Source organism: Xenopus tropicalis, chromosome 3 (assembly GCF_000004195.4).
Source record: "Xenopus tropicalis strain Nigerian chromosome 3, UCB_Xtro_10.0, whole genome shotgun sequence".
Taxonomy (NCBI): Eukaryota; Metazoa; Chordata; class Amphibia; order Anura; family Pipidae; genus Xenopus; species Xenopus tropicalis.
The window spans coordinates 57,139,628-57,261,523 of record NC_030679.2 but is presented as its reverse complement, the minus strand read 5'-3'; the positions used below and the strand labels follow the sequence as shown (position 1 = coordinate 57,261,523).

The window sequence follows — 121,896 nt, the reverse complement described above, 5'->3', positions numbered from 1 at the left end:
CAAGTGACTTAGCCTTTCCTTCCCCTTTAGCAGCCCTGATCGCTGGGTATTTGTGGATGAAAAACAGCACACAGAGTCACCCCAGTGAAATGTTATTGATGTTAACAATGTTAAATTTATTCCCCATTTTAATTTACACAGACCTCCAGTCAGGGGCGGGACAAGTCGACCGGGCGCCCTAGGCAACCCGGTCGGCCAGCTCCCCCCTGCACCTTTTCCCCCCCACCTCATGTAATGACAAGTGGCAGGTGCAATGACAAAGGAGCACGGGCTAGGGGTAGGTAGGAGAGGTTCCTGCGCCCTAGGCAGCTGCCTCTTCTGCCTACCCCCAAGTTCCAGCCCTGCCTCCAGCTGTTGTTCAACTGTATTTTCTCAGCAGAATGTGCTCTTTTTCACCCTTTCCTAAAACCACATATTACTGAATAGAGCTGTGGCAAACTCTATTTTTCACCTTCTCGTAATTGCATCCTTGCAGCGACTTCTGTTTTTTAATCTTTCCTCTAACTGCAGGAACACAGTTACTTAGCAAACAGTCATTGTGGAGGTCAAATTCTTTTAGGTTGATGCCACACTGATTGTATGGCGTATATTTTCAGCAAGCTGAAAATTGCTTGCCGAAAATAACACATACTCTCCTACCTGCGCCTGCAGCCGAATGGAATACGCTCGGGTGCAGGCACATGTAGCGGACATCCGCTGAAGATACGAAGTCTCGCGTTTTTGGCGGATATCGGCTACATGTGCCTGCACCCGAGCGTACTTCATTCATTCGGGCGCAGGCACAAGGTAGGGTAAGTGTTCAGTAGCGGGCGTATTCTCGGCAAGCGTTTTCCGGCTTGCCAAGAATACGCCCGTGTGGCATCAGCCTTAAGCCACAGATGCACTATAGCTGCCGATATCGGTCCCTTGGACAGATTCGGCAGCTAATCGGCCCGTGTATGGGCAGAACAGAGCGGCCTGGCCTGAAATTGGCCAGATCTCGATCGGCCAGGTTAGAAAATCCGGTCGGATCGGGGACCGCATCGGCTCGTTGATGCGGTCCCCGAACCGACTGCCCCATAACCACAAATGTAATCCGATCGTTGGGCCCCAGGGCCAATCAATCGGATTATTTTTTTTTTAAGTTACTTGCTACCCGATATCGCCCACCCGTAGGTGGGGATATCGGGTGAAGATCCACTCGCTTGGATCTCTTCAACATTTGGATCTCTTCAACATTTGTGCTTTTTTAATTTGTAAGTTTTTGCGTGGTAGAAAAATCCACAAAAATTACCCAAATTTGAATTCACTCACTCACAGGTTGAAAGGGTTCTATGCTTCCTCCTCTCCAGGAGATTTTACTGCTTTGTTCTGTATTAATGCAGGAGCTTTCTGTCCCAACTCAACCTTATTTTCTGCGGTAGCTACTATTGTGCTAAAACATGAAAGATCCTACCTCAGACTGTTGCTATAAAGTAGGGAGCATGAAACTGTTAGTAATAGAATTCCACGCTGTAGTGCTAAGGTTTGCTTTCCCTGCAACCATGGGCCCTAGCCAAACTATAAATCAGCCCCCTTCACTTATTCCTCCACCAAACTTAACACTTGCCATTACCCATACACACAGGTTGGGTTCTGCCCAATCCAGACTTGTCTGTTAGACTGGTAGATGTGACTTTAGAGGGCATGTTCCAGTGTCAGTCACCTACTGTAAAACCTAAATTTTGCATAGCCTGATTTTAAGTTTTCCCTTAACTTTTTTTTTTGCGGTCCCACCAATATACAGTATAATGCTTAATACATTTTCCTGATTTTACGTTTTCCCGGATTTTTACATTGTGCATGGTAATGTTAAAAGGTTGCTCGTCCCCATGTTCCCACTAAATAGTTCTTGCAGAATTGCTTCCAGAGACAGTTCCAACTATAGACAAACTATTTAAGTAGGGGTGTCTGGATACTATATAGTCTATACCCTCTGCCCTTCCACGCCTTCCAGTAAGGTATCAAACATGAAAGTAAGGACAGGAAAAAACTCAATGGAGGAGTAGCAAAAGTGTCAAACTGGAGAAGGTACAAGATGTGGCACAAGTAGATGATCAGACGGGCCAGACTTGGTAGCAAATATGTAAAGTCAGAAAAATGGGCCAGGTAACCAGAGCAATCAGAGAGGAAATCAGAACAATCCAAGTGTCAGGAAGCAGAGAGTCATTCAGAATAATTACTTAGTGCCATAGCCAGAGGCTGCTGCGGATTCATGTGAAGGCATGATACTTAACTGGTATAGGACTGCTAAACATCTGGGCTGGTAGAGTAAGCGCAGTATATAAAATACAGCATTTCTAGTAATGTTCTTTTTAGGCTTTAATTCTCCTATAATAGTACGATATAAACATGTAACCACAAATCAGCAATTACCGAGTTTATATACAATTGCATATATTGACTGTCTCTATTGATTTCAGTTGCATAGTGAAATGAAAAGGAACATAAATCTTGTGGGGAATTAAGCCTACTGTGTGGATTGTGCTGACCCACTGAGAATCACATCAATACAACCACCACTAATGATCTGCCCGGTAACATCTCCCAGCCAATCAGAGACTCTAAATGTTATCCCTGACTTGATGGCTGCATCCCCACGGATTGGTACTGCAGGAATCCTATCGGCGAGTGTCTATGTGATGCTATATGCAGCTGGCACAGCCTGGCTTTCCCTCTGACTCACACACTGTCGCTAAAGTGAACATTTTGCCTTTTTATGGAATATGATTGTGGTATGTAACTTTATTATTACTTATCCCACACATACAGCCATTTCTCATTCAGCCTGTTCCCAGTCAGAGGCATATCACACCTACACATCCATTCTCACCGGATGCATGACCTCAGTATTATACGGAAAAGCCTTAACCCTTCCATCACTACAGTGTGCAAACCCCCGATCTAACTATTCACTGATATGTTACAGAAACGGAACCTATCCAAATCCAAATCATTTGGCCGCTCTCTACATAAAAGAAATATAATTTAGAAATGACTGATTTATTATTTTTCAGATTTAATACTTAAATAGAATGCCAGACTTTTGTTTGTATGCAGTTTTCATTATGTATTGTATCTAGTGTTTTGTTCTGCTGCTCAAACAAATGTCTTACACTTCTGTGTCATGTACAGGTATGGAATCTGTTATCCGGAAAGCTCGAAATTATGGAAAGGCTATCTGCCAAAGGCTCAATTTTTATCAAATAATTCATATTTCCTGTTTCTGTGTTCAGGGATGGGATCAGTTATCCGGAAACCTGTTATACAGAAAGCTCCAAATTATGGGGAGGCCGTTTCCCACAGACTTAATTTTAATCAAATAATTTACATTTTAAAATTGATTTCCTTTTTCTCTGGAATAATAAGTCATTAATAATAAAACAGTACCTTTTACTCGATCCCAACTAAGATATAATTATTCCTTATTGGTAGCAATCCTATCAGGTGTATTTATTATTTAAATGATTTTTAGTAGACTTAAGGAATGGGGATCCAAATTACAGAAATATCTCTTATCTGGAAACCCCAGGTCTTCAGCTTTCTAGATCCATTATTCAGGTCCCATAACTGTAATAATAAAACAGTACTTGATCCTAACTAAGCTAGAATTAACCCTTACTGGTGACAAAACAATCCTATTGTGTTTGTTTAATGTTTAAATGATTTTTAGCAGTATTGAGGTATATGGCAATCCGAATTATGGAAAACCCCAGGTTTTGAGTATTCTATACAGGTAAAAACTGTGACAGTGGAAAAAAACAGTACTGATTTTCAGTTGTTTGAAATAAAAATGTACATTGTAGGCTTTGTTATTCATTAGAGAGCACTGGGCAAGAGCTTTGCTTTACTAAGAAAGATCCTGTCTATATGGAGTCAAGGATGTGTCCCGGCACAAACACTGCAGTATTGCTAGATCACAATGCCATAAATATCCACACAACACACACAAATCAGAGATATAAGGTAGGGGGCTGGCAGAACTATATCCTTTATTATAAAGAAGTACTACAGAGGAACAAATCCGGATGGATACTGAAGCCTGCAATGGTACATGCCAAAATGTACAGTACTATACATAAAAGTGCATTATCACAACAGATTAACAATACATCTTTTTAAGGTTTTATTTTTAAATTTGTGTTTTTTTCCTCTGAAAATCCAACTGAATGTAATGGAAATGTAAAACTCGGAAATGAAAGGTCTGAAGTTCCTCTAAAAGATTAAAGGCACTTTCACATGTACATACTACAGATGTACACTGACACAAATAGTTAACAGTCAACAGAAAAGATCTCTACAGTACTGCAGTTCATCAAGCTGACAGTAAAGGGACAATACTGACAATACGCTGTGCGTGAGATTCCTTATTCCTGGGCATTATGGCAGCAAGCAGCACAGGATTTGCTCAGCACCGGCCTCTCTACATCAAGTGTGGGGTGCTAACATCTGCTCCCCATCTTACATATCCACCTACAGTACTCCAGATACCTAGAACCATAAAACTACACACAAAACTTGAAGCCCATTCAGCAGATACACTGTTTTCTAATATATTCTTGTACTACACTAAATCTAATATAAGTATAATGCAATCCATAACAATGATTCAACTACACTAATTCCCAACTGCTTCTGAAGATGTGGACATGTTCGATCATAGAAAAGAACAGTACCAGGTTAGTCTTGCACTTGGATAACGAACAGCAGGCCATTCCAGTTTGTTCCTTACTTTGTTTTTACTGGGCTCAGCTTAAATGAAAGGCTCGAGATTGCAGGGAAGAGGTATAGAACTAACATGTAAACCAGAGAAAAGTCAGAGCCGCTTGATCTGGCCAATTTATGCTGGGACTTCCATTTATGCGACAGCTGAGGAGCCATGGGTTGACTATCATAGGAGGAGACACACGGCCATTGCTTGCAGCAAGCAGCTGCTTAATCTTAGTGGTCTCTCCATGCCATGCAACAGTAGGGCTGGTGAATTGCAGGTCTTACAAACAACCATTAAAAGTTTTTTTTTTTTATTACTTGTCCCCTATTTAGAATACAGGAAAATATCCCCTGTAAAAATATTTATGTAAATGTGTTTTTACTCTAAGCTACACGGAACAGTTATAAGGATTCATATATTAGACAGAATCCCAGATGGTGGCAGAACCTGCTTATATGGGCTATCACATCCTCATCATAATAAATAAAAGAAAACATTAAAATCCTCTTACATATGCTGTAACTTGCAACACACAAGCCATAGAAACTGGAAATTACTGGAACAATTATCAAGTGATTCTGTGATATATGCAAAACATATACTGTATGTATATATATATATATATATATATATATATATATACAGTATATGTTTTACATCTCAATAACGTATACAAAAAAGAAAGTCTTGTAAGACACAGTAACAGAAAGACATACATATGGTACCAATGTATGTTTCTCAGCCATCAAAACAATGCAAGGCCATTGAACTTTAAGGCATGTGCTATACGAAATTCTAAAATGAAAACTAATATTTGTATCCTGCAATGCTTGTTTATATGTGTCCTCACATATCTGGAGAAATTATACACCTTCTGTAAATATGTCCTCTGAATTCAAAATGCTATACATTTAAAAAATATGCAAAAAAAAAAAAAAGAGAGAGAAAACAGATTAAATATATAATAAAACTACAAAATATATATATATATATATATATATATATATATATATATATATATATATAGACGATGGCCAGCCATGCTGACAGGGCTGAGATTTACTGCTAATACTGTTAACACCATTTCTCTAGTACTGAGATTTCTCCAAAGGACTTTTCATCATTATCTTCATGGCAACAAACATATTTAGGAAGTATTTGCTTTTTCCTGTACATTGTGAATTTGTCCCTCTGTGTATATCTGTCTATATAAAAATCTACAGAGGACCTTATATCCTATCCAAAGAGTACATGCAGTATATACCTTATACATATGGACCTCTCTTCAATGCAAGTAGCATCTTTTTCAGACAATGAGAAACATACACAGCTACATCATAATAAATATTGGATATTATCATCTTATTTATCCAAAACAAGAAGCTTTTTATTTTCTCCAGATGTGTATATCTTTGCAGTGAGCCCATGGCTACTGTGACTGACTGAGCAGTAAGGCCTCAGAGGAATGTTATGAAGAGGTTTTACCAAACCACAATTACCTTTTCAGGTTACCCCCCTCCCCATACTGGATAGACAGCTAAAGATTCCATACTCACTATGAGTTGTAAAATAATACCACATATCTTTGTTTTCAACCTGTCAAAATCTATGCACAAGCAATGGCAATCTTAGATATACTTTATAAGTGGGAAGCCATCTGTGATCTGTGTTGCATTCTATACAAATTGTGCAGCATTAAATCTTCAAGTAATATCTATGTGTCTCTAAGGTTGTAAACAGCACATTTAAACAGTTCAGTTGGTTTCTAAATGCCCTAGTGTATTTACAGAGGTTTTACACTACTAACTATAAAAGCATGGCAACTCCAGTTACTAACATGTTCCTCACTCCTTGATCCAAAGGATTGTAACATAAGATTATTACATTGTGCAGGATTTGTCTGCTGGCCCTTGTGCAGTCTGAGATGGCCCTATTCCAGGGTTAGTCTTTGGAAGAACGATGGGTTTTGGCCTTAATGCAGGAGGTTTCAACTGGACTCCCATCCTGGGTGTCACCATGGGCTTAAATGTACTCATTGCGTCACTAGAAGTACTGGTGCTGCGGCGGATTTGAGGCTCAGCGTTCTTTAGCACAATGTTGTGTAGTGGGCTCAGGGATTCTGTAGATGATGCTATAGTAGGACAGTTCTTGATTTGATCTAGGGTATCCAGCACAACATCTGGAGCATGCTTGGCAGAACTCTGGCGCTCAAGCTCACGGAGGTCATTCAGGGCTGTGTTCATGGTCTCTTCAATATCCTGCTTAAGAACAAAAGAACATAAACACTAGCCAACGTGCCCTTGCAAAAAACATATACATAAAACAAAGGATCATCCAGGATAAGGCATATTTATTGTTGTACGGATAATTACAGGGCTCATATACTATTAATCAGCTCGGCACACAGTGATTCAATGTGCACATAACACGTTTTTGCCAATGTACACTCATGTCTGGCATATGAGCACCCATGTGCCACCCCTTTATACCACAGGTAAATGCTATTCACTAACTGGCAAAAATTTTGTGGCAGAGATAAGTTGGCTGCACTCATTAGGAAAGTACCCTGAAATTACATAATTTTCGTTGAAGAGGAGCAGCAGCCTGGGGTCTAAGGTTAGTGATTATGATTACTAAGGGGGTGTCTAGAAAATTGGGATCCCCACTGATTATGACTTTTCTTCTCCTTTTAAAGAAAAAAAAAAAAAAGGAAAAATGTAAGGCTTAATAAAATGGCTTATTTTATCAACCAAGTGACTGCGCTGGAATGGGAATGAATAAGCAAGGTGATTAGAATTATTCCTATGAGGGTGCTGCATTAGGTACCACAGTCGCACTGGTTGTATTGTTTGGTGGTTAAGTTTCCTGCAATTAGGGATGCCCCGAATCCACTATTTTAGGATCTGCTCGAACTCCAAATCCTTTGCAAAAGATCCGAATAGTGAACTAAATCCTCATTTACATAAGCAAACTAGGATAAGGAAGGGTTAAAGAGAACTGCAAGCGAAGCATGCGGTGAAAATATTTCAACTTTCGAGTTTATGTGATTTTAAGGATTTTTCCTTATTTGCTACAGACAATTATTTGTTAAAATGGTTTAAGAAAACTATCTTCATAAATAGGCATATTTGGCTTTGATGGAAAGGGTACTTGTTGTTGCCCTGGATGCATGTGCAAGAGCACTTACAAACCCCCTGTGAATACAGTGCTGCCAAATGTAGGCAGCCCTTTATTCAGAAGAAGGTGCAGGTCTTTGCTGCCCATTCTAAGACTAAAGTTGGCAGATCTAAAAGCAGGGTCATTCAATCCGTGCCATCTGTAATATTGGGAGTGGTTTCTGCACTACCAGTACAATTTCTACTGTAACTGACATAGGACAAAAAGAAACAGAGCTCAATTAATTTTTACTTTGCTTCCTTTTATTTAAGGTACTGTGTTACAACCAGCATTGTGCAGAAGCCCATTCTCAGCTGTACAAAGAAGAGGGAGTCTGGATTCTTTAAACCCAATGTAATGTTAAACCCAGAAGTAAAACCATGCAGAGTATTTTACAAATATAACAACCCAATTTTACAAACTGTCTCTCTCTTTCTTATACACATCAATAAAAAGATATATGTTGCTTATTATTATTATTTTGAATTTCTCTCTGTTCATTTTGTAGCCTGTTTACTCTATTTACTATGTGCATGCTGGGTAAAAGCCATATAAATTCCAGGGACCCCATTATTCTAACAGGACAGTTTGGACAACAATCAAACGAACATCATAAGGGACTAAAAGATGTGCCATCTAATCTGCTTTGTTTTAATCTAAATTGCAATACTGCCACAAAAACCTAACCAGAACCACAGTGAAATTAGCATCAAAGTTTCTGGAGATTTTAAACTATATGCAGGGTACTGCACAGTCTTCCCCAGATAATTACTTATCAATAAACATGAAAGCTTGCATAAATCGCATGATGCTATTCCTTTATCTGTATGAAATGTGTGATTTAGTGGTTGCTGCTGGACTCAGGCCAACTCGTTGTGGTCCCTAGAAAACCTCCAAAATAAGGTAAAAAATGTCCTGTACCCCAGGCACCAAACTAAAGGGCAGTCCCTATGCCTAAAGCATTTGTTGTACCAAGCCATATAAAACCTGTTAAGCCTTATAAATACAGACAATATAAAATATACCAATTGCATAACATTCCTATATTTACATGAAAATATCCCATCAAAATATACATTATAGGGCACATGAACAGACAATCTATATTGAAGATTTGCTTACATAATGTCATGCTCAAAATCCTATCTTTTTTTTTTGCCAAACTTATAATGTGACACGAGACAGCAATGTACAAGATGCAATAATAACTGGCATTCGTTGGTCTGTGAATGCAAAGCACATTGAAGGAGTTTGGAAGCATGATGTCCAGCATTAAATAGGAGTGCTGAGACCTGAAACACTTCGGTTCATGAATAATAATTCCCTCTACATACCTGAGCAATAGTTTCTGGGTCAAGAGGTTTGTGATCATTAAAACTTGTATATTGCCCTGATGATGTGGATCTTCTTATTGGTGGACTATCTATCTTTTTTAAAGAATCATGCCTACTGATGTTGGTCAGACTGCCATGACCAGGTTTGCGTCTACGTTCTGGACTGTCAGTGTTTAAGTTGCGATTCTGCAAAAGAGCTCGTGGGCTGCAATGACTTGACAGGTTCATATTGGTAGTTTCCATTGAAGTGATATTGCTGACAGATTTGCCAGACTGGGCAGGGTGCATGGGACAATGGATGTCATTTGTCCGGCCTGAACGACGAGAAGGAGGAGGAGGGTCAACCCTTCGTCTTTGCCTTAAAAAAAGACAACAACATAAGGTATGATTAACAAGGTGTGTGCATATTTACGTCAACAGCATATATACTTTTCAGAGGAAATCTTAAAGTACAAATGGAGTTTTGGCAGTAAAACAGTGCTAAATAGTTAGGACCACCATACTGCGTTTACCTTGGTTATCATGGCTTAGCTTTGTCGCAATTTTTGAACGGTATGTGCTTGCAGAATACCAAATGGCTGAAAAAACATATGATTGGGCGATGCAAAGGACCTTCAGTCATAACTATATTGTGAGATTTAATTTATTACATGTAAAGCATTTTATTAAGTCAGTGACCAAATGATACTCAATAATAAAGCTAAGATAGGAAGTTTTCACATGGCTCCACAGATGCATTTTAGAGATTTATTTTATTCTTTTTATGTTCAGTGCTAGGCCCTGCTCTTGTTTTTTCTCTATATTTCTCCATTAGGAAACATAATCAGCAGATTTGGCGTTTAGTAGCCATCCTTCTGGCATTCACTACGTCTCTAAATATTAACTAGTCTTTTCCTCCAAAATGGTGTAATTCCTATGAATTACATATATTCTCATACACAACATCATTAACTGTGCAAGCAGCAGCACCACCAACCAACATCAAGAGCTGACTGCTGCAATATAAGCAAATTCATGCAAGACATATAAACAGCTGTGTTTGAGACTTTAAGGCTTTCCAAGCTGCAAGTTTTACCTGTTGAAAAGGGCCATTTGATTTAAAAGGTTATCCTGCTGTTTGTATCCTACCTGTATCATTAGCAATAGTTCTGCTCCTGTATGGCCACCTTAATAACAGACCAGGGCATTTTTTTTAAAAGAAAATGCAGCTAGCGTTGCCAAAAAACTCATCCCTTGCACTGCCAATGTGGCCAATCACTTAGTTAAATGGTGCACCTGCGGGTAACTACAATACAATATTTTGACATGTTGTATCCTATTCTTATAAGCATAATTATCAATACCACACAAAAATATCTTCCAGTTCATATTTTCCAATGATTCAGCAGTTATTTCTTCATTTTTAAAGACAATTTAAAAACAGGGAACTGACAACCTTTAATAAATCTGTCCCATAATGTTCTATTGCTTGTTATAGATGGCTTTATACAGGCATAGTGCCAGACTTACCGTGCTAAATAGAAATCTGGGTGACGGTCAGATGGAGAGGTCAGATCTTTGGACGATGACTTATCCTCTGTTACAGGCTCACTGCTTGCTTCACTGTCTGCTTTCTGACTCAGTGTATCAGAAAATGTATCATCCCTAATAAATAGAAACAAAGAGAGACCTCAGAATTCAAAAGGATTAATTCATATTTAAATAAGAGAGAATTAACATGCATATACCACAGCCCTCGAGTATGTAAAAAGGGACCTGCAAGCAGCTGAAGAGAAATGTTTCTGCATTAGGGCTGTTACACTGCTTGTTTCTGGGCAAAGCAGTGGATGCCCTGTATGCCAAAATCCTTCACAAGGTACATTCATTTTATAAACATAAGTACATGGATTAATGGATCGATATTTTGAGCCAAATATCCGTACCACAGAAAATTTTACACAAAAATAAACAATGCAGATTTGTCTGCTAATGTGACATACATGTCTTGCACCACAATGTACTGGTGGGGTACCAAGCCATCTATGCCATTGTGTCTCCCTTCCCACCAGTCTTGAGATGCACGGTGATACAAGAGAAGCGAGGCTCCCTTTTTAAATGACAGCTCCCTGGCAGATCTTCCAATGTAGTCAAACTTAGCAATGGCTTCAATCGGCTCACATTCTGCAGGGAACAAAGGCAGCAAAATGAAGTGACATTCTAATGTGTTACAAGGGCACACTTACATGTTAGAACAGCTTTAGCACGCAGTTGAAATATGAACCTTATTTGTTATTATTTGTAAATAAGTTCTGAACAGATCTCTGTATATATGACATGGAAGCTAATTTCACTAAAATCAAAACTGAAAAAAACCAAAAAGTCTCTTGCATAGGTTCGACAAAAAGGAGACAGATTTCCCACTAACATCAATATTTGGTTAAATTGAAAATACAGACTTCCCTAAACAGATTGAATTTCTCCTCATTTCTGTACATTCTGGAAACACTATACACTTGGCAGGAAGAACCTCTATAAACTGCATGTGTGCTTTTATTGCATGCAACAGTTGGTTTATTAAAGGGGTCCTCTCCCCAATAGCAAAGTAACTCCAAGCAACTTACAAATATATATTAATATAAAAAAAATATATATTTTTCAAAGCAATGCCTGTCTGGCTGTTTATATTCTAAACGTTGCTGCTTCTGACTCCAGAAACAATGAAACAGAAGCCAGCTGATTAACAGATTTGGAGTAGAACGGACTTCTGCTACATTTTTTTTTAAGTTTATATTTTGTAATACAATGTGCAGGCTGCCTAAAATTATACTTTCTTGAAATGTTTAAAAAAACAGTTTTTGAGAGAAGATCCAATTTAAATATCATCGCTACTTATTAGGCCTACTTATCAGGAGTAAATCACAAACATAGAAAAAAAGCAGGCACTCCGGTATTTTAGTGAAAAAAATGGCAGTTGTTCACGAAAGAGTGAAGTAAAATCACAAAACGCGTTTCATACCTTACGGTAATTAATCATAAAAGCCTATGATTAAGTACCGTAAGGTATGAAACGCGTAAGGCTTATTGCTCACATTTTAATAAATCTGCCCCTTACACTGAGCATTCAGTGAGGAACGAATAATCCCAACTGGTAGATGATGTAGAGAAGAACACAGTTGCCAGTACATCGGTACTGCTAGTAATATAATTCCTTTTGTTTTGGCTATTTTTACTAGTAGGCTACAATGGCAACAAAGCAAAGGTGAGACCCTACAATGTTTTGTACAGCGACTAAACAGTCAAAGCTCACAGCAAACACAATCAGAGAGTGTCTGACACAAGCAGACAGAATAAGCTCAGTATTTTCTGAATACAACATCCAGATGGTTTCATTGGCAGGCTTCCTGCTTCTTGTTTAGGCTTAAATGGCTTTATGAACTATTACATAAACACTGATAAACACATACACTTATTGTGACTAGGCTAATACAAATTAAGGGCTGTACTTTCATTCTATCAAGGATATGTTTAGTGTTACTGTGGAACTAAATGTGAAGGCTATGATGAGCCACGAGCTGGGGTTAGCATGCTATGGCATGTGGCATGCTATGTGACTTTCTGTGCTTTTCCCAAATTCTTTGCAATTTTACATGGAGGAATGTTATTTTTAAACTGCTGCAACATTTGCCCCTTGCACAGTGTTTCAGAGTATGGTACCCTCCCCATGTTTACTTCTGTGAATCCCAGCCTCTGGGATCTGCTCCTTTTAGCACAATTTTGCAATTCAGTATAGGATCACCCCATTCTCTTTTAACCATTTTACCATGTCGCAACTTTAGTGAAAATAGAGTAGTACAGTATTAGTGTGACATTTCTATATCAATTAACTGAAGTGGGAAAGGAGAGAGTCTGACATAAGCCATGAAGTATATTTTGGCAAAAAAGCTAATGGGCAAGTAGGCAGCAAAAATGTATTTGTACAAAGATAAGGGGAACATTTTCACAGCCTTTTTCTGTAAGTTTTCAAGTAGACATTGTGCTTACTGTATATGTAGTCCCTGACTTTTCAAATACATTTAATGAATACCCCAAACTTTGTTGTTTTTTTTTAAACATCCCAAAATCCACTTGCCAGTCCAACATTACATTTGGGCTCTAACATGCCAATATAATATTTAAGTTGCAGGAATGTAAAGTGATGCTGAGCTGGGACACGTAAGCAGTGCTCCAGAAAACTGTGCCATCCACAGGGCAGCGTGACGGACAGATCCAGCACTCTTGCATAAGCATACTGCCTGAGGTTAATGCTGGGCTGGTGGGTTTGGGGGTCAAAGTAAAATTGCCACAGCTCAATTCATCCATGCACATTTTCTCTCTCTTTTCACAGGCTTGTGTCAGTATCACTTTTACTCATGAGGAAGAATAACAACTACAGCTTACAGTCATTTTACAGTTGTATTTTTTTCTAATAACTTCCTTTTTCTCTGTAATAATAAAACAGTACCTTGTGCTTGATCATATCTAAGCTGCATGAATCCATATTGGTGGCAAAACAATCCTATTGGGTTTATTTAATGTTTAAATGTTTATTAGTAGAATTACAGTATGATGATAAAAAAAATCCCCTTATACTGAATACCCCAGGCCCTAAGCATTCCTGATAATAGATCCCATACCATAATACAATAATTGTAGTTTTAACTGTTCTGTGAGCCAAAATGTGTTGCCTCTGTGGTCCCTTACTCTAAAGACCCATAATACAGGGGTTTGGATTTGGTCTAAACCAAAGCTTGCAAAAAATCTAGAAAATAAGCCAAACCCCAAATGAAATCCTGGATCTTTGAACTGCTAATTTATATAAATTTGTATTTAATATGCATTTATTTGTTTGGGTACTGGCGCTAGTGGCCATTTACAAAGAACACATTTCAAGCCATGCTTTGCAAATGCTTGGAAGCTGAAAAGGAGAAACACTCACAGTTAAAAAGCACTGTTGTGGGTTCATACAGTCGGCATTTCTTGTGCATCTAAAAAAGCCAAGCTAAGTACCTCTTTGTTACTCCAACAGGCATCCTATTGAATTATGTTCGCAAGTTGAACACATATAAATGCAGCATGTTACCATTAAAAAAAAAATGTAGATTTGGATGGTGGTGGGTATAACCAGGCAGAATAAAACTAAATCAATTAGGTCATGTGTTAAGGTTTCAAACCTGCATCTCAAACACGCATTAAAGGAACAGTAACACCAAAAAATGAAAGTGTATAAAAGTAACTAAAATATAATGTGCTGCTGCCCTGCACTGGTAAAAGTTGTGTGTTTACTTCAGAAAGTCTACTATAATTTATATAAATAAGCTGCTATGTAGCCATGGAGGCAGCCATTCAAAGGAGAAAAGGCACAGGCACATAGCAGTTAACAGATAAAACACTATTGTATTCTACAGAACTTATCTGTTATCTGCTATGTAACCTGTGCCTTTTCTCCTTTTTTCCAGCTTGAATGGCTGCCCCCGTGGCTACACAGCAGCTTATTTATGTAAATTATAGTAGTGTTACTGTAGCAAACACACCAGTTTTACCAGTGCAGGGCAACAGTGAATTATATTTTTATTACTTTAAAATTCTTTAATTTTTTGGTGTTACTGTTCTTTTAAATGCACGTGTCACCACCACCCCCCTTTGTGTAAGTGCACTTACCAACCTATGTCATCCACTACTTACTAACTACACATGTATGGCTACCTTAAATTGCATAGAGTAACCTTAACTGTAATGTTGGCTCTGCTAAAGGGTCAAGCATTAAGATGTTGCTGTCCATATTTGATAACGGACTGATTTATTGATTTCCCCCCCAAGAATCAAGTATGTTAAAATTCAAGCTATTTTTAAATTCAACTTAAAAAAAAGTGATTAGTTTTTTTCCCACACAATTTATTTAGAGATGTAGTCAGGAGTCCTGCACAGGATTTTAGTTTACTATCAGTTTTTCTATGATTCAGGTCCCAGCCATGCACTAATAGCAAAAGGAGAGGCCTATAAGGTTAAACAGTAGAAATGGCAACAATAAACATAGCTAAAAAAAAGTAGAAAAAAAAGCTCAATAAAATAATGAAAAACAGGAATTCAAATACAGTATAAGCCAAGTCTTATATTACGCATTTCTATGAAGATATTCTCACAGGGTGCATTAGGAAAAGAGGCCATGTAAAGACCTTACCAACTAGTCATAATCCCAGAGGAATGACGCTATACAGCCTATGTGAAAAGGAGGTCAATAGAAAGCATGAATGTTTCTGTACATATTGGATGATAATACTATGTAACAAGAGAAAAGGGGATGCTATGCTGCACTGAATAGACAATACTGATCAGTTCAAAGATCAAAAACATCAAAGACCACAAGCATACCATAAAGGAGAAATAATAAAAGGTACAAAAAATGCTATAATGCAGAACTAGCTGTGCATAGTGCACAACAAATCTGGAACCAAGTAGGCCCTTTGTCACCTGAAACATACTGTGCAAATAAATACTATGAGCAGCTAATTCTGCATTCTAGCCTTCTTTTTGGTCCTGTGCCAGTGGTGGAGTCGATTTAAGGTGGCCATACACGCACCGATATTATCGTACGAAACCTCGTTTCGTACGATAATCGGTGCGTGTATGGCATGTCAGCGAGCCGACCGATATCGCAGGAAGCTGCTGAAATCGGTCGGCTCGCCGATCGGCCAAGTTAGAAAATTTTGATCGGGCGCCATAGAAGGCGCCTGACCAAAATTCTCCCTTCAGAGCTGAATCGGCAGAAGGAGGTAGAAATCCTATTGTTTCTACCTCCTTACCTGCCGATTCAGCCCTGAATGGTGTGTGGCGGATCTGACGATGTTTCGTGCGACCGACGGTCGTACGAAACATCGTGAGATCGCCACGTGTATGGCCAGCTTTAGAAGACTCTGGCTTCTACTTTGTTCCAGGTGTTTGGTCACTATTTATATTATTCAAATACAGGATATAGTTATATACCCACATGTACACATATGTCTCTTTATTTAAGTATGCTTTCTTTATTACTCATTAACTGAATTTTCCCAAGAGAAAATAAAAGTCACATACTGTTTTGTATTTGTTTATTGATCTCATTTGCCTGTGAGACTGTACCCACAGGAGCAGGCTTCAATGCTAAATGCAGAAAATATTGATCAAGACCTATTTTTCCTGCATTCACCTTTGGTGTTTGAGTCTGTGGAAACACACCCAAAGGGCAGAATAAAAATGACCCTAGGCATACAGCAAATGTTGCATTTATTAAGGCCAGAAACGTTCACCTAAGCAATACTAAGCATTTGTGCATTTTTCCAGTGCTACTTTATATCACATCAGACATGCTTATGAGTTAGATTATATTACAATATAGCCTGCAGAACTTGTTCAGGGTGTGGGGGGGGGGGGGGGGGGGGGGAAATCCCTTGAGGGCTGCATCAGGCCCACATGCTTACATAGCATCTCTAAAAAATGACCCTCCAGTTTATGTTATAAAGTACATTTAATTATCAACTAAAAGTCTGGTTGCCTGTGTTTTACTGCATAAGGTCAAATGTGTATGAATTTTGAACACTGCATTGTAAATGTGCCCTATAGTGTATGTTCTGCAATGCTTGGGGAGCAAGATCATATAAATTATTCGCAAACAACAGGTTAAATGCTATGTGTCACTTCTGAACAAAATACATATACACAACTCAGGGACAATTTTACTCTGTTCTTTGTTTATGTCACTATTAATTTGCAATAAGAGGTTTGGGTTTAAGGCTATGGTGCAGTGATGCCTGGTAAAGAAAAGTAAGATGGCAGTCAAACACTGCTCTGTTTTCCACAGGCTGCTGCATTGTTTTCCTAAAAAGAACTGAGGGAAAAACTAAGTGATGGAATTTGCTGGGGGGGCTCCTAGCATATTGGTACCCCGCCAAGGCAATTATGACTTTCCTTTTCCATTAAACGGTTAGGACCAATGGTTGGCCACTATTAAGGAGTGTCATACCAAATGTGGGTGGCTATAAAGGTAAATGTGACCTTGTATATTGTGCCTTCAAATGGAAAAAAATTGGTATAGAAAGAATATTCCCTTTTTTTTACTACTAAAAACTAATTACTAATGAGAGAGGACTCAAAATAGACTTAGCTTTAATAGAACCTATTAAATTGTTCTGCTAGTATCCTCAGAGGAGTGTTTGACTGCACTGTTCTAGTTTTAATTGATATTTAATAGCAGGAATTATAAAAGATGTCCGTTACTGTGTGTTTCCATGTGTAAGGAGTGAGGACTCCTCAGAGGGTAGTTAGCAAATGCTTGATCATCGTGATGTGAGAAAATGTGAACTGCACACACCCACTCCTCCTTGCACTGCAGGTATCATTTACCCATGTGTAAACAGATTTTGGCTGCCTAGCAAAGGTGATCATTTTTTTAGCAGGATTCATACTATATGTTGGCAAAATAAAAAGTATGGTCCTGGGATCTGCTGTAGCATAAGCTACATCATGGGTACTTGGGGGCATATACAGAAATGTTCAAAAATGCGCTGACCTGTATTAAAAGGGATATAGATTCACAGGAGGAGAGGGTAAAACTCTTCCTTTCCATAAAGCATGGGCAAGGCACCATCTACAACATGCAGTTTTGGTCTCCAGTGATAAAAAGTATATTAATGAAACAGAGAAAGTCAAAAGAAAAGCAACTAAGCTGGTAAGAGTATCGACAGGCCAAGTTGGAATTGTTAACACTGGGGAAGAGGTGCTTAAGGGGAGATAACTATGTATAAATATACAAGAGGACAACACAACAAACTCTGATGCTTTTAAGACATACTAACAAAAAGTTGGACAACCCTTCTTAATCCTGCTTGTGGTGGCATCAATTGTTAATTTTTTTTTTTTAAATTCTGTCATTATTTTCTGCACAATCAAGTTTTTTTTATACATTAAAAGCATGCCAGGACTTAGGTGGCAAGCATTTTATTTGAAAAACAAAAACACCCACGATTGTACACAAATTCCTTTACAAAAAAGCAGTCCATGCCAGAAAAAGCCAGCAAGTGTAAGACCTCGTGGTTTTTTTTTTTTTTTTTTCAGTTTTACAGTTTCCTACTAACTTGACCATTAGCCTACCCTGTGTCTGGTTGTGAGAGTTACATTTCAGTCATGGCTGGTCCATTGGTCTATTATGTGCTAAAGACACTAACTCATTAGACAAAGCAAATAGAAAAATCAAGAGATATACAATCGTGAAGAATACATACCGTCTTCACTAGTGTGGGTTTCATTACCAGCATCCTGATCCACTTCATCCAATGTGCCATGCTCACTGTATGGGCTATCGCTGTTAATTAGAAAACACACATTAGGTGCTTCAAAGCACAACTAGAAACTATATTCCAAAATAATATTTTGAGCAGATGTGTTTGAGGGACTTCTGGGTGAGCTTACTGGGGATAGTTTAGCATGGGATAAAGTTTTTTTTGTTCTCCCATGCAACGTAAATAACGACTGCCTCTCACACTGATAAAATTGATTGGAAAAAGTATGAAATCTGGTCTTTAAGGTAAAGCCATTTAAGAAAATAAGTGTCCCACTACATCTAAAACTTTGGACAGCACTGATTTGGGAGAAAGTTTTGACAGATCAGTGTCACCCTATTAGTCCATGCCAGATATCACCTGCCAACAGCAGCTAAGGCTAATGCCACACGTAGCGTATGTAGCCGTTTTTCGGCAAGCCAAAAATCGATGGCCGAGAATACTCTACATACACTTAAAATTTCTCCTACCTGTGCCTGCACCCGAAAGCAGTGAATATGCTTGGGTGCAGGCACATGTAGACAATATCTGCCAAATTCTACATAGGCTATGTGTGGCATTAGCCTAAAACTTTGGGCTTCCCTTGAGCTTGATAAGCACTTTGCTCATTAAAATGTATGGGCAGATGCTACTTTATCTGAAACACATTCAGCTTTACTTTGTTTCCATATACCAGAAACAAACATGTACGGGACATTTAGGGGTTGTTATTTTTTTTTTTTGCAGTCAATTTGTAACAAAACTCTGGGAAATATCACACAATATTACACTAATATAAATAAAGCAGAAAGCACTCTATTACTGCTTAATGCTATTGAAGACATTTCACATCTACAAAAAAGAGAAATTATCTACAGCAATTCTCTGTAGATTTTTAACACAACTGTTCACTGGAAACTTATGAATAAATAATGTCCTTTAGTCTTAATTGCAGCTTTATTTTCTTATGATACATGATCAGAATTTGTATGCAACATCTCCAATTTTTTACTGGATAAGCTCTGAAAATGAAGCCATGGTTTATATGTCCAATGGATCTTGACTTTATACAAGAAAAAGCCATGTGACTGGGCACATAAATCAATATACAAACATGAAGATGAGAATTTGGAAAAAACCCAAGGCATTATTGAATCAGATTCTAACTCCCACTGGAAGACTGCAGCATTAATTTTAACATTATCTATAATATATAGATATAAAAAAAAAGAAAACTAGGGTCAATACTGAGTGAAAAATTCCACTCTGAGCAATGACTCCTGTGCCTTCCAGCCTTCCACTTGGATAATGTAAAAGTTAATCTTTATATCCAGCACAGAGCATGGGAGGAAGGACATAATCTGTCCAGTTTCTCTGGGGTCTGGGGGTCTCTGCTTATTTATCTTTCATAGCCCCAGGGCCTACCTCAATTGCACTGCTTTAATTCTACCTACATTCAGTGCTTGGATTCTATAAGAATAAACATGCAGAGCAGCACTGAGGCACATATGTTCCCTGAATCCCTGCTTTAGTCTTTTTAAAACACTTCAATAGGTTGTAAGTGTTTTCAGAAACTATTTCCCTACTGATAACTTCTCAGAGGATTCAGCGAGTCTTTGAGACATGCTGGGATCTTTCACCAAAGGAAATCAGGTCACTGGATGGTCAGAAAGAAACAAAAGCCAATGGAGCGCTGCAGCTACAAAGCAGTCTGGTTTCTTTTATGTCCAGTGAAAACATTCAAGTAATAAATGGTCACTTCACATGTAAAAGGTTCATTTAAAACTCAAAGAAAAATAATTTTCCTAGAAAGGCATGAAAGTCTAGTCCAAGCAAAAAAATACAGAGGACATTTATAAACCTACCAGTAGTCATCCCCAGCCATGCATTTCTCATAAACTGGACCCTCCAGCTCCTTAGCATCTGGGAAAATTGTCTCATGGTGTATGATGATGGTTTTAACAATTTCATTCACATGAGCCTGACAGGACACCTGGTCTTGTATATCTGGAACAGGCATTAAAGTAGGCCCAAAGCATATTGCCAGGTTATAGGGATCCATCATATTCTCATCGCTATATTGGGAAAGGCTGTGAGAAAAAAAGTAGAATGTCTAATAAAGAAGTCAGGCTTCATAAAAACATTTTGCATGAGTTATTTATGCATAGTTTATTTATAGCAGGACTGAATGTAAGCTTCATGCAGCAGCTGTATAGGTTTTGGTTAACCTTTCTGAAGTACCAGATTCACAAAGAGGAAAAAAAGCCTTTTTATACACTATTATACACTTTTGTAAGCAAAGTACCTTGCTGATTTGTCTGCATTGAGATGAATAATAGTTTGCTGCACCATGCACCAGCATCAGGCAGCTGAAGCTGAGTGTGTCCAGATGTAAGAATCAATACAACTGATATGTTCACACAAAAGCCCTGTTACTGAACACCTGCAATGTGCACAACTAGCAGCTGAATAAATTGCTGTGTATGACACCTACGGGTTATACATAAAGGTGAAGTAAAGTAAACCAGATATTGACTGGGGCAATAGTACTGCCAGGACAGTAACTGGGAACAAGTTTATAAACTTGCTGCATGACAACTTTATGTCACAAGTTGTTGAGGAGCCAACCAGGAACCATGCTATACTTGATCTAGTGATCTCTAATGACCCAGAACGTATAGCAAATGTGCAAGTGGTTGAACCCCTGGGCAATAGTGACCATAATTTGATGTTTGGTGCAGGAAACAAATTTACACGGGGGCAACAAAGACAATGAATTTTAGGAAGGCAAATTTTAGCTCCTTAAGGGCAGCGCTTCAGGGCATAGATTGGGGCATTATGTTTTCTGATAAAAACACAGAGCAGAAATAGTTGTCATTTAAAATGATATTAAATCATTACTGTTCTCAATTTATTCCATTAATAAGAAAAAGTAGAAGTGTTAAGAATCAACCTATGTGGCTTAACTCTGAGGTAAAGAAGTTAATAGGGAAAAAAAGGAAAGCTTTTAAGAAATATAAGTCAGAGGGGACAGTAGATGCATTTAATGAATATAAACACTATAACAAGTGTTGTAAAACAGCAATCCGGAAGGCAAAGATAGAAAATGAGGAGCGCATCGCGGCCGAGGCCAAGACTAACCCCAAAAAGTTTTTTAAGTACCGTATATACTCGAGTATAAGCCGATCCGAATATAAGCCGAGGTACCAAATTTTACCTAAGAAAACTGGAAAAACTTATTGACTCGAGTATAAGCCTAGGGTGGGAAATGCAGCCGCTACTGCTAAGTTTTAATAATCAAAATAAATACCAATAAAATTACATTAATTGAGGCATCAGTGGGGTATATGTTTTTCAATATTTATCTCAAAGAAAAACAGTAAACTAGCTCTGTAAGCGGAGAAGAGGGTCAACAAAAACAATACGAGTACTATCCCACGCTCATTGCACATTGGCAAACTGGCAGCAGACCCAGTCCCAGAGGGATGTTAGGGGAAATAAGTATTGCTAGTGGGAACCTAGGCCAGGGTACTGGAGGGTCTGGTTGCAGGTGGCCTAATTTGCACACAAAGGAGAGAGGGTGCTAGTCTGGAGGGACCCATGGCACCCGACTCGAATATAAGCCGAGGGTGACTTTTTTCAGCACATTTTGGGTGCTGAAAAACTAGGCTTATACTCGAGTATATACAGTATACATTAATAGTAAAAAGATGCAGGTTGAGGGTGTGGCCCCATTGAGTTATAGTAACAATATGGTTACAGCGGATACAGAAAAGGCAGATGTGCTTAACCAGTTCTTTTCTTCTGTGTATACAGTAGAGGAGCCAGTGGGCCAAGTCCCACCCAATAGCTGCGCTGTTGCCTCAGCTCCAACTACACAGTGGTTGGCACAGGATTTGGTGCTTAAAGGGTTACACACGATAAATGTAAACAAGGCACCTGGGCCAGATGGAACACACCCTCGGGTACTGAGAGAGCTAGGGGCAGAATTGCAGTGGCCCTTGTTTCTGATATTCTCAGACTCTCTTTCATCAGGTATGGTACCTAGGGATTGGAAGAAGGCGAATGTCATTCCTATATTTAAAAAGGGAGTAAGATCTCAGCCTGGCAATTATAGGCCTGTAAGTTTGACATCCGTGGTGGGCAAGTTATTTAAAGGCTTGTTAAGGGATCACATTCAAAATTATGTAGTGGAGAATGCCATTATGAGCAGTAATCAGCATGGCTTTATGAAGGACAGGTCCTGTCAGACCAATTTAATTGCTTTTTATGATGAGGTAAGTAAGAAGCTGGACAGTGGGGATGCAGTAGATATAATCTATTTGGATTTTGCCAAAGCATTTGATACCGTTCCCCACAAACGACTGCTTTCTAAGCTAAGGTCTATTGGTCTTAGTGAAGTCGTTTGCACATGGATAGAAAACTGGCTACAGGATCGGGTACAGAGGGTGGTTGTTAATGGTACATTCTCTACTTGGAGTAAGGTTCTCAGTGGGGTCCCTCAGGGTTCTGTACTGGGTCCACTTTTGTTTAATTTGTTCATAAATGACTTAGGGGAGGGTATTATGAGTAATGTATCAGTGTTTGCAGATGACACAAAACTCTGCAGACCAGTCAATTCTATCCAGGATGTGACATCCCTGCAGCAGGATCTTGACCAACTGGCAATCTGGGCAGCTAAGTGGCAGATGAGATTTAATGTGGATAAATGTAAGGTCATGCACCTGGGATGTAAAAATATGCAAGCCCCGTAAACCCTTAATGGGACTGCACTAGGCAAATCCCTAATGGAGAAGGACCTTGGAGTCCTTGTAGATAATAAACTTGGCTGTAGCAAGCAATGCCAGGCAGCAGCTGCAAGGGCAAACAAGGTTTTGAGCTGTATTAAAAGGGGTATAGATTCACGGGAGGAGGGGGTTATTCTTCCCCTTTACAGAGCGCTGGTAAGGCCCCATCTAGAATATGCTGTTCAGTTTTGGTCTCCAGTGCTCAAACGGGACATTATTGAGTTAGAGAGGGTCCAGAGAAGGGCAACTAAGCTGGTAAAGGGTATGGAAAGTCTCAGTTATGAAGAAAGACTGGCCAAGTTGGGTCTGTTTACACTGGAGAAGAGGCGCTTAAGAGGTGACATGATAACTATGTATAAATATATAAGGGGATCATATAATAACCTTTCTAATGTTTTATTTACCAGTAGGTCCTTCCAACGGACACGAGGGCACCCACTTCGCTTAGAAGAAGGGAGGTTCCATTTAAACATTCGGAAAGGATTTTTTACAGTGAGAGCTGTGAAGTTCTGGAATTCCCTCCCCGAATCAGTTGTGCTGGCTGATACATTATATAGCTTTAAGAAGGGGCTGGATGGATTCTTAGCAAGTGAGGGAATACAGGGTTATGGGAGATAGCTCTTAGTACTAGTTGATCCAGGGACTGGTCCGATTGCCATCTTGGAGTCAGGAAGGAATTTTTTCCCCTCTGCGGCAAATTAGAGAGGCTTCAGATGGGGTTTTTTGCCTTCCTCTGGATCAACTAGTAGTTAGGCAGGTTATATATAGGCATTATGGTTGAACTTGATGGACGTATGTCTTTTTTCAACCCAACTTACTATGTTACTATGTAAGAAAGATTAACGGAGTACAAGAGATTTTTAAAAGAATGTCATACACAAAAGTTTCAATCCATTTTTATTATTAAGGTATTTATTTAAGGTATGTATTCAAAATATATATGGCTTCATGACAATTTGAATCTAGTCAACTTTTTACATGTTATTAACTCAATTTTGCTGATGTTAACGTAAAATCCAGAATGATGGAATCATATAGGGGAAAACATTGGTATTCCAACTTTTTTACGTGAACCAAGAACCATACCACGGTGTTGCTTTAGATTTTCAGGTGTAAATTGACAGTTTACTAATCTTTAATGACAATCCTGGGCTAACTACTTTTTTGATTCCACCCACCTCAATCAATTAAGCAGTCCACACAGTAGCACTGAAAATGGTTGTCCCAGATTCAAAGCTGATTAACACTAGTGCAGACATAGAACATTACATTCTGATTTACATCTTTTTGTAGCACTGGTCTTTGCAACCAGGTTAATATCAAAGGGTGAACTGGCATGTCATTTCCCAAGTTGGCTACACATATGGTAGGCCAGTTCATGCAGTATGCTGTATGTTTCCTTAAGGACCAGATACAGCAATGAAGCCAGTGTACCCCTTCAGCAAGTGACACAATACAACAATTGCCTAGACAAGAGGCAGTGACACGTGAGGAGATTAGTCGCCCTGAAATCAATCTGCTCCGATAGTGGCGTCTAATGTGCTTGAATGCTTTCTCTACCGGCAAGAACATACCTCACTGGTAGATAAACATAAGTGTTGCTTTGGCTTTCCGAAGTTGCCTGAAGTTTTGTCTTAAGTCAGCTTCAGAAAACTGAAGTGACATATATGTATTCCTACCGGTGATATACATACTCGCTAGTAGAAAAGCATTTAGAGTAGTTTAGTCACCTCATGTGTCGTTGGCCTAAAGGGACTATCTACTAGCACTAAACATTGGGTAGACCATGTCCATCTGATGTCTGCCCTGCGCACAGTAAATATAACACATTCCAAAACTGCTCAGTTAACAAGCATCAAGACTGAATTTAAAACAAAAAGTGAGTTTTCTAAATTGGATGACACTTTACAGTCAAGGAGGATAAATGTGAGATTTTTTTCCAAGAGCAAAAAAGGGGGGGTTTCTTTACAGAGGAAGGTGGAAGAGTGACCTTGTGTGATCAGTAATGCTCATATGATAGCAATGAAATCAATATTAATCAGCTGTGATTTAATCCAGTCATTAATATGCTTTGGTGCAGTAAAAATGCCTAGTAGTTTCCATAAAAAGCATAACAATGGAGTTCACATTATAGGGCATAAGGAAAAAATTAATTAAAAATACAACTACAAAATAAACTGAGGTGAAAATCAAGGCAAAGTGTCCATGCTTAAAAGAGCAGGCAAGTTTTACTGGTCTGCTTGCTTTGTTTCTATGTAAGCCATATCTGCTTCACGTAGTGTGCTGTTCTTATCACTGTGGCTCAGGCTATGCTTTTGTGTGTGCTGACCTGGAGCTAAAAGATTAAATTACATAGCCAGTGAAACAGAAAGCCAGGCAGACAGGTGGAATAGAGAAAAGATTTACTCTTAGTAACTCTTAATATCCGACATAACCTTTGACAGGGGAGCCCATTTATGTCTGCACTTATCTATTCTATGCAGCAGCTGACTTTGCAGCAGCTGAGGTCAAAAATGGATTCTGACTGAGTGGCAGATTTTTTTTATACAGAGGATTAGCCCTGCTTTTCATTTGGGTTTCACCGTCATCACTGCTTGAGCTGGGCTTTAATAAATGAACTTGTTTAATAATAATTGGCTTCACATTTACTGATTTTTTTGTTTAATGACAAGCCTTTACAATGGCAGAACTAGTTTACATATCTATTTTGGTCAGAACTCTACAGAGTGCTTCTGAAATGGCATTTGTTCTTGTAACATTATCTAAACTATTTTCATGTATTGCACTTAAATGTAGTAATAGGGATTCAGAATTTTTTTGCAACTTTAAAGCAGAGATTAAGATTCAAACGTATATACAAACTGGGAATAGCTGCAAATTTCTGTTAGTGTGATGTCTGAAATACAACTGATTTCCCTTACTTAAGAATTTCTGCACATTGTATTTCCTCTATAACTCAATAGCAGTATCACAGAAGCCAGTTTAGTACCTTTTATTACATTGTGAATAGAGGTGAAATGACATATACCAATATACTTACTGGTTCAGGAAAGCAAACAAGTATCTCATGACTATAAGCACAGTCCTGGGCAATGTTAGAAGGATCTTGCGAGTCTGAATGGCCCTCTCATAGAGATTTTCTATTCCTGAAGAATATAATATAATAATGAAAAAAAATATATTATATATATTATACTGAAGAAATTAATAATAAAGGCATTAAAGACATTAGTGGGGGCAGTACTAAAACCAATCTGTGCTCTTCCTCAGGGACAAACCAAAAAAAACACCTGATTTTCAGTAGAAGTCTTAAAAGTCTATGTAGTATATACTGTGCGCAAAGTCTTAAAAGTGAAAGTTTACAGGCTGCACCACAGTGCAGGCAAAGGACACACAGAAAATAGGGAACTTGCCCAGACTGACAAAGTGAATAAATTGGCAATGACCTCAGGGGCAGTTGCATATACCTAACTGTTCCAATTTCTTTCTCTCTGACTGCCGATCTATCTCTATCTCCCTGTCAGTTTCCATCTCATTTCCCTTATCTCTCTACCCAGTTTATTTATAACATTTAGGCCAAGCTCAGCCTTCCTTCCTATAAAAGCTACAGAGTCTGATGCTGAACTAAAACTCTTAGCATTAGCTGATGTTGGTATTTGCAGTTTAGCTACAGTAGGAGGCTGCAAGTTGCACAGCACTGATATAAAGTATTGCTGAAATGGTAGCCATGATGCTACAGTTGCAGTCCCTTTTTTTGACACCATCTTGCCTTGTACATGCTCACAGAAACAGACCCTTTCCCTAACATTACCTTAACTATACACTATATCAACATTAAATGCAAAGTGCCAAAATATAGCATGATATACTTGTGCCACACTGAATCTGTTATGAAATGCTGGAGGACTCTCATTGTGACTGTCATGGAATGCTGTGGGAGCTGTGTTAGTCTTAAAACCTAGTGCTTCTGATGCTACTGAAAAAGGGTGTGTTTGTAAAATGGGGAGTGGTAATTTGTGGGTGTGGCAAATAAGTGGGTGTGGCCAAGCAAAATGTTTGGCGCGCTATGCACACAAGATCTTTTCGTCCCTTTTTATCATTTTAAAATGTTGGGATGTATGCTGTTGCAAGATGCTGGAAGACATTGGCACATCATTGGGTCTGTGTGTGGGGGGGGAGGGGGGTTGTATAGGCCTCTTGCTGTTGCAATAAACTTCAGCAGCTACAGAGATCTTATGGGGAAAGGGACATTGGATGGCTCAGTAGTACATGGTGCTCACTATAACATTTGAGATACTCATACTATTTTTCCTCATAAACCCACATTGTTCACATCTTGTTTCCCATAGTTTAAAGCCCAAAAATTTATTTATTTTAATAGTTTTTTTCAAGTTCTCCTACAGTAAAGGAACAAAATAAATGCCTTTGAAATTACTATTGAAAATCATTCAAGGCCATATTCTTAGCATGGCAAATAACCACATACTGAAAACTTCCATGTGTTTTATCCAAATATTAAGCTCCTAAGGCTTTATCACATGAAAGACTGTCTGGCGTTATTTATTTTTTGTTCCTAATTCTTGTGGTAGCCTTCTAATAGTGTATAACATATGCTTTTGCCTACTGCAAAGCATCTTGGGCAGGAGATTTCTTGATGATTTTTCTCTGTGACATGATACACATGCCAAGGGCCTACTCAGTGGCAAGACAGTTAATTAAAAACACAGCACAGCTCTTGATCTATAATGTGCCAAGGTTTTCTCTGGAGACCCATTTATGTTCTTTGGCAGAGGACAACAGCATATGTGATGGAAGCAGAATTCGCTACTGAGCAATGGTCTCTTGTGTACTGGATTACTGAAAATGTTGTCTGCTTAGCTAGACATGTTACCATAGTAAAAATATTATCCCTATGCATACATATCTTCATCTCAAGGATTATGATTTATTTAAATACACATTACAAGACATCATTTGGTTAAAACATAGAGAAAGCATTTACAGAAACACATGAGAAAGCAAATGCATGTTTTGCACAATGTACTTTATAAATCTGAGTCATTTTCTGTGGGTGGTTAAAAGGGTAGTAAGCAAAGATATGGATATATGCTCAAAGGAGATCTGGGCTGCCCTCAGAAATCCAGTGCTGTAGTTGATGCCTAGAACAAATGCAAACAGAGAGGCTCCTGGGAAGTACTAAAGCATACTGAAGATTATTTTCGCCCCAATAAAGTTGTAACTACTGCATCTACAAAGACAAAGAAAGTAAAGAAAAAAGATAATTCTTTTAAATAATTTTTGACGGAGGATTTTCAAATTCCTTCTCCACAGAGGCATTAAAACATTAAAATTGAGGGGCAGATTTGGCACAGCTACCAGAGAATGGCTGGAAAAAATACTGAAGGAAATGAAAGGATCTTCTCAAAATAGAACTATAAAAGTGCTTTTATAGTCATTGACTTGATGGTATATAACAGCCTACAAAAAGCATAAACATTTCTTCAGCTAATTCTATTTTATCTTTCAGAGGCTGCAACACTGCTAACATATTAGTACACATATGGTGGGAAAATCATATTGCTCTAGCACATTGGAGACAGTTACATTCATGGTTCCAGGATATTTTCTCTACCACCTTCCCTTTTATACCGTGAGAGCTGCAACTTAAAACCCCATAAAAAAATCTTAGAAAAAAACCTATGCAATTGTCATGCCTTATACTTTCGGAGGCTAAATGGGCTCTGGGCTTCTGATATTTCCTGACAAATAAAATACATACAATATATAACATGGAGCAATTCTGCAACACCTTTGCCAACATCTCATTAATAGTTTGCCCTTCCCTTTGTTGCTAGCTAACAGCCTCAGTTATTCTAATTTCTACTAGAGTTTAAAAAACATTTTTAAAATTATTTTGGGGGAATCTGCTTTCTTTTGGCCACTACAGCAACAGTGAAGATGTGCACTAATTTTAGAGATTCTACAGGCACCTGTTCGGTTGAGGTCTTGGCTCTGTGCAATAAAGTTATTGAACTGCCATTTTAGCAAACCCATTCTAAACAGACCTCCCCTTGTGAATGGGGGCCTAAACAGGAAGCCTATTTGCCCATATTATTGCCACAAAGAAAAATTCTCAAAAATATCATTGTGTTGCATAAAAGTATAGTGCCGCAAATACACTGTTTTTCACTAATCAGAAAATGTATAAATATTAGCCATTGTCCTTTTTTTGTTTTTGTATTTGTGTGTGAAGAAGAGCCCTTCAGCTGTCAAATGGATCCTGGGAGATGCAGGTTAACAACAACTGTGGATCCACCGGTTGAACATCTGGTCTATACACTGAAACTGTAACAGGCAACACTTGTTACATAGTTTATTCTTGTAACATAGTAACATAGTAAGTTGGGTTAAAAAAAGACATACGTCCATCACGTTTAACCATAATGCCTATATATAACCTGCCTAACTACTAGTTGATCCAGAGGAAGGCAAAAAACCCCATATGAAGCCTCTCTAATTTGCTGCAGAGGGGAAAAAATTCCTTCCTGACTCCAAGATGGCAATCGGACCAGTCCCTGGATCAACTTGTACTAAGAGCCATCTCCCATAACCCTGTATTCCCTCACTTGCCAAGAATCCATCCAGCCCCTTGTATTTATGTGTTTTGTCCCCAAAGTTACTCTTATGATGCTGGAGGACCAGGATAATTTACCTCTCTTCCTTGCCCTAAAACCAATTTTAAAACTAACAAGTTTTAGAAAATGAAGAATTCCTTTAATGTCCAGCACTAACATACACTGGATTAGCAAATATATTGTGAAAGCCTCTCTAAATTAAAATCATAATAAAACCTTTACTTCCTTTTTTTTTTATCTCAAGTCTGTGCCATCTTTAGAAACAACATTTGTTAGAACTTCTTTTAGCTGGCTTCCAAACTGAACTGATTGTAAAATGCTCTGACACAGAGGAAGCTGGAAACAACAGCCAGTGACTGAATCAGCAGATTTAATTTCCTAGACAAGTTATTTTAACCGGTGTATAAAAATAGTGAACTGTGTGAAATCCGGGAAAAGGATGGAAGTCAAAGAATACGAGGAATTGGCAGGCCTAAATACTGTATGGCATTGTTTTTTTCCTTTATGTAAAATTGCTCCTTTAGTGCATATAGTACTCAGAAAACAGGTCACTTGGCTGACCTGAATAACTATTTGCCACAGTCTAACAGACTGTAAATGTATCAGGCTTTTCTCTAACTTTAGACATTACCATGACCCCACTGCAAGACCAGATTTCAAAAGAATAGTAAAATATAAATAGAGGAAACCCTGAAAAATCCAAAACACTATGAGACATAAAGCTAAATAGGAAAACTGACCCTGAGGAATTAAGAAAAATTCCAGGCCAGAGGACAAAACGATCTTAAGATATTCAATTCCTTTTCTGTGCATATTGCAACTTGTTGCACTTCGCTAGCAGCTAAGAATCACACGGTGTAAGATTTCCCTTTTCTGTAAAATACATGATCAATTTTTGGTATGTCAGATGTAAGTGAAGGTCTTTTGTATATCATGACACGATAGTTAATTAAATATGCCCCAGGAACACCTCTTATGTTACCATTCACTTTTTATGAAAATAAAAGATGGAAATATTTGTAAGTTTGGACAGCTATATTGGGTTACAGGTGGGTAATTATATATTATATATATATATATATATATATATATATATACACACACACACACACACAGGGAAGAGTGGAGCACACCCTATAGAGGTTTAAATGCCTTAGGTGCTGGCCAAAATAAGGACATATAAGAACAGAGAGCCACAGTGGTTTGTCCCTGAGGAAGAGTACAGTCAGTACTCGAAATGTTGGATTTTTTTCAATACATTTTTTCACTTTTTTGTTAAGTCCTTGTGTGTGCGGCTCTCTGTTCTTATATATATATACACACACAAAATATATTAGAAAAGATTCAGGCCAGTTGGTTTACACTGCTGACGTGTCAATAAACTAATAAAATAAAATAAAGATGATCAGACTGATTTCCCACGCAAATAAACACATTTGAAATAAGGTTTAGAAGAAAATAACCACACCCCACCCCCCCAAAAAAAACAAACAAACCTTATGGTTCAATCATTATTAAAAACAACTTCTGGTTTGACTTATATTTTTTCAAACCCAAACAATCGTCTGACTATATCTGACCAATGAAATCATATGCACACTTGCTAGTCTGTGGCCTTTTTCTTTGGTGGTACTTTTTTGAGTAGGAAATATATTTAGAATTTTTCATTAGTCAGGGGAGGTTATTAACATAAAAAGAATCCAGGAAATGAATAATATTTGCTTCCTACTCACATTCCTAAATGTGTGCGATATTTCACTCCAACAGCTGCAATCATAGTGACCAAAGACATGGCGTCTCAGGTTTCACAAAAGCCTGCAGGGATGATCCCCATTAAGCCCTTAGAGGTGTAACTCTTGTCAGAATATAAATGTGACTGGCTTCCCAGGCAAGTGCAAAATAACAAACTGTTTTTCACCAATGTCAGTGTGCCATTGACCTTAGTAATCAAAGTTACAAGGAGAATGTTGCAAAAATCATTTCATTCTTCATCAGTAGTCAGTGGCTACAATATCTTCTGCACTGGGCAGAGCACCCTGGATATGGATTTCTTGTATTCGTTACTGAGCTATATTTAGAGCAGCATTTCCTCAGGATTTCCATACTATAACAGAGATGCTCTAGCACACCCAATCAACTGGCTACGAATATACAGCACACAATGCACAAAGGAAAGTCAATGGTGAGCACTACTATAAATCTTCCAAAGAAGAGATCTACAATCTACGTCATTTGACGAAAAAACCCTTTAACAGTATTTTACATTTTTTAAACGTAACGTATAAAAAAAGAAATGATATGTTTACAAAAAGTATTAAATGAATGAGAAAGAAATACTGAAGCAGACTGTATGACTGGGGTATTGAACTATTTTATAATTGGAAATGTGGAGATTTAATTAAACATTGCCCAAAATGTCCATAAGATGCCTAATTAAATATAAGACGCCAATTTTTTTTTAGTGTGGTAAAAATAAAAAATTAAATTATAAAAAGTTTAATAAAAAAAAAAAATCAGTGGTGTATAGCCTAGAAAAAATTGCTTGCTTTTTTCAGAATATAGTTGTTCCTCTGGCTCTGATTAGAATAAGTCCAGGGAGAGAGGTTTGCAGAACACGGAGATGTTCAGCAGCATAAAACATTTCATGTTGTAAGTATGTTCTTGCTATGGCCTTTAATAGCTTGTGCTGCCTGTCTGAACTTGATCTTCACATAGAAGTTAAGACAATTACTTAAGTGTATAAAAAGCCTTGATAATGTGGCAGGAATGTTTTCCTGCTGTGGTTGATTCAAAGTGTTATGCATAATCCAGATGAAAAAAAAAAGGGAGCGGTCACAGCTGCAAATATGAATAAACACTCAGTGCCTCAGATGTGGGACAGTTTGCCTTTGAGAACACAAGTTCCTTTTTTTTTTTTTTTAAGGAAGTGTTTTGCAGGAGAGAGCACTGCTGTCTAAAGGAAATAATAGCAGTTCTTAAGGCGGCCATACATGCAAAGATATTATCGATGATCAGAGCATGTATGGTGGGAGACGAGGCAACCAATATTGGTACAAGCCTTGGATATCAGTCGTTTTGTTGATCAGGCAGGGCTAAACATTCTAATCGGGCACCTGTGAAGGTGTGCAAACGTCGTAATTGTGTTAAAGGGATTCGGTCATGGTTTTTATGGTGTACTTTTTATTTCTAAATTACACTGTTTACATAGCAAATAATTCACTCTACCATTGAAAATGTTATTCTTGAACCAACAAATGTATTTTTGTAGCTGTAATATTGGTGTGTAGGCAGCCATCTCAGTGCATTGTGCCTGAATCTGAGCTTTCAGAAGGAGCCAGCGCTACACATTAGAACTGCTTTCAGGTAACCTATTGTTTCTCCTACTCCCATGTAACTGGAGGAGTCGCAAGCTGGATTTGGATTTCTAACAATTTAGGGCTCTGGCACACGGGAAGATTAGTCGCCCGCAACAAATCTCCCTGTTCGCGGGCGACTAATCTCCCCGAGTTGCAATCAGTTACCATCCCACCGGCGAAAATGTAAGTCGCCGGTGGGACAGCACACGCGACGGCGCGATTTCGGCAAATAGCTGAAAATGCCTCGCGAGGCAACTTGGGCGATTTGCCGAAATCGCCTGCGCAGCGTGTGCCATCCCACCGGCGACTTACATTTTCGCCGGTGGGATGGCAATTCGGGAAGATTAGTCGCCCGCGAACAGGGACATTTGTCACAGGCAGCTAATCTCCCCGTGTGCCAGAGCCCTTAGTGCTATTTTGATATCAACTGGGAGCTGCTATCTTGCTGCCTTCCTATTGTTCTGCCAATCAGCTTCTGGGAGGGGGGTGATATCACTCCAAATTGCAGCGCAGCAGTAAAGTATGACTGAAATTTATCAGAGCACAGGTCACATGGCGTGGCCCTGGGAAATAAAAAATATGGCTAGCCCCATGTGAAGTTTCAAAATTAAATATGTTTTTGAAAAACAGATTTCAGTGCAGGATTCTGCTGGAGAAGCTCTATTAACTGATGTGTTTTGGAAAAAACATGTTTTCCCATGAAAGTATTCCTGCATGACAGATAGGGGTAAAGAATTCCTTTGTATCTAAATATCTGATAATTCAGCTCTTAACGTTAGTAGAGTGGACAAACAATCGTTCCAACGCCCAATGGTCAAAGAAAAGAGATTTATTGTAGTGTGTATGGCCACCTAAAGGCATAAGTAAGAACGGGGGGCAAATTTTCAGGGCAGACAAAGAAAGAAATGTTGACTTACGGATGCATGATATTAGGTCATTAAATCTTTCCTTTGGAAAGAGTGGGTTTTCTAAACCCCGGAAATATAGCTTCAGTACTCCAGCCACAGAGTTGATGTCATGGTTATTTTGGTCATCTGTCAAAGGATCCTCACCTGAAATAAGATACAACTTATAAGATACAAAAGATGAAATAAGTTACAAGTTACCAGTTATTCCTAACTGGTGATTTCCTCAATTAAGTGGGTGCTTTTTTGTCCAAGGGCTTTTACCAAAATAATAGCAAGAAACATCAACAGAAAGACCAACATACTGTAACTGGAACGGAAAACATGCAATTTAATCTAAACTTAGCATAGAAAAAAAAATACAAATTATACCCTAAAAAAGGCATTCAAAAATAAGTATAGACCATTTCAATGTATTTTAATCAAATGAGTTATCTTTGGATTATTAACAAAATTCAAACAAAAGAACTTTGAAAATGAGGCTGCATAATATAATTAATCAAGAAGTGTATTTGGTTAGTTTTTTAAAGTTATTGTTGCCTTAAATTTCTGCTTATCCACATTTTAGCGGTCCTGGAAGTTGAACTGGCATTTACAGTAAAGGAAACATTGTTAAATGTATTCTCTGTGACTAACATTATTTTCCTGTTGCTTCTGTTACAAAGGCTAAGGGAAAAAAAAGCATAGAAACCTCTGTTATAGCAAGCATGAAGAAATAAGTGGGTTTGAAAATAAAATGGATGAATGGGTTCCATTCATTTCAGTGATTTTTTCCTACATTTAATACAGCTCTCCCAAGGCTAGGCTTAATGTACAGTGAGAGGTTATGTAGGGACACTGACAATAAGTAAGCGATGCCGATGGCTGTATGAAAGGCTAAAATAATACTATACATGAATGATAAGGTATTAAACTAACAATTAATTTAAAAACATCCATGTCCACTCCACACAATAAACCATGTGCTGTTTGCAAGGAATTTACTATTAGCGCAAAACACAAGACAATCTGTTAATCAAATAAACTTGTTCTAGAACATAAATAAAAATATACACAGGATATGTTTATGCTACAGAAATAACATGAAATAAATGGCTTACCTCTTTCAAAGGCATTTTTAATATCATTGACTTCTACCTGGGACCCAGACACTCTGAATATACCCTGATGTTGAAGCCCTGATGAAGACATACAGGAAAACAGACAGGAAGTGAGGAGGCGCAGAATCGACAATTTACTAAACATTTGCCCAAGCATAACCACAAAAAGGCCAAACCAGAAACAACATTGGACATGAAGACATGAAGCAAGGCAATAAATGTCTTACCATACAAATTAATAAACCTGATACAGCTTTCAACGATAAGAGGAATGATCTGCCCAGATTCCTAAAAGACAATGTAATTATATTATGAATGTCTGATGTATACTTAACATATTTTCTTTAAATTATGTTTTAGAAATGTAATAGTAGAATGCAAACTGGTCTAATCACCTATAGTACCCAATGAGCAGGAATCATTTACTGAGTTTTAAAAACAAAGCATCTGACTGGTTGCCATGGGAGACCTGCACAAACATTTCACTGTAATTTACTGCATGAGTCTCACAGTGTTGTTGGTCTGAAGTCTTAAAGGGTTATTTCTGCTTGGAACTAAAATAACTACTGTATAACCACTGAAAATGGTATAATTTAAACAGTAATAAGCCATCTGGTTTAAATGTATTCCACTGCAAAGAAACTAGCTTGGACAGTACATAGCCTTACTTAAGTCCTTAATAAAAGAAATGTAGAAATAAGACTATAATTTTATAGTTTTAAAAATATTTACCCAACAGATTTATTTTGAGGGCTCTGTTTATGTGTGTGGCTAATTGCAATCCCATAATCACTACAGGCTTTGCTATGCCAAGGCAGACCTGGAGCCAAGAGAATTTATAGCAAAGCAAACATTTTGTGGTTGGGATTTGTTTGGCTGTACCTTTTTAACTTTTTTTTTTTTACAACCAACCCATGTGTTTTTAACCAAACAAATTTTTTTATGTTTGAAACCTTAAATATTCCACCAAGCAGCCTTTACACCTCATACTCTCCATCTGTGCTATTGGTCCTGATAACTATACTACAGGTATAGAACCTGTTATCCAGAATGCTTAGGAACTGGGGTTTTCTAGATATGGGTCTTTCTGATATTTGGATCACCATACCTTAAGTCTATGTATTTAAACATTAAACCAAATAGGGTTATTCTGCACCCAGTAAGGATAAATTATATTATAGTAAGGATCAACTTACAAGGTATTGTTTTATTATTACAAAGAAAAAGGAAACAATTTTTTTAAATTTAAATTACTTCATTAAAATGGAGTCTATGGGAGATGGCCTTCCTGTAATTTGAACTCTCTGGATAACAGGTTTCTGGCTAACAGATACCCCTCAATTTTCAAATTTCTGAGAGGCAGCACATAGTACTGTCTAAATGTACAAATACACAAATAATTAAGATTGTCATAAGTTTCATGCAAAAACATGCCAGAAGCACCATACCTGATGCCTTGTGTGTGAATTCCGTCTTCCACGACTAGAAGCATTGTTAGAAATACAGGATGAAAAAAAAGATAGAAAGTAAATGTAGTAAAGATACAAGACTGAGCTTAGAAATACTTTGTTCCAAGTACTATGTTCCTTTAGGCACAGAGGAGGATGGAATTTCTCTTTATCAGCAGAATATTAGAGCCCCATCTCAAACAATTTGCAAAGGTGAACTATTTTATCTCCACATTATTTACTTTAGGAGTACTTTTTTTTTTATGAACAGTGCGACAACAGACTTTGCTCTTTTTATGGCTCTGGCAGGTATAAAATGTTTTATGAAATTGAGTTAAGAGTTACGTTTGCCATCAAAGATTAATTGGCCTTCATTTGCCAATAGAGTAGAGGTAGGTGTGGTAGGCAGGAACAGCTGATGTATTCCTTATTGTTCTAAATAACAGGAAAGATGTACATAAAATAATTGTTTCCTTATTACTTTGTTGTCATTATCCATCTCTCTGTGACTTTAGGAAAGATTTTGATCAGAAGGAAGAAATAGCCCACCACAACTAAGAGTGCAATGACCTTCCCCAGATGTTATAAGGTTTTGATAATTACAGCAAAAGCATCCACTTTAGCCACCAGCATTGCAAGTGCCAGTACCTTGATGAAGGATTCCAGATCCCCGTTAAACAACTTAGTAATATATTGGGATTGGGGTCTGGGCTTCTTTTGTTTCTGGGGCTTAGGGGGTACATGTGGAGGCCTGGGAAAGTAAATATTAGCAAACAGTGAGACAGATGCTATTTATTACCCGAACAACTTCAAGCGCAAAGGCAAGGCAAACCAAGATACTTTTTACTTATTAAAATAACCCATAAATTAAGCAATTTCTAAAGTTGGAACAACTAATGTCCCACATGTTAGAGATCTCTTTGGCATGATATGCATCACTAATGCTTACAATAACTAATTCCATACTGGTGATATGCAATTTTATAACTTCATAAAAGAAATACATATGTGTAGAAGTACATTCTTGCAATTTTATATCACTGATTGAACTGTGCTTTATGATTTTCCCCACAAGTAACATGTATAAGGTGATAAAATGTTACCATGGAGGCTCCAGATCACTTAACAAAGGGTTTTAACAACATGAAGAGTATTAAAGAGCAAAGTCTTACCTTGTTGTCATGTATTCTGCTCTGTGACCTGTAACAAAAATAAATATATAGGATTTTAAATGAGCAAATTATCAGACCATGTTAAAGATGACTTTCTCATTGAAAAGAGAACTTACAGAGAGTTTAAATCAAAAAAGGTTGCAGGCCAGTGACTGGTTTGTACAGGTATAGGACCCGTTATCCTGAATGTTTGGGACCGAGGGTATTCCAGGTAAGGGGTCTTTCCATAATTTGTATCTCCATACCTTTGGGTATAGGACCCATTATCCAGAATGCTCGGGACCAAGGGTATTCCGGATAAGGGGTCTTTCTGTAATTTGGAACTCCATCCCTTAAGTCTACTAAAAATCAATAAAACATGAATTAAACCCAATAGGATTGTTTTGCATCCAATAAGGATTGTTTATATCTTAGTTGGGATCAATTACAAGGTACTGTTGTATTATTACAGAGAAAAAGGAAATCAGTTTTAAAATTCTGTATTATTTAATTAAAATGGAGTTTATGGGAGACAGACTTTCCGTAATTCGCAGCTTTCTGGATAATGGGTTTCCGGATAAGGGATCCCATACCTGTATACTAAAAAATCAATAAAACATTAATTTAACCCAATAGGATTGTTTTGCATCCAATAAGGATTAATTATATCTTAGTTGGGATCAAGTACAAGGTACTGTTTTATTATTACAGAGAAAAAGGAAATCAATTTTAAAAATCTGCATTATTTGATTAAAATGGATACTATGGAAGATGGCCTTTCCGTAATTTGGAGCTTTCTGGATAACGTATCCCATACCTGAATAAAGAATTACATATCCCTTATTGCCAGGATTCAAGAAAGTATTAATGCTAAATATAGAAAATTAAGTTGGCCCCTGCACCATAATTTAATAAGACCTTTGTGACTGTGCGTTAAAAAGGTGCAACAAGAAAAAAAAAAAAAGGAGTGGAAGAATTAATGCTGTATACGGTCTTATGTTTTAGGGTTTCTTTCGTGTTCACCTCTATAATATACACAGCACAGTAACATTTTCCTTCTTACTAGTAACCTACCAGTTGCTTACAAAAAAAAGTTCTTTTTGAAAGTACCTCCAACATCATGGAAAAAAATTAGTAAAAAGACTATATTTAAGGAAAGCCAGCACATGAAAATTGCCTTTTATTCTGTGCATAAAATATTTCTAGGAGTATATAGAATATATTGTTTTTAAGTGATTAGTGTGGTGATTCGAAGTATCACATGACTCAAAGATTGTGTATTATAAGTAGTCCTTGGGTGTGTGGGTTGTATGAATGCAATAGGGAATACAAACTTTAAGACCTTTTGAATTGGAGAGATGTGTGAATGATGAAAGCAGAACTATAAAATGGATTATAACTACATTATATAAAGATCAATTTAATATTAACTTTACCCTTATCTACTTAGAACAGAAAAACATGTCATAACTTGATCTGCAAAACAGATTTATGTTTATTGATCTTAATAATCAATGAATGTGCCTATTAAACATTAGTTACCAATATACTGACCTTGTATGCCTACCAATGGCCTATCCTGTTCCTTACCTCTTCCATCCCCAAGAGTTCTCTGCAGTAGATCATGCTTAGCTTGAAGTTTAGTGATGAGGTTGCTTCCTTCTAAATGTTCCCTGACCTTCTGCAAAAAAAGAATAGAGAGGTTGACATCCTAAACAATACTCTGGTAAAGAAGCCATTTGTAATACTGTCATGACATGAAATCTTACCATGAAATAAAACTGCTCGGTTTCTTGTTGGTTTGCTCGTCTCTTGGCTATGCTTGGTTTACTTAAGTAAGTTTCAGAGACTGTAGATTTCACAGACTCAGTGGAACGGCTGTGTTGAAAACATTCAGATACATCATAGTCCTCAATGGTAACCATATCCTGAATGGTCTGTTGAGTGGCTTCTGTTGTTTTCTTTATCTTAAAAGAAAAAAACTCTCAATGCATTATTATGTATATGTGTACATATATGTTTTATGGAGACATAGGGGCACATTTATCAAAGTGCGAATTTCGAGAATTAAAAAGCACGATACAATAAATTCGTATTAAATCCGATATTTTCTGATGTGCGCTTAAAGTCCGAAAATTTTGTATCGTGGTCGTACGAAAATATTGTGGTGCGATCCGAAAGTTACAAAATTTTTGTATCCGAACAATTGTAAAAGGCGCAAAAAACTTTCTGACTTTGATCCTTATTATGTATATGTGTACATATATGTTTTATGGAGACATAGGGGCACATTTATCAAAGTGCGAATTTCGAGAATTAAAAAGCACGATACAATAAATTCGTATTAAATCCGATATTTTCTGATGTGCGCTTAAAGTCCGAAAATTTTGTATCGTGGTCGTACGAAAATATTGTGGTGCGATCCGAAAGTTACAAAATTTTTGTATCCGAACAATTGTAAAAGGCGCAAAAAACTTTCTGACTTTGATCCTTCTGAGCATGTTTTTGGAAGCCTCCCATAGGACTCAATGGCACTCTGCAGCTCCAACCTGGCCCAAGGAAAGTCTCCCATAGGGCTCAATGGCACTCTGCAGCTCCAACCTGGCCCAAGGAAAGTCTCCCATAGGACTCAATGGCACTCTGCAGCTCCAACCTGGCCCAAGGAAAGTCATGATACCGAAGCTTGAATGAATTCCGAAACTTTTGTACTCGTTGCGACAAATACGATTTTGTCGCACAGACTGTCGCAAAGTACAAAAAGGTTGCGCAAATAAACGGAAAAAAAAGCAGAAAATATGCACAGTTCTAAAACTTAAAAAAATAAGAATTTTTAGAATTCGGAATCAATCATACATTGATGAATGTGCCCCTTAAGCTTCATAATAAATGGCACTAGGTCCTGCAGATTACATAATATATTTTGAAATGTTACAGCAGTTAAAACAATCATAAGAGGTTTCATGATTTTACAATATTTAAATTCCTTGTCACTTTTTAAGAATGGAAAGGGGATTAGATTGGAGAAAACCCTTTTAATATTTGATTAAACAAAAAACAAACAAAGACTGTAAAGGGGCATGTCCTTATATTATATTGTTGGTCTTTATACTTAAGTAACAACATAGATATACTTACATTAGAACAGAACTATATTATATTATATATATATAATATAACAATAGTATTGCTATGCTCTGATATAAATATATGCCTTTAATAAAGTCAAATTGTAGGCTAGGTGCAAGCAATATTGCAGGAGAAAAAAGAAACCAGTGAATAGATTGAATGTAATGCTTACAAGACCTGTGAATAATTTAATAGCCAAAGCAATCTGGCTACAGCTAGAAATTCGGCAGTTAATTATTCCATGCAGGGTGAGCAGAATCAACAATACAATCCAGACTGGTATTATACAGAAGGAAAAAAATTAAAATAAATTTACCAGAATAAAGGAAATTATTGCGCCTGCAGTAAAGATGAAAAGAATGAATATAGAAGAAGATGCTAAGTGAAAAAATAATACCTAAAAATTTTATTTTTCCCACAGAAAGATGCCTTAGCTTTCTTTATATTAAGCCAACATGCTGACTGCTATATATATATATATATATATATATATATATATATATCTAAATAAGTTGCTATTTATATCTAAATCGGGCATGCCCACAAGTTGTTCTAGATCAGTGATCCCCAAACAGTAGCTCGGGAGCAGCATGCTGCTCACCAACCCCTTGGATGTTGCTTCCAGTGGCCTTAAAGCAGGTGCTTATTTTTGAATTTCTGGTTAGGAGGCAAGTTTTGGGTGCATAAAAACCCAGTGTAAAGCCAAAAAAAACCCAGTGTAAAGTCAAATAGCCAATTATAATTATATTAGCACCCCCTGGAACATTTTTCATGCTCATGTTGCTCCCCAACACTTTTTTCATTTAAATGTGGCTCATGGGTATAAAAAGTTGGGGATCCCTGTTCTAGACAATAATTCCCAACATCCTTACCGAGAGAATGGCTTAATACAAGTCCCACCTGGAGGTGGTCAGTGAGTAGAAAACCTCACAAAAATGAAAAAAAAAAAAAAAATGCAAAGACAAGCAAAACTTCAGAGACAACAATAATTAATCATAGTTACCTCTTCATTTTCTATCTTAAGGGTCGCCAATCTAGACTGAAGCTGCTGATATCGCAAAATAAGTTCTCCCTGCAGTGGCTGCTGAGCACTAACCATGCAAACCTTTAAAGAAAAACAAACTTTAAGTAGTTTTATCAGCAACAGGTCCCTGCAGATTCCACGAACAGTCTCCTTAAAATTTCTTCTCTTTCTTTCTACGTTTTGTGACTTCTGGATGGAGCAATTCGGTTTAGGGTCTTCTGAATTATTCAAATAATTGTAACTTGCTGGTGCCATATGCAGAACCTTATAAAATAAGGTCTTTTGCTGTGTGAATCCAGTTAAAGCACCCTTTCACTGTCAGCAATCAAGAATCTCTCAAGCAACATGCATAGGCTAGTAAAGCATTCTCCAATAAATTTAAATAAACCGTGGAAATGTATAATCTATGTTGCTTAAGGCAGGTGGTAAGGGCAGGACTGGTCTGTGCCCCTCAGCACTGTGGTCTACACCTTGTGCCATATTTTGATATTGAAAATGCGGTACAGACCACAGTCAGATCCATGGAAGATATGCTTACTAGATGAGCACTAAGGGTGCAGCCTTCAATCCCTTAGCGCTTTGCACTTTTTCCCCTTAGTTTGTTGTTCTTCCCTGTATCCCTTAGGATACATTTGTAAACTGTGAAGCGTTTTGTGAGTGTTTTAACTACTCATCTAAACACTGGCTCTGATGGAAAGAGTGTAAGAAAGGATTACAATAAAGGGCATAAGTAAGAAAATTGATTATTTTAGACATGTTCATTTTTTTAAGTTAAAGAAATGTTTATAATTGTTGCCATTTCAATACAGAAATATAAGTTAAAAAAAAAAAAAACTCCACAAAACCAAAGTGTAAAAACAGAGTTTTTATTTACCTCATCCCCGAGATGTGGCTGAAACTCAAATTTCATTGGTGGACAAAATGCAGTGGGGTACATCTCCATAAATCTTTGCTTATCATTCCTTGGCTCCAAATTGTCTACTGCATTCTCTATAATGTCCAGTCCTTCATGTCGAGAAGTTTCAAGGTTGTACTCGGCTGAGAGGTATGTTCTCAGAGCTCTATTTAAACTTGCATGGTAGCCAAGGTCACAACACTGCAAACATAAAAATGCATAAGCGCTAAACATATGAATGACTGATCCATCTTAAATACTTTCAGCCCGTCCACCCAATGCTCAATAACACTTGGTATGCTTGGCTGTTCTGAGAATTTGTATTGTTTTTGTGTTAGTCTGTCTAAATTTAAAATAAAACATTAATTCTTTTCATTTAAGAAGGTATTTATAAGCTCAAAAGTTGAATGGTTTCTTTGCAAGGTCATGCCAAATAAAGAGAAAAGCAGGTATGGTCTTTCTCACCCCAAAGAAAAATATTCTCTCTTTCACTAGGTTAGGACTAACTCAAAAACACTGCCTTGACAGGGCTTGTCAGCTTATGCATATTTTGTACAACCCATGTAACTAAATGTGTTGCTTTTTTTGCCAAATGCAGACATTTTTCCTTCAGTGTGTGCATATATTATATTATATGTTATATTGAAGCCATATAATGGAGTGCTAGGGTAATGTGTATAGTATAATATATATAAATACAATATATATATATGTATAGTATAATATATATATATATATATATATATATAATACATTATATATATATATGTATACATTACATGTAGTTCGTTTTTGTGAGGAGAGGAAAATGGCTTCAGAAAACTGGAAAAATGTGAATGGCGCATTAAAATATCACATGCAGATTTAGAAATGTTTGACCTTTTGCAGTAAGCTATTTTTATTCTTGTGGGTACTGGAATTATGAACATGTTCAGATTTCTAGCTTCAGATCTATATTTTTTTCTCTATTGGTACATTTTGGATAGAGGTGCAGGCACAAGAGACCGTGATGAGTCACAGGATTTGCAGACGACTCAGCTGGGTTCCTAGCTTTCATTTATCATCTAAAAATGACACTTTTTCCGAGAAAAACAAAGAGGAATAAATGTTCAAACGGAATACTGTAGAAGAGCAGTATAGTCTTGCCTCTTGTATCTTGGGCTTACACTGGCCACACCTGCGCTTCTGTGGCCTGTCCTGTTCCTAGTATGGCTCTATGCTCTTAGCTGTGCATGCATCAGAGTGTATTTTCTGCATTCCCATTTCTTTGCTTTGCCTGCTTCATAGTTGGGGGGGGGGGGTCGCTAATCTAATTTTACAGTGATCCATTTCTTTGCAAAAATAAAGCGAAACATAATAAAAATATGCCATCCTTTTTGATTTAAGTTACAAAAAGCTTTGCTTTTAGTACAATGTGCGCTGCAGGAAAATCACCAGGGATCCCTGTAAGCATTCAAACTTGTTTTTTTTTTTTGCCATGAACAAAGTAAAGAACCAAATTTAACATCTTACAGGAGATCTGTGATGTGAGTTGTGGCTTGGCGCCAAATGGGCACCTGTTCAGGGACTCACATATATATTGTAGTATAGTTGTTTAACATTTACAATAATTTTAAGAGACAAATACAAAAGAAAAAAAAAACAAGCAAAACAATTAGATTCTGCAATTAGATTATATAGCGCTATCAGCTCAACATGTCTACATAAATGTGGGGGTGGGATGATTCAATTAACTAAAAAAAAAAAAAAGATGTTTTCGCTTTATACACCATCTTTCAGAGGTGTTTTTAGATTCCTTTGGGTTTTTTCGAAGATCAAGCATGAACATATTTGGTTTAGTGCAGAATTTTAATGAAATAAATTGAAATAAAATGATATGTATATTTATAAAGCTTACTGTGCACATAAAAATAGCCATATGCTTGTAATGACCCAGTTGATAAATTATAAAACTCCAGAATCTTCTCAAGAAAGTTGGTATCCACAAAATAATGGCTGTTTTGATCTGAATGACTGATTGTTAGAGGACAACATATGCACAGGAACTTAAGTGACTGGTCCACAGACTGCTTTCTGATCCAAAGTTTTGCGCTTTATCAAAGCTTTCAACTGAAACATTCAGAAGAAAGAAAGTGCTGAGCTTCTAAAACATAACAAGATATAGTGCATGGGACTTTAGGTAGCTTGTCTCTAGGGAGACAGGGAATGAAATCCGGGGTTGGATCCCATTTTGTGCAGCTCAATGATCAACTGATCACACTGCAGGAAATAAGTGTTTGCAGCAGGAATGATTTATTGGATAGAGTCAAGAAAAAGGAAAGCTTACAGTACAAATAATATACACAATATAAAAATCCCAATTGAAGGTGGATCAGTAATAAATTCAGACACATGTTGCACAGAAACCAGTTAATTCTCCATCACAATTGATTGAAAAATGAGTCCCAGTAGTTTTGAGAAAAAAAGGAACATGTGCAGTGCCACTGGCACTTAAAAGATGTACAAACTCACTATGTAACAAGCCCACACTTCATTTAAGATGAAAAATAGCTACTCTGTATATTGTTGATATGTTGTTTGCCTTTTTCTTTCTATAAAATCAATAAAATTTAAATTACAAAAAAAAAAAAAAAAAGATATCCTAGCAAGATTAGAAGCTGAGAAGCTGCTGTAACTAATTCTGAAAGCACTGATCATTAATGTTATAGGGTTGCTAAGCCTATAGGCTGGTGCAGTAGGGTATAATATATTACAGAATTCCCAGCCACAGAATTTGTTTTGCTTTATTTATCTTTTCGTGCAACTAAGGTAGGTGTTTCATTATTCTTTAGTATTCCATTTTTATACCATTTTTGAGAGATCTAAAAGTGTATTGTTTTTGTTTTATCTGTAAGCCTTTCATTTTTGTACTAACATTTTTATTTATTATTTTATTTAATTATTATAAATAAGTCTAATAACAGCAAAACAAAGAGAAAAGAGAAATAACTTACATCAATTAAATCCGAAAGATCGTGTATGTAATACTTGAAGACTGAAGCATTTGTGGCTTCCAGTGTTAATAAGTATTCATTTCGTGCTTTAATGGATTTTAACTTGTTCTCCGAGTATTTGGCTTGCCGCTGGAGAGGAAACAGACGTGATAAATAACGCAAACATTTGCAGAGCCTGCACATGCCATTTACCATACAGAAAAGTGTAATGTAAGTGCTGTCTGCTCTTCTGCTACCAAAATAATGAAATCATTTACTGCATTACATGAACATATGCCTCACTGGTAATTTATTCTCTGAAGGCCTTTTCATTATGTAGGGCAGGCTATATAAATCACTTGCAGCCAGGACACTTATTGCATAGCTGAGCAGTATTATAGTGAGTACATAGTCTTCTAGGACACTCAGGAGAGCCACTAGCAACATTTGATCCAAATATGGTCTCACATTTTTATAAACAAGACCAAGCTTACTTTCTCTTTCATCTTCTCTATCTTCTTGACAGAACTTCGTCTTTGGTGCTTGTCCTCTAACCGTAAATGAAACACAGGGTCTGCTGATCTCCCTATCTGTTTTTCCTCTTGCTTTTCAGCTTCTTTCAGCTTACATTCAGCACTGAGGCTCTCTGCATGATACATGTGGTATGTTTTCATTACCTAAAAAACAATGCATTTTGCTGGTTAAAAACAAAAACATTTTTAAAATGTAAGCTGTTTAGAGAAGAGGTCACTTACTAACACCACTATGTACTACACAGTATACAGTCTTTGTAAATACTAAATTAATAGGATATTGTGTGATTATATTATCTCCAGAGCATGTACACCAAACAAAAAGCTGCAATGTTTCTTTAACATTTATAAGAATGTTTGTCTCTGATCATTTTGTTTGTCTGATCGTCAAATCAAAATAAGCCTTGCAAGGCATATACAACAAATTAAGTCAAAAATCTAAGAACTAAGTGCTTAAAGTTGATTTTCCCCACCTAAATATCAGAAGTTGGTTTAGCTGCCATTATAGCAAAAGAAACTAATCTGGAGCTATTCAACAAAGCTCAGAATTTATATACCAAGTCCTCCACAAAATATTTGTCTGAATCCTTGTAGATTGTAAGCTCTTTTGGGCAGGGCTCTCTTCACCTCTTGTATCGGTTATTGATTGCTTTATATGTTACTCTGTATGTCCAATGTATGAAACCCACTTATTGTACAGCGCTGCGGAATATGTTGGCTCTTTATAAATACATGTTAATAATTATTATTATTATTAACATTTATTTATAAAGCGCCAACATATTCCGCAGCGCTATACAATAAGTGGATTTCATACATTGGACATACAGAGTAATATATAAAGCAATCAATAACTGATACAAGAGGTGAAGAGGGCCCTGCCCAACAGAGCTTACAATCTACAAGGAGAAAGGGTTGAGACACAAGGTGTGGGAATGGGCATGACCAGAGTTGAGAGGTGTGGCACAGGGTATTGCTAAACTAGATTAGGGTAAGCTTCCCTAAATAAATGCGTTTTTAGAGATCTCTTGAAGGCAGAGAGATTGGGAGAAAGTCTGATAGTTTGTGGGAGCGAATTCCAGAGAAGGGGGGCAGCCCTTGCAAAGTCTTGAATGCGAGCGTGTGAGGAGGGAATGAGAGAGGAGTTGAGGAGCAGGTCAGTAGAGGAGCGTAACAAGCGGGTTGGATGGTACCTAGAGATGAGTTCAGAGATGTAGGGTGGGCCAGAGTTATGAACTGCTTTGAATGTGAGAGTCATTAGTTTGAATTTTATCCTGGATGGTAGGGGAAGCCAGTGCAGAGATTGGCAGAGTGGCACGGCAGAGGAGGAGCGGTTGGAGAGGTGTATGAGCCTGGCAGCAGTATTCATTATGGACTGGAGAGGGGACAGTCTTTGGAGGGGAAGGCCAATTAATAGGGAGTTACAGTAGTCCAGGCGAGATATTATAAGAGAGTGAATAAGAATTTTGGCAGCATCTTGGGTGATAAATGATCGTATTTTGGAGATATTTCTTAGGTGAAAGTGACATGATTTGATAAGTGATTGGATATGAGGAGTGAAGGACAGGGCAGAATCAAGGATAACCCCAAGGCACCGGGCCTGGGAAGATGGGGTGATGGTAGAATTGTTAACCTGTATAGATACCTCGGGAACAATGTGGGCGTTGGATGGGGGAAAGAGAACCAGTTCAGTCTTAGAGAGGTTTAATTTAAGGTAACATTGGTACATCCAAGTGGAGATAGTGGACAGGCAGGAAGAGACGCGAGTTAGAAGCTCTGGGTTGAGATCAGGAGAGGAAAGATAGATCTGAGTATCGTCAGCATAAAGGTGGTACTGAAAGCCAAAAGAATTGATTAGTTTGCCAAGTGAGGAGGAATAGAGAGAAAATAGTAAGGGGCCCAGGACAGAGCCTTGGGGAACCCCGACAGAAAGAGGCAGGGGAGAAGATGATTCCCCATTGTAAGAGACACTGAAGGATCGATCTGAGAAACCAGGATAAGGCAGTGTCACGAAGGCCAAGAGAGCGGAGAGTCTGAAGGAGAAGAGGGTGATCCACAGTGTCAAAAGCAGCAGAGAGATCGAGAAGTATTAGTAGCGAGTAGTGTTTTTTGGCTTTAGCCGATAGGAGGTCATTTGTTAGTCGGGTTAGAGCAGTTTCGGTGGAGTGTTGTTGTCTAAAACCAGATAGTAGGGGATCCAGGAGGTTATTGTCAGAGAGGAATAGCGTCAGTCGGTTGGAAACTAGGCGCTCAAGCAGTTTGGAGATGAATGGGAGCAGAGATATAGGTCGGAGGTTAGTAGGATTGGAGGGATCAAGGGAGGGTTTTTTCAGAATAGGGGTTACAAGTGCATGTTTCAGTTGGGAGGGAAAGATTCCAGTAGAGAGCGAAAGATTGAATAGATGAGTTAAGGCTTTGATAAGACAGGGGTTGGCTTTGCGTAGAAGTTTGGTAGGAATGGGATCAAGCAGGCAGATAGTAAGGTGAGAGGAAGACAACAGTTTTGAGACTTCCTCTTCAGTCACTGGGGAGACGGAGCCAAGAAGAGACTGGGTAGCATGTAGGGAGGGAGGGGAATGGTTATGGGGATTAAGTTGTGCAATTTCACTTCGGATGGTGTCAATTTTATTTTTAAAGTGCTCTACAATAACTTGAGCAGTGACTGAAGCACACGGAGGGGGTGGAGGAGGGGACAGCAGAGAGTTAAAGGTAGAGACGAGTTGTGCAGGTTTTTTAGAGAGGGAGTTAATAAGTGCAGTAAAGTAGGCTTGGCAGAGGGTGGTATTATAGGAGAGCAGAGCAGATTTGTAGCTGCAGAAATTTGACTCTGACCTTGATTTGTACACTTGACCTCAAGTGTATGTGACTGTTTTTGGAGGGATTTGGTATGAGCAGTGTGCCAGGGTTGGAGTGGTTTGGGCCTCATGCGTTTTGTCTTGGCAGGAGCAAGCTCATTAAGGGCAGTGGCGAGTGTGCTGTAGTAGACAGAGGTAGCCCGATTAGGACAAGAGACAGTTAGGATGTTAGAATGAAGAGATTCAAAGGAAGAAGAAAGGTGTGACTTGTTTAGGGATTGCAGGTCTCGGTATGTGTATGTTTGGGGGACAGCAGAGGGTGTAGAGCAGGGGTGGGCAAACTACGGCCCGCGGGCCACATCCGGCCCCTTGGCCTTTTTAATCCGGCCCGCCGACAACGCCAAATCTCATCACGCGACACTTGGTGTAATTGGCGGGCCGGAATTAAAGAGATGAAGGGGGCTTAACGTTGGCCTGCCCCTGCCCGCCCTGGTCCGGTCCGGCCCGGGGGTAAGTAAATGTGGCCCGTGAGCCCAAAAGTTCTCACTCTCCCCCTGGTGTAGAGGGAGTTAGTGAGAGTTGAAATGTGAGCAGATTGTGATCAGAGAGGGGGAAAGGGGAGTTAGTGAAGTTGGAGGTAGAACAACATTTTGTAAATATAAGATCCAGGGAGTTTCCATTAGAGTGAGAGGGGGAGTCAGAGCACAGAGATAACCCAAAGGAGGATGTTAGTGAAAGGAGTTTAGAGTTTAGGCAGCAGGGGCATTAGGATTGTTAACAGGTATGTTAAAGTCACCTAGTACAATAGATGGGGAGTCAGAGGAAAGGAAGTAAGGAAGCCAGGCAGAAAAGTTGTCAAAGAATTGTGAGGTCGGTCCAGGAGGTCGGTATATGACCGCAATGCGAAGCAAAGCAGGGGAGAAGAGCCTAATAGAGTGAACCTCAAATGAGGAAAATGAAAGGAGGAGGTGGAAGGACTTTAAATGAATAACGGGGGGAGAGAAGGAGTCCTACCCCACCCCCTGCCGTTTCCAGGTCTGGGAGTGTGAGTAAGGTGTAGCCCCCCAAAGGACAGAGCAGCAGGTGAGGCAGTGTCAGTAGGGGAAAGCCAGGTCTCAGTTATTGCAAATAAGTGAAGCGATTTAGCGATGAAAAGGTCATGGATGGAGGTGAGTTTATTGCAGACGGAGCGGGAATTCCAGAGGGCACAGGAAATTTGAATAGAGGCTTTGGGTATAGGGGTAAGGTTTCCGTACTTTAAAGGGGTACAGGGTGGGTTTGGTGAATGTGTCCTTAACAGAACAGGGATGGGGTAAGGGCCAGGGTTGGGGGAAATGTCACCAGCAGCAAGTAACAGGAAGGAGAGGAATGCAAGGCGAGAGTGAGATTTGTATGTTTTTGTTTTATGTGAGGAGAAAGAGTGAACTGGAGTTATGAAAGACTTCATGTGCTGAGAGGAAAGGAGAGGAGAGTAGAGAGGCAGTGATTGTTATACCTTTCTGACTGGATGGAGGGTGTGGCTGGAGATGTTTTGAGAAACATAAAAGTGCAAAGAGGAGGAGGGCAGGATAAAACATTTTGGGGTAGGAAATAACAAACTACCAGGAACAAGCAAAGTTGTTTTCTTGCGATTCCACGTTGTAATAATAATAACACTGAGCTTGATGCAAACTCTTACTGGCATTTTCAGATTCAAGACAAAATGTAAAAAGGCATCATCTGCAAACAAAAATGGGCACAATTAACTGGCTCATTATATTAAGTGTTCAGTTTCAGTTTGGCTGAAAACTTAAGAGGCCTAATTATCAAGTAGTTACATTTATGTGTTTTTCTCTGTCCATTGTAATGCCTGCAACTACCCATTAAAGGTGTGTAATTCCAATCCCTGTAACTAACATCAATAATTTAAATATAGTGTAAGTCATGGTATAAAAACACCATAAAAAGAAGCAAATGCTAACCATAATTGTGCTTAATAAAGGGCCTAAATTGGCTTCAAAGTTGCTGTAAAGCCCTAAGTTTGCAATAAAGGCATTTTTAATGGATTAATATCTGCGGTGCTGTTTAATTCTTCAATAGTCATTTTTAAAGGAGAAGGAAAGGCTAAGTCACTGGGAGGTGCCAAATGTTAGGCCTCCCCCAGTTACTTTAATCACTTACTTTTTACCTCTTCTCTTCTTCACTTGTCTTCTCACGCTTGCGAGAAGACAACTTTAATTAAAAAAATAGCCAGCTTCTGCACTCTGCTGCGCATGCGGGATTTAGAATACTGAGGGAAGAGGAAACACTCGCTGCAGGTACCCTGACAGGAGCACCAGCCCAGGGAAAAAGGTAAGCAATTAAAGTCACTGAGGGGTGCCTTAGATTTTGAACCCCCCAGTGATTTTTACCTTTCCTTCTCCTTTAACCCAGCATTATAATAAACTGGTTATTTCGGTGATCATGTAAAATCAACAGACATTTTAATATGTTGTGATAAGTCTGGAATTCATATGCTAATGTTTTTTGGTTACTGTTTGTTTGGGGGGGGTATTTTACAACACTTGGCATACATACAAAATCAGATGTCACATTAGTATGATTTTTTAGCACTACTATAATCCTAGTACAAGAGGCCAGAAGGGAGAATGGCCTGACATAACTTGAAGGTCAGTGTGCCAATAATAAAAAACTCCAGTCACAGAGCAGAAACTGAAATCCCTCTTCATAGGTTGTAAAAAGTCATACCTCGAATTTAGAAGATTTGGTAACTTGTTTTTATACCAAACTACAGACTGCAAATCTGCCTATAATGGGGCCTAAAGCAAAATTTCATAAGTCTCTTCTGAACATCAAATAATCTTCTCTTCTTGTGACTTGATTATTGAATATAGGTGGTATACACCTTGTGCCCTCTGTTCCTGTAGAGAATCATTTTTGCGTGTTGGACTCTCTTTGTTCTCGGTATAAATAATATTTCAAACCTATGTTTGTATATTTGAAGACATCTTTTAGAGGGAGTAGGGTAGTGATATAAGGCAGATTGGGGCATACTGGGGCATACTGGGGAAAGTAGGCTTTTGCAGGAGCAGGTATCAAAAATTTATGGCAAAAAAAACAAAAAAAAACATTTACCGACAAATTCATCATACTCGATCCAGCCCCTAGCTTGTGTTTTCAACACGAGTGCACTGAGCAGGGCTTGGGCTGAACATGCTTTATGTTTTTTCTTATGCTTAACAGGGCAAAAGAGGAAATTTAAGCTACTCCATGTTTGGTCCTTACTAGGTAATTAGATTACCAGTACACAACCCCTCCCTATACCATTTGATGTGGGTTGTTAGCAGGAGTCCATTATGCAAGGGATTTCATGTGCATTGGTAATCTAAATATCTTGCAAGAACCAAATATGAAGTAGCTTCTCTGTTTGTTTTGTATGGCTAAAGACAATGAAAAACAACCATGGATTTTTGTGATTAAAAAAAAATAGGCAAAAAGCATGTTCAGCAAAAGCCACATTCACTGCACATGCTGAACAAGGAGATATATTGCCAAATTTGTAAGAAGCAAAACGTATTCCCAAAACATAAATACAATTCTAAATAAGAAATTGTTACCATTTTACAGTCTTATTGCTCAACAGAGTATAACTATATAATTGGTCCTAATTCACCTGTCCCTGACTTCACTAGAGTGCAGATGGATACTCTAGGGTAGAGATTGCTTTACTGGGCCCTGTTGAACCCAGGCTCAGTGAACCTTCCACCTGAGACACAGAGGCAGCCAAAGAGGAAGACCCACCCCTTTGCTAAACACTATATTTGAGTGCAAAGGGTGGGGTCAACCTGTAAACCAATAAGGCACATATGCAAAACTATAAACTGGCTACATGGGTCTTTGCCCAGTAACAGCATAAACTAGGAAGTTGTAGGGTTTAAAGCCATAGGGGCATGTTAACCCTATGGGTCCCTACAATTCTCAAAACAGGCAGAAATCCTCTGAACTGCATCCAGTGGATGCACCATAACAATGCCAGAAACAGCCTCAGGTGATAACATTGGCACTGCACAGCACAATCATGCATGCCCCTATGTCTGGGTTTATAATCCAGCAAAGGTGGCAACCCTAAAATAAGTGCTGACACCTTATGAACATTATATACAGTTGCGTACTTACAAATACATTTCATTAAGTGAGAGTCAGTGGTAATAGCATCCACAAAATATTTTATACAGTGCAAGTCAGTATGTTTGGACACTCTAAGCATATTATATACAGTAAGAAGCAGAAAGTACCGACAACAAAAACATATTCGGAGACCCAAGCACATTATATACAGAGAGTAAAGACACTCCAAGTTTTATGAAGCGAGAGTCAGCGGTCCCAGTTGTGTCAGGTGCATTGCCATCTTGCAATTACACTGGAATTCTGGAAAAAGTGCTGCATTGTGAGTAAGAAAACATGGCGAGTTGTGCCTGAAAAAGCACCTTGCACACTGCAGCTGTAGTTGCAAATAGACCCTATATGTTTTTATTCCAAAAATACTTTTCATTACTATTTTAATTTTATACCTTTCAAAAACAGCAAGCTGATCAGGTTTGCACACATACTTGCTCTTCTGTCTTCTATAAGGATAAAAAAAAGGAGCAAGTTTTTTTGGCCCCACTCATTGTAAAATAGTTTGTTAATGTTTAGTGGTAGCACTAATCAAAACCATATATGAAGTTCTTAAAGATGGATGAGTCGCCTCAGGATGTCAGAGCCAATGAAAAAGTGAAAAGAACATCTGTCCTATTTCACCATCAACTCGTTTTTTAAGGCCTTATCTGGTGATGATTTATGCAATGTTTGAGCAGCTTACTGTTTGAAGTATTTTGTTTTGCCATGCAAAGGGAAATAACCAGCAGTTACTTGAACCTTGCTGCATTCTTAGGATTCAAAAAAGCTTTAAAAACAGGAAAAAAAGGTCAAAATATATTAGATGCTTACCGTATACAGTTCATTGAGAACTTTCATTAGATCTTCATGCAGCTGAAATGCAATTTCTTTGCTCTACAATAAAAAGAAAAAAACTTAGATGTGTTTGTGTCTTATTAACATTTTCCCCCACCCAACACAGACCTCAATTGTGTAGATTCCATAAATGCATGATCTACATATTCTACTGGTCCTGCAGTAACATAATTATACAACAAAATAATGCTAATGACCGAACAACAACAAAAAAGTACTGCTAATGGCACACCACACAGACTGTCTGTTGGAATGTTTCCAGTGCGGAAGAAAAGCCCAAAGCTGCTTGTGCCACCTGCCTTTGATGGTAACTGTTAAGTAGTGTACAGGCAGATTTTCCCTGGAACTGAAAAGTGAACAAAGAAGTGAACAAGGAAGTAGAACTGCAAATATGGGGAACATCCCTTCCTCACAAGGTTCTGTAAGTGTACATATTCATGACTTGGGGCAGAAAGCCCAAGAAACAAGGGGATATTTTAAGTGAAATTGCATATGATTGATTAAGGGCATTGTGCAAAATATATTGCTGCTTTTATGCAAAGGACATATGCTGTACTATTCATAGATCCATTCAAACACTTACATAACCTAACAAATGTTGATACCTTTGTTATCTGCCCACACACATTATAAATAAGGCATGATGGAACTCTAAGTCCCACTGTGACTTATTGTCTATAATAAATATACATGCATAGACATCCAGTAAGGAATTACAAAATGTCAATAATGTAATCTCACGCTTCTTTTTAACAATTAGCTTATTTTTAGCCTGCTGTCAGCTTCATAAATCAATATGATCTTATTTGCTAGCCTGTAGTTATATATACAGTTTGTAACATTGTGTATAGATTGCTGATATATTATGCCACGAGGCAGAAAGTCACGATGAAGCAATGAATAATCTGCTCTACTATAATTTTCTTTATAATAAAGTCGCTTGCTTTGAATATTGGCACTATATTATTTTCTTTCTAACATGATGGGGGCGAGGTCGCCAAGTGAGCGGATCTTCTCCCGATATCCCCACCTATGGGGAATTTAGGCTAATTAAGTCGAATTAAAACGGTGGTAATGGGTGCAGTCAGTTCGGGGACCACATCAACGAGCCGATGCGGTCCCCGATCCAAGCAAATTTTTTAACCTGCCTGATCGGTATCTGGCCGATTTCAGGGCAGGCCCGTCATTGGTGCCCCTACGCGGGCCGAAAAGCAGCCGGTCTAAGGGACCGATATCGGCAGCTACAATCGTCCCGTGTATGGCCACCTCTACTGTCCGACTTTTTTCAGATTTGGATTTCCAGCGCTAAAGGTCACAGAAAAAAAAATGTGGCTTTTCCGAGATTTAGTATGTGTCATAACCGCTAAAAATTTGAATCCGACAATTTGTCACCTAAAACTTGCCGAGATAGTGTAAAAGTCAATGGCAGATGTCCCTTCCCATCCCTGGAGAATCCTTCTTTTGCTTCAAAACTTTAGAGGTTTTGGATTTTTGAAGCAGGTTGCATAATTGTGAATTTGCTGCAAATTTTTCCATGCTGACATTTTTCATTTCAGATATTCTAATAAATGCCAGACATTTGTGGAAATTAGTTTATTCGAATTTTAAAATAAAAAAAAAAAGAAAAATTTTAGTAAATCTGCCTATATGAGGGATGCAACTAAAACTTGCAAGACTTATGTATAATAAAGTCTATATTTAGCTTTTATCATAATATGCAGATTCATGTAATCAAAGTTTCAAAAATACATGTATATCCTTAGCCTTAGCTTTAAGACTTAGATTTAAGACAATCCAGTATAGCACAATTTATGCTGAATACTTATGATATAAATGATTACTTTGTGGGCTTTACTGCCCATTAATGCACGTTTCAGTTTAAATTATTATTTTAATTATTAGTATTCATTACCTGCAAAGCACGGACATATTCCACAGTGCTATAAAGAGAACACACATCATTCATCAGTCCCTGACCCTGCATTCCACCATGTTTTTTTTTTTAACTGGCATGAGGTGCTTAGTGCATCTGCACCCCAGACAGAGTATAAAACTGTGTGAACAATTAACTACTTAAAGGAACAGTAACACCGAAAAATGAAAGTGTTTTAAAGTAATTAAAATATAATGTACAGTTGCCCTGCACTGGTAAAACTGGTAAGTTTGCAACAGAAACGCTACTATAGTTTATATAAATGAGCTGCTATGTCAATAAGGAGGCAGCCATTGAAGCTGGGAAAAAGGAGAAAAGGCACAGGCACATAGCAGATAACAGATAAGCTTTGTAGAATATAATGGGGTTTTATCTGTTATCTGCTAAGTAACCTGTGCCCTTTCTCCTGTAAATGGCTGCCCCCGTGGCTACACAGAAGCTTTATTATATAAACTATAGTAGTCTTTCTAAGGAAAACACACCAGTTGTACCAGTACAGGGCAGCATTACATTACATAGTAATTACTTTTATACACTTTCATTTTTTGGTGTTACTGTCCCTTTAACAGGCACATCTAATTAGTTCATGGAATATGTATATGTTTGTAACGGATGCCATTGGATATGGTAATTTTATGGGTGGGATTATGGCTATATATTTCTTATGTGTAAGAAATGGAGAGAGGTCTCTGAGGAAGTGCGCTGTCACAAAACGCATAAAACCTCAAGCTGTGTTTTTTAAATGTGCAAATAAAGGTTGTTCGATTTTAATATCACCTGTTGCGGCTTTTTTATGCTGACCTGGAGTGCACTGCCAATGTGTGAAGTTTTGTGACCCCAGACAGAAGTACTCTCTGCATGAGAACTAAGGAAATGCTCTTGCACTTCAGTTCGGGGTCTTCATAAATGATGCCCATTGACTCATGACTGCTACACTTATATCAACTGTAAGACCTAGGCAGCTTTGTTTTCTTGCCATAATAAGCATTTTCCCATTTGTACAACAGATTACCATCAATGCATCATAAGCCATTTACAATGTCTACAAATGTAGAATGATACAATATGTTGTTGCGTCTTCAGAATCTCCAAAAACACCTTTTACAATAGAACTCGAGACCTTTATTTTATGGACTTAAATCAAATACTCCTGTAGCTTCTTTATGAATGTGTAATGGGATGATTAGAGTGCTTTCTAATTTATTTATCCCTTTCAGTGCAATGATGTAAAAGTAACTGCTGAAAGGGCCACTAAACTAAAGCTATTCTTATCTAAAGCAGCCTGATTGTACTTTCAGCACTGAATCAAATATCAATTACATTTTTCTGGAAAGTAGAAGAAGCCATTATACATGGTCTTACTGAAGATATAAGCTTATATTCAGAACGGATTGACTAAGCAGTATTTTTGCAAAATTTACATCTAGAACAGGAAATACTTCAAATATATTGCTAACTGCTTTCAGAGCTTTCCACTGTCCACTGCAAAAAACAGTTTTGTTGTTGAAGATCTCCTTTAACTCAGCCTAATCAGCACTTTACATTTACATAAGCCCAGTAAACAGGGTTTTAGTTGAAAATGTGTTTTATGTGTGATTTTAAGAAAGAAAAATAAACTTTTTATGTATTTTTCATTATTTATTGTACTTTTGCCACCCCCTTGGTTGAGTTTATGGTATTAATGGTGGTTATGGAATACAAGGCAAATTAATTGTTGTTGGTTATTGTCGTTCACCAGCAACAATTCATTTACCATTTATGCCATTACCAGCATTAAGGAAACAGCCAGCTAAAAGCAGTAAAGGAATGCTATACGGGGCACGTTAAGGTTAGCATCAGGCTAATGGACACAGCCCTCCAACTGGTCATGAACTGACAAAAACTTTATATAATATAAGCCAGTGCTGTCCAACTGGCGGCCCGCGACCCCCCTCTGTGTGGCCCCCCACCTGTCTGGATGCTTTGATGACTTACCTTTGAGTAAGCTTTAAATGGTATCAGTACTGTGATTAACTGGCCCCCTGCATGGTTCTCACCTCAGATTCAGGCTGTAATCAGGCTGTATTGTTTAAATATATAATCCCCTGTGTTGTTCACACCTTTCAATCCCTGCATTGTTCCCCCCTGCAGTGTTCACACCTCAGGCTCAGGCTGTAATCACCCCCATTGTTCCCCTGTTCACACCTCAGGAGCAGTAGAAACCCACAAATAATCCCTGCACACTGCAAAAAGAACATATACTGAGGTGGTACTGCAATTAAAAAGTTTTTTAATATATAGTTATTTTGCAGACTGTAGGAGCAGTGCCAGCATTGTGTCACTGTAGGCTGCCTGTGTGTGCCATACACACAGGCATCATAGGGCAAGCCGAGTATGGCACACACAGGCAGGGTAGGGAAGGCACACACAGGCAGAGTATGGCACACACAGGCCAAGTATGGCACAAACCAGCCAAGAATGGCAAACACAGTGAGAGTATGGCACACGCAGGCAGGGTAGGGAAGGCAGAGTATGGCACACACAGGCAGGGTAGGGCAGGCAGAGTATGGCACACACAGGCCAAGTATGGCACAAACCAGCCAAGAATGGCGCACACACAGTGAAAGTATGGCACACAGACAGGGTAGGGAAGGCAGAGTATGGCGAACACAGGCAGGGTAGGGCAGGCAGAGTATGGCACACACAGGCAGGGTAGGGCAGGCAGAGTATGGCACACACAGGCAGGGTAGGGCAGGCAGAGTTTGGCACACACAGGCAGGGTAGGGAAGGCAGAGTATGGCACACACAGACAGGGTAGGGCAGGCAGAGTTTGGCACACACAGGCAGGGTAGGGCAGGCAGAGTATGGAACACACAGGCAGGGTAGGGCAGGCAGAGTTTGGCACACACAGGCAGGGTAGGGAAGGCAGAGTATGGCACACACAGACAGGGTCGGGAAGGCAGAGTATGGCACAATCAGGTAGGGTAGGGCAGGCAGAGTATGGCAGGTTTTTGCTGTACTACAACCATTAATATGGGTATGGTCATGTGATAACATGGGTGTGGTTTCAAGTGGGTGCGGTTTCAAAAAGGGGAGTGGTCAAAACTGGCTTCCATTATCGGCCCTCCACCACGTAGGTCGGAAAAATTCCGGCCCTCGGTACAACAGAAGTTGGACAGCACTGATATAAGCTATCTGTTGGTTAAGTATTCATTCTGAGGGTATTGTTTTCCTTTAAGCTGGCCATACATTCACCAATATACAGTGGCTTGCAAAAGTATTCGGCCCCCTTAAACTTTTCCACATTTTGTCACATTACAGCCACAAACATGAATCAATTTTATTGGAATTCCACGTGAAAGACCAATACAAAGTGGTGTACACGTGAGAAGTGGAACGAAAATCATACATGATTCCAAACATTTTTTACAAATAAATAACTGCAAAGTGGGGTGTGCGTAATTATTCAGCACTTTGTAGAACCACCTTTTGCTGCAATTACAGCTGCCAGTCTTTTAGGGTATGTCTCTACCAGCTTTGCACATCTAGAGACTGAAATCCTTGCCCATTCTTCTTTGCAAAACAGCTCCAGCTCAGTCAGATTAGATGGACAGTGTTTGTGAACAGCAGTTTTCAGATCTTGCCACAGATTCTCCATTGGATTTAGATCTGGACTTTGACTGGGCCATTCTAACACATGGATATGTTTTGTTTTAAACCATTCCATTGTTGCCCTGGCTTTATGTTTAGGGTCGTTGTCCTGCTGGAAGGTGAACCTCCACCCCAGTCTCAAGTCTTTTGCAGACTCCAAGAGGTTTTCTTCCAAGATTGCCCTGTATTTGGCTCCATCCATCTTCCCATCAACTCTGACCAGCTTCCCTGTCCCTGCTGAAGAGAAGCACCCCCAGAGCATGATGCTGCCACCACCATATTTGACAGTGGGGATGGTGTGTTCAGAGTGATGTGCAGTGTTAGTTTTCCGCCACACATAGCGTTTTGCATTTTGGCCAAAAAGTTCCACTTTGGTCTCATCTGACCAGAGCACCTTCTTCCACATGTTTGCTGTGTCCCCCACATGGCTTGTGGCAAACTGCAAATGGGACTTCTTATGGTTTTCTGTTAACAATGGCTTTCTTCTTGCCACTCTTCCATAAAGGCCAACTTTGTGCAGTGCACGACTAATAGTTGTCCTATGGACAGATTTCCCCACCTGAGCTGTACATCTCTGCAGCTCCCCCAGAGTCACCATGGGCCTCTTGGCTGCATTTCTGATCAGCGCCCTCCTTGTTCGGCCTGTGAGTTTAGGTGGACGGCCTTGTCTTGGTAGGTTTACAGTTGTGCCATACTCCTTCCATTTCTGAATGATCGCTTGAACAGTGCTCCGTGGGATGTTCAAGGCTTTGGAAATCTTTTTGTAGCCTAAGCCTGCTTTAAATTTCTCAATAACTTTATCCCTGACCTGTCTGGTGTGTTCTTTGGACATCATGGTGTTGTTGCTCCCAATATTCTCTTAGACAACCTCCGAGGCCGTCACAGAGCAGCTGTATTTGTACGGACATTAGATTACACACAGGTGCACTCTATTTAGTCATTAGCACTCATCAGGCAATGTCTATGGGCAACTGACTGCACTCAGACCAAAGGGGGCTGAATAATTACGCACACCCCACTTTGCAGTTATTTATTTGTAAAAAATGTTTGGAATCATGTATGATTTTCGTTCCACTTCTCACGTGTACACCACTTTGTATTGGTCTTTCACGTGGAATTCCAATAAAATTGATTCATGTTTGTGGCTGTAATGTGACAAAATGTGGAAAAGTTCAAGGGGGCCAAATACTTTTGCAAGCCACTGTAATTGTATGAAACTATGTTTTGTAAGATTTTTTGCCAAAACATAGTTTTTCATGTGTGGGCTCCAAATTATCGTCCCAATGATTTTCGTACCATGGCAACTAGTCGTTTATTCAACAAATTAGTAGTTTTGGTTGGATAATGATAAAATTGCACATTTATTGTATATCTGACTATATCCTTGGGGAACCTACAATGCATTTTCGGGACACTGCTTTCATACAAATGGTGTCTGCCAACTATTTCATGTTCAGAACATCCTCCTATTATTTTTAGGGCTTTATCCTACAATTTTAACCTGAATGTTATTTTTAGATTGTTGCATTTAAATGTACAATCAATATCCGAATGTTCATCAGAAGAAGACTAGCCTTTAGGCTAACTTTTAACAGATGATTAGTGAAGTTCACAATACTATTAGTTTGTGCCAGCATGGTTTTATGCGTAACAGATCTTGCCAGACTAATTTAGTTGCCTTTTATGAGGAGGTGAGCAGGAACCTTGATGCTGGAATGGCAGTTGATGTCATCTACTTGGACTTTGCTAAAGCGTTTGATACAGTACCTCACAGAAGGTTAATGATCAAATTAAGGAATATTGGCCTAGAACATAATATTTGTAATTGGATAGAGAACTGGCTGAAGGATAGAGTACAAAGAGTGGTTGTAAATGGAACATTTTCTAATTGGACCAGTGTGGTTAGTGGAGTACCGCAGGGGTCAGTCCTTGGGCCTTTGCTGTTTAACTTGTTTATTAATGACCTGGAGGTGGGCATAGACAGTATTGTTTCTATTTTTGCTGATGACACTAAATTGTGCAAAACTATAAGTTCCATGCAGGATGCTGCCGCTTTGCAGAGCGATTTGACAAAATTAGATAACTGGGCAGCAAACTGGAAAATGAGGTTCAATGTTGATAAGTGCAAAGTTATGCACTTTGGTAGAAATAATATAAACGCAAACTATCTACTGAATGGTAGTGTGTTGGGGGTATCCTTAATGGAGAAGGATCTAGGGGTTTTTGTTGATAACAAGTTGTCTAATGCCAGGCAGTGTCATTCTGTGGCTACTAAAGCAAATAAAGTGCTGTACAAAAAAGGGCATTGACTCAAGGGATGAGAACATAATTTTGCCCCTTTATAGGTCCCTGGTAAGGCCTCACCTTGAGTATGCAGTGCAGTTGTGGGCTCCAGTCCTTAAGAAGGATATTAATGAGCTGGAGAGAGTGCAGAGACGTGCAACTAAACTGGTTAAGGGGATGGAAGATTTAAGCTATGAGGTTAGACTGTTGAGGTTGGGGTTGTTTTCTCTGGAAAAGAGGCGCTTGCGAGGGGACATGATTACTCTGTACAAGTACATTAGAGGGGATTATAGGCAGTTGGGGGATGTTCTTTTTTCCCATAAAAACAATCAACGCACCAGAGGTCACCCCTTTAGATTAGAGGAAAGGAGTTTCCATTTGAAGCAGCGTAGGTGGTTTTTCACGGTGAGGGCAGTGAGGTTATGGAATGCCCTTCCTAGTGATGTGGTAATGGCAGATTCTGTTAATGCCTTTAAGAGGGGCCTGGATGAGTTCTTGATCAATCAGAATATCCAAGGCTATTGTGATACTAATATCTACAGTTAGTACTAGTGGTTGTATTTATAGTTTATGTATGTGAGTGTATAGATTGGTAGGTGTGGGTTAGGTGTGCTGGGTTTACTTGGATGGGTTGAACTTGATGGACACAGGTCTTTTTTCAACCCTATGTAACTATGTAACTATGTAACTGTGTAAGTTAGTAAAAAAAAAATCTCTGCAAAGCAGATTGCCTATTTATAAAGTTGTCTTGTAAACCAAACAAAAATAATCCCAGAGTACCCATTTAGAAAATTTCCATATGTTAAAACAATTACAAACCTCATTGTTTGTATCTTTATAAAATAATGTCATTATTTTCCAGAATGCAGAGATTACTGCCAATATTTTGTAAACTAACATTATTAGGACAATTGGAAAAATAAATTATTGGAAAGGGATTAGAACACTACAGAAGGACAATGGGATGTATTTAGAGAGGCTGTGGTCTATTAGCCATAGAAAATGTTATCTAGCAAAATATTCCCTCCTAGCTTATTCAGCTTGGCTCAAAAATATATATATCTATTTCTGAGTCTGGTCTCTCCCATATCTCTCATGGCATAATTTGGTGATCAGTGTCCTATCCCCTTTATATGTCCCTTAACTTGCCATGTAAATTAACTTATGTGGATTATGGACCACTCACCCTATATACCACCAACTTTTGCTCCTGTGGACTATGCACTCTTGCTGCGCAACACTTACTGTTCTGGGTGATATATGTCTTAATTCATCTTCTCCTTTTTTACTTTCCCTCTTTTTATTCTCCTGTTCTAGGGTTCTCTAATTCGGCCAATTCAGTAAATTACGTATGATATAGTACCCTGGTAAAACATAAGTAAGGTTACTTTCCTACAATGTTCCCCAAAATGATATGTTTATGAGCACAATTGATCATTAGGTGGGAGTCTCTGAGTTACAGGAGTGCCTGTAACTCTAGTGGTTATTGAATTTCCCAATACAGAGTATTAATTGGGATAGTTCCAGTTTCGCATTTTTTATTTTAAATTTTTTACTTTTGACAACCTGGCATTACAACCTTTCCACACCAGGCACTTGACCATAGCAACGCATAGACGTTACCATGGCAACGCGCACCTTACACAGGGTCTTCCCCTGGAGTAGTAAGCAGCTGTGCTCCCCTTTGAACAGCAGTCCTGCAATTCCCGCCTCACACTGACAGGTTCTGGCTACAACACTGGATATAACATTTGTAACAGTAAGTCCCTAATACATTGTAACCGCTCCTAATTATTGCAACATATGCCTAGCGTGAACTCCCTATTCCTTCACTGACTCTAAGGTACTTGGTTTTTTTTTTTTTCCCCACCAGTTTAGCTCTGTTTTGTTTAACAGCATACAATGTTGCGCTTTCCTGAGACACAAGTGCTTCAGAATCTCCTGTATATTGTTGTATGCCGTATTTTCTGTGTATATATTCCCTTTTATTTTTACTTTTTTGCAAATTCTTTTGTATATTCACAACTTTGGTGTTTTCCCCCAATGATTGACTTGTGTTGATGATGTCATTCCCCACTTTTCCCGCCCCTGAATGTTAAAGGAGACATATTGGATAAATGGGAAAAAAAGGTAATTTTGTAGGCAATTATGAATAATATCCGGTGCTGGTTTCCCTTTGGGCTAAACATTAACCCTATCTGTAACAATGGCCCCTTTATTGGAGCTCCCTATAGATCCTCTCACTTCTCTGCCCGAGTTTGAAATGGAGAGTGGGCGTGTCCTAACGGTCCCTGCCAGAAGCACATTAGGAGAGGGAGAGCCAATCCCAGCCCTGCAGTCACACAAGCACAGACAGGCTTCAGTTCCCTATCAGGTCAGCCTAGCTGCTGATTGGTTCCTATCCTACAGTGCAGGTTATGGAGGGCCGCCGGCTACCCAGCTCATCCAGAGAATTCAGCCAGCAGGAAGTGGAACAGATGGGCGGGGCTAGTGGGGGTTTTTGTGGAATTTCTCAATAAATCAGTCAGAAACACAACTTTTTTAAGCACAATCCTTCTATATCTAGAGGAGTATAATTCCCTGGTACATTCATAATTTTTATAGGATATGTCTCCTTTAATTAGGCACTGGTTTAGCTGTGTGAGTCACTTTGAAAAAGAACGTTAGTCTTCTCAATAAACACTAGACCTCTGTGTGCTCATCAGTGGAAGTGACATGATGCATGTCAAGGTAAACAACCCCTAACAATAATGTAACAGTAAGTACAAATTTAGGCAATGGTAAGTGAAATTTAATTATTTGTTGAATGAGATACTGGAATATGAATAGGCCTGAATCGGAAGCAGTAATAAAATGTAACAATAACAATAAAACTGTAGCCTCAAAGAGTGATACTATTTTAGATGCTGGGATTTTTACCCCCATTTGAAAGCTGCATAAAGGCAGAAGAGGAAAGGAAACAATTCAGAAATTATAAAAAATAAAATTGAGACAAGTTTGCAAAGTTGCTAGGATCAGAGCATTCCATAACACCCTAAAAGTTAACCCCTAACAATAAGGTAACAGTAAGTACAAATTTAGGCAATGGTAAGTGAAATTTAATTATTTCTGCATCCATATTCTGAACCCAATCTCAGTCATATAACTGTCTGTCTATCACAGTCAATCAATGTAACTTGTCATTCTGTCACATGCAAAGAAATTGTAGCAGGAATGCTATTTTGGTCCCTAGGTACGGTTGATCTATTTCACAAGCAAACAGACCAAGGGAGTGCCCTTAAACAGCTAATTAGCATGGAAACTGAAAGTTGCTTGCTTATTTCTATGCTTTTCCCTCACAAAAGGTCATTCACTAGACTGGATACTGCTTGTTTAAAGACAATAAATGTGCATTTCATTTTGGAGAAGGAAATTGGCCATTTAATGGAATACAATATCAAAATCAAATTAACAAAATTCACAATACGGTATGCTACATAGTACATTAAATGTAAATCATTACCTTCAGAGAGGATAATGAATAGATGAAGCCATCCCACAACCCAGCATTCACTGTCAATTCGCATTGTTTGGTCTAACTAACATTTCCATAGGAAAAGTCAATGAGACATATGTCAGGTGCCAATTTACTTGGGAGGGCAGGTTCTATATACAAGCTGAAAGGCCTGTAATCATGACAAGTAGGCCAACATTAAATGTTGTCACTTATATTTATAGTGGCACTAAGATCATGTTTAGTTTGAGCAGGGTTTATAACTTACACAGTCACAGCTGCTTTTTTTTTTACAACCAAATCAGTTACAAATGAATTTTTGGCCAATCATCCAAAGGAATGTATCAGGCACGTGGCTATTTAATTCATCTTACAAGCACTGTATACAGTCAAAGTACAGCATTCAATAGAATAGAGACAGACAATTTGGTTAGCAATTAGCCAACAATAGCCATCTTAATAATTGGCATGTTTTTTTAATTTTGTCTTTGATATAATTTTATGACTTTTATGACATCGATTGGTTGCACTGTTAAATATAGATGCCACTATTGTTTGTGTGGCTTTGACAAGGATTTTGCCATAGATCACATACTTTCTGGGTGATATGATTTAACCAGAGCCTTTTAAAGAACTGTTGCACTAAAAACATTACTGTGTGCCATTTTCATAACACTAACTTTTACCCCTACCATAAATACATTTACTGGCAGTTTCCTTATGACTTCCGGCACACTATGCAGTGATGATATAGTGGCATTCAGAAAAAAAACCTACAGAGTTTTTATTGGAAATAACTGGAGCACAATGTTCCAATCTGCATGGCTTTTCACTGCAGCCACAGGAAGGGATGACAGGTGCAAAGAAGCTGCTGGAAGGAGGTAGAGGAATTCCAAGCAAGAGAAGCTCTTGGAAACTCTACAATGAGAGTAAATTTGCTGGATTAGTGCCTGGAGGGTGCATTGCTTTTCTCATCTAAATTCAAGTCGACACAATATGATCTTAAAAAAAAAACAAGGCAGTTTGCTTGAAAGGAGGTCAGTTCAATTTAAAAATGAAAGAATCCTAATGAGGTTTAAAAAAAAACAAACAGGAAAGGACACCATCCAATGCAGCATGGTAGCAGCTGAGGGGATTTTATTTAACCACTTGCTGAGCTTTTCAACCATATGAACAAAGGTGTGAAAAGACTGTGGAAGCTCATCAGTCCCATGACTACTGCTACATTCAAAAGTTGTTTTATTCTGAGCATTTCCATACCATTTGCTTTTCTGTCTAAAAAAAACTAGTTGGATACATGTGGTGGTTTTAAATAGTCAGATGTTTGCTTTATAACTTAAAAATAAAAATCTCTCCTGTAAGAAATGAACCTACTCTTGTTTATGGGTGATCTAAAACCAACTACATGCAGAGGTCTGAATTTAACCTACAAAAAAAATCTGCGCTCTTAAATGTACAACAGGCAAGCCAACTTCTATGTAAATTTTGGCCAAATACATGGATGACCAGTTAGACTGATAGCTTAAAGGCTGAATGGTTAGGCTGCTCCCAAACAGGGATTATTTAAAGAACCATTTCCCATACCTTCAACTCATAGTCATGCAACCCCGCCCGCCTTTCGCCATTGTGAACTGATGGATTCTGGGACTTGAAATGCCTCTGCTTTCCACAGTACATGGTGCTAAGATTCTTTAATAAGCAGAGGAAGTCTCAGAATGTATCATACCTGAATGGGAAAAGGTGAGGGAGGGGATTAAGGACTGTGTGAGCCTAAGGGGAAGTTGAGAAATGGTTCCTAAGAGGCAGAGTTCCTAAGATAAATGGAATCATTTAGGTCTGTGTAAAAATGCACCTTTTCTACATAAGCCCAGCTGAATGAGGTTGTGAAAAAAATGGGGGATAATTTTTCCTGTTTGTCTCAGGATTTGATTTTGAGATTGTTCAAACGATCATTCCAAGGACAGAATATTGGGACAATATCTGAATCCCCTCCCTATTTTAAATCTGCTTATGTCTAATATGTGTTCTGGAAAATGGAATCAGATCCTAGCTAGCTTTACTTCAGTTTCATTCCCTTGTATGCTCACCTCTACACAACACTATGGGGCAGATTCACTAATCCACGAATGCTCAGAGCGTATTTTCGGCGACTTTTTCAAGGCTTGCACGACTTTTTCGTACGCTCGCGTGAAAAAATCAGAACAGTACAAAAATTTTGTGACTTTCGGATCGCCAATACAATATTATCGTGACTAATACGATTTTTTTCGTAAACATTTTTGTGATATTTGCGATCTTCAGAAATTTTTGTATCCAATCCGAATTTTTCCCATTTGGGATTCAAACTCATGATTTGATAAATCTGCCCCTATATATTCACTTCAAAGAAAACATTTGAGTTGGTTAAAGACAGTCAACTTTTGAAACACAACTACAGTTTTAAAAAACATATGTATTTTGTTAAACATACCTTTTTGAACATTCTTGTTGAGTCTTCACTGATCTGCATAAAACGCATTATCACATTGTTCAGGTAGATGTCACTTAACGTTGCATGATCCTTGCTCTCTCTTCTAACTTGATTCAAAAGTAAGTACCAGCAGTTCACTGGAGACAGCAGATTTTGGTCTTTCCTTTGAATAAGATACACAAAACAACACAATAATTATGAACAAGTGGACATGACCAAAACTCTTTAACCTGCTAACTGTGGAAACAATAGATATCTGTGTCCCACAGAAGTGTCAAATATTGCTTGGTTATTTCTGTCTATGTGTGTGTGTGCTCTGCTTGCAGAATGTGAATTGTTTTTGCACTAAATGTAAAAGATTGTTAAATACTAAAAATGTGACAGAATACGTTTGGCATTAAATCCCACTTTGTGTTCAATTTCACACCTGAGAATGTAATGACCTGGTTTATTTACTTCCTAGAGGCAGAAACAATTTTTCTGCAAGTGTGAAGGAAGTCTGTGAATGTGCCATATGGGGAAGGAAAAAAAAAAGGAGGCAGACACAACTGCTAACGGAAATACAACATATTTGCAAGTTTTTATGCCAATTCTGCAATAAAATATAGTAAAAATAGAAACTGTCCAATCTGTATGAATAAGCAGAATCCAGAATCCAAGATTGGCTCTTTAACAGAAAATAACAGAAGGGCAACTAAAGACCTACAACCTTCTTTGCTCATTTAGACCATAAGGATGTATAAGGCTGCTGTATCCTTTTAATTTATGCAGCAGCACCATTAAAGGAAAAGTAACACTAAAAATTTTGAACTAAAAAATCTATTCTACCCTTCCCCAATAATTGCCCTATCCTGAAAACCATTTGTTATTTTGAATGCTTTAGTAGAAAATACCTGTAAAAACTTGGCTTCCTGTCATTTGAACAAAGGCGATACGGTGATGCCGGGGAAAGTATCAGGAGATGCACCAACTATACGACCAATCGATCGCCGCATAGTTGATGCATCTCCTGATACTTTCCCTGGCATCGCTCGCCGTATCGTCTTTGTTCAAATGACAGGAAGCCGAGTTTAACAGGTATTTTCTTCTAAAGCATTCAAAATAACAATGGTTTTCAGGATAGGGCAATTATTGGGGGAGGGTAGAATCGATTTTTTAGTTAAAAATTTTTAGTGCTACTTTTCCTTTAAGTTATGTTCCACCTCAGTGCTGCGTGCATGGTTGGCTCACATTCAGATTAGCATAATAGGGTTAATAACATCCTTGCTGAACATATTAAAAAAAAAACAACTTTAACAGGGGCAGTATACCCCCTTGTAAGAACAGGGCTCATTCCAAACAAATGGAAGTTTTATAGATCATTGTTAATCTTGAGAAGTGTTTTCAGACCGTGTGTAGGCTTCAAATTATCGCCCATATAATTTTCGTACCATGCGATCGGTCATTTAGCCCATCGGACAGGTTAGATAACGATAAAATCTGTGCATTTATTATGTATCTGACAATATCCTTGGAGGACCTACAATGCAGTTCCAGGAAGTCACTTTCGTACCATTGGTGTCTGCCAACTATTTCATGTTCAGTAGGCTTTAGCCTACAATTTCATTCTGAATGTTAGTTTTCTTCTTAAGCGTAGGATTACAAGTACAAACTGCATACAAGATAAAATCAACTTTACTTCTCCTTTAAAATGTTTGTTGAAAGTATTTATTACCCTAGCACTGCTGAGGGGCCATGAAGGAAAATCCGTTCATGCATAGAGTTTTTTAAGTGAGCATTGGGAATGGGATGCTAGTGTTCAAACTGAATACACAGCAAAATTAACTCCTGCGTTAAAATGTTTATTAAAGGACAAGAAAACTCTTCCCTTTGCTACTTTGTCCAATCATATCCCACATAAACCCCTGCTGAACCGCTATATTTTGGCTTTTAAAAAACTACTTATAACTGCTTTCTTTTGCCTCTAAAGTTATTCCCAGCTGAGCGCTTTGTGGGCGCCATTTTTTTCAGCATGAGTCATTGTATACGTCACTTGAGCTCTTTGTGTGAATCCTTTCCCCGCCCACTGACAGAGTATTGCAAGCAGCACAATTCAAAGTTAGAACGAGCGTCTCCAAGGAAACATGAAACAGGTGCAGCAACAGAGTACTTGTGCACATGCACCATGTCTTGGTTAGCCCAACCCTTTAATGATTAAATACTGCAATGCAACAGATTGGGGAGCACCCAAACTTTAATTTGTATTTGATCTTTTAGGTTAACATCATTTATTTTTAGGGGTTCCTTGTCCTTTTAATGTAGTTATTCTCCTCTTTGGATTGGAATGTAAAAAAGCAGAGGTATTTTAAAAATGGCCTATAGTTCAAGCAGTGGTGATATTTTAAATTCATATTTCTAGAAACATTTCAGAGATGTTTTTTTATGAACCACTGTCTATTTTTTCAATACATTGGGCCCATCATCTGAAATACTATGTTTGTGGCCTAATTTGTATTAAATTAAGTTATACAAATGTATCTATGGATACTGCTGGTAGCCTGGAACACACATCAAATCATGGGCCGCCTCTGTCTTGTGAAACTCCATTTGGACAGCATTGGTCTTATGTATTCTGATGCACAATATCACGAAAGATAGTAGATGGGTGATATTTTCCCACTCCATTGTTCAAGCATTATACAGGGCTAAAAACTCAAATTACAAATTATTATATAGGGCTAAATCAGATACAGGTAAGCTCTGGCACTAGTACAGTTCACAGAGCTAACTCCCAGATCTGTGCTAGCTAAGTTTCTAGTGGATGCTGCAATCTGTTGTACAGCAGCTATGAGCTAGAAGGGGTCAAACTGAAAGAAAAAGAAACAATGTGTGTTCTTCTGATAATAAATGAGCTGGTCATTTGAAAAAGATCTGCTGGCAATTTTCACTTTTCTCACTTCAAAATTTTGCTGGACTTCCATGGTAATAAAACATCTCTTTTACCAGTTATTGGGCAGAAAATGAACAGGGTTTTCCAGGCAAGCAACTTCTTTTTCACTTTAAACATTTTACTGAATTTTCCTTTTTATCCCCCCTCAATTATTTAAACCTACTTCTTCCTCTGCTCCCAACATAATTAACACTACTTTACATATAAGAACATGAACAGAAAAACTGGAGTTGTTTAATATAGTTATGGGACCCTTTATCTGGAATCTCCCACAGACTCCATTTTAAGCAAATCATTTTAATTTTTAAAAGTGATTTCATTTTTCCCTGTAATCATACCTCATACTTGATGGTAACTAAGTTACACAAATCCATATTGACAGCAAAACAATCCTATTGGGTCGATTTTATATTTAAATTAATTTTTAGCATGCTTAAGGTCTGGGGATCCAAATTTACAGAAAGATCGCTTATCCGGAAAACCCCAGGTCCCAAGCATTCTGGATAATAGATTCATTACCTGTACTAAGAAGATTATATAAATATCTGGTACAAAAATACAAGTTCTGGCATTTTCTGATGTTAAAAAAAATTCTAATATATGTTAACTAGGCCGCAGAGAAAGAAATTTAGACAGGTAGTATTAGATAAAAATCCCAGTAATCCCAGCATAGCTTTGCAATTCAGCTGTTCTTGCTCCAATGGATATATTTACAAATGCAAGTCATATTGTGGTCAACAGCTGGCCAGTGACAATCCTTTGACAAGTGCACTGCTCCAGAGCTCTATATAACTGCAGCCCCAATCTCATTATCCTTCCTGTCTGGAGCTGTTCAGTAACACGTGCTACAATACTCTTGCTGCTGCAGGTCTCAGCAATGCATTGGGAGTTGGCACATCAGAATAGCCACAGGGCTGACTCTTCATACACAGAACATTAGCAGTAAGAGGTTGCTTTGTTCATTTTTAGAGATTAATAGAACAGTGCCTTTTTAGAAACAATTAGACATGCAGTGTGTGGGAACATGCCAGCATCCAAGCTCTCTTACAAAACACTACTTAGTGATATACTGGAATACATTTAATTTCCATTACTTACTCTCTGTATCCAGCTCTGCTGGCTATTTTCTTCTTTCGAAACTATATACATTCTCCCCCATCCTGTGAAACTAAAATAACCGGTACGAGTAGGAAATTTGCAAAACCACAAATTATTTTTTCTATAAAATATCTTACTTGTATTGTTGATGGTCTTTAGTGCTTCTTGTTTTGGCCATGAATCTCTCTGCCAGTTTCTCTAAGTTCCGTGAATACTCAGTCTCTATTTCTGCCTTCTTACGAAAGAAGTCCTGCAAGTCCTGGAGCAGCTGGACTCTCATCTCTGTCTGCTGCTCCAGACATTTCTGCTGTTCCACTAGCTGTGCTCGGATTTCTGCAAAACAAACAGAAAATCATTTTTGTTTATTATAATATCAAGACAAAGTATCTTTCTGCAACATTCAATAAATAGTTGCCAAATAACACTAAGACCGACTCAACATTGTACAAATATATTATAAGACTCGCAAAACTGATAATTATACAAGAAGTTTTATGTGGAAACACACTGAAAATATTATGCATAACAGACATGAGTACAATTTACTTTGGAAGGGTGGACAGTTCGATTTATGCCTTCTGACATCCACCCAGAACAGGTTAATTAAAGCAGAACATTTGGGCATTTTACTGCCAATAGAATCACCACATTAGTGCCACCTAGAACACTATATTTATACTGCAGAAAGCATTACCATACCTGAGTAAACAGCCCTAGAAGCTTTTTCTGTTTGTTTAAGATTGCAGCTGCCATTTTAAGTAGCTTCCTGCTTGCAGCTCTTGCCTTTTTAGCTCAGATTACACATTCCTAGGGGTGGGGGGAGTAAGTTTTATGAATTCTTATAGGAGGGGGGAGCAGGAGAGGGCATAAAGCTTTCTTAGTTTTTACCTTCTCTTCTCCTTTAATAAGGGTATTTAGCCTGCCTCTAAGTTACACAAGGAGTTGCAGAGATGGGGCTAATATTTGGCATTTATTGAAAATATTTTAACGTATTTACATATTTAGAGTCACAAAATGATTAGCATGACATGATTTCTTTTTTGCTCGTTCCTAAGGTTGGGCAGATTTAGCTTAGGAGAAAACCAATTCAGTTTAAGCTCTTTCTCTATCTCTCTATCTAAAGAGAGATATGAGCCATGAAAGGCATTAGTATAAATAAAGCTTCCCGACCTGCACACAGCTCTTATTAAACTTTAATATACCTGAGCTATTTTGTAATCATGTGCATCTTTAACAAGAAAGAGCAAGTCCTGTCAATGTTGAACATAGACTTAGGTCTGTAAATAGATCATATTTGTCGAGGCCTGTGAAATAAGATTATTTAAAAATCCTGTTTCTTATGCCAACTGGCACATCACTTGTTGTATGTTGTAATTTGTATTTAAAGTATTTATGAAGACTATAACATTATGGCTCTGTTCACATTTGAGAAGTACATTTGAAAATGAAAGTACAATGAAAAGCTCATTGGCTGCAGACTGCTATGTGCCTACAGCTTAGTTGACAACTGGGTTGCATGTGCCTTCTACCATTTAAGCATATTATTTCAAATACGAATCTGCAGCAATATTAAGCTGTAATTTACAAGATGCAATATTAATATATGAATTAACACCATGAAAAGATGTAATATAAAAACAGTTTCTATAACCTTCCAAAAATAGACATACTACATACTTAAGTCAACTCTCAAAATATGGAAATGGTGAAATAAGCATATAAGGCAACATCCAAACTGAATCTACATCCAATTTAAGGCCATTTACAAAAAAAAAAAAAAAATGGTGTATCGATGGTAAGAAAACAAAATGGTTTACTGTGTATTTAATTAATTTTGTATAATTCACTGGCCCTCCAATAATGAGGGTGAGGCTAAAGTCTCCTCTCAAAATAAGGAAATGAAGAACAGTATTTCGTGAGCATTATCTTTAATGCACAGATAAATATGGGTAAAATTTATTTTGCTTGTAATTTGATGTGATATGCACTGACGTAAATCAGTGATGAGCAGGTGACCATTATACTACAACTAGTTCTCAAAGCGCAGGCATGAGGCTGGCAGAAAGATACACATTAATCTTTTTAAATACATTTCAACACACCTTTAAGGCAAGAACAAACCAAGGTGCTTTGTTACCTGTGGAAAATAGCATCTTCTGTGGATGACAAAAGCAGACAAAAGACCTTCCGCATTCTTACATATTTTGTGTTTTACATGTGGTTATTTCTGTTCTTCTGGAACAAACAGTATTTTCAGGCACTTTGTCACCCATGCGAGATTTCACCAAGGCAGCAAATTTCCCTGTCTATCATTGCCCTGTCACTGCCCTGTGTGTCAAGCATGAGGTCTAAGGAGCTTTCAGAAGGAGCCAGTGCTACACATTAGAACTGCTTTCAAGTAACCTTTTGTTTCTCCTACTCCCATGTAACCGGAGGAGTCCCAAGCTGGACTTGGATTTCTTACTATTGAGTGCTATTCTGATATCTACTGGGAGCTGTTATCTTGCTACCTTCCCACTGTTCTGCTAATCAGCTGCTGGGAAGGGAGGTTAGATCATTCCAACTTGCAGCTCAGCAGTAAAGTGTGACTGAAGTTTATGAGTGCACAGGTCACATGGCTGTGGCACCCTGGAAAATGAAGAACATGGCTAGCCCCATGTGAAATTTAAAAATAAAATATAATAACTGATGAAAAAAAAAAACAAACAAACCATGACAGTATTCCATTAAGCTGGCCACAGGCTGATCTTTGGGCTATCCAACCAGGTGGATAATTTACAAGTTAGCAATAAACTGTGACAATCTATTCAACTGGCTTTGAACACCTATCTCTGAAATAATTTTGGAATTAAAATAAATCCCTTCCTGGCAGGCCAGCGAGCCCTTTACAAGTTGCAAATGGCAGCTATCTGCCTACCAGGTTTTCTGTTTTGGACAATCAACTCTGGTATAACTGCTCAAAGCAGTTTTTTGAAAACCCACTACTATAGACCAGGGGTAATTTATGTTGTGTAATTAGCTTTATTATAGTACCTTTTTCTATTTTAAGATTACATCTTGTAAAATAATTAAGTAGAAAATTACTTGATGAATTATGTATTCTCTAAAGAAGCAACAGTACACTTTCATCTAATTTTATCCATGAGATCCTTTTTTATCAAGAGCAATATGAAAGCCACAAACGGTTCACTATGCATAGTTCTTGAAATTATAGTTTGCCTTGAAAGATACAATAGGGACACACACTGAGAATTTAATGAACAGCTCAGCAGGATATGGATGTTTTCCATTGTGTTCCAATGTAATCTACCAGGGTTCTGTATGGCCTTATGCAGAACAAAAGAAATGTATTTTAATGTATTTTTGGTATTTACAGTGGTGAATCTTTGCACTTCAGTTATGCAGAGTTTCTTTAATTTCAAGAATCATACCTTTTAAAGCTGGTTATCATATTATGCCTGCAAAGCAGAAAAGCACAAACACCAATAATGCATATAGTTCTAGAAGACTGATTACATTATTACATTAGAGTTTATTTGATGTTAGGGATGCACTGAACTTTGAAATGCCTGAAGTGAATGTGACTAAATTCTTGTTCTAATATGATAGAATTTTCTGATTTATCTCAGATTTATATATGCAGACTATAGTTTGGATTCAGCCAAACCTTTAGTGTAGGATTTAGTACTTAAACATATAAAAAAAACTATAAATTTAGTGCAGGGCTGGAACTATGAGTAGGCAGAGATCACCTGCCTAGTGCACAACAATGAGGGGCACCAGGAAGATACCCCTGCCTAACCCTAGTCTGCGCTCCCTTGTCATTGCCTCTGCCGCTTGTCATTGCGCTGTGGGGGCAATGACCCCCATGATGGCAATGTGCACATACGTGAGGCGGTTCTAGGGGTCGGGTGGCCAACCAGGTTGCCTAGGGCGCCCGGTCGTCCTGGCCTGCCCCTGATTCTGTGTATCCCAGTTTGGTATACTGCAGCTTAAAGGAACAATACACACCTAAAAACCTTTTGCTAAAAATGAGCACATTAAATGAGCACCCAGTATGCATTAGCACCATTGTCCTAAGTCATAAACAGACCAAAGGCCGGCATTACTTCCACTGTGCTGTATCTACTGTAGCTGCCTGTTGTTCCCCTGAAAAAGGATTGTTTTTGCCTTTGTTAAGGACATCTAGACAAAGACACAACCAAAAGCGTTTTCCTTCCGCACTGTACAATAACATAACTTTCATACAAAAACATTCCCTTTCCCTCTCCTTGATTTCCTGAAATACACTAGTCTCATTACTACAAGGTTATATGTATAAAACATGGATAAATAGCTCCACTGTATTAAATAAAAGGAAATGGCTTGACTACATTCAGCTGAACAGCTGGAAGGTTTCCACAGGCATGGTAATGAACTGGTTAACAGTTTCTCAAAAGGAACAAATGTATAAAAATTGTTAATGTTTGTTAACAACAGAACTTTAGATTTTTTAGGGCTGAAAATGCTCCCAGGACCACAACAGGTAGAGAGATGCCTTAGTGCATCTGATGCACATACCCATGTTTAATCAGGTCACTTTATTCTGGTATGGATTATAAATTAAAATCCACTGTGTTCACCTACTGCCTGTTTAGGGTATAATTGTCACTGGAATGCATGCCACTCAGTCAAAGGTGCATTTTAAAACATGCATAAGATTCTGGGGATTGCAGGTTTAATGTTTAAAAACATTAAATCAATGTACACATTTAATGATTTAGGTCTATGGATCAAGGGCCATCATTTCTGCAAGCATTTTTCACCCACCTGTCACTGGTGGCGAGAGGCAGATTTTGGCCACAGGCCTTAATGTCCATCCTTAAGCTTATTAGGTGATCTGCAGAACTAAATTTGTTACGTTTCTACACTGTTCTAAACATCATGCTTAGCATATTGATTTAGCAATTTTTTCTCCAATTCCAAATATGACTTGGCATCAGGTATCAAAAATCAATGACGTAACATAATGAGATTAAGCTTTAGAAATTTCAAGCAAAGATATTTAAGTTAAATAAATATACATTTGACATTTAATGGATCTTACAAACAGGTGTTTCAAATGTTATTCCCATTCCCATTGTTTTAAAGGAATTTACACAATGTTCAAAGAAATTGGATAAAAAGTAACCATAGTGTATATATATATATATATATATATATATATATATATAGATATATATATATATATATATATCTATATATATATATCTATATATATATATGTTAAAAGCTATTACATGTCTAAGCTGCGGTGCCCATTTCTGAAGCGGACACTTGCAAATGCCACTGAGTCAGCATGCCTACTATCATTGGACTTTTAAATAGCATCATAATGAGCCTACAATCTGCAGCCCTGATAGAGCTGCAGTCATTATCCTTTTGTTGCATTTGTTTAAGAGTTTTAATAATATTCAGTTTGGAAATGTTAAAAATAAATTATTCGTTAAAATAAACCATTATACAAAACCTTTTGCTGCTATGTAAAACAACAGAAGCCCGGTATTTTACAGTTAATTTCCTGCCACATTTAGCAGCAGGTTGCTATAATTCCAGGTAGCCTGAACCATACAAACAGCATTCTAAATGAAAGGGTGCAGAGCACAGAATCCAGAATCGGGTCTGGTATTTAGCCATCTCCAAGCAAAATTTATATTCTGCTAAACCTTTAACAGCACAGGGTTTCAAAATTCTGCCATCACAATTTATAAAATGTGCCCCTTTATTTAAGATGAAGGTTTCGTTCCATTTCACAAAATGCAAAGAAGAAAGAAAATAAATGGAAACAAAATTCAGCCTTCAAATCCTCCATACATTTAATTCACTGTATTATTTATCAAAAATAAGTTACATGTGAAAAGAGACACTGGGTTCAAATGATTGTAAATGTCTAAACTTCTAAAACTGTTGCAAATCCTATATGTCATGGATATTTTCTTATAACCTTGTATCAGGGTATTAGCAAAGATACAGTAAATCAATGAGTGTTTCTCAGGCAACTGCAGAGAATGATTATTCCTGGCCTGATGAAGAATCCATTCCATTTAAGCCAATATTGACTCACCTTCGATTAGTTTGCAAATTAATAAATTATCACTAAAGGATAACTTGTAACACAAAAAAAGCATTTTACTAATATTTTTTGACTAACTTCTTCTGACAACTGGTAAAAAAAGGAATTTTTTTTCTGTAACTAAACAAAGTAAAGGCCTTGGTTCTAATATGAAGCCGCTCACACATAGAGGAGCTTATCTAGTTTACATAAAACCACCAGCCTATCACTACAACAATGCTTTAAATAAAAGGGTTAAGCTGCCCTGTGTGGTGTGCATCTTATTTTGCATTGTAAATGTAATGACAAAAACAAATCTATTTGTACAGAAATAAGCATATTAAACACCCTACTCCTAAAGTGTAAAATATTTGTACAGTACTACAAACCATAAAAAAAGATTGTCCAGAGCTAATGGCGTGTCGCTCACTTTAACGGGGGTCCCATTAAAGTAATCACAATATGAAGTTGGAAAAGAAAGAAAGGAAGGATTACTAAACAAAAGTCATTTATACAAAGGAAGTTGTTTCAACTGAATGGAAGCTATAGGGCATGCAATGCAGGCAACGTCTGCACCTCAATTTTATTGCCCAACAAAAGCTTTATATTTGGGCTGGGGATAAGGCATTCCTAAAGGTACAAAACCTGTAAAACCCACAAGGAAAAGTTAGCTTATGACATGAGAATCCCACCACTAAAATAATATGTATGAGTGTCATGCAGTTCCTCAACAACATTTGCAGGTGGAAGCAGCATCCTAGCTGCTGGGAAAGTGTATAATTGTAAACATCAAAACATTTTTAACCAAAAATCTAAAAATCATAGAGGATTTTTGACACAATGTAATTTACAGCTGTAACATAGTGCTTACAATTCCATTTTCTATCTGTTATCAATTCCAATCCAAAAGAATTGGAAATGCTCTACAAACAAGTTCCAAAGAAATTCAAGCTGTCCTGCAGGCTTAGGGAGCATCAGTGTCAGCGCCAACTATCCGTCGACATTTAAATGAAATGAAACGCTATGGCAGGAGACCCAGGAGGACCCCACTGCTGACACAGACATAGAAAAGCAAGACTACAGTTTGCCAAAATGTACTTGAGTAAGCCACAATCCTTCTGGGAAAATGTCTTGTGGACAAATGAGACCAAGATAGAGCTTTTTGGTAAAGCACATCATTCTACTGTTCTGAAAACGGAATGAGGCCAACAAAGAAAAGAACACGGTACATACAGTGAATTATGGTGGAGGTTCAATTATGTTTTGGGGTTGTTTTGCTGCCTCTGGCACTGGGTGCCTTGAATGTGCATCATGAGGATTACCAAAGAATTTTGGGTTGCACTGTAGAGCCCAGAGTCAGAAAGCTTGGTTTGGGTCCAAGATCTTGGGTCTTCCAGCAGGACAATGACCCCAAACATACGTCAAAAAGCTACCAGAAATGGATGGCAACAAAGCGCTGGAGAGTTCTGAAGTGGCCAGCAATGAGTCCAGGTCTAAATCCCATTGAACATTTGTGGAGAGAACTTAAAATTGCTGTTGGGAAAAGGCGCCCTTCCAATAAGAGAGACCTGGAGCAGTTTGCAAAGGAAGAGTGGACCAAAATTCCCGGTGAGAGGTGTAAGAAGCTTATGGATGGTTATAGGAAGCAAATGATTTCAGTTATTTTTTCCAAAGGGTGTGCAACCAAATATTAAGTTAAGGGTGCCAATAATTTTGTCCAGACCATTTTTGGAGTTCTGTGTGACATTATGTCCAATTTGCTTTTTTTCCTCCCTTTTTTGTTCTGTTCCAATACACACAAAGGGAATAATGATGTGTATAGCAAAACATTTGTTGCTGCAATACTTTTCTGTGAGAAATACTTGATTTTCTAGAAAAATTTCTGGGGTGCCAACAATTTTGGCCATGACTGTGTATATATATATATATATATATATATATATATATATATATATATATATATATATATATATATATATATATATATATATATATATATATATATATATATATATATATATATATATATATATATATATATATATATATATATATATATATATATATATATATATATATATATATATATATATATACACACACACACACACACATTATATATAATATATATATATATATATATATATATATATATATATATATATATATATATATATATATATATATATATATATATATATATATATATATATATGCAGACAACATAGCACAGGAGGAGGCGTTTGATAGCTTTAAATACCCCCCATGCATGCGCAGAACCGGCGCCGTCAGCGCTTCGTGCACGCTTTGACATGTACGTGCGCTTTGACGCACGAGCACCTGGACACACGTGTGCAACGTCCCGCGGACAATGGGACGCGCACACGCAAGGAGGCGTGCAAGACCGGGCCACAGGGGTGAGTACCCTGACACCCCGGTATTGCGGTATCTGAAAAATGAATATAGTTTTTAAAAAAAACACCGGTATTCGGTATTAAACGGTATATCGCCCAGCCCTAGGATATAGTGATGTAACTTGGTTGCACGGGGCCCCCCTGCAAACAGATCTTCTAAGGGGGCCCGGTCTGAACAATTCTTCCTCTCCGGCCCCCCCACCTGGCCTGCTTGCGTCATACCTCCCAGGCCACAATGCACCGTGCTGGTATTTAAAAAGAAAAAAAATGTAAAAAAAAGACTGCAATACAGCAGACCCCGCAGTCTGGACCCCCATCGCCCAGGCCCCCTGCGACCACAGAGTCTGCTGTATAGCTAGTTTCCCCACTGCTTGGTTTTCTTACTATTGAGTGGTATTCTGATATCTACTGGGAGCTGCTATCGTCCCATTGTTCTGCTGGCGGGCTGCTGGGGAGAAGGGGAGCTGATATCACTCCAACTTGCAGTGCTGCAGTAAAGTGTGACTGGAGTTTAACAGAGCAGAGGTGAGCACAGGTGAACACCCTGAGAAATGAAGAACTTGGCTAGCCCCATGTGCAATTTTAAAATTAAATATGAAACAATCTGTTTGCATGTTTGAAAAACGTATTTCAATGCAGAATTCTGTTGGAGAAGCTCTATTTACTTATGCGTTTTGAAAAAACATGTTTTCCCATGACATTTTTTAATAAAGAGCATTTTTTTTTTTTTTTTAAAACCTGGAGAGTCTTTCCTGCAAGATGATGTACCATGACATGAAAATATTTGCTATGCTTTTAACAGAAGTACATGATCTTATTAGTTGCATTTTAAACTGATTTGTACATGAGTATGTGATAGTTTCACATCTACAATTAGGTTTTGCTTAATAGCATTGTGTGTACTAACCATAATGCAGCCCTGGTACTACATATAAGATGTTATCTTGGAATTCCCAGTGGAGAGTTGGTTTCCAAGTGTCACAGTGACACTACCCCCACCCTTCATGGTTTCAGACTATACTTGTACAAGAACAGCTGAATCAATAGGTGGATGAGTAATTCTGACAGGCTGACAGGTTATCCCCCGGCTTCTGTTCCAGTAGTTTGAAGAGATGCACGGCTGGAGATCTCCTGAGGGCATTTCTAAAAAATGACTGGCATAGTGAGAAGCAATTGTGCTCATCAGGAAAGCAATACACAAAAATAACAAGCTTTTTTGTGATCATGTAGAAGCTAGTCGATGACAGCTAACAAAAAGTAATAATAATAAAAATGTATTTAAAGAATGTACCACTACACTTTCAGTCTCACAATTTCTGTTTTAAGGCAATCTACTCCCAAAAAATGTTTTTGCATAACAACGTAAGCATCTTTCCAGCATATTTTCTGCCTAGCTGTTTAAATTCTTTGCATTACTGGCTCTGACTCCTGAAAAACATAATGCCTGCTGATCCACAGACCAAGACAATACTTTTGCGATACTGTTTCAAGAACAGAAATGGAATGACAAATACTATTATTAATTACATTTGCAGCTCATTTTTTATTCATAAATACTAGAATGTAGCTCATAATTACATTTTCTTACACTTTGCAAAAAATGTTTTTAGGTAGATATTCCATTTCAGGGTAACAACATACAAAGGCTATTCAAAGTGTTTGCCCTCCAATATTTCCTCTAACTTTTGAGCTGTGTGTGCAAAAAAAATATTTTGTGCACACCTTTTAAAACTGTGTGCACAGTATTTAAGAAAACTGGTCTGAACAGCACAAAATTATGTTTTCACACAAAATTCTTTGTGCATCTCACATTGAATTGTGTGCACTGGTCTCAAAATCTGTGCATGTTTGTACAAAGGCACAGCTTAGAGGGACTAGTGTCCCAAAGCGATACCCAATATGACAGGTGATCATATCTATGGCGACCACCTTGACTTGCATGTGTACTCACAGGTCAGACAACTGGCCCTTGAAAATGTGGTAGCCAAGTGTTCTTAAGCAACACACACCACACCTATAAGTGTATTTACTAGATCATCAGGCTCCTCAAAACTGCCTAGACATGCCTAGAATAATTGTTCAAATCTTATAAACATGCACTTTCCAATATTCAACTGTAGCAAGGATAACTGTTTTTTTAAATACCCATCACTTAAAATTTACAGATGTAGCCACAGGTTTACCTAAGTGTAATACGTATGCATTAAAGAGCGCTTTCCCACTTATCATGCAACAAAACTTGTTAAGGGCGAGGTCAGACAAAGTGTACCTCCGCTTCTCTCAGCCCTTTGCTGTCTGGCTAAGAGAAGTGGACCCACTTCCGTATGCCGCCTTATTTGCGTGTAGTAAAATCTATGGCAACAGTCAGAGTGTGCACTCACAGAGCAGAGTGGCGATCGGCCTGGAAAACGTGAAATCGAACGCTATCCGATCCGCTCTGTGTACGCACATTTGGACTGTTGCCATTGCCAGAGCAGTGTATGGAATGCCCTAAACCTAGGGGTTTGCGGTAACAATTTAGGCCGTAGCCCCTGGGTCCCTATCTTCTCTTTCTCTGTGGTATTTCCAGGGCTTAGATAGTAACTGTGAGATAGCAGTTTTCTTTGGAAAAATATAGATGGTGGAGATATTACCAATTTCAATCTTATCTTTTTATCAAGGTGGTAAATTATCTTTTTTAATAGTTTCATTAATTTATTCACATCAATATATTGTGGAAGGATGGATTTAATACTTGAAATGATGCACTAGTCACTTTACTAATATAGCAGTTTATTGAGGTGAATATATTGAATTGAAGAATTGATAAAGTGACTAGTTTAAAAGTAAATTATTAACAATTGATTTTTAGTAACAAATTTATTTTATTGATGAATTTGCAGTGATCAACTTTACATTGGGTACTTTCTTAGATAAAACCACTGTAAATCTATTGTTACACTTATATATAACCACCGAGATTTAAAGAGGGATTAAAAATGTTTTTTGTTTTTTTTTCAAATTGAGAAACAAGTGGTTGCCCAGGTGCTAATTGTTGGGGCTGAGGTAACTACAGGGGATAAGCGGTTACATTTGAATAACTATTATCACTAACAAAAAGGATTATCTTTATTTTACACCTCTTACCTTACTTCTGATCTTGCCCTTTTCCACACCTTGTGTCTAAAGGTGGCCATACACGTGGCGATCCGACGATGTTTCGTGCGACCATCGGTCGCACGAAACATCGTAAGATCCGCCACACACCATTCAGGACTGAATCGGCAGGTAAGGAGGTAGAAACAATAGGATTTCTACCTCCTTCTGCCGATTCAGCTCTGAAGGGAGAATTTTGGTCAGGCGCCTTCTATGGCGCCCGATCAAAATTTTCAAACTTGTCCGATCGGCGAGTCGTCCGATATCGGCAGCTTCCTGCGATATCGGTCAACTCGCCGACATGCCATACACGCACCGATTATCGTACAAAACGAGGTTTCGTACGATAATATCGGTGCGTGTATGGCCACCTTTAACCCCTTCTCCTTAGGGCTCTGGCACACGAGGAGATTTGTCGCCGTCAAATCATACGAGGCTACTTCAAGTCGCCTGCGGTTTCAAATCGCAAACAGATCCTTTTCTGAGCGACTTGAGTAAACATGTGGGAGGGGTAACTGTTGAGTGGTACCATGGGTAGCAGATCGCCTGGAGCTAAACTCGCATGAAATCTCTTTGTGTGTATTGTCGTGGCGACTTGTCGCCAAAGCGCCAGGGGGAAAAACACAGGCGACAAATCTCCTCGTGTGCCAGAGCCCTTATAGATTGTAAGCGCTTTTGGGCAGGGCACTCTTCACCTTTTGTATCTGTTATAGGTTTCTTTTATGTAATGCTGTATGTTCAATCTATTAACCAACTTATTGTACAGCGCTGTGGAATATGTTGGTGCTTTATGAATACATTTTAATAATGATAATACCACATTTGGAACTTCCAGGAGATACTAGAAGGACCCCAAATAAAAAGACACTGACTTCAGTTAGTTGATTGCAATAATTGTATTAGTTTTATAAATAAAACATCACCATAAAACGTAAAGCTGGTGTGGTGCAGTTACAAGTTACCACACACACATCCACCAAAAATAAAGCACTACAAAAAACCATACAAACACAGCTTTCCTGATATATGAGGGATGGAATAGCAGTTACTAACACCTACTCACAGCTAGATATGATGAATTACAAGGCAAGCCCTTTTTTGCCACCCTCCCCTCCCCTCCTCCTCAATATGTGGAGCATCTTTGTATAAAAACAATTAGAAGATATGGTTTCCTTGTATGTATTTCTTCAGCTGAATAAAAGTTCAGATTCAGCACTCCATGAAATCTGTTCTGGAAGGGCATTTTGATAGGACGTTCCCGTTTTGCTGCAAAATAATGACCCATCTGGCATTCTGGTACTGCCAAGAAAAATGGAAACTGCAACTTTTCTACTTAAGTACAAATATTATATGTTTTTAAACAGTAACTAAGAAAATATTGAAGCTAGCATGTGAAGAAACAGGTAAACTGAAGGCAGAAGGCCCTCCTAAATTCTTCTGGCATCCTGAAAAAACCATGCATGTGAAATCTTAAGGGAATACATTGCTGGTGCACATCTGAGGTCACTAACAGTTCAGAGGGCTGGGTAGATGGTAGATTCTGTACGCAGCTGGAAAAAGCACAACTGGAAGGACACGTGGCAGGAGCTGCAACAAATGAGCTCCCTAAAGTACAATAAAGAGACCGAAAGAAAAACTGCCGCTATCCCTACTCCACTGACTATTAAAGCTGAAACGGCGTTTAGAAAAACTCTAGCAAATAAAAGTTCCTAGTTAAAGCATGGATCATGCAAATAAGGCAAAAAACCAAAAGGAGGTCTTTCAATTGGCTTAACATAATCCAAACAATTATGAAGTTATTTCTAAAGATGCCCACATTAGCACTGCTATTATTTTATTTAAACACCACAAGCAATTAAGTTAAAAAGCACTGAACACACCTGCATTAAAAAAAAGGTTAATTGCAGCAGCATAACTACTAGGGAGCAGGGGGTGTAACTGCACTGGGGGCCATTCCCCAGCTTGTGGGAATTATGGTGGCAAGCAGATAGCACTGGGCTTTCCACTTCCCTAATGCCAACGCTTTAGTTATGCCATTGGATCCTTGGCTAAAACAAATCAGAGCACTTATATAAGAATATAAGAAGAATATGGTACTGAAATGCTCACTTGCCTCTTCCATTGTCATTTAAATCCCTGGTCTCTGCTTTACTGAAGTCCTTTCAGTAGCAGTTCTGGCTGAGTGCTTTTCTCAGGCAGTCAGTGCTTGTGGCACCACTTACTTATGTGCTTAACATACTGCAAAACCATGAGGAGCAGTAGCTCCCATTTAAAGTGATACTGACAGCCACTTAAAAAAAATGTTTTACACCTGCTGTGGTGTTTTAATTTATATCAGCTTTAAATTAATTATGAACTATAATCTGCAAAGTTTTTTCGCTTCATAATTATGGTAGCACTAATTACAGACCCATGGAGCAGCCATGTTTGTTCCCCTCTTCCGGGTTTTAATATAAATGCCTCCCAAGTGAACAAATATGCCCAATCACAAACCTGCAACGCCCCTTCTGCTTTCAGCCGGTGTGTGACAAGCTCAGCTCCGTTGTCTATGTGTAATGGGGAGGGAGAGCCCTTAGAAGTAGACAGGCACGGGAAAGCTTAAGCTGGCCTGCTATTTAAATTCTTCCTGCGAAGAGCAGAGAGGGGGCACAGCCCTTTGAAGTAGGCAGGCAACAGAAATGAGGAGTGAGGAGTGAAGGGGAGCTCTTTGAAGCAAATAGCAAGCTGAATCCTCCCAGTTTATGACGTAGTCCTTTTGACAGATAGAGAAGCTACAGTCGGGTTCAGGATCTTCAGTAGGATTTATGTAGAGAAACAGGAATTTTAGGAAAAAAACAGTCAACATGACCTATAGGTAGGTTTGGAAGTAGGTTCATATTTTTATAAGAAATTTTTTGGTGTCAGTATCACTTGAAGAATGGTTAGGGCTCTGTTAGGTTAAGGATATGGTACCTGGCTCTCTGGCCACTAGAAGAGAGCACGGCCACTAGAAGAGAGCACTCAAATACTGCAGAAAAACCTGTGTTGGAGCATGACAGGTGAAGGCAATGTTAAAGAAAAAGATAATCATGTGTTTCGGTACCATCAGTGGGACTCCGCACAAATGTAAGCCTTTTTATTATATTACCCCTGATCATCATCATCCCATATGACCCTGTCTTTTACATGATCACTCACCCACCAGTCCACCTGCACAAATCACTGGAAGACAATAGAAAGGCTATGCAGACAAAAATGGGCACATGCAAGGTTCACAGACACAGAAAAGGGGGAAGGTGCTGGCATTCAATACGTGTACATACAGATTCCAGGTCCCCTCTGTCCTGTGGTTGACAGGGCTGCTTCATAGAAGTTATGCCATTGGGTAACATTTTATTCTATATGAAAGCCCTCTGACTCTTTTAAGACACTATATGCCCCTTATTTAGTATAAGCTCAAAGAATAGTGCCTGCGCTGAAAATACAATTTGATTATTGCTCTAATTAAGACACATCTTTGGGTTTTGTTATTTATTGTGCTAACAAAGAAACTGAAAATGTATAAAGGGGTGTCTCCATCACTTCAGTATTCCCAAGGTTGCCAGTGGTGAATAAACTTGAACTTCTAAACCAGTGGTTCTCAACCTTCCTAATGCCGCAACCCTTTAATACAGTTCCTCGTGTTGTGGTGACTCCCAACCATAAAACTGTTCCTAAGACCATCGGAAATATGTGTTTTCCGATGGTCTTAGGCAACCCCTATTAAAGGGTCGTTCGACCCCCAAAGGGGTCCCGACTCATGGATTGAGAAACACTGTTCTAAACAAACAATATTTTTATGAAATTGTAATGTGCCATAAAAACCACCTGTGGATAATGAGTTCTATTATGCAGCCATTTTTAATGCAGTATTTTGAAATAATGTGTGTACAATAAATTTGGGGATCTAAAGGGCATTTGATAGTGGTATTCTATAACAATGTCACATCATAACATTATGTAATGACATCACATAATAAAACTGAATGAAGTTCTGGCATAAGTTCATCAACCATTTATGTCACATGCACCAAAACAATATATGTGTGAAAACACACATTCTGACATTTTTTTTTGGCCGATGTTTTTCAACGTGTATTAGAGTGTTTTCTATATTAATGCTTATTTGTTGTATTCCACATTAGGATTTCATACTAACCCCGTTTAATAACGCCACGTGTGACATAGCACTTACTATATCTAAAGTGTGTGGACTATTAAAAGCCACACAAACAAGTACTGCACACTATATGGTGGTATTACTTGTTTCCTGCAGTCTTATTACAATTCATTAAAAATCCAATCAAGAATTCAGCTTTTGCAAACTTTATACCCATAAATACAGCCTTTTACACTTGCATACAAATGAGTTTAACTTCACCAGCTGTAACTAAATACCAACTCATCTGAAACATGATGTGATCAGTTTTGACAGCAACATTATGAAAACTGTGATGAGCCACAAGTAACTTGTCTCCCCTGATAGCCCACCATTAATTGTGCCTAATGTTACTGAGGCCTGGTGTCCTATCAGACATCGTGATTGGCAAATTGAGTGAAAGCCCTTTCTAAAGTGCACACAAATTTTCAATCTGGAACAGTTTATTTGCCAAATTGTAATGGATACATAAATTATTTACTGCACACGCTGACCAATCAGCAAATTAAGCTATAGGAGGGCTTGACGACAGAAGGAGCTGAATCCCCGATTAAGAGCTGCTTTGTAAAAGCATAAAATCATCCAATTCTGTACTGTTACTCTCAATCACAAGCCCAACACCTTGGTAGATTTGTGAAGCCTTTTCAATGGTTATTAGTAAATGTAATGGCTACTGAAAGCTGCATCTCTGATCACAGTCAATATCCCTCATTCAGACTTTCTGTCTCAAAGTTGCCGCCCTTTACGCAATTGCACTCTCTAAACTAAAATACCAGAAGTTTCAAAACTTGAATTTAATCTGTTAAAATTACCAGGGGTGCCTTTTTGTCACCCCAGATAACCTGCTGCACACTGCTGTCTGAGGCAAAGGTCTCACCTTGCTCCATAGCAGTAGCTTCCCCTGGATAGACATTGGTTTCACAGAGCTGGATATTAAAGGAAATGGTACAGCATCCCTAAAATAAAGAGCAAAACATTTTGCTTGAGCTTTAATTCCCATAGAGTCAATACCAACGGGCAGAATTCCTAAACAATAACATTTCTCATATTTTTTATTTTTAAAAATTCAACTGAACTCATTTCCACAAATGTCTGGCATTTGCTAAAAAATCCAAACTGAAAAAGTCAGGACAGGATAAAGTCGCAGAAACTGACTTCAAAAATCCAATACCTCTATACTTGAGGCAAAAGGAGGATCTTTCAGGAAAGGGACATCTGCCATTGACTTCTACGTGATTTTGGCAAGTTTTAGCTGGCGAATTGTTGGATTTGGATTTTTAGCAGTTTGGATACATAGTAAATCTTGAAAAACTTTTGTCCCGCAACTTTTAGCGCTAAAATGCAGAATCCATAAAAAAATTAAAAAAAAAAATCTGAAGGTTAGTAAATGGCACTCTAAAAGTTCATTTTTATGCATTTATAAGGTGCCAACAAAATATGCACTGCTGTAAAATAGATACAGAAGTATAAATTAAACATACAGATCACAAAAATACAACAGATACAAGATTTAAAGATGGCCCTGTTCAATATGTGTAATTAATGTATAATAAAAATCCATAAAATTTCTTTTACTGAGCAAAAAAATGGTAGACTGGTCATTTAATTATTTTTGTCTGTACTGGAATATATATATGCATAAACAAACAAACAAAAAAAAAAAGCCCCTTACTGATCTGTGAAACATTTTTGGGCTGGATTAGTTCTTGATATAATGATGGTACATTCTGACATTAACAGCATGATTCTTCCTGAGCTCTCTATAATGAGCTTTTTCCATGGATTGCCAGCCCAAGGGCAGTCTCATTGAAAAATGAACTTTACATGTAAACAGGAAACTATCCTGAGCCCAGACACAAGCGTTTGGTTGCTGATGTGCATATAACATGAGCAGTGCACTGGGACAAAGCACTTCCAAGCAGTTGAGCAAAGTTACCCCCTTAGGACAATAAAACAACTTTTTAAAGACAGGTGGGGTGCACAGTTTTTTGTTTTAAATTATATTTTTAAAGAAACAGTAAGCAGTCTTCTGTATCATTGTGATCCGTGCTGTTTTCTGACTTTTATATCTGGTAAGAACTGGAAATGTGCAGTTGGAGTGCTAAAGTTTTAAGCTAATGTCCTACTGAGCACGACTAAATCTATTGCAAGCGACTAAATTGTGGGACATTAGCCTTAGGCATGTTCAAGGTCACAGGAAAGAAATGCTTCTATACTGTAAGTACCTGTGTCATTGCGGAAGTAGGTTTTGCAGGCCAGGATGCAAAAAACATAGTGTGGCAGAGGGCACGGTTACCATTATTATATCTGCATTAACTCATGATAGTGATGGTGAATACAGTAGTACACAATATGGACTAAACCCTCCCTCCTGTAAATGATCAGCTATAAAGTTGGGTACAGTTACAGGATGCCGCAATTAAAAACGCTCATATTGACAACATATTATGGTTTGAGAGATTAGATGCCTATTTCTGCAATATGGAGTAACAATGCAATAATCAATAACAGGAAATCATGTGAATGTGACCTTCGGTGAGGGATGTTATTTCTTCTGTCTCTTAGGCTCTGAGACTGAAGGTATGCATTCCAGATCTGTAACAATCAATAGACAACATTAATTTTCTGCTGTCTGCTTATTAGGGAATTCTAACTATTATTTATACTCAGTTTGTTGGGTGTTGAACTCCTTAACGTTTTTCTTTCACCTCCATGCAGTAATCAATATCTAACTTTCCATAAATGGAAACCACAACAAGGAAGCCTCCTACGGAGTGTAGCCAAATGTTTGCCTTTTATAGCAGGAACCAGCTGTTTGGAAGGGTTAGTATTGTAAGAATTGAATAGAGCAGCTCAGTGGCAGCCCCCCTTTTGCTTGCAGTCGGGCCCCAGCAGATGCTTGTGTTTGTACACTTAAGGGAACATTACAAGCTACATCCTCTTACTTGCATGTGTCAGATTTTGTGAAAAGCTGGAAAACCACTACAGCATCTTTTCAGCATAATGCTGAAATCACACATGTATTTAAATACAGCTCCATGTGTACTGTGGTATGAATGTCATCTTAAAAGGGAAAATATACTCCCCTTTCTGACATTACATATCTTACATTACATAAAAAGGTGCATGAACACAGGACTTTTTTTTCCCACAGAGATATACAGGTCCGCAAACTGAAAGGAAAGCTCTTAAAGTCTGTTACAGGAAACAGTTCCACAGCACCCCCCCCCCCCCACTTAGCGTTACAGAGTGATCCATCCCATGTTTCATCTTATTCCATTGTGGATTCCCCAGAACCAAACGTTTCGAAGTGGATCTAGGTGAGGAAGAGGTTGCATGACCCTGTCAGCCTCAAAATAGGTTAGGAAATGGATCTAACAAATTACATGTGCAGATAGGACAGTTTATTACATATTTCACAGTATCAAATTATGGAGCAAGTAATATAAAAAATGTTAACACTTAGGTACCATTGAACAAATAAAATAGTTATACGTTTCACCTGTACAGGGACAATAACAAAAAAGGATTATAAAATGAACTGCACCGAGGCAAAGATAAAAACAGCCAGTCATGTCATAACCATAGGAATTTAAAAATGAAGCCCAACTGAAGATACTAAACATTAGCAAAAAATTAAAAACACAAAACTTGTGCTGAAATGCCTGGTCCAGTTTAATCATCTTGGCAAGCTCTTTGGTGCAGGACTTATTGGCATTACAATCCTCTGCATATTTCTTTACGGTCACAATCACCTTGGTGATAGTTACTAAGCTCAACGGTACTATGGGGCTCAGCCATCCTAGAAATGTAAAGGTTTTCTCCTAGTGTCTGCAGTGCAGATAGGGCAGACCCATAATATTCCCACGGCACGGTAAGATCTACTGACGGTTATAGTGCTAGGAACATTAATAGAGAAGGAAAGGTACAATCACTGGGGACAAAATGTTAGGCACCCCCCCAGTGACTGTACCTTATACCCCAGGCTGGTGCTTCTGTTAGGCGAAAACCATACCAGCCCAGGGTAGCTGCGAGAGAGGACGATCCTCTTCCTCCTTCTACCTTTGCACCGCTTGTGTATGCACAGTGAAAAGGTAAACTTTAACAAAAAGGAACGCTCCTTGGCAGCTACTCTGGGCTGGTGCGGTTTTCTTCTAATAGGATCACTAACCCAGGGTATAATGTAAGTGATAACTATCACTGGGGGTGCCTAACATTTTGGCACACCCTTAGTGAGTTTACCTTTCCTTTTCCTTTAAAGTCAGACATTGAGTATAATAACTGTATATTAGAGGTCATGCTGCTACAGAAAGTTTTATCTTAGACAGATCTATCACCATTTAGCAAATCACACCTCAGTGATTAGTGAGGGCAAAGCTTATTTAAAGGGATTCTGTCATGATTTTTTTGGTGTACTTTTTATTTCTAACACTGTTTACATAGCATAGATTCACTCTACCATTTATAATGTTATTCTGTAGGCAGCCATCTCAGTGCATTGTGCCCGAGTCTGAGCTTTCAGAGCCAGCGCTACACATTAGAACTGCTTTTGGGTAATCTATTGTTTCTCCTACTCCCATGTAACTGGAGGGTTTGGATTTCTTACTATTGAGTGCTATTCTGATATGTACTGGGAGCTACTATCTTGCTACCTTCCTATTGTTCTGCTGATCGTACATCAGTGTTTATAAATTCGAAAATAAAAGGGTTGAAGTTGAACTCTCAAAAATAGGGAAATATTATCCCTTCTTAGTGAAAGACATGCATATGCTAGAAGCTGCACAAAACAATCTAACTGGTCACCCCACATTAGAGCTATAAGTGTATAGTTTTACTGCATAATATGCAATAACCTTGCTTGCATATAGTCAGCTTATACCCTTTATTGCAGCTAGGGAGACAATACAATAATTTTACTGTCAGTTCAGCATCTTGCTATTTTTATTACATTTTATTGCTCCAAAATATTACTCAACACTTTACAGAGAATGTTTTAAATAATTGCATTAATTGCATACCCAAGAAACTCAATCTCTAATTTACTTTTAAAATCAAATACAGGTTCCAATCTTTAAAATCCCATCCCAGTCAATAAAATATTTACATAAGTAAATGTACCTAGATAATTAATTTGGTATACATAAGGTGCAAAATGGCTATAAAAAAATATTTATGGTACAGAGGTGCATACATAATAGACACCTTTTTTCATACATAACACCTGTATCTCTGTGCATATAAAAAAAGGATATTAAGAATACAGGTATAGGACCTGTTATTCAGAATGCTCAGGACCTGGGGCTTTCCGTAAAAGGGATCTTTCTGTAATTTGGATCTCCATACCTTAACTCTACAAAAAAAATCATTCAAACCCAATAGGATTGTTTAGCCTCCAATAAGGATTAATTGTATCTTAGTTGGGATCAAGTAGAAGGTTCTGTTTTATTATTACAAAAAAAAAGGAAATCATTTTTAAAAATTAGAATTATTTGCTTTTAATGGAGTCTATGGGAGATGGCCTTTCTGTAATTTGGAACGGGTTTCCAGATAAGGGATCCTATACCTGTACATAAATATATGGAGATGGATTAAAAAAGCTCAAAATTAACTTTTAAAGGGAAAGTAACACCAAAAAATGAAAGTGTATAAAAGTAATTACTATATAATGTAATGCTGCCCTGTACTGGTACAACTGGTGTGTTTTCCTTAGAACGACTACTATAGTTTATATAATAAAGCTTCTCTGTAGCCACGGGGGCAGCCATTTACAGGAGAAAAGGCACAGGTTACTTAGCAGATAACAGATAAAACCCCATTATATTCTACAAAGCTTATCTGTTATCTGCTATGTGCCTGTCCCTTTTCTCCTTTTTCCCAGCTTCAATGGCTGCCCCCGTGTTGACATAGCAGCTCATTTATATAAACTATAGTAGCGTTTCTGTTGCAAACTTACCAGTTTTACCAGCGCAGGGCAACTATACATTATATTTTAATTATTTTAAAACACTTTCATTTTTTGGTGTTACTGTTCCTTTAAGCCCTTAAAGGAGAAGGAAAGGTAAAAACTAAGTAAGCTTTATCAGAAAGGTCTACGTAAATACAGTCATAAGCACTTACAGAAATGCTGCACTGAGTTCTCTGTAAAAAGATTAGTGAGGTCTCTTTTCCTCTGCCACAGACAGGCAGCTTTCAGCTCTCTCCTCTCTGCTGCTCCCCCCTCTCTCAAGAATGCTTAGAACTCCCCCCCCTTAGGAATGTGGATCTGAGCCAATCAGCAGGAAGCTGACTCATAGTCTTAACTGAGCATGTTCAGTTTGGTCTGCATATCTGTGCAGGAGGGAGGCATTATGGGAATTTTCTTTACACAGCTCAGCATTTTTTCTTTCTGTTTGGCTTCTGATCTTCTGAGAAATATGCCTGCAGCTTGAGATTAGCCTTTCCTTCTCATTTAAGGGTAAAAGTCTGCATTTCATGGATCCATCTACTTTCACATTGTAGTTTGGATTTAACTATATCCCCCCTCTCCAGCTTCTTTCAACCCTCAACCCTTTCTAGGCCCCCAATATTTTAACCCTTTGGTTTCCTTTAAGTGATGGGTGTTAAAATGTTTGAAGGAACTACGTTTCTCCAATCCTTATATATATTGGAGGCTGCAAAGGCACTCCAAACAGTAAACAATATTTGTTAAGGTGGATTTAATGCAGTGATTAATATTATACTGTTTCTTTGTCACATTTGAGACAAAGGTTTTCTTTACACCAAATTGGCAAGAACCCCCTCCAATTCTCATTATCCACTTGTTTCCTCTATTCTACACGTGGGAACTCAGTTTTTCGTTAATAACGGTTTTAAATTTTGAGCTTTCCTGTATTTTTTTTTTTTTTTAGTTTATCTAGAATCATGGATCCGATAATATTTTTTTGCTTTTTACATGCCCCAATGCTTAGTTAATACTTTCTCAACTTCTCTAGCTTGTGGGGTATATGTTGTAATAAAAGTATTATTTTTATCATCATGTTATTTGTTTTTATTTAGCTTTGCTCTCTTGAAAAATTTACTCTTTCTATTGTTTCAGTTTTCTGCAAATGGTTTTGTTTGAATAACCCCTTTGGGAAAATCTAGTTGCAACATGTCTCATTTGATCTTCAAACAATTGGTATTTAGAGCAGTTCTTTCGAAGTCTACAGAATTGTCCATATCTGATGTTTTTCAGCCGCACTGGGTGGTGGTTTCTTACAGCACAAACATAATTACATACATCTACTGGTTTGAAGAAAGTTTTGAATTCTGTCTTCATATGGTTTTATATATATATATATATATATATATATATATATATATATATATATATATATATATATATATATATATATATACTTTCAAATCTAATAAATTAACGTTTGTGCTTCTCATTGTGTCTGAAAATTCAATTCATTTTTATTTACCTCTTCTACAAATGTAGTCAGGTCTTTCATCTCCTTTCCATATGATGATGACATCATCAATGTATTGCCACGATTGGATGAGACCTGTGCCGGCCACCACTCTAGGGAGTATGTTAGATTGCTCCCGATACCCCATAGATTGGCATAGTTTGGCGAAACTCTTGTTCCCATTTCAGTACCTCAGAAATGAAGACAATACTGTATGAATTCTTTTTGTGGTGGTGATATTTCTTGGTCTTAGTATTAACTAAGTATTGGGGAGTATTAAAAGCAGACAATATTACTGGACCCATGATTCCAGATAAACCAAAAACAATTTATATATTATATATATATATATATATATATATATATATATATATATATATATATATATATATATATATATATATATATATATATATATATATATATATATATATATATATATAATAGGAAAGCTCAAAATTTAAAATAGTTTTTAAAGGAACAGTAACACCAAAAAATGAAAGTGTATAAAAGTAACTAAAATATAATGTGCTGCTGCCCTGCACTGATAACAGTTGTGTGTTTACTTCAGAAAGTCTACTATAATTTATATAAATAAGCTGCTATGTAGCCATGGGGGCAGCCATTCAAAGGAGAAAAGGCACAGGCACATAGCAGATAACAGATAAAACACTATTGTATTCTACAGAGCTTATCTGTTATCTGCTATGTAACCTGTGCCTTTTCTCCTTTTTTCCAGCTTGAATGGCTGCCCCCGTGGCTACACAGCAGCTTATTATATAAATTATAGTAGTGTTACTGTAGCAAACACACCAGTTTTACCAGTGCAGGGCAACAGTGCATTATATTTTTATTACTTTAAAGCTCTTTCATTTTTTGGTGTTACTGTTCCTTTAACAAAAAACTAGGTACCCACATGTAGAACAGAGGGGAAAAAATGGATAACGAGAATTGGAGGGGGCTCTTTCTTTGCGCACTATGTAAGGCTTGCCAATCTGGTGTAAAAAAAAAAAAAAAGAAAGAAAAATCAAATTATTATTCATAAGTCCATATTAAAAACATATAAACCCCACAAAATGATGCCTTTCATAGCCTACTAGTACTTATTCATAGGCAGATGTGAACCCATGGGTTCAAAAGCACATTATTAAGCACAAAAGTTGCCCCACCCATCATCAAAACCACTCCCTGCATACCAAACGTTTTACAAATACAACGTTTGGGGTCACAACTGCCTATGACTAAGTACCGGTAAAGTACGGAATGTGTATGGCAGCATTTTGTGGGGTTTCTATGTTTTTAATATGAACTTTTGAATAAAAATGTGATTTTTCTTTTGAATTTTTGTGTGGAGTTTGGGATACATTTGGATTCTGCGGTTTGATATACCCTTTAAATCTGGGGCCTGTGTCCCGTTTACTTTGGCTCTTTTTGACTGGCAGTTGAAGATCCTTATTCTTTGATAAAGTATAAATAGCAAAAAAAAACAAAAAAACTTTGTCTCAAATGTGTCAGTATAATAAGAATATATAAGATACAGTGCATTAAATGTACCAATATATATGTCTATGAAGATTCTCATTCATCCAGGTCATGATATACAGTATCTAGTAGAATTAAGTCTAAAACACTCCATGCCTATATGGACTCCCAAAAATACACAAAGAAGGAGCCCCTTTGAGGCCAATTGTCAGCAGCATTAACTGTGTGACTTATAACATTGCTAAATACGTGGCCAACATCTTAGCCCCCTTAGTTGGAAACACAGTACACCACATTCAGAACTCCATGGACTTTGTCAAAAAAGTGAAGGAGTTAAAGCTGGAGATCGATGATACAATAGTGTCCTATGACGTAACATCTCTGTTCACATGCATACCCACTGCCGAGGCAATTGATACAGTGAGGAAACGGCTGAAACAAGACACCACCCTCAGCAGCAGAACAAAGCTGACCCCAGAACAAGTTTGTTCCTTACTGGACCTATGTCTCAATACCACTTACTTAAAGCACAAGGAAGTTTTCTATAGACAAAAACATGGCTGTGCCATGGGTTCGCCTGTGTCTCCAATTGTAGCGAACCTTTACATGGAAGAAGTGGAAAAGAAAGCCCTGGACACCTTCAAGGGAACAACACCAAGTCATTGGTTCAGATATGTGGATGACACCTGGGTCAAAATTAAAGAACACGAGGTTCCAGCCTTCACCAAACACATAAACTCGGTGGACAAAAACATCACGTTCACAAGGGAAGATGTGAAAGACAGCAAACTGGCTTTTTTGGACTGTGCTATAGTTATCAAAGAGGGGAGGGACCTGGATATTGAAGTATACAGGAAACCCACCCACACAGACCAGTACTTGCTGTTTGATTCCCACCACCCTTTGGAACATAAACTGGGTGTAATTAGGACTCTACATCATCGGGCTGAAACTGTGGCATCCAATGCAGAGGCCAAGGGGAAAGAATATAAACATCTAAAAGGAGCTCTGAAAACTTGTGGGTACCCAGACTGGGCCTTCATCAAAACCAAATCAAAGACCAACAGAAAGACCAGACCTACAAACAGAAGGGAGGAACACAGCAGGCGAAACAACATAGTCATCCCATATGTTGCTGGAACATCAGAAAAACTTAGGAGAATTTTCAACAAACATCGCATTCCTGTGTTTTTCAAACCCAGCAACACCCTGAGACAGAAGCTGGTGCACCCGAAAGACCCAACACCCAAGCACATGAAAAGTAATGTGGTCTATGCTGTCCAGTGTAGTGAAGAGTGCTCAGACTTATACACTGGGGAGACAAAACAACCTCTCTGTAAGAGAATGGCCCAACATAGGCGGGCAAACTCCTCAGGACAAGACTCAGCGGTCTATCTACACCTCAAAGAAAAAGGTCACTCTTTTGAGGACAGTAACGTGCATATTTTGGACCGAGAGGACAGATGGTTTGAAAGAGGTGTGAAAGAGGCCATTTATGCCAACCTGGAAAAACCATCCCTGAACAGAGGAGGGGGCCTGAGACACCGCTTGTCACCAACATACAATGGCGCGTTGACATCCTGACCCCGGCAGTTTCACAACAGTTCACACTTCCAGTCATGTACTTTGAAGGATTAACACCTTCATCAATGAGAATCATGGTACCATTGTGATTGGATCATACCTTCTTACACCTGTCAGTTTCAGCTAACACCTAACTGAACAAGTTCAATGGAACCATTGTGATTGGATGTCTGTGACTCTACCACCATCAAGAGTTTAAATACCGGGGAATTCCCTACCAGTCATTTGAACTGAAGAAGCCACTCGGATGAGTGGTGAAACGTTTTCAAGAAAAACTCAGAAATGTCCAGTTGTTTTAGACTTAATTCTACTAGATACTGTACCAATATATAGGTAAAACAAACAAACAAACAGATAAGGGACTGAGGGATTAAAGAACATATAAGGTAATATTAAATCAAAGTTTTGGTGACACATAGGGGGCCATTTACTAATGCTCTGAATTTTTTTTTTCTGATTCTGCTAAAAATCCGAATTTGAGAATTTTCCAGCCAAAACTTGGCGAGATCATGTAGAAGTCAATGGCAGATCCTACTTTTATGTCGAAACTTTAGAGGTTTCAGGTTTTTGACACTTGTGCAAATTGTGCAACAATTCAGAAAAGTTGTGGTTTTCAAATTTGGAATCTTTACAACTTTTCTCGCACTGATTTTTTCAGTTCAGACTTTTAAGTTAATGCAAAACATCCGTGGACTCGAGTTTACTCGAATTTTAAAATTTTAAAAAAATGAGAAATGCTCCGAGTTTAAGTAAAGGTGCCCCATAGCGTCTCTAAACATTTCAAACTCCAAACTTCATCACAAAAAGGAATCCAAAGGATTAAAATAGCGGGGCATAGAATGGGTTAAAAGAAGCTTGGGGGGGGCATAGTTGAATCCCCACTACATTGTGAAAGCAGATGAATCCATGAAATGCAGACTTTTACCTCCGAGAGCTTAAATGTTAAAATTGAGCTTAGAGCATTTTTATAAGCCATATTTATGTATTCTCAATATCCTTGTTTTATATGCAGAGATGTAAGTGTTAGGTGCAGACATACATTTGTCTATTATGTATGCACCCCTGTACCATATGCATTTTTTATAGCCATTTTGACCCTTATCTGGGTAAATTCAAAAGATTGTAACCTGTATTTGATTTTAAAAGGTACCATAAGTTACTATACATTACAAATATAAAATATCCTTAGAAGTTCAAGGTAGTTTCCCCAAGAACCAAACTATGTTGGTATACTACTTGCTCCCAATGTTACCGCATTACCATGGAGACCTGCTATCTAGAGGGGAGAGAATCACGGAGTCGAGATACACATTCGCCTTGGAAAACAAATCCGACGCATTTGCATTGAATTCTTTTTGATGCATGTGCAGTAAAGTTTGCTGGATGCAGTTTGGAGCAGGACTTAAATAGAGAGGAAGGAACCAGGAAGTTATGCATCTGAAGAAGCCTATATTAGGCGTGACACTTCCTACAGACCCACTGGAGACTTGTGGAGGAATCAGATGCCAGGTGCCCTTCCCTTCACTGCAGTTCTGAACTGATGTGGGTTTTTATAAAGAGTGCCAATGAATGATTTTAACATTGTTAAGTACAATATTTGCTTTTATATATTTAGTAAAGAAAGATTTTACCCTATGTGGTGCTGTTCCTGCTCTTTGTATTTATAGTAAGTGATGGTATATTATATTTAAAAAATTACACACACATACTTTCTGTTTTGATATTGTCCTCTGTGGTAGAATTGTTTTAAAGGAGAAGGAAAGTAAAAAACTGGTATAGATATATTTGGTTAGGGCATCAGCCCCCCCTCCTGAACCGCCGCATTGCCAACTCACCCCCTGCCTCTGGATCGGCGCACCATCCCGCAGAAGAATCTCCGGTCTTCTGCGGGATGGTGCACCTAAATGCTGGCACCTAAAATGGGCATTCTAATAATTACTTAATGCCAAAAAGTTAGAAGCATACACTGTGTTAGCATCTGTATAAATCCAACCCATTAGTCCTTGTGCTTGAATGGCATCTACGGAATGACAGCCTAACGTTGATGTAAAAAGCATTTCACTCTATATCTTAAAGTAATTGTGTTGTCAAGGTAAATGATGGCTCAGGGACCATCTGTTAGGGTGGAATTGTTTTGTGACATAATGCACTGAAAGTGGGAGGGAAGTATGAACAAACCTATAAGCCCTGTAGAGTCTTTCTTACTCTTTCTAGACTACTGAGCAAAGGTCTTGACAGGCTTGACCCCCTTTACAGAACAATAGGCCTGTAAAGTACAGGCACGGCTCATAGATAAATTAGATATAATAGGGTCATGCAGTCCTTTTTTTTCCTATTATAGGGAACTGATAATCTTTTAACCAATTTGATGCCTGTATTATCCAGTTCAAGTGAAAATAGCTGTAAATCCAGATTTTCTTATGGGTGTAATGATTCAGTAAAGCAGCTGATTTTATAATGAATTTGGTGTTATGGCTATTTAAACTTTATGTTGACAGCAGGCGGAGCAGGTCTCACATACCCCTGATTCCCTTGTTTGGAGAAGTGGAGGCTGAATAGAGACATGGGCTAAGGGTAAGTCTGGAGCAGTTTCACACTTCTTCATACCTGTATAACTCTGTAAATCTATTAAGGAACTGCTAAATACAACTGCTTAAAAAGATGATAGTATGCATTAAGATACTATATATATATATATATATATATATATATATATATATATATATATATATATATATATATATATATATAAGTACATAACTATATATAAGTGGTTTGATATCTTTGTAATGCAATAGTCTTCATGATTGTGCAGAAGAGCTTTATTCTTATGAATCATCTGATTTCGTAATTCCGTAGCCCTAAAGGGGTTGTTAATCCTTGATTTAACTTTTAGTATGATGTAGAGTGATATTCTGAGACATTGTGCAATTGGTCTTCGGTTTTTAGCTATTTCATTTTCAGTTCAGGAGCTCTCCAGTTTGGAGTTTCAGCAGCTATTTGGTTGGAAGGGTCCAAGATACCTTGGATGAGAGACTTGTATATGAATAGGAGAGGCCATGCATAGAAAAGTAACAAAAAGTGACAATAACAATAAAACTGCAGCCTCACAGAGCAATAGCTTTTTCGCTGCTGGGGTCTGTTACCCCCATTTAAAAACCCCATAAAGAAGAAGGCAAAATTCAAAAACTATAACAAATAAATAATGAAGACCAATTAAAAAGTTGTTCGATTTGGCCATTATGTAACATACTAAAAGTTAACTTAAAAGGTGAACCATCCCTTTATTTTAGCTACTTTATCTGGGACTGAGTTCATTCAGGCCTCGGGCATAAAAGGTGAATGCCATGTAATACCCACAGTTGATAGGTGGAAGGGTAAATCCCTATACACTTTTTTGCATTGCAGGCCCAGACTGACAATGTGGATTCTTAAATTCCAGAGAGGCTGCTGTAAGATGCCATAGACAGTTACTATTTAGTGGGCTGGTGGGGGGCTGTTTGGGTCTGTGTCCTAGAAATGCCAGGGCCTATTTTGAATTCCAGTCCAGGCCTGATGCAGTGCCAGGGTAGAAGTTAAGAAAGACAAATAGTTTCAAAACTTTTCCACAGTTTACTTTTTTTTTTTTTAATTAAATAAAGAGCACAACATACAAAAATATTGACTATTAGGCTAAAGTTACATGTATAGTTAAATCACTATCTCACATATCTTGTCAATACACAAAAGCATTTAATGGAAGCCGCAGGAACTGGTTATGGCCTGTTCTCCACCAATAGAAGCAATTAGAGGCAGATGCCAGGAAAGATGATCTACTTTTCCATTAAAATTCTAATAGTCAGAATAGGTTGTACATATATCTAAAACAAATTACTTGTTATCCAAATAACAATAAATGCTACTGGTGTAGGTTCCTCAAAGATATTCCTTGACTCCTGTTTGCTGAGCAACAAGGTAAGAAAAACAGGATGTTCAATTCAACCAATAAACTTAGAGATATGTGCAACATTTACAAGTTTTAATGAGCGCATTTCATGTGTACAACAGGCAACAAAGCAGAACATAAAGATTTCTACCTTCCTTCCAATAACTTTTTTTCTGTGCTGCTGATTTTATTATTAAGAACTTGTAAACTTACCTCCAGTTACTAAATTGCTCAGCAGTGCTTATGTTACATCTTAAATACAACTTAAATACTCATGACTGCCATCTCCTATGATAAAAATATCTTCGCCCTAGCAGCTCTGGGGTGCCATAAGACTACTATTAAAAGGAATAAGAAAGCGTACTTTTGTTATTTACTTTATGCAATACTATACACTGAAATGTTTTTACCCAAAACTTGGTACTGGTGAGCTATGGCTGGTGTGGAGAGACCAGTTTGGAGGTGGTAGAATCTATATAAGTACATCAATAAAAATGTTTTAATTAAAACAATAAGCACAATACTATATTTCAAGCCCTATTTACTGGGTCATATTAAACCTAAGTATGTAACTATTGCATCAGTGTCCATTTGAAAATAAAATTACATTGAGCAAAAACAAGGAAAAAAAACCTAAAGCATAGCTTTCAAAGCTTTGTAAACATAACCTGATTACTGGGTGTTGCTTATCCCTGCAAAAACACACATTTACATTATCCTTATATTGACACATTAAAGGGGTACTTAATGTGCAGGTCTTATTATTTTGTGCAATCTTCTAATCTTACAAAATCCTTCTCTGATATCATTAGGAACAAAACAATCTTTTAAAATAGTTTGCTGTAGTATTTAATCCACTCCCTTTTAGCTTCTGGGATCCCTTTAAGATCTAAGAGCCTTTTATGCGTGACATGCAGAAGATGTTAGATTAGCAGACATACATACGTTCCTTCAAAGCCACCTCAGTCAGTTTCTCAGTGAAACGGTTTTCAACCTATTTTAAGGGTAGTAAGCAATCCTGCTTACTTGTCGTACATTTTCTCATAATGGGCCCTAGAATACTATTTATATTGCCAACATGGCAGGGGCTCTACACGTCCATGTGACATTAGGTTGAGGGCCGGCAGCGTTAGCAGGCATTTTCAAGCCTGTCCCCCACTTGGCACCACTTGGTGTAGCCGAGTGTAGGCAGAAGCTATACATCAGTGCAGTTTTACTAAGGTGCATAAGGGATCCACTTCTTTTAGCCTGCAAATCAGCTTTATAGTTTGGAAGATGCTACTCTGGTGTATTTGCCTTCTGCTGTACCTCAGAACATGCTCCAACATTAGACATTTTAAGGGGTTCTTATAATGATAGCTTAGAATATGTTAATGTATGTGCGTGCTGCCAGTAGGTATTAGATTGGACTTGGATTGGATTGGAATTAGATGGACTTTGCAAAGTTACATATAACGTAGTATGTATGTGGCAAGAACGAATGCTAACCTAGCTACTCTTTTATCATAGTACAAAAGAACCAGTAATGCTTTGTTAGCATTGTTTTCTTATGCATATTTTTCAAAACAGATTATTTAAAAAAAAAAAAAAATCTAGATCAGAAGGTAAAGATACAATGATTTTGTTTTGTGGGTGCTTTTCCAAAACACAGTAGCGGTCTCTTAATATAACATAGTATAGATAGTTTCACTCTCTGCTGATCTATTTTTTTCTGCTGTACAGTTTCCACAATTTACCAAAAGACAATACTAGGAAGTTAATTTTATTATCTTTTGTTTTTATAGTTACAACACATTGTTCGACAGAAGTGTAGTGAAGATTCTTTATAGCTATGAAATACAAGGTAAAAGACAAGGGTAACATTAATATAATTTTCTGTCTAATTAGATAAACAATTTAAAAATATGTAAAAAGGGATAAAAGAGTGAAGCTTACTCTCTGAATATCTGCATTTATAAAATGAATAATGTACCCCCTGTTGTAAAATATAATGATTTCATAAGTCACTGAGGAGTTCTACAACCATATAAAAGTGGGTCATGGAACGTACAGGTCATGGAACTCCAATGTTACTTTTAATATCCTCGTATTTAACAACGAGGTGATTTCATTTATAATACACTTTTTTTTTTATACACATAATATACATTTTTTTAAAAATTAGATTTATGGACTCCAATAAAAAGGACTTTATAAGAGATGGTCTTTGCATAATTCAGAACTATATGGTGAAGGAGTTTCTTGATAAGTGATCCCATACCTGTAGTTATTTAATTAAAAAAAAGCAATAGTATAGTCAGAAATACCCAAGTATTTATCCTATAAAGTATACTATTTATATACATAGTTACATAAAGCACAAGTATTTTGGATTGTGAGCTAAAAATCGTCTGACTATAATTAATATACAAAACTACATTATAGGTATTTTTGTAAGATGGAGTTGGGATAGAATATACTCAAACATGTTATGTTTTGAATTATAAATACAAAATAAGAGCAAGAGAGGATAAAATAGGAGAGAGACTAAAGCAACTGCTCATATTTCTACGAATTAAAAAACTATATAGCACCGGTCTATTTTTAAAGACCAGACATTTTAAAGTGCGCACATTATTCACTACCTACGTAGACAGATATATAGTCTGGCACATCAGGATGTATCACCTTGGCAATGAAACGTCTCATTATCACGATTGCAAGGGCAGCACAGACTAAAAGCAATGGCTTAAAAACTAAATCAAGTGTGTCTCTGATATTCCATTAATTCTGTCAGCTGCTCATCAGACTGTGAAATGTTGCGACTCTTAGAAGCCTGCAGCACAAAATGGTTATTTATAAAACGGATGCTACTTACAAGCCTGTAACTGTTAAAAGTACAGGTAAAGTCACACATTTCAGCCAGCAGGTCTCAACTACTATTCCCAGGTCACTGAAGGTAATAACATTCCAGTCTTAAGGTAAAAAGGTAATTATCAAATATCAGAGAACTACTAAAAACGGTCCACTAATTTATATTGTGTCTAAAGCATTACCCATATTTTAAAGGAAGATCACATAGAGGAACACTTTTTAGACAAACAGGTATAGAGGGGAGGTAGCAGGGGTTTCAATATTTAGGATAAACATACAGAAAGCCTGTATCAATTGACTGAGTTCATAACTTTGTTTTGATTGCAAAAATATTCTAATTAGCATTTTTACAGGGCTTTCAAGCTCAGGGTTTTAGGCAATGTAACAAAGTAGATGAAGTTGGAAAAAACAAACAAACACAGACATGTGCCCATCAATGTCAGCGGTATTGCACAAGTGAAACCTACCCAACTGCCTTCCCAATTTTCCTCAGTGGTTCGAAAAAAAAAATCCTCCTTGATTTCAAGATGGCAATCAAGCCAGTGCCTAGATGAATATTGCATTAAAAGTTATTTCAGTATCTTTGTATTCCCCCCCAACCATTTTGTAAAACAATCTAATATATTTTTCAGTAAAACAACCTCATATGTAGTTAAATGACAGAACTCACTAAAGCAAGAAAAATGCTTACTATAGCAGTGATTAACTTTATTTGTTACAAAAAGGCATGAATGCTTTTAAAGGACAAAATATATATCAGTTTAAACAGCATAACACAGATTAAAACACAAAGTGGCAGATGCCTGTGTTTCCAGAGACTGAGAGACAAGCTGTCAGTGAAAAACGTGAAGGAATAGCATCATGCTGAAATGCACTGATGATACAGAATGTGATAATGGATCAGAAGGTCACAAGAGGAGCACAAGCAACAAGGGAATATTTGCTGCTAACACAAGAGAGAAAAGGTGGTGCTGTGTTAATGGAGATGTGTAAATGCTATCTATTGTGTATTTTAATCTTTTTTTATTCGATCCAGTTAGGAAACAAAGTAACGTGTTACATATGCGCCATTTCGCACATAGGAGAACAAACCCATCAAATGCATATAAATTCAATGGGCTTTTGCTGCCTTAGTCCCCCGTCCCCTTTTTTAAAAAAAATTTTACAAGGAAAACCTCACATTATTCTTAGAGAGGATGGCTGAATGGAACAGATTTCTTGTGATTAAAACAGTATACAAAAAATATGTTTGTTTTTTCTTGAGTTAAACAGAGTAAAAAGGGAAATGGGCACTACTCCATGTTTGATCCTTAAAAGGTAGATAATTGAATTACCATCAAATAAATTTCACCCTTCTCCTTTTGTTGTGACAGTTTTGTTAGCAGAAGTCTATTATGCAGTGGAATTATATGTGCACTGGTTATATAATTATCTACCTGCTAATAGCAAGCTTGGGGGTAACAGCTTTTTGAAGGCACAGAGTGTCAGCAAACATAAGGCAAGTAGCACATGTATGCCAGCAGAGAAAAAGCAGATCTGGTTCTGTCCACCCTGTCTTGTGTGTTCACTGACAGTCACAGCATCTGCCTATCAATGCATACATGGGGCAGATATGGCATGGAAATAATTTACCATTTCTGCAATGAAATTGGCCCTGTGTGTCGCACTGGCATGACTATTTATAAACTTCCTGGATTCAGTTAACCCTTGGGTTGCTGGGTTTCAGTAAAAGCCTGCTATTATCATTCTAAAAATACAAATGAATGTAAATTGCAAATGTCTCCAGAAGTACCCTGAATGTGTACTTGATATTAAAGTTCATGCAATCTATCTCACGCAAGGCCCACACACAAATATAGCCTAAAGCGACACAAAAATTACCTATACTCTTTTAGCTAAAGTGTGAGCAGATTACCATTGTTATTATTAACACTAGTCAGCATTTCACGGTGGATATTTAATGCAGACAGAAAATTACAAGCAGGGTTGGGCTGGCCCCAGGAGGCTTCCCATCACTCCATCCTAATTTCCACTGTGTCCCTTTACAAAACCTATATTATTTGCCACAACCTATATCAAATTCCTGTGACACTGGGTGGCAGGTTCCCTGGTGGGTTCTAGGAGATCCAGTCCAACACTTTACATTAGACATGCTGTTTATCTACTATGAAGTAAAATGTGAAAAGCTGCAGAAATGTATACAAACTATTTGTTGTCTCATTCATTGTATGTATAGATATAATTATTATATATCCTAATAAGCGTTTTTTATTATGGTGTATGAACAGGCACTGATCCGTAAGCATTTTTGCTGAGTGCTGGAAGCAGCAGCAGAGCTAGATATAAATTTTCACTCTGGCATTAAAAAACATTTGGTTGGCAATAAAATTGCTGAGTATAGGCTCAGTACTTTTTTTCAATTGGTGTAGGCTCTGTTTTTAAGTCAGCCTGACCTTAAATGGTATTCTAAGCAGACTTAAAAATGTACCTTAAAGGCCCTCTATGCCTTGAATACCTTTGACAGTATAGTTCCATGGTAACTCTTTGTTCTTGCTTTAAGTAAATAGAGGAGTGGTTCCTGATTTACCTATTCAGTCGATCAACAGCCCTAAAAAAGTCAGATGAGGCCCCTTTGCCAAGAGAGTATGCAAAAAAAGAAAATGGATTTTACAATACAGGAGGGCTATGAAAGGTTATAAAAATATTTGTGACCATCCAGCTGTAGAGGGCATAGACAAGACTAAAACTGCAAATAAAGCTAGAAACACCTTCACTTAAGATAAGAAAATCAAATCAATATGGGATAATGATAATATAGAAAAAACGGTATAATGACCATTACTTAGAGAGAACAAAATGTTTTTCTGTTCAGTTCATATGACTCTATGTACAGTGATCTATAAGCTAAAATGATCCTTATTTGAATGCTTAGAATACCTGTTGCATAATGTAGAAATAGCAGCCTAATTCAGAGGTTTTAATTGTTTCAGAATGCAACCCTACACCACAAGTAGTTAGAAATTCTATAATTACCGTTAATACAGCAATCATAGCCGGTCTGTGAATTCAATTCTGCCCCAAAAGAAACTCCCCTCTTCCAGCTGGCACGGCAGGAAGGCCCACTAGCCATATGTTTAACATCGAGGCAAAGCCTTTCTTTTAGTGTGAATGAGTCATCATTTCAAAGGCTATTCATTCCCTACTTGTTAAACCAGAGTTTTATTTCCTTTCAGCGTGATTGTATTTCAGTATCTTGTTGGCAGGACATGTTGAGTAAAGCACAAATATTAATGACATAACAAACATTTTATGTGGATTTGCCAGAATCTCATCTATTCTAAAAGTCTCTAGATGCTAAACATAAAAACTGACTCAACTGGATCATATCAGCCAACTGTTTCAGGCAAGTGTTGAACAATGAATATAGTTTGAAATGTAAACTTTAACTTGTGTTACACTTTCTAATGAATAGTAACATAATATCATTTAAAATATCATTTAATGTAGCACCACTTAATTTTGTAGTTAAATGCATTAGTCTTCAGTTGAGCTGAAATAAATATTGAACTATTTTTTCCCCCCATGACAGGGACCTTTTTATCTGCACTTCTTGCTCTGTGCAGTCTTGACATATATAATGAATAATCTTGTTTCATAACAGTGGACTTGGGCCAAAATAAAGGATTATTTATCAAGAGTCCTACTATTTGCAACACAGACAAAAGATTAGTGGGAAACAGAGAAAACATTAACAGAAATTCAATCCACACTGTCAGCCAAAGGAAGCAATCATGCAGACACCTATACAGAAACATACAGCAGGTAGTAACACAGCTGTTGTGCTTTTACACAGATGGGAGTTGTAACACCCTGCACCTTTTGTACAAGTTAAAGTGTACACCAGGGGGCTGATTTACTAATCCACGAATCCGAATGAGAAAAATTCGGATTGGAAAACGAACATTTTGCGACTTTTTCGTCGCCGTTATGACTTGCGCGAATTGTCGCGACTTTTTCATAGCCATTACAATTTTCGTGAATTGTCGCAACTTTTTCATTGCCATTATGACTTTTGTGAGTTGTCGCGACTTTTACATTGCCATTATGACTTTTGTGAATTGTCGCGACTTTTTCATAGCCATTACGACTTTCGCGAATTGTCGCAACTTTCGTATTGAGAGCTCGAAAAAGTCGCAAAGTACCGATCATTACGAAAAAAACGCATTCGGACGCTTTTCAGACATTCGTGGATTAGTAAAATGTGCCCCCAGGAGTATTGTTATATATATTTTGTTTAACTAACCAAACATATTATTAACAAGCTATTCCTAATATTGAAGGCAGCATCTCAAATATTTTACAATTTATCATCATCTAATGGATGTAGATTTGTTAGGGGCGTTTCTCTTGAGCTGTTCATCCTCTAAGTACTGTATATGCATTATGCCACAAGGCATGTACCCTTTGTTGTGCGAATATTTAATTTATTAAAGAACCATAAAACTGCTTTTTTTTTTTTATTCTCGAGGCAGGCAACTTTAAGCACTAGTATGGACACTTTTTGATGAGCGGTCCTAAAATGCTTAGCCTCTCCACAATAACACATGGTAGCAAAATTAGATTTTCTACATCTTGTGTCCTAGTAAAGCTTGGGACCTACAGACAGACAACACTAGCTATATTAAACAGGACTGCTTGACACTACCCTGTGTTGACCATGATATGATCAGCTGGTCAGTGAATTTGTGTTTGCAAATATGAAACCGACAAACAGACTTGTGCAGATTCATCAAAATGTGATTTTAGAGCTTAATACATACCCATATTCTATATGCATTCCTATAGGATTTTCAGAAGTGTATCAATGGTTGAAAGTTAGAACAAACTATTTGCTAAATACGCTTCTAAAAATCCCATAGAAATGAATAAAATTTGGATGAGTGTTTATGTATTAAGCTCTAAACTCACATTTTAATAAACAACAGTTACTCCAGAGCCAGTCAATCGGGCAATAGCAAAAAGCATTTGGACCAGTATCAGTCAGTCTGGACATCCACATTTTACCAAACAGGTCAATTTTCTGATAGCTGACTTACAAATGGCTACATTTTATATATTTTTGGATTATTGGGAACTATGGGCAGGTGGAGTCTCTGGTGCACCAAGTAGGCGTTGTGGAATATAAGATAGCCTTTAGAGTTGCTGAAGTTAAAGTTATGCACTGTGGATTGATTAGAACTTACTGCTATTTCACATATTTGGTGGAATAAATCTGAGTTATCTCATACACACCGTAGCAGATTTATCAAATGTTTGTCTTTCCTGTAAAATGTAGTATTTGATTGCAGGTGGAAATAATACTTATACGAAACATATTGATGGATTCAGAAGGTAAAGAGGACCTTGATAACCTGACCTTACAATCTAAAAGGACAAGGCAGTAAGAGACACAAGATGGGTGATTAACAGCTCTTTTAGGGCTCTGGCACACCGGGAGATTTGTCGCCCGCGATTTTTTTAAGAACGATTAGGCGACAAGACGAACGACAAGACGCCAATGGAAACGCAATGGAAATATTACAAGTAATTATAAATAATTACAAATAATTACAAAAAGCATTGCCTCACTATTCCCATTGTTTTTTTTCACTAAGATGGCTTTTTAAAAGCTTACAGCAAACAAAACTCATTCTATCCTATGGACCAGAATTTTATATGAAAACTGAGGAGCTTACTTTTTTAATCCATATGTTTTTAATCACAAAATAAAATAAATCTGCCAATTTGAAACATTTGTACTATCCTCCCCGTGATACAGAGGTGGTGTTGTAGGAAATGCCCTTTATCAAGTGAGCAACAGAGTACATTTAATAGGAAACTGGAGAGATACAGGTGAATCACTGGGCTATTATCTGCCGCTTTTAAAACAATATGGAGAGCTGTAAGTGTTTCCAGCTTTCTAATTATTTTTTAATGAATCTAAACTTTTCCATGACTTCATCTGTCATTGCATAAAGAAATTGCTAAGATTACAGAAGCCAGTAGAATTATGGGTGTCAATTATGGTTCACTAGAGCAGATAGTTAAGATTTAGGTAAAGCTTTTTTTCAAAGAATAAAAACTACAAAGCAAGACCACCCTCTGTTCTTCTGCCAGATTTTTCCCAAGATTATTCATCTCTTTTTCCTCAGATGTTCGGTCAGAAACACAGTTTGTGGTTTTCAAAAGCCAACATGGACCTTTTTTTTTTTTTTTTTATTTGCACTACTATTATACTGCAACAAACCCCCATGAAATCCATTATACGTCTCTTTAATCTGCCTTAACAGTTTACTGACGACATGTTTTATAATTATAAACAGGTATTTGAAAAGCACCAACATACTCCTCATAGCTGTAGCAAAGTGTTTCTTACACATATATATCACATTTTTATATTTCAGATAGTTAAATGTGAGCAGGAATGTCTGCTTCGCCACCATAACACATTCACTGCACAGATCCTGCAAGTACCTGGACCTCTGCTAGAGCCACCTGCATGCAACAGAAACTCCAAAAATAATTGCATTGCTGTTGTTGATGGAATGCAGGGTCCATGAAATATTGAGACTGGGAGAACAGAGCTGCATCCATATGTGCTTGACACGGGTGCAGTGACAGGTAATGGTGTGCTCAAACATACAAGTAAACACTCTCTATTTAGCAGTCCTTAAACAGTAAATAGTGACAAACCAAAAAATAATATATAAGGTGTACTGAAATGCACTATGGAAAAAAAAATTTGAAACCTTGAGTCCAAAACAGTCAACTGTAAATACAATTTAAAAAAGAAAATTGGGTTATGTGGCGGAATCTAATAATTTGTGCGGCACATACAACATATAAAAGGATTACTGTAAAAGCTTAGGCTGTATTTTAGACCATATGGACAAGTATGTGAAAAAGGTGTTCACACCAAAGCATTTTACTTGCAGACCAGGTATATATCCAACTAACTTCAACCAATTTCTAGTTTCAACAGGCTTACCATGCTCCAATAAAGGCACCATACAGGGACCAAACAAACAAGGGTCACACACACACACAGGCTGCTCCTTCTCACTTTCTTATGTGCCAGAGCACAATGCACTGGCTGTCATTGTGCACTGGCAGATACAATTTTCAAACCTTCCCAATATATGTACCAATCCATATCTACAGTACATGGGAATTGATTATTACATGAATATCAGTTCCGATCGCCATTTAAGTATAGATAATCATATGACAATTTTATCTGTGTGTATGGCCACCTAAAGACTGCAGGATGGTCTGTCTAAACTGGCCCCCACCCCCATGCCTGAAGCCCATTAATGACCAGGTCAGTGTGGTCAAAATCTACAAAATTGCCCAACCAAATTTATTCCTGTTTGGCCAACTTTAGATTCCCTTCAAGGTTGCTCCCTTTTATTTAATAGCAGAAATAGTATAATATAATGAGCCAAGGGGGCCAACATTATACCTTACAGGACCCTGTTGGGCAAGGACCTCATCAATACACTAAAAAAGTAATCGCCCAATGGGATTTTCAAACCTGCTTGATAGCTGTCTGATTTGTGGTGGAATATTGGTCAGACTGTCCTTCAGGAGGCCCCCATGCACATTCCAATAAGCCACCCACACAGCCTGGAAGGGCCAAGTCAGCAGCTTTTATCAGCCTGTGTATGGTCAGCTTAATTTGACCCTATAAACTCTAGGCACAAATCACCAAATTCAGGAATTTGAATGAAATACTATTAAAACGGAAAATAAAATCCACTTATTTTCATCTGATACAATACTTCTTATAAGTTTACTCAGCACAGCCCTGAGTCACTCTTTTTAGACATCAACCCCCTGACCTATGCCAGCCAATGTAATGGCTTATTACAGCTCACCCTTTCAGATCTGTTTAGGGCAATAATGATAACCCTCCACTATGGAGATCACAAATCCAAAGAATGAAGTTCTTGACCATTCTCCATTTATGAATCCATCTGTGTCTTATATACTTATCACACATATATCATGTATTGCTCCTACTGCCATTCCACTTGGACCACACAACACAAATTAAAGCTCAATCACTTCCACAGTGACAACAGAAAATAAAAATAGTCAGTGCCTTTTTTTTAAAGGTAATTCATTCAAGTCCAGTCCAACAAAAAGCCTATGTCACACTCCATTAAATTTATGGAATGGCTAGAACAAAGCCAAAGAGAAATCAAAGAATTGGAAAAAAAATCTTTTTGGTCACACTTTAAAAGACCATTTCAAAGAAAAGGTTTCAATTCAGAAAAATGTGCGTTGCTTAATATTTAAATTTTCAGGCCAATTACTGCATAATTACTAGATTTCTTTTCTGTTGACAAAGAAAGGACTGCAAAACAGACATCTAATTATTTAGGAGATTAATCAATAAGTAAATATTACCATATCAAAAGTAACAGATTGCTAGAAACACTGTACTGTTGCCAAAGACGGGGGAAAAAAAAAGTACTAAAGGGTAAGTAAATACTGGGCATACTGTCTTCATTAGTTAAGCTACAACTCCCAACATTTCTTGATGGCCAAAGGCATCTGGGAATTGTAGTTCAAGGAATGCTACTGGCTGGGCATGCATGATCACAACCATGAGCGGCTTTTGGTTTCTTACCTTTTACTTGGCTTTCATATTCTGCTATGATTTCTTTGTCTTTCTTGAACCTGTTTGGAGTTGACATTTTCCAACGATTCACTTATCTCAAGCCACAGTTCATAAATAGCCAAATCTAAAAGCGTATATCCTGCCCACGTAGAGGAGGCAAATTTGCCCAAGGGGGGTTATTTTCCTGAGATGGGATCAATCTGCTGAAGTTTCCAAGAAAGCAAAGCTTGAGGTAAGCACAGGAGCCATCCTAGGGGGAAAAGGGCACAGCACCCAGAATACAGGTGTGACACCCAAATGGGTCAGTGGGAATGGTGCAGAATGAAGGGGGGTGCACCACAGAGACAACTAAGGGAGTGTGACAGTCAAACAAGATGTCAGATCACCACTAGGTACATAAAGCAGGAGTCAGAAACAAAGAAAAGGGAGGAGGGGTAGATAGGAAAATAAAAGAAGCACTGGTGCACAGGGCAGTCAGAAGTAAATCCAAAGGAGACTGGCTTTATTTGAAAGTCACCAGAGCAGTGAATGGCAGATAAAGGCAGCAGGGAAGTATTGCTGGGGACACTGTGCCTGTGACATGTAAGAAAAGTCCTCAGGCAGTCTAGAGTGGCAGGGAAAGGCTGGCAAACATAGGGCAGGTTGGAAGAAGGCAGCGGCATAGAGTGAATGGGCAGCCTGGGAAAGGGCAGGGACAGCAGCACGGAATGAATGGAGCAGCCGGGATTGAGCAGCAGCACAGAAATGAATGGAGAAAGCAGCAGCACTGGAAGAAACCAGGGAAAGGAACAGGAGTGCAGGTGGGGCCGGCACCTCTTGCAAGTGCAGGTCTGGGAGCAGCGCTGTGTCCGCCGGTGCCTGCCCGGGGCTAACTGCTCACGTTGCTTGCCGTGCGGCGACCAGTGGGTGTACGATAACCCTCGCAGTCTCCTCCTTCTACCCCTCTCCACAGCAGGGAACACACAAAGACACCAGGGCGCTCCTCAGGACCAGGACCCGAACGAATGCTACAGAGAGTGTAGAGTCTGGCTGCAGAAATGACTAGCCCCGGGGCATATCGGCCATCACTTGTACCTTATCAGCCGGCAGCGAACAAAGTTCTTCTAGAGCCTACGGCCGTACCACAGCACTGCGCAGAGCCGCCAGACCCTGGGAGACACGGCGGGTGGGACAGGGGCGGAGCTGTAGACTCCCACGACCGCCTCCTTACGCAGTTCTACCGGACCCTTTCTTTTTTTGACTGATATCTCAGCAAGCCAATCAACTCGGATTTCTAGAGACCGACATACTTGATGGACCAATCAAAGAGCTCTCTGTCGGTTGCCGTGGCAGGATGGGTTATTATCCCTACTGCACTGGGTTTGGAATGAAAAAGTGATGGAGACGGTGTGCGATTAGTTGTTAGCTGCGCTAGAGCTCGCTGACACCACCCAGAGCACATTGTTAGTTTTAACCGGAACTGCTTTCAGTGCCATATCACACCGGGACGTTTTATATAGTTTCAAGTTTTATTTCAAGGAAGGAGAAAACAGTTATGTGTAGTGGTTGTATTTCATTTATGAGGAATATTCTTTTTGTATAGTAATGGAGGCACGATGGTTGGGGTAGATTCACCCATTTTTTATTCATTCTTATGGGACTTTTAGAAACGTATTTATAAATGGGTGAAGGTGTTTACCATTTCTTAAATTCGCTTCTAAAAATCCCATAGAACAGGGGTCTCAAACTCGTGGCCCGGGGGCCATTTGCGGCCCTCGGTACAATATTTTGTGGCCTGCACCAACGCCTTCTCAAAAGCAATGAATGGATCGCGATTTTTATTGCGATTCAAGGGATAATGCAAGGCACGGCGGGCGGGAGTGACGTTATGCCATCATAACAGTTATTATGGGAAGACGTTCTGTGTGCACAATTAGCTGCTAAGGAGCTCCCGCCCGCCGTGCCTTGCAATTATCCCTTGAAAGCCAATTTTTTGTGAAATCCCTTATGCGGCCCAGCCTCATCCTGACTTTGCCTCCTGCGGCCCCCAGGTAAATTGAGTTTGAGCCCCCTGCCATAGAATACATGTATGAGTTTTTCTTTGTTGAGATTAAAACTCACATTTTGATAAATCTACCGCATAGTGTATGAAGTGGCCAGGAAGTACTTATAAAGTGGCTGGCGTTGTACAGCAGTGGATTTTTGCCAGAGACATTGCTGTGAGGATTCCTAGGGCTGGTCACTGACCTTAAGTCAGGCAAGGGATGAACTAGGCACCCAATTTGAAGTATGAGTGTATTAGAAGCAATATTCCACCCATAATAAAGGGCTGCTGCAATATATATTTAGTGCCCATCTATACCCCCAAAATTAGGATTGGATGAGTTTAGGTAGGACCCTGTGGATACCCTATGTGACAGCAGCTGCAGGGTCTGTCTCTTTTATTATTTCCCTGCTGTAAACATGGCAGGAAATTAGCTTTCATCATTGTGTGAGGATTTGTTACAGGAGTAAGTGTAGCAGCTGACGACTTTGACGCTATCGGTTATGCTGCACAACAAAACCATTTTCCCAGCAAATAGCTGTTTTCTGTGGCCACTAGAAGCAAGTGGTTAAACATTTTATGGAGGGAGACGAGAAATGACAATACACCAGTAAATTATACAATTTTGAGTCTGCATACTGCTAGGAGTGCCAAAGGGCTGAAAATCCCTAGCAACCACATTATTGATTCTGTTTCAAGCAGGCTTTTTATCTGGATTTTAGGGCTTCCCTCCTCCCCCAGCCAGAGAATTGTTGGCTTGAATCAGGTTAGTATTTCCAAAATAAGGCAGATTGCCATGCATACACACAATAAAATACTCTTATATGATGAGCAGCCTACCAACCAAAACTTCGAATTTCACCATTGGTCTGTTTAAAACAGTAATTATATTTCACTAACTTAGCTCTGAATTTTTGTGGAGGTTAAAATGGGCTGTAAATCACTACAGTTTGGAATAGACCAGCCTTTTCTTGCTCTCTTTTCACAACAGTACCCATTTAAAAGTCAAAACCAGGGGTTCTCTATAATTTTTTGCTCCAGTTCCAGAAGTTAATAGGGGGAGGCAGGGAGTTGGGGAGGTGAGCAAAAATTTGTGCAGGGAAGAAACCTAACCCCTGCCCCTTCTAATTATAATCTGCAGCACCTGATTATTGTAGTATAAAAATATTAAGTATGCTGCCTTAACCACAGAGCTTATTTAACTTGAATTAAGAAAGGGAGTAGCAAGCAGGTTCTGTAGGTTTAGTGTTGATATGCATTTTCTTGCAGCAGGCTTTTTGCACTGAACACTTGTGTTCATCATTCCTTCATATTTTAAGATAAGATATCGTAATTATTATGTGTATAGACTGAGTCTCATGTTTTCTAAATTGGTCCTCTGATTAAATTCTTCCTTTAAACGAAAACCATAACTTTAAAACAAATACTTAACCAACAGATAATTTATATCATAATAAGTGACCTATTCAAGAACACTATCTAATTCTATATTAGATATATTATAATTATATACTAGATAAATACATATTGTATAAAGTATTGACCATTTTGCATCTTTTCCCTTGAGCCACCATTTTTGTGATGCTATGTGTAATAAAGTGTAATAGGAATAAGTGTAGGAGTAAAAGCTCTGTCCATTCATTGGCTAACGTAACCTAGCATGCACGTGCATATATATATATATCTGCAATATTCAGTGATGTAGTTTATTTCATTCTCTGTGGATGCAATTAAGTTTATATAAGTTTCAAAACCCAGAAACTGGTTAAACCCAATCATGCAATTTTCTATTGTATGAAGAAAATTAACTTTAGTAACGGGGATCATAGGGGTCCACCCTAACAGACTTGGAAAACCATTTTTAAACCCTTACCCCATAGGTTTAGAATTCCTGCCATAATGATTATGCTTGGTTTCAGTGATAGGGAATGCACTTGTTTTCATTTATACAAAAAAATGTAATGGACAGCACGCCCCCTACTGTACATACTAAGCACAATTATGTCGCTGAATGTTTTCTGTGTTTGCAGAACTATACATTTTGCTGCTTTAGTTGTTTAACATTCAGGCCCGGATTTGTGGAGAGGCCACAAAGGCCCGGGCCTAGGGCGGCAGAAGTTTAGGGGCGGCATGCCGCCCCGCCGCAAAAAATTTTTTAAATTTGGCTCCCATACGGAGCAGTCGGGACCTCTCCCCACTGCTCCGTATGGGCATTTTAAGGAACGCATGCGCACTGATGGGGTCGCTTTTGCGCATGCGCACGGGGGGGCGCGCTTTTGCGCATGCGCACTGGGGGGGCCCGCGCTTTTGCGCATGCGCACTGGGGGCCGCGCTTTCGCGCATGCGCACTGGGGGCCGCGCTTTCGCGCATGTGCACTGGGGGCGCTTTCGCGCATGCGCACTGGGGGCGCTTTCGCGCATGCGCATGGGTGGGGAGGGGGCGACCGACAGGGGCGGCCTCGGGGCGCCCAAAACAGAAATCCGGCCCTGTTAACATTCAGTGTAGGACAACTGTAATAAGCATGTTAAAATGCAATTCCAGACATAAAACTACAGGGTGTAAAGAACATTTTCTACCTGTTTGTAATTTATCCTGTACTCAGACACAACTGGGGCACAATTAGTCAGGCAAAAACGTACCCTGCCTTAAGGCCAATGTCAGATGAGGCGTCTGGCGTATATTTTCGGCAAGCGGAAAAGTACCAAAAATACCGCCATCCACCTCCTACCTGTGCCAAAGTCTTGCGTTTTTATGCGTATTTTGGCTACATGTGCCTGCACCGGAGCGTATCTCATTCATTCCGGTTCAGGCATAGGTTGGAGGCGGATGGCGGTATTTTCGGCAATCGCTTTTTCCGCTTGTACTGCTTATTTTAGCGGACAACTGTCATGCACACTTCATTATGCACTCCTCATCCGTATAATTAATTGCACGTGGTCTTCTAATGTGCCTCTTATAAAAGGATAGCTCCTAAACTGATCTTATAAGAGGCCTGCTCCCCACAATCACTAAAAAAAAATCTATAGTCAAGTCACATATGTGATATCTGAAAGGTACACTGGTACTCCTGGTTATAATGTGTAGCGCTGGCTTCTTCTGAAAGCTCAGACTCAGGCACAGTACACTGAGATGGCGCCTACACACCAATATTACAACTAAAAAAATACATTTGTAGGTTCAAGAATAACATTTTAAATGTTAGAGTGAATCATTTGCTATGTAAACTGTGTAAATTATAAATGAAAACTATACCATAAAATTCATGACAGTATCCCTTTAATTAATAATTAATAAACAGTGTCTAAATGTCTAAAGTAAGGAACTGGATTCCAGGCACAAGATTACAACTTTTTTTTGCTGATGGTTGACTTGATATTCTTGTCATCTTCCAGTCTCCTTGGCTTAAAAGGGTGCAGGGCTTCCTTTTCTGTTCTCTCAAATCCAAGGCATTAAATAACTGTGAGTGAATTCACTGGGATTTGCTTTGTGACCTTAGGAGCAATGGTCACTTACCAAACCAGGGATAACTGCAGGCACATTTATTCTCTGGGATCAATAATATGAACGCTTTGCCGATCAGGGACAGCTGGCAACTATGATTTGGATTTAAATATGTTATAGCCTAAATATATACATAATGATGGTTAGAGCTGAGCCACTTTTAAAGGTTCATATGCATGGGAGTTTGAATGTAGTTTAGTGTATACAACCTGCTTCTTAATCTGCCATTCTTGGAAATACTCCAGTCCTTTATAATTACATCAGAGCTGGTGTCTTTTGGGTTACAAATTATGTACAGATCTTTATTATAGGAAAACTCATTCCATGTCCATGAGAAATACAAGGCATACGTAACACAGGGAGATATCAGTAATTCAGATGTTTTATTGCTCATCCAGGCATGATTATTTTGTTATCATTCTTAATTTGAAGTGATGCAAAGCTAATGGAATGTGAAATTCAGGGATGTGTTCTCGATTGAATTGAGCTCATCAGCATTTTCCAGCCTTGTTTCTAGCCTCGAGCCACACATTCCATTGCACTGACCCACTGTTCTTGCTCTGCCATTTGTTTCTGAGAACATCACGCTTCTTTATTAAGGAAATGTTGGAGGCCCGTCACCTCTCATAATGCCATTACTGAAAAGAGACAAAATATTTATTCTCAAGGGGTGATGGGAAATTAAATATGGGTTGTGCTAATAGCTGGATTGCCAGATTAAACAACTGATTTAGGGCTTGTGCTGTTCTTGCCGTTGACAAGAAGCTAGCCACTGCCAGCCTAGTTGTCTCCCTCTGACCCTGCTAGCTGTTATCCTCTGCTGTTTACCTGCAAAGAAAGAGATCCTGCTTATAAAGCACTTCTATTTGTGTCCTGGAACTCTGCTTACATGCTGCTTGCCTGTGACTACTGCTTCGCCATCCAACCATTGTCCCTTTATCTTCTGTTTTTTCTTGCTGTTTACCTGAGAAATTGAGAATCACTTACGATTATTCTTGGAACAGTGTCTACCACCTGCTCATCTCTGCTGCTATTGTTTCTTTAGCTGTTACCACCCTAGCCCTCCTGTTGGCCAGATTGCACGACTACCAGCACGGGGCTTTCCTTACAGACTCTTACAGCAACCTCTTTCTTTTAGGGGGGGGGGGGTTAATTAAAATGTCTTACATTTGTGGTGTTCATGCTTAGCAAGCTGTGAGTATAAATATCATCTATTTTTGTTGCCCATGCTGAATCTCCTAAAGGGGATAAAACGTCTGAAAATTCCTTTGCATTTGCAAAGGTCTCATTTTGAGTTTATGAGTATAGGGTGTTTTCTTAGTGGTGCAGAAATTGCTGCTTGAAAAAATACTGGGCTTCCTATATTTTTTCATTTTCTCTATAAATAATTTTGGCATCCAGCAACATTTTTATCATCCAGGTTGAAATACCAGCCATAGCAACCCTAGGTGCAGACCCATTGTTTTAAATAAAATGCCACAGTTGGGGAAGGATCGTTCTCTTATACCTAAGGTCACTGCTCATGGGATACCTCCCCAGAAAGTGAGGGTGGCAGCCTATGAAACGTTACCATAGATAAATAATAAGGACCACCATTTTGTTTTTTTCCCGTGGTTATAGTGTCTTAGCCATAACCTTCTGACTTAATAAAATAGATCAGGGCTGTCCAACTGGCGGCCTGTGGGGGACCCCCCTCTGTGTGACCCCCCACCTGTCTGGCTGCTTTGATGGTTTATCTTTGTGGAAACTTTAAATGGGATCGTGCTGAGATTAAATGGCCCCCTGCATGGTTCACACCTCATATTCTACCTGCAATCCCCCTGTATTGTTTAAATATGTAATCCCCCGTACTGTTCACACCTTTTAATCCCTGCATTGTTCACCCCCTGCAATACTCACACCTCAGACACAGACAGGGAATCACCCACATTGTTCCCCTGTTCACACCTCAGACAGACTGTAGGAGCAGTGCCAGCATTGTGTCAGTGCCATACACACAGGCAGCCTAGGGCAGAGAGAGTATGGCACACATAGGCAGGGTAGGACAGGCAGAGTATGTGCCATACTCTGCCTGCCCTACGTTGCCTATGTGTGCCATACTCTGCCTGCCCTACCCTGCCTGTGTGCCATACTCTACCTGCCCTATGCTGCCTGTGTGTGCCATACTCTACCTGCCCTATGCTGCCTGTGTGTGCCATACTCTACCTGCCCTATGCTGCCTGTGTGTGCCATACTCTGCCTGCCCTACCCTGCCTGTGTGTGTCATACTCTACCTGCCCTGTGCTGCTTGTGGGAGGTGAACCTGGCAGGGGTTTGTTCTGGGAGTTTGTTAATATCTGAAAATAGTCATTATATGGTCCCTAAGATGTGTAATAATGTGCAGGGGGTTGCTGTGCAATCTACAGGGGAAGATGAGGCATAGGGATTTAAGGTTGTGTCTTAATATGACATAATATAATTCTTTCACATATGAATGAAGGGTGATATCCCTACAGTGAGCCCCAAGCATTTGGGGTTTTGCTGCGCTACC

The 121,896-nt window shown here is 38.3% G+C and overlaps 1 protein-coding gene across 6 annotated transcripts; it reads right to left on the bottom strand.

Moving 5' to 3' along the window:
• Positions 1 to 6,064: 6,064 nt before the first annotated feature.
• On the bottom strand, positions 6,065 to 115,113 carry srgap1 (SLIT-ROBO Rho GTPase activating protein 1). 6 transcript variants are annotated; one of them, XM_031898915.1, is made up of 23 exons: positions 114,655 to 115,097; positions 113,851 to 114,044; positions 72,220 to 72,415; positions 68,056 to 68,218; positions 54,223 to 54,285; positions 46,421 to 46,603; positions 45,948 to 46,076; positions 42,934 to 43,155; positions 42,039 to 42,140; positions 39,679 to 39,876; positions 39,500 to 39,590; positions 37,931 to 37,958; positions 37,407 to 37,509; positions 35,538 to 35,598; positions 35,311 to 35,388; positions 34,223 to 34,357; positions 26,355 to 26,460; positions 20,393 to 20,617; positions 18,492 to 18,571; positions 11,199 to 11,379; positions 10,729 to 10,863; positions 9,220 to 9,577; positions 6,065 to 6,990 (listed from the first exon to the last, which is right to left on the bottom strand). In XM_031898915.1, the coding sequence occupies exons 2-23, from the start codon at positions 113,915 to 113,917 to the stop codon at positions 6,610 to 6,612; spliced, it is 3,285 nt and encodes a 1,094-aa protein (XP_031754775.1). In that variant the 5' UTR covers positions 113,918 to 114,044; positions 114,655 to 115,097; the 3' UTR covers positions 6,065 to 6,609. The 6 variants fall into 6 exon arrangements, with proteins under 6 accessions (XP_031754775.1, XP_017947735.2, XP_002941297.2 ...); XM_018092246.2 differs by having other exon boundaries at positions 113,851 to 115,097; XM_002941251.5 differs by having other exon boundaries at positions 6,065 to 6,987; positions 113,851 to 115,097.
• Positions 115,114 to 121,896: the final 6,783 nt, after the last annotated feature.

What these genes read in the sequence shown, in the direction of transcription:
- srgap1 (XM_018092246.2), bottom strand. Translation starts at nt 113,917, where the DNA reads ATGTCAACTCCAAACAGGTTCAAGAAAGACAAAGAAATCATAGCAGAA. An exon ending in AAAGACCATCAACAATACAA is followed by an intron (nt 68,219 to 72,219) that starts GTAAGATATTTT and finishes TCTTATTCAAAG; the next exon opens with GAAAGACCAAAATCTGCTGT. An exon ending in AGCCACATCTCGGGGATGAG is followed by an intron (nt 42,141 to 42,933) that starts GTAAATAAAAAC and finishes TTTTCTTTAAAG; the next exon opens with GTTTGCATGGTTAGTGCTCA.